At 38.2% G+C, this 144179-nt stretch overlaps 1 protein-coding gene across 1 annotated transcript; it reads right to left on the minus strand.

Moving 5' to 3' along the window:
* Positions 1-32866: 32866 nt before the first annotated feature.
* Positions 32867-105436, minus strand: UBL3 (ubiquitin like 3). Its single transcript, XM_037048220.1, has 5 exons — positions 104445-105436; positions 48502-48610; positions 44381-44467; positions 35286-35363; positions 32867-34984 (listed from the first exon to the last, which is right to left on the minus strand). Exons 1-5 carry the CDS (start codon positions 104469-104471, stop codon positions 34932-34934), a joined length of 354 nt encoding a protein of 117 aa, XP_036904115.1. The 5' UTR covers positions 104472-105436; the 3' UTR covers positions 32867-34931.
* Positions 105437-144179: the final 38743 nt, after the last annotated feature.

Genomic DNA, 144179 nt, shown 5'->3' on the forward strand with positions numbered 1-144179 from the left:
TCACAATAACTTCATTCACAGAGAAGCCTACCTCTGCTTGCCTCGGTGAACTGTGTTCCTGCCATCTGAGCCAGCCCTTATCAAGGTCCTGGAATAGAATTCAACCAATAACACTGAGGCTTTCACTATCTAATCAGACCTGTGCAGCTCTGGCCAATCAAATGGCTCTATTCTGACCAATCAGGACAGTGCCTTTTGGACCAAACTGAGAAATTGGCACCCTCATCTGCATGAGGATAGACTAATCAAGGACTGGGGACAGGAACTTCTATGTATATAAGACAACTCCCTTTGGCTCATAGAGGGCACTACCCTCTGAAGATTGTGTTTCCTGGGTTGTAAAGATGTCTTACCAGAGCAGAGCTGACTAGGGTTGACTAGACCATCTTGGAGCAGACCATTGCATCACAAAGAAGAGCTGCTTAGCTGAAGAAGAACCTGGCCCCAGGTTCACTTGGTTTGAGGGCTGCCTCATAGCTGTGATGCATCACAGTTGAGCTCTTCCAGAGCAGCGCTGTGTTCACAGCCATGCTGTATCACCGTTTGCAGTGAATAAAGTTTCCTTTTTCACCACACCCCAACTTGGGGATTCCTTTTGGCATTGAATTGGTGCCAATGACCATCAGTTGACAGGACTTTCCTTGGCTTTCACAAAGATCTGAATTATTATCTCTGAAACGGAAACTTGACCCTGTCTTTGTCTTTGCTATTGAGGAAGGCAGTATTAACTTTCCCTAGGAACTGACTTAGGGGTTCCCAAGTAGAAAAACATAGCAATACATGAAGATACTTGGAAATATCTTCACACATGGTAACGTCACTGCTCCTCTCATACTTAAAACTATTTAATATCTGTCTATTGATCCTTAGATAAAGAATAAAATTTTAAACCAAGCCCCAAGAATCCAAATGCCCTGGCTTTGGCTTTCCTCTTAGCTAGTTGTCCACATGTAGACTGAACTCCAGCCACTCCAGCCTGCTTTGTGCATGTGGAAGGAGCCACACTCCTCTCCCACTGATTCTTCCCTCTCTGTACCCTCCAGCCTCCAGACCCAGTCAATCTCTGTGCATCCTCTGTGACAAACACCTATGGCCTCACTCCTTTTATCCGAGGTGTTTGTTTCATTTTCTGGATTATTTGATTACTATGTTAATAAAAGAACATCCAAACCTATAAAAATAGTAGAAGACTTTATCATTATAAGCCAAATATTTACAAATATAAGCCAAAATTTTGAGGACATGGCCAGAAGAAAAATTTCAACAGATCAAGAAAATGTTCTGGAAAATGGTGTTAAGAACTTTTAAAAATGCATTTAAAATTGAAGGAGAGAACACAAGGAAGGTATATGAAATCTATCAGTGGTAAATTAAAGAGGCAGGAGAAAGTGAGGCAGGAGAGTCTGCAGGGTTGAATAAAAAGCAAAGCGAAGAGATACATACTTTGACATTGGTAAGTATAGGAAAGTTAACACTTAACATTTACAGTAAGTAGAGACGGTATGCAGCAACAAATTAATAGTGAGAAGTTTGGGTGCTCCAACCTGGTGATACGTGGTTGCATCTCCAAGGTGTTTGGAAAAAAAGATTTCTCTGGCATGTCAAGGTGCATCATCCCAGATGCAGAAGAACAATCGACAGGGCTCACAGGAAAAGATTGACCTTTTGCTAAGGAAGCTATAGGCTTGGGATGTGGCTGCCCAGTTAGGAACTTATGATCAGAGCATCCTATGTGATCAATCACTGTGCTTGTCACACCTGCCAAGTAGACACCTGAAGTCCCAGGTTAGCTACAATGCCCCTTTTTTGTTCACAACTATTTCTTACTCCCTGAGTCTGTAAGTTGCTAGTTGATATATAGTTGTCTTTCTCCTCACTGGTCTTCAGTGAATGAATGAATGAATGAATGAGTGAGTGAATGAGATAGATGGATGAATGGGTGGATGCAGAGGTGGTCATTCCTCATTCTAAAGAAATTTTGTCAGTCTGGGTCCTAATCCAATCTGGCCCATGAGTGTGATCAGTGAGCAGACAAACATACGAATGGCCAGAATATGTAGCTGTCTATTTGGGGCAAATGGAGGGAAGAAAGTCAATCCCCTCATATCTCCTGTTCCCACACTCTGGAAATTTGGCCACTCTACATTATTTTTCTGGGCTAATTTCTCGAGAACCCTCTACTAAAATTCAAGTAATCCTAAGGGAGTTCAGTCTTTATGAACTATACTTTTAGCAGGTGAGTTCACAGCTGAGCCCTGGAGATCAGGCAAGTGGGACTGGGAAGCAGGAGAGGTAGAGAGATGGGGAAGGAGGTAGAGACTAAACAAGAACTGGAAAGGAAGTTAAGGCATCCCAGGTGTCATTAGCTTCACAGATTCACCAGACTCTGGTCTTCTTACTTTCATGCTTCCTGATCCTGCAAAACATCACTTCAGTGTCCCCAAGGAACAAAGATACAAAAGCCAGCAGGAGAAACTTCTGTGGAGATTCTTGGAAGCACATGAACTCAGAAACCATATGTTAACATTCTGTGTATTCTCTTAGAAGCTTCACTCACTCATTTATTCATTGGAAAACAACTGCCATTGTCAATCACTTGGCACACACTGGAAATAAAATAGACACTATTTCTAACCTGCAGCTCTGTGGGAATTTCCCACAAGAAAAAGACCTGTTTTTCTAGGTCTGCTCAGACTCCCATGGCTTGTAACACCAGAGAGTGTTACAAGTAGGGCATGTAACATCCACCAGTAGGGCATGTGGATTTGGGGCAAGATGGGGAAGATAACCATATTCTTGGGAGGCATAGAGAACATGGAAAAGGAAAGGAGACAATATTCTCCTGTCTCAACCTTTTTTTTTGTTTTTTGATCACAGAACATGAGAAGATAAGAGAAAAGATATATGCAGGCTTCAGGAAATGTCTCTGGTGGCCTGATGCTAGCTTGTAGCTTGAAGCTTTGCTGCAAATAGAAAAAGATGTCCAATCTGCAAAATAGTTTAACTGGCTGGTGATTTTAAAATTGGTTACATTTGCTGCATTCTCTTTTATTTTATTAATTTCCTTTTGCTCCTGATATTCAATTTCTACCCTTCAGTTATGTAAGAGCTGGACTCTTCATGTTTTAGCATCCCACCCCTAATAAAATTCCTTCTATGTCTTTTCTTACATTCGTTTCACGTCCTCTCCCCACCCCAGGTCATTGCTGAGGGCAGGGGCAAAACAAAGCTATTGTGTGATTTCAATAAAACCATGTAATCTCTTCCTAATATACAGCTCTCTTCTGGTAAATCAATATTCCTCCATTAGCAGTTTTCCAGAATGTGGTTAGTTTAACAAAATAAGATCTGAAAAGTCAAAATGTTGAGAGGAAATTACATTTTTAACTGTTCATTTTAATTTTATACCCACTTTCATGTCCTGCCTCATTGTTGACTAATGGAGGAAGCCAAACAAAGCTGGCCTTGAATTCTTTCCAAAGAAAGGGTAAATGAGTCAGGGCCTTTTGGTTGTAAGTCGTCAAAACTCAACTTGAGCTAGCCAAAGGGCAGAAGGTGTGGAGGGAGGGGTTGGGGCTTGTTAGTAGGAGGAGGAGAGAGAGATGCTGGGTAGACAAATTGGCAGATGTCTACTACAGAGGCCAAGGGCAAATGGGCCCTTCTCAATCCCACCACCCTCAGCTGTCAATTATGAGGGTGACAGGAAAAGAGCTGGGGCAGGAGGTTTTTGCTGTTTGGGAAAGGTGTCTGAGTGGTTAATTGGGAAAAAAACGATCATCTTGTTGCCCTGTTGTGCAAAGACCTGTCCTGAACTCACCTGCTTCACACAAAGGAAAAGCTCTCAGAGTTGCCTAAAAAGCTGGATCCACCTTCTCAGCAACCCACTCCCAGGGAGCTTCCAGACCCCAACTCTACCCACCTGTACTCTGAAATTGCATGGCTGGATGAGCAACAATCCACATCACCCATGCTAATGAACATTTGGTCCTTACGTGGCTCTGTTGAAAATACTTGGTCACTCTTTCTTCTTGCAACATTGTTCTCTTGGCCTCTATGACTCCCCACCATCATTCTGTCCTACTGCTCTGACCTCTCTGCTCTGCCAGATTCTGCTCCTCCTTTTGCTTGTGAAATGTTAGGCTTCCTCAAGGCTTGGTGCTGGGCCACCTTCCACTCTCCTCTACATGCTGTTTACATACGTTAACTTACTAACATTTCTTTAGATGCCTCCTAGGCATCTCAAAGTTAACTTAGAAAAACAGAACTCAGGAAGCCTCTCCCTGAGTCCAGATCTGATTCTCTCCCACCCATCAGTCTGTAAGAAGCATCATCATCCCCATGTCTACTAACATTCTGACTTACCAAGAACCATCTTTGGCCCCTTGTATTTCTATTCTCCTCTACATAACCCAATAGCAAGTTCATCTGGCTATACTTCAGATATATCTGATATGAGCCTCCCTCTTTATCTCCATCAAGACCATATGGGTCAAAGTTACCATCATGGTTCATGTGGTTGACCAAGAAGTCACCTAACTGGTCTATTTCCTATCTTGCCTTCTCCAAGTTTTCCACAGAGAATTTTTTGAGGCAGATTATGTCACTTTCCTACTTAAAAATCCTTCAGTAAAGTTCCATTGCCCTGAAGAGAAAGGCCAATATCTTCTCCAAGTCCCACAGCATGTCCTAGCCTGTCCTAGTTCCTCTAAGTTTTGGACCTCATCTGTGCCCAGTTCCTGCTCTCTCATTCTGCCCAGGCACACGGCCATCCCTAAATTTCTGCAATGCACACAGCTCTGTCCTGCCCTGAGGCCTTTGGCTCACACTCTTCCCTCTTCCTGGACAGCTCTCCTTTATTGCTTGTTTCTTGTTGTCTTTTTTCTTAGTATTTATGACTCAGCCAAAATGTCTCCTCCTCAGAAAGAACTTTTCTGATCACACTGTCTGCTCTCACACTCAGCTATCTCCCTCCAATTACAAATCACATTGCCAATTACTTCCTTGTACTTTATATACATCTCACATTAGACCATAAGCACCCCAAAGACAGAAAGCATAATCTCTGCCATGTTCTCCATTTAGCCTTAATACCTAGCAGGAGACATATGCAAGGAATGCTGACTGAATGAATGCACATAAACAGCACAATGATAACTATGTCAGTCAGGATCCCCACCCTGACTACTGAAGTATATATATTTTTGTTGGTGAAACTTTTTCTGAAAATATTTAAATCATCTGGAATTAAGATTATGTCTTAAGAGGTACTCAGAGGAGTCCATGCTGGATTAACTTTCAAGTAGAACAAAGCTGCATTCCTTTAGCAAACATTGGAAGAGGAAAACTTCTATGGTGAGACAATTTATTACTCCAATTCAAAAACTTTCCTGGTAAGTAGGATATAAGAGGAATATTTTTGAAGTTAATATGGACACTATTATGTGATAAAGCATATGTGAGAAGCTTTTTTTGAAATAAAACTATAATTAGCTATCAAACTTTTAGTCTCTGATCATCTCTTTCCCCAGAAAAGTGATTTTAAAAGAATTCTTCAGTGTTATCAAGAAGAGGATAAGATTATTTGAAGACAAAGTCTAAGGAGATGTTTGGCATTAGCTTAAAACTACCTCCTGACAATTCCTTTAACTAGTAAGAGGTGAAAAAGAGATTTTTCAGTAGCTGCAAAATTTTGCTCACCATTCAAAAATATGCTCACCATTCAACAGTGACACCATTGAACCATACTGGTTTTTTTAGACTGAGCTCTGATGAAAGAGCAAGTAATCTTATATTTAATTAATTTTTATTGTTTTCTTAATAAAATATATTTTCTTGATATGCTATTACAGCTATCCCAATTTCCCCCTTTGCCCCTCCTCCTACAGGTATACCACTTTCCTCCAGCAACCCCCCCACCCCCCACTTAATTCGTGTCCATGGTTCATGTGTATAAGTTCTTAGGCTTTTCCACTTCCTGTGCTATTCTTAATATCCCCCTATTTTGTTCCTACCAGTTATGCTTCTTAATCCCTGCACCTCTTCCCCCCATTCCCCCCCGTCCCCCTGGCAGCTGATATCTCCAAATGATCTCCATATCTGTGATTCAGTTCCTGTTCTGGTTGTTCGCTTAGTTTGTTTTTTTTAGATTCACTTGTTAATAGATGTGAATTTGTTGCCTATTTAATTATTATAGTTTTGATCTAATTGTTCTTAAATAAGTCCCTTTTACATTTTGTGTGATAACGGCTGGGTGGTGATAAACTCCTTCAGCTTTACCTTATCTGAGAAGCACTTTATCTGCCTTTCCATTCTAAATGATAGCTTTGCTGGATAGAGTAATCTAGGTTATAGGTCCTTGATTTTCATCACTTTGAATACTTCTTGCCAATCCCTTCTTGCCTGCAAAGCTTCTTTTGAGAAATCGGCTGATAGTCTTATGGGAGCTCCTTTGTAGGTAACTCTCTGTTTTTCTCTTTAAGATTCTCTATGTATCTTTAACCTTTGGCATTTTAATTATGATGTGTTTTGGTGTGCTCCTCTTTGGGTCCAGCTTGATTGGGACTCTCTGTGCTTCCTATACTTGTATGTCTATTTCCTTCGACAAATTAAGGAAGTTTTCTTTCAATATGTTTTTCAAAACATATTTCTTGCTCTTTCTCCTCTCCTTCCAGCATCCCTATGATTTGCATGTTGGCATGTTTGGAGATGTCCCAGGTGTTCCTAAGCTTTTCCTCATTTTTCTAAAATTATCGTTTCTTCTTTCTGTTCTGATTGAATGTTTATATCTTCCTTATGTTCCAAATTCTGGTTTCCTTCTCTTCTCTGTGGATTTTTCTTTATTTTACTTAGTGTAACCTTCATTTCTTCCTTTATATTTTTGCCATTCTCAGTAAGTTCCCTGAGCATCCTGATCACCAGTGTTCTGAACTCTGCATCTGATAGACTGCTTACCTGTGTTTCATTTAGTTCTTTTTCTGAGATTTTGTTCTGTCCTTTTGTTTGGGCCATCTTTCTTTGTCTTCTCAATTTGGCAACCTCCCTGTATTTGTTTCTATTAGGTAGAGATGCTTTTACTCTCTGTGTTAGTAGCATGAACTATGTAGAAATGATACCCATAAATTGTGTGTGGTGGAACATTAGGCAATTGCCAAGATCGGGTAACCTGCTTCGCCACATCATGGTTCTGTGTGTGTGCTGGGGGAAAGGACTCTGAGAGAGAACAGTGCTGCTGCCTGGCTTCTGTAGATTTTTCCAGCATTCACCCCATTTTCAGTCACTTCACCCACATCCCATATGTGACTGGTGTCCTTCCAGCTGCTGCCTTGGTGATGAAACCCAGAGTGGGTGGTTTTGTGTACATTTTAAGTCCACATGGGCCCTTTAAACAGCAAAAATTCAGCAATTTCTTCTGTCACGCTAACTCCCACTGGTTTTTACAGCCAGAGGTAAAGGGAATTTATCTTCCTAGTGCTGGAACCCTGGGTGTGCAGTCTGGCCTGGGGCTGGCATCACTTGCTCCCAAGGTATCCCTCCCAATTTTTATCCGCCATATGCAAATGGAGGACTGTCATTCTGCCACCACTGCTGCCACCTCTCTGTGCCACACTGCCTCTCTGCCCACCTCTACAACTCTACCCCTCCTACCCATCTGGATGAATGTGGCTTCTTTAAATCCTTGGTTGTTGGATTTCCATACAGCTCAACTTTCTGACTGTTCTGGGTGTTATTAGTTTTGAGATCTGGTTGTAATTCTTTCTATGGTTATGCAAGGAGGTGAAGCATGTCTACCTCCACCTCCATCTCAACTGAAAGTTGATTAAGCATTTTTCAATTTATGTAGTTTTTATTTTTCAAACACTTCATTTAAATGAAATGTCTAATAATTCATCATTTGAGTGATAATATATAATAATTATAAATGCTTTGTTGTTTTTGGAATATGTTTATAATTTCTCTGGTGTGTAAGGCATTGAATATTTGTTTTTAATGACTTTTTACTTTTCTTTTAAATATCTTATTTATTTATTTTTAGAGAGAAGGGAAGGGAGGATGAAAGAGAGGGAGAGAAACATCAATGTGTAAATCATACATCAATTGGTTGCCTCTCACACATCCCCAACTGGGGACCCAGCCCACAACCCAGGCATGTGCCCTAACTAGAAATCAAACTGGTGACCCTCCAGTTCACAGGCCAGCACTCAATCCACTGAACCACACCAGCCAAGGCTGATTTTTTATTTTTGTAAAATTAACACTAAAAATGTCAGTGTTCTTGTCAATATGTCATTATAAATCTAAAGAGATATTGAAGGGAGATCCAAGATGACAGAGGAGTAAGGTTAGCTACACTAACCTCCTTTCAAGACCAATCTGGAATTACAACTCAAATGTAGAGAAATTATCCCAAATAACCCACTGAACACTAGCTGGAGAGAAGCTTTATAACAAAAGACAAACAGAAGAAACCACTTCCCCACAACAAGACTGTTATGGAGTGTGGAGGAGGAGTGAGATGGCTCCCACAGGTGGCAGCTGAAGTCTGGAGAGACATTTCAGTGGCCAAGGGTTCCCTTTGTGAAGTGTAGAATCTAACCCCCAAGCTGGGCTGCCCAGCCTACATCACCAGGGCCAGAAAAGAATCCAAATAACACCCAGCTGTGAAAAGCAGCAAAGTTTCTGTCTGCTGAGAAGAGACAGTTGGAGACGCAGAGACCCACACAAAGGGCCAACACACAAAATTTCCTTTGCAGCCACTTACCGTGGGCTCCAGCAGAGGGAGGGCAGAGAGGACTAGAGACACCTGAGGAGAGTCTGGTGTTGGTGGCTCTGGGGAGAGAACTGAAGGAAGAGTCACCAGGATCCCTGTGCTGAATCATTACCCATACTGCAGGAGCCATCTTTCTTGGGCAGAACACTCCTCCTATCCAAGTGGCATAAGCCAGAGGGTAAACAATAGCCCCACCTGTAAGAATTACTCTGCCTCACCGTTTGGTGCTTAAGCTGGGGTGCTGATTACAGTTTGATTAGATTAACAGCTGATCTGCTTAAAGGCTGATTAGTTTAATAACTAAGGCAGAAAACACAAAGAAGTAGCCAAAATGGGAAGACAAAGAAACAGACCCCAAATGAAAGAAAAAGAAAATTCTCCAGAAGAACTAGATGAAATAGAGGCAAGAAATTGATCAGATAGAGACTTTAGAGTAATTATTATAAGGATACTCAACAGCATGAAAGAAGACATAGAAACCATGAAAAAGAACCAGTCATGAATAAATATATATTTCTGAAATACATAATACACTAGGAGGAATAAATAGTAGGTTAGAGGAAGCAAAGGATCAAATCTGGTGATTTGGAAGACAAGCAAAAAAATAACACCCAGGCAGTGTACCAAAAATTAAACACATTTTTTTTAAAAATTAGGATACTTTAAGGGACCTTTAGGACAACATGAAGCATAGCAACAACTGTATCATAGGAACACCAGAAGGAGAAGAGAGTGAGCAAGGGATTGAGACCATATTTGAAGAAATGATGACCAAAAATGTCCCTAATCTGGTGAAGAAACAAGACATACAAATCCAGGAAGCTCAGAGGGTGTTAAACAAGTTTGACTCAAAAGACCCTACACTGAGACTACGTCATAATTAAAATGACAAGGCTTAAATACAAGGAGAGAATACTGAAAGCTTCAAGAGAAAAGCAGGTAGTTACATACAAGGGAGCACCATTTTGACTGTCACCTTATTTCTCAACAGAAACACTTCAGGTACTTCCAGCCAAGATGGAGGCATGGGTAGATACACTTTGCCTCCCTGCACATCCAAAAGAAGGACAACAAATTTAAAAACAAACAATAACCAGAACTGCCAGAAAACCAAACTGTATGGAAGTCCAACAACCAAGGAATTGAAGAAGAAACATTCATTCAGACCAGTAAGAGGAGTGGAGATGGGAAGCCAAGGTGGAGGAGACTCTCACCAAGGTGGTGGCTGGAGGACCATGGCAGATGAGGTAGCAGATGGCAGAGCAGGCAGTCCCACATTTGCATGTGAATAAACTGAGAGGAAAAATTGGAGAGTAAGACAGACTACACAACCTAGGGTTCCATTTCAGGTATGAAATAAAGCCCAAAGACCTCTGATTAAAAAAAATCTGTGGGAGTTAAGGCAGAAGAAAATACTCCCAGCCTCACAGGAGAGTTTGTTGGAGAGAACCACAGGGTCCTAGAACATACACAAAACCACCCACCCAGGAATCAGCACCAGACAGGGCCAATTTGCTTGTGGGTAGTAGGAGAAATGACTGAAAACCTTCCAAGAGCTGAGAAAATGGTATTGTTCCCTCTCAGACCCCTCCCCCACATACAGCACCACAATGCAGTGAAGTAACTTAACCCACCCTGGCAAATACCTAAGGTTCCACACATTACTATCTAACAGGCATGCTGAGACAAAAAATATGGCCCAAATGAAAGAATAGTTAAAAACTTCAGAAAAAATACAACTAAGTGATGAAGAGATAGCCAACCTATCAGATGCATACTTCAAAACAATGGTAATCAGGATGCTCACAAAAATGAATGAGTATGATTGCACAATAGAGGAAAAAGTGAAGGCTATATAAAGTGAAATAAAAGAAAATGTCCAGGAAATCAACAGTGAAGGGAAGGAAACCAGGACTCAAATAAACTGTTTGGACCAAAGGAAGAAATAAACATTCAACCGGAAGAGAATGAGGAAACAAGAATTCAAAAAAAAATGAAGAGAGGCTTAGGAACCTCCAAGACTACTTCAAAGATTTCAATATCTGAATCATAGGGGCGCCCGAAGGAGAAAAGGAAGAACAACAAGTGGAAAACTTATTTGAAACCATAATACAGGAGAACTTCCCTAATCTGGCAAAGGAAATAGACTTCCTAGCAGTCCAGGAAGCTGAGAGTCCCAAAAAAGTTGGACCCAAGGAAGCACACAACAAAGCACATCATAATTACATTACCTAAGATTAAAGATAAGGAGAAAATCTGAAAGGCAACAAGAGAACAGAGCAGTTACCTACAAAGGAGTTCCCATAAGACTATCAGCTAATTTCTCAAAAGAAACCTTACAGGCAAGAAAGGGCTGGAAAGAAATATTCAAAGTCATGAAAGGCAAGGACCTACACCCAAGATGACTCTATCCAGCAAAGCTATCATTTAAAATGGAAGGGAAGATAAAGTGCTTCCCAGATAAGGTCAAGTTAAAAGGGTTCATCATTACCAAACCCTTCTTATATGAAATGTTAAAGGGACCCATCTAAGAAAAAGAAGATAAAAAATTCGAACAGTAAGATAAAAAGAAACTTACAACTATCACCAACAGAACCTAAAAAAACAAAAAAAAATAAAATGAACTAAGCAAACAACTAGAAGAGGAACAGATTCACAGAAATACAAATCACATGGAGGATTATCAGTGGGGAGGAGGAGGGAGGAGATTGGGGAAAAGTTACAGGGATAAGAAGCATAAATGATAGGTGCAAAGTGAGTAGGGGAGGTTAAGAATAGTATGGGAAGTGGAAAAGCCAAAAACTTATATGTTTTACCCAGGGACATGAACTAAGGTGGGGGAATGATGGTTTGGGGTGGGGGAGTACAGCATGGAGGGGAATAAATGGGAGAAAATAATGGGACAACTGTAACAGCAAAATCAATAAAATATATTTTTCTAAAAAGAAACATTTCAGGCCAGAAGGAAGTGGCATGACATATTCAAGGTGATGAAAAGCAAAGATCTACAACAAGCCTACTTTACCCAGCAAGGCTATCATTTTAAATTAAAGGGGAAATAAGGAGCTTTCCAGAGAAGAAGAAGCTAAAGAGTTTCTTAACATCAAACAAGTACTGCAGCAAATGTTAAAGGGCTTGCTTTAAGAAGAAGAAAAAGAAGGAAAAAAAGAAGAAAATAGTTTAATAATAAAATAGCACACAAAATGTGTATTTATTAATAATCACCTTAAATATAAATGGCTTAAATTTTCCAACCAAAAGACATAGGGTAGCTGAATGGATAAGAAAACAAGACCCATATATATGATGCCTCCAAGAGACCCATCTCAGATAGAAAGATACCCACAGACTAAAAGTAAAGGGATGGAGAATGATAGTACATGCAAATGGAGAGGGAAAAGAAGCTGGGGTAGCAGTAGTTATATCCAGCAAAACAAACTTTAAAACCAAAGCATTAGTAAGAGACAAGAAAAGGACACTGCATAATAATAAATGGAATAATCTGACAAGAGGATATAACCCTAGTAAACATTTATGCATCCAACATAGGAGCACCTAAATACATGAAACAAATCTTGACAGACATAAAGGGAGAGACCAACAGAAATATAGTCATAATTGGGGGTTTTAGCACCCCATTGTCTTCAATGGACAGATCTTTCAGATAGAAAATCAACAAGGAGACGGTGGCCTTAAATGACTTCTAGATCAAATGGATTTAATTGTTATCTTCAGAGCCTTTCATCCCAAAGCAACATAATATACATACTTTTCAAGTGCACATGGAGTGTTTTCTAGACTAGACCACTTGTTAGGACACAGAAACAGAATTGCTTGTTAAGCAATTCTCAATACATTTAAGAAGACTGAAATCATATCAGGCATCTTCTCTGACCACAATGCTATGATACTAGAGATCAATCACAAGGAGAACACTGAAAAACTTGCAAAGGTATTAGAACTAAATATTATGTTATTAAACAATGAATGGGTCAATAATCCAAAATCTGTGGACACTGGGAAAGCAATCCAAAGAAGAAAATTCATACCATTATAGGTCTATCTCAAAAAAAAAAGAAAGAAAGAAAAGAAAAAGCACAAATAAACAATCTAGCTTCACACTTAAAAGAACTTGAAAAAGAACAACACACTAAGCCCGAAGTTAGTAGAAGAAATGAAATAATACATATCAGAGCAGAAATCAATGAAATAGAGTCTAAAAAAAAACAATAAAAAAGATTAATGAACCCAAGAGCTGGCTCTTTGAAAAGATAAACAAGATTGAAAAACTTTTAATTAGACTCATCAAGAAAAATAGAGAGAGGAGAGGGAAGATGGCAGTGTGGTAGGAGGGATTTCACAGATTTCACTTCCCCCTACACATGGGAGAAAAACCTAGCCGATCTACGGAGGAACAGAGCAAACAGCCAACAATACCACAGCATATATGAAAATAGGGGATCAAAAATTGTAGTGGACATTGAAAAACCAGACAGTAAGGAGAGTGCTTCAGGACAATAAGGGCCAGAGATCAGTGCGGGGGACCAGGGACGCTGCAGCGCCAGGCCCAGTGCTCACAGGGTCTGCCACAGGGCTCTTGGGAGAGAGTTGGGTCAACCACTCCCTCCTCAGCCAAACAGGGTTTGAGCAGCAACAGAAGACACCTGGTTGCTTGAAGTTGCAAAGAGGGGAATAAGGACTAAGTGGCAAACACACAGGGGCTGTGAGAACCCACACATAGCTCTGGGAAGAGTGCGTGCCCAAACCTGTGCAACCTGAAGTGGCCTGGCTGCATGCCCAGGGCTGCAACCCAGGGAGAGTGTGCTTTGTGGAAGACCCAGAGCCCACAACCTTAAACCCTTGGTGAGCACATGCTTAGGGAGGCATGGATCCCACACCCAAGGCCCTTTGGAGAAGTGCCAGGCTAGCTCTGGGGAGAATAGGCTGACTGAGTGCTGAACAGAAAGGGAGAAAAGCTATACCCCTCAGCCTGCTGCAGCCAGCAAGACCAGAAAAACCAGTTTAGCCAGTTTGAAGCCAGCAAGAGGTTTTTTGATTTGTTTGTTTGATTTTAAGTAATTTTTATTTTTAAATTCTTCTTATTTTTATATCTCTCAATTCNAGAAGTGCCAGGCTAGCTCTGGGGAGAATAGGCTGACTGAGTGCTGAACAGAAAGGGAGAAAAGCTATACCCCTCAGCCTGCTGCAGCCAGCAAGACCAGAAAAACCAGTTTAGCCAGTTTGAAGCCAGCAAGAGGTTTTTTGATTTGTTTGTTTGATTTTATTTAAGTAATTTTTATTTTTAAATTCTTCTTATTTTTATATCTCTCAATTCCTTTTGCTTCTCTTTCCTTCTTTCTAGTTTTATTCCTTCTTTCTTTCTTTCCAGTTTTATCTCTTCTTCCTTCTTTCTGTATAGTCTTCTTTGGTTGGCTGTTTATATTGTATGGTTTGACAGGTTTCCCCCGTTATCTCGTTCATATTATATTGCTAATTTACTGTCTTTCACTCCACTTGTGTTCCATTAGCACACTACTCAAGGGCCTATACTCTCTATTCTTGTTACCTAGATCTCATAGGTATGATTGTTGCTCTAATATTATTGTAAATAATAGCTATTTCATACAATCATAAATACTACACAATACCCCTCCCAGATCTTAACCCACTTCATGGTTTCCTAAAATCTATTGCTGTAGTGGTTAAATCTATTATCTCACACACTACACCTATTTACTATCCTTTACTCTCACCTTACCTCAGAATCTGACGTCCCACTGCTTTGTAGATCCAACTCACAATCCTTCCCTCCCCAACAAGAGTCTTATCTTCTTTCTGATAAGTCTTTCAACCTAATTTGATCTTAACCTTCTTTCAACCTAATCTGATCCTTATTGGGCTGGTGAGCCTGATCCAAATGGAGGCCATGGGCTTACTCATCCTGAGGAAGAAAATGAACTTTCATGGGACATACAGGTGTGTGTCTCTTTTAATCACTACAGTAGCCCTGTGGTGTGGATAGCATTAGAACGGTTTTTCAGTTGAAGATGCTAGATCTTACAGGTTTTAAGTAATTACCCTGAGATCCCACAGTTAGTGTAGGAACCAAGAGCTGAGCCCCTGCCAGTTTGACAACACAACCCTTTCTACTGCACCTCCTGACCTCATGGCAGGACCCACCAGACACTGTGTTCTTCAAGATCCCAGTTCCAGCCTTCCTGAAAGGAAAAGGAGATTTTGTGATGGAATTTCAGAACCAAGTCCATGGCTGCAAGGGTAAAAAGTGGTCCCCGACAAGTGGTCTGGGCACCAATCAGAGATGCCCTACCTTCTGCAACAGGAGCATAAATGGAGAAGGGTTTTCTTGCCTCTGAGGACAATCAATCCAGCAGGAGGAGAAGGTGAACTCAACTATTAGAACACCTGTGGAGGCTTTCCTCAAGTTCAGATTCCTATAAACACCAACAATCCTTTAAAATTTCATTGCAGATGTCTTATTTATGAAGTTGGATAACAAGCACTCCTGCTGCTACTGTTGATTCTGCCACCGTCTTACCACTGCGGCTAGAGCTTTCAGAGACCTGCTCCACTGACTTAAACAGCAGCTTTGTGGTGGGTTGCTCATCTATGGCCCACCTGGTGGAGCATCAGAGGTGGGTGTGGGAGCATTGACAACAACTTAAAATAGAAACTTTCATTGCTTTTTGTGTTCAGAGCCTCGGAGTTCACAATTTAATTGGTACTGTGAATATCTAGAAAAAAAATTATCTTTTTTTATCACTGTATATAGTTAAAGTTGTGTGTTGTACTCACAACACAATAAGTACTTAACATCAGCTTGCATTAAGATGTTCTGCACACTGTTTGCCTCAAATTGATTTTTAAATAAAATTCATAGATTTTTTTAAATCAGCAAACATCTTTTCAGATTATTGTGTTTGATTTTGCTTTAAACTTCAAATAAAAGCTACTTGCTGCCAAATTGAATGAGTAACACTTACAAATAATAATTGACAAAGCATTGATGACTAGTTGAAGTAAAAGTTCTTTGGAAATAGGATAAAACAATAGTGTACATGAAAAGCATTGTGAAACACAGTTAAATCTCTCAGAAGTAACAGCGAATTGGAGGAGCTACCACATCTGGTATGTTACTCAATGCGTAAAATAAATGCCATCTACTTTTTGTGGCTTAGAGATTCATTTTAACTGAAAACAATCAGATCCATACCAAGTCACAATAAAATGCAAATGGTCACGAGGCTTGGTGCCCTCCCAGGACTGTAGCTAAGGCCCAAAGAGGCACAGTTCCACCAACCTTATCACCAACACTCAGTTGACTTCTTTGGGAATTAAGCACTAACAGATCAGAAACACACCTAGGTTTGGTGTGAGTTGTGTTGGAAAAAGCAAATTGTTCTATTGGAGTTTTTTCCTTTTTCTTTGAAATCATGATATTATGGAATATGGCTTTGCTGAATCCTTAAGAAACTGAGGACTTTGGTTATTTGGGCAATACTCAAAGGTGTGACAATTTATTCATGTGGATAGAGCCATTTTTCTTCCTTATACAAGTTTAAAGAAACTGGACTATTAAAACTGCAAACTAGACCTACAGAGTTTTTGTTGTCATTGTTATTGTCATTGTTTTTAAGCAAAGACATTATTAGCAAACACTAGAAATATTTTAAGAGTATATCAGGAAGGAAAATATCAAAATACAGAAATATCTCAGGGCCATGTAATTAAGTAAAAAATAAGTTGCTGGATAATATGGACAATGCCATGATATTTATAAAAAAGAATCCTCTAGCCATGTATACTCACACACTCCAAACTGTAATGAAGGCTACATGGGAAAGTAAATGAGATTTGGGTAGGAGAGAGATGTATTCACGTGTTATTTTGAATTAAACATTAAGAAACAAACAAAACCAAATATAAGGAAGCAAACAGAAGTCCTGAAGATTGTATTTGAAAAACAGTATGTATTGATCGGCTCTGGCTGCCACAGAGAGCGCCACAGACTGTACAGATTAAACAATGGAGGTTTATTTTCTCACAGTTCTGGAGGCTGGAAGTCCAAGATCAAGGTGTCAGCAGGTTTGGGTTCTCCTGAGGCCTTGCAACTTGGCTTGCAGATGATGCCTGCTACCTGTGTCTTCACATGGCCTTTTCTCTGTGTGTGCACATGCCAGGGGTCTCTCTCTGTACATTCTAATTTCTTCTTATAAGGACATCAGTCATACTGGGTTAGGGCCCACCCCGAAGACTATTTTAGCCTTCATCACCTCTTTGAAGACACTAGTATCACATTCTGGGATACTAGGAGTTCAGACTTCAACATATGCATTTTGAGAGCTCACAATTTAGCTCATAATTCAGTATTTTCATTTCATTACATTATTTATTTTATAGGAAGTTGATTAAACACAGCACAATATTGATATGCCACATTAGGAGAGCAATTTTTCATGAACATTTGAACACTGATTACAGACTTAATTTAGTAAATTTCCTAAACAATTTAAACTAGAATTATAGTGTTATAACTTATTATTGGAAACTTCAAGTATTTTCATTTAAAATTCTAAGCCAGCCTACTTACGGTCCATAGTGTATTGGTTTTAACAACTGTGGAGTTTTACTTTGACGATAGGCTAAAGATACACTGAAGATGACTCTGAAAATGTCAAACAAATGTCAAACTTTGAAAGTGGTAAACAAAGCCTCAGGTCTTTCTCAGCTTTCCAAGGATGCAATTTAAAGGTCATGCCTCTCAATCCAATACTCAAATGTCATTTCGCTAAGTTTCTTCCCTCCAAGATCCCAAGGAACTTGATTCCTATTTCCATGTCCCGCTCACCAAGTATCTCCCAGTTTGCAGAATGCTCTATTGGGTGAGTCCACTATGGAATATGGTAAAATCAAGCACAGAATTCATATCAGCACATCTTTCCATCTCTCAGCATCTGGCACAGGCGTGCCACATAGTAGGTGCTATGGGTGGAATTGTGTCCCTCACAAATTCATATGTTGAAGTCCTCACTCCCAGGACTCCAGAATGTGTCCTTACTTGGAAGTGGGTCACTACAGATGTAATTAGAAGATGAAGTCACTCTAGAGTAGTGGGCCTCCTAACCCACCATGCCTGGTATCCTTATAAAAAGGAAAGATTTGGACACAGACATGCAGACACGGAGGGAGCCATGTGAACATGAAGACAGAAATTAGGATGATGCTTCTATAAGCTAAGGAATGTCAAGGATTGCTAAAAACCACCAGAAGGCAAGACACAGGTCAAGACCAGATTTTCCCTTACAGCCCTCAGAAGGAACCAATCCCACTGGCAGCTTGATGTTGGACTTCCAGCCTCCATAACCATGAGACAACAAATGTATGTGTTTAAGGAAACTGGATTGTGGTACTTACTGTGGCAGGTCCAGAAAACTTTCAGAATGGACATTAATAAATAGAGTGGAAAGGTGCTCTATTAAAACCATACACAGACAACAGGCATCACTGGGACATGTGTCCCAGTGATGGGAGTTCTTTTAATTTATTGTTCCCTTTTTACTGTCTCCTCCTGACAAGACTGCATGGGTTGGTAAGTGACAGGAATAAGGCCTGTCGCTTGCCCTGCAGAGAGTGCCTCAGTCTACCTCTGCCGATTCTTCTTTTTTTAGTGTTGCTCAAGTTGTCACTTGCCTAAAGGAATGGACACTCAAAATAAAAGTTTGGAAAAGAAAAAATCAGCTAAACAAACTTGACAACTATGCACCTCAAACCTAAAAGCACAAACTTCTTTGCAGGTACATATTTTTGAGTACACAGCGCCTGTCTCTGGTCAGGCACAAGTGGCACAGTGACATTTGTTTCTGGCTGTCATGCTTGTTATGGTCTTGGGCTATTCTGCACTATTCACAACCACAGCTACATTTCTTCCTGAGGTGCTGGTCTTGGGGATCCCCAGGGCAGTTTCGGGAACTGAAACCAGAGAATAAATTTGCATGTGTGGCTCATGCTCTGACCCCACCCTGTTGAGCTCTAGGTTCTGACCGTCCTGTTGTTTAACATCCAGGTGATCTAGTAGCAGTGGGTTCAGTGACACAGAGCCCCAATTTTAAGCTTTATTTCTTTGTTCACTCTGAATCCATGGCCTGCCTCTTATGTGTCCACAAGGAAAAAGCAGCCAGGATGAGTCCATTAAGAAAAGAAAAAGGGAAGGAGATTCACATCTTTGAAGCATTACCCTGTGTAGGGTTCTGTGCAGATGAAGCTCATTGAACCTCAATGATAAAACCTGCTTGGAAACATGGTATTATATCTCTATTTTCACACGGAGAAGTTGACATTTGGGGAAGTTCACTTATGTGTCCACATTCATTTGACTAGTTTATGATAGGCCTGGGACTCAGAACCACATCCATCTTGTGCTTTTCCACATTACCAATAGGGGTCTCATGGGGCCTGGGCAGCTGGATAGACAACACACCGAAAAGTAGGCTAAGGTTGGCTGCTGCCAATGGATATAAAGCACAGCTGAGTTCCCAAGCAACAAAGGAACAGACTGCTGGGTTTTTATCTGATAAGTAGGTCGAAGCAATTTATCAAGAAAAGGAAACTAGCCCTGGCTGGTGTAGCTCAGTGGATTGAGCACAGGCCTGCGAACCAGAGGATCACAGTTCAATTCCCAGTCAGGGCACATGCCTGGGTTGCAGGCTGGTTCTCTGCAGGCGAGCCTCCAGCAGGGGATGCACGAAAGGCAACCATACATTGATGTTTCTCTCCTTCTCTCTTTACCCTCTAAAGATAAATAAATAAATAAAATCTTTAAAAACATATTTAAAAAAAGAAAAGGAAACTTTCTGGGAAATTGGCTACAAACATCTTTTGTAATTATGGGATTGATACAATAATGTCCAAAGTCTCCCACCATTCAGGAGCTGCCTAATTTCCCTGTCTTGGAAAGTGGGGTCCAAAATCATATGGGTTCAGTTGTGCGGTGTGTCTAGGGGTGTGGGAAGTATGGGGGCAATTACTCAAAGCAGAGAGCCAAGGAGATGCCAGGCAAAGTCAAAATGAATAGGCCAGTGTCAGGTCTCCAAGCCATGAGTGTGCGTGTGAGAGTGTGTGAGTGTGTTTGAGTGTGTGAGTATGTGATTATATGCATGTGTGAGTATATGCAAGAGTGTGGGTGTGTGAGTGGCATGTGTGTTTGTGTGTGTGTGTATGTGAAAGAAGTGCTTGAAGACGTCAAAGTCAGATGGCAATAGGGTAAACCTGGAGTCATTCCTGATTCAAAAGCAAACTGTTTATGTGCTTTGTTTTTTAAAGCAGTGCCTGAAGCTTCTGGGGTGCCTGTGTGAGGTCATGTACATAAACTGTCAGCTATCCACTTTTGCTATCAACCCTTGATTAAAGGTGAGACCACAGTCTGGTTGTAGGAAAGCCTTTCCATGGGTAGTTCAAGCAATGGGCTTAGCTGTTGGAGGAAGAGCGGGCTAAGCAGACAAGGGACGATGGGTACAGAGCAGTGGAGCATCCCCCAGCACCCTGTGCCCTGAGACTGCCTCTGAGCCAATTTCCTCCTCTGAGAGCCCAGCCTGATGCCACAGCCTCTGCAGCATGGTAATCAGCATGGCCAATTTCTCTGAAGCAGATGGGCTATCACACTGGCCTTAGGTGTCTGCCAAGTGGCTAGTAAGCCCCAGGCTCCAGTGCCATGGGTGCTTTGTTCCCCAGGCCAGGTGTCAGCTTCCTTTAGCACTTGTGTTGAGAGCTGGCTTTGGTGCCTCCTTTATCAGGACTTCCCTGTGGCCAGGAGGTCTCAGCAGGCAGTCTGGGTCATTGAACATATGCAACCTGCTTACTTTGTCCGTTAAGCAGTGACCGCACTTTGTTACAGAGGACCAGTGCTTCTTATTCCTTGGAGCAGGCTCTGCCAACTGCACTGCCTGCTTTCCAGCAATGAAAATAAACCATCCACATGTGTTTGGTCAACTCTGGGGAGAAGGTGTCAGGAGATAAGGAGGCCCCAGAGTTTGAAATCAAATGTGTTTAAGAGCAGCTGGGCTCTTTTGAATTGGGAAGTAGCTTTTCTTAGAGTCTTAACAATTTGGGAATTGAAAAAGAAAGCAGTGCTCATGTGGTCCAATCTCTACATATTTTAATTTTTTATTGTTGTTCAAGTACAATTGTCTTCTTTTTCCCCACACCACTCCCCCCAACCCCAGCCATCCCCACTTCTCACCCTTGATCCTACCTCCCTTTGGTTTTTGTCCATGTGTCCTTTATGGTTGTTCCTGAAAACCCTTCCCCCTATTCCCCCCATTATCCCCTGCCACCTCCCCTCTGGTTACTGTCAGTTTGTTCTTAATTTCAATGTCTCTGGTTATATTTTGCTTGCTTGTTTCTTTTGTTGGATATGTTCCACTTAAAGGAGAGATCATATGGTATTTGTCTTTCACTGTCTGGCTTATTTCACTCAGCATAATCCTTTCCAGATACATCCATGCTGTCACAAAGGGTACAAGCTCCTTACTTTCTGCTGCATAGAATTCCATTGTTTAAATGTACCATAGTTTTTTGATCCATTCATTCACTGATGGGCACTTAGGTTGCTTCCAGCACTTGGCTATTGTAAATTGTGCTGCTATGAACATTGGGGTGCATAGGTTCTTTTGGATTGGTGTTTCAGGGTTCTTGGGATATAATCCTAGCAGTGGAACTACTGGGTCAAAAGGCAGATCCATTTTTAGTTTTCCGAGGAAATCCCATACTGTTTCCCACAGTGGCTACAGCAGTCTGCATTCCCACCAATAGTGCACTAGGGCTCCCTTTTCTCCAACACTTGTTTTGTTGACTTGTTTATGATGGCCATTCTGACTGGTGTGAAGTGGTATCTCACTGTGGTTTTAATTTGCATCTCTCTGATAGCTAGCGATATTGAGCATCTTTTCATGTATCTCTGGATCTTCTGTATGTCCTCCTTGGGGAAGTGTCTGTTCAAGTCCGTTCCCCATTTTTTAATTGGGTCAGTTGTCTTCTTAGAGTGGAGTCATGTGAGTTCTTTGTATATTTTGGAGATTAAACCCTTGTCTGAGGTATCATGGGCTGATAAGTTTTACCATACAGTTGGTTCACTTTCCATTTTAATACTGTTTTCTTTAGCCATGCAGAAGTTTTTTTTTTTTTTTTATTTTGATGAGATCCCATTTGTTTATTCTTTTCTTTGTTTATTCTTTTCCTTACTTTAAGGGACATATTGGTGAAAATATTGCTAAGTTGCATGTCTGAGATTTTCTTGTCTATGTTATCCTCAAGGACTTTTGTAGTGTCATGACTTATATTTAAGTCTTTTATCCACCTTTAATTTATTTTTGTATATGGTGTAAGTTGGTGATTGAGTTTCATTTTTTTGCATGTAGCTGTCCAGCTCTCCCAACACCATTTGTTGAAGAGGCCATTTTTACTCCATTTTATACTTCTGGCCCCTTTGTCAAATAGTAATTGACCATAGAGACTTGGCAAAATGGACAAATTTCTAGAAAAATATAATCTCTCAAGACTGAATGAAAAAGAAGAAACCCTGAAAAGACCCATAACAGCAGATGAAATTGAAGCAGTAATCAAAAAACTCCCAGCACACAAAAGCCCTGGACTGGACACTTTCACAGGAGAATTTTACAAAACATTTAAGGGAGAGCTAATTCCTATCCTTCACAGACTATTAAAAAAAATTCAAGGAGATAGAAGATTCTCAAACTCTTTTTATGAAGCCAGCATCATCCTAATCCCAAAACCAGGTAAAGATACAAGAAAGAAAGAAAAGTACAGGCCAATATTGCTGATGAACATAGATGCTAAAATCCTCAACAAACTATTGGCAAACCATATCCAGCAATACATTAAAAAGATCATACACCATGATCAAGTAGGATTCATCCCAGGGATGCAAGGATGGTACAATATTTGCACATCAATAAATGTAATGCATCACATAAACAAAAAGAAAGACAAAAATCATATGATCATATAAGTAGATGCAGAAAAAACACTTGATAAAGTACAGCACCCATTTATGATAAAAACACTCAGCAAAGTGGGAATAGAGGGAGCATCTCTCAATATGATAAAGGCCACCATATATGAGAGACCTACAGCCAACATCATACTCAATGGGCAAAAGCTAAAAGCTTTCCCACTAAGATCAAGAACAAGATAAGGATGTCTGCTTTCACCTTTTCCATTCAACACAGTATGTCCTAGCCACAGCAACTAGACGAGAAAAGGAAATAAAAGGCATCCAAATTGGAAAAGAGAAAACAAAAATGTCAGTGTTTGCGTATGACGTGATAGTATACATAGAAAATCCTATAGACTCCACAAAAAAACTTCTTGACCTAATAAATGAATTTGGCAAAACAGTGGGATACAAAGTCAATATTCAGAAATCAAAGGCATTTGTGTATCCCAACAATGAAATATCAGAAATAGAAATCATGAAAAAATCCCATTTGATATAGCAACAAGAAAAATAAAGTACCTAGGAGTAAACCTAACCAAGAAAGTAAAAGACCGGTACTCAGAAAACCACACAAAACTGAAGAAAGAAATCAAGGAAGACACAAACAAACGAAAGCATGTACCACGTTCACAGGTTGGAAGAATTAACATCAGCAAAATGTCCATAGTACCCAAAGCAATTTATAGATTCAACACAATCTCTATTAAAGTACCAATGACATATTTCACAGATATAGAACAAACATTTCAAAAATTTACATGGGACCATAAACAACCCTGAATAGCAGCTGCAATTTTGAGAAAGAAAAACAAAGTAGGCGGGATCATAGTACCTGATATCAAACTGTATTACAAGGCCGCTCTAATTAGAACAGCCCGGTACTGGCATAAGAACAGACACACAGAGGAATGGAACAGATTAGATAGCCCAGAAAAAAGTCTCTATGGTCAATTAATATTCAACCTCTACATTTTATGGCAAAGGAGACAGAGGACTAGCCTTTCAGCAATCACAATTGGAGTGGAAGAGCTGAGACCACAACCCACTCTGACTAAAGGCTGTGCTGCCCTGTCTGCTGAGGAGAACTGTTTTGGACTGCAGGAGTCAGAAAAGACCTAGGGGAGACATTCTGGAAGTTCCTCTGGAATTAGAGGACCCAGGGCATAGTCACATATCAAGGGAGAGTGAGGCAGAGAGTAAGGTACAAGGCAGGAATGAAAGGGTGCACTTCTCAGACCTGAGAGGAGACCAGTTTGATAGGGGAAAATGAGAATTAAAGCTGGGGAGCACCTTGGTCAGAGTTAATGACTGCAGAATCCAGAGGCCATGCTAACTAGTTAAAGCAGAAAGGACTTAACAGTATGACATTTAGAGAACAGAAAAAATAAACAGTCTCTAAGCTGAGCCTCTGAGAATGGCTCCCTTTACCACTCTGGAAACTGGGCTGCCAAGACAGCTAGACCTCTGTCATAATCAGGAAGTTGCCAGATTAAGATGTTGTCTATAAACCAGGCAGTCACTGTTTCCAAACCAGAACCTCCTGCCCCTGCTGAAATCCAGACCCACAGCACAGATACTTCACACCCAGTCTCCCTCTCCACATACATCAGTGTGAGTGCAACCAACAGGAGACAGCTTAAATTACAGCTGGAACTCTAGCTGCATGAGAGTCAGGAAAAGTGTTTTGTTTTGTTTTCACTTGGGCAGCATATGAAGGAATGCTAGAATTAATTTGGAAGAGATGTTGAACAAGCCAGTCCTGAGTATTCACTACAGAGGGAGAGCTGGGGTCATAGGATGGAGACCTGGGCGTGGAAGCTTAGATTTATGGGGTCAGAAGTAACAAGTTACTGATAAGTTACTGGCCAGAGGAGCACCTTGAAGAAGATGATTTTGAAAAAATTTACCTACAAAGACTTCATCTGTCAACAGAAATTCTTAGGCAAAAAGAGTATGTAGGACTGTAGCTATACTACACTAATGGCAGACACAATAAAGGCATGGAGGTAGGAGGAGAGAGGAAGGGAACAATAACTAAGATGAAATTGAGAGTATTTGTTGACCAGGGAGCTGGGCAAGGACATGACCCATAAACCCTGCAAGCAGAGACTATATCACGTGTCCTTGAACTCTTAGTGTCCCCCGATGCCCCCCTATATCACGATGCCTTGTGGTAGGCACCCAGTAAATAACTAACAAGTGAATGAGAAGGATGCATCAAAGATGGTATGTAATCATCAAAGGCAGGTGATTTGATAACTATATAAAACAATAAGTCAATGGATTTTTCTGTTTTTCCGTCTTTGTGACCAGTAGCATGAGAAGGAAATAGAGCACTTTACAGAGTCAAGGGGGTGACTTGTGGATAGAGGAATAAAAGAAAGTGAAAATGAAGCTGATTCTTTAGTAGAAATGAGGATTCTAGAACTATCCCTGAACTGAAAGAACAACGATCCTTGAGGGTAACCCTAATGTAGGAACGGAAGCAACCCCCACTGGTTGCTAAACCAGGTGGTGGGAATCCCGGCTCCATACACTCAGGGATTGGTCAGCAGAGTGCAGGGTGCAGCTTCTCCAACAGAAGTGCACACAGCTGCACCTGAGTTTCCTTCTGTTTCCTCCTATACTCCATATTCCTGTCCCTGCCTATTTCCACAAACTCCAGAATATCACAATTAGAGAATGAAAGTATACATTTTTAAAAAAATCAAAGGACTACACATAGCTAAAAGTCCAAGTCCAGACATTACAGAAATACCTGCGGTAATTTCAGTGAATGCAAATGGAAAAGACACAAATGTTCAGGCAAATGAAGAAGATAATAGACATGGTGCAGAGATGAAGATAATCTGACATAAGAATAACTGGTGTTCCTAAAGGGGAAAATTGATAAGTGGAGCAGATAATGTAGATAGAAGTAGATGTAGATAATGTAGATAAAATGTAATCTACTCAAAGTAGATAGAAAAAATTTCCAAGGCAGAATTGAATATGAAGGTGAAAGCACACTCTGTATTCTTGGAGATTTTGGTCATGAAATTTCTGTTCCACTGTAGAACCTGGAGAAGCTTTTGAACTTTAGGCATAAACAAAGAAATCTTCAGGCACCCAGAAAAACACAAATCAACTACTAAAGAAATACATTAGACTAACCTCCAAATTCTTTGCAATCACCAAAGCCTTAAAACAATGGAGCAATATCGACAAAGTTCTGGAAGAAAGTGACACCTAAAATTATTATACCCTGTCAAGATATCACTCAAATGTAAAAATAACAGACAGACATCTACAGACAGTATCATGAGTCATTTAAAAAGAATATATCTTATGATAAAAGCTTACCAATTGACAGATGAATCATGATTGAAAAACAAACAAAAACCATCCAGAGTCCACTTAGAGAGTCAAAACTAAATAACTATGAGAACACAATTATAGAGCACAGTGTATGATTTAGAAACTAGAAAGCATTTAAGTTCATATGGCCTACAAACTTGAGAGGGGGTCAAAATGAAGGAAGTATTAATAGTTCAGTCTTTCAGAGAAATAAATTGATCAGTATTGTCTAAAGTTGAGATATAAAGTTATAAAAATAAACAACCCCTTTTATTTTTTCTTCAGAATCACTTTCTTAAATTCTATAAAGAGATCTTTAGGAAATAACCCTCTTGTGATGAAGAAACTTGTATGTCACAGTTGAGTTTTCTTCATTTTCACTTCAATTTCTTTTGCCAAGTTCAACTACAAATGGTTTCTATTATATGATTTATAAAACCAATTTTGCTTATTAGCTATCTCTAGTATCTACATGAATAGAACATATTCAGATCATGCCTTACTTATGAGCAAGGAGCTTGTGGTGATACAAAACACTTTCATTTCTTCATTTTCGGGACTATTTGTATTCTTTGTAATACACATTTTTTCACAAGCAATAAAATAACTTATAAATTTTTACTACAGGAAGACTGGAAGGGTATACGCCGAGATGATGTGCAGAGTTCGTCTCTGATGATGTGAATATGGATGATACTTAGTTGTGCAACTGTCTTCGGAAAGATCCAGACTTCAAAGTCATTGTCAGGCTTCCAAGGTTCTTCATGTTACACTTCCTGCTTACTTTTCCAGGCTCAGCTTTCTTACTTCCTCTTCATCAAAGTCACGTGTTGCACACTCCCACCAGTATGAGCTAGTTGTATTTCATGGCCAGTTCATCTGCTCTCATTTCTGGCCTTTTACATTTCTGTTTGCTCTGTCTGTACCACCGTTTGCCCTCTCATTTGGACCCTCCATCATCCATGCCCCTGTTACTGGATAATGCCTACTCATATTATTAAAATTATTATTCTTTATTGAGGTAAAATATATTAAAACATGACATTTACCATATTAACCATTTTTCAGTGTAGAATTCAGGGCATGAAGTACATTGACTGTGTTGTATAACCACTACCAGCGTCTATCTCTAAAACTCTTTTCATCTTCCCAGATTGAAACTCTGTCTCGATTAAAATCTAACTCCTCTGGAGGGACATACTCGTGATGGACAACACCTTCCCATCAAAAAACACTGTTGACATGGTCTTGATCTTGCTGACACGTTCAACATTCCCAGGTGTTCTGCTTGTTGCAGGCCTTCCAGGACATGGATCACTTTCAACAGAGTCTTGGCCACCTTTGAAGCATTTGTGCCACACATTTATTTGCATTGCCCTCATTGTATCATCCCCGAAAGATTTCTGAGTCATCTGAACAGTTTTCAAAGAGGAATGTTGAAGCTTAATGCAAAACTTGATGCAGATTTGTTGCAGTACTGAGTCAGTCATTTTTAATGCCATGGCCACACAGTACACGTGCTCACTCAATGGCGTCTACTTCCCCAACTGACTAATACAGTGAAGTTGTCATTGTTTATGCATGTGTACTCCAGTCCACTCTCCTAGGCTGCAAGGTTACATCCATGTTGTGAAAACCATTCTTGTTATATTAGCAATGGCTGGACTTTTCCCAGACAGACTTCATCACATGGTATAGGATTTAGGGGTAAAGAGACCCCTGAAGCTCTCACCCTCCAAATCTCTATCTCTTTATATTACTTGTAACTATCTCTCTGTATATAGAGAACAAATGTGACATTTTTACAGATGGCGAATATATAGATGAAGGATATGAGAGTTTTCATTATACTATTTTTGCAACTTTTCCATAGATCTGGAATTTTTGAAATACAAAGTTAAGAAAAATTTTAATATTTACAATTTCTATGTAGTCAAGCATTTGACTTATTTTTAGTAACTTCCACTGATTTACATGTAGAAATACTTGAAATAGTCTGAATGTCCAAAATTAGGTGAATGGGTGAAATATAGTGAGCTCAAAGTGGTCTGGCCCACTGCTATTATATCTCTAGTAGGTGACATATTTCCTGATACATTAAATATTTGTTTTCCCTTTATTTTTCTTGAATCTAAATTCTACCCAGAAATTACATACAATAAAATTATACAAATCTGAAGTGTACAGCTTGATTTTTACATGATGTATAATCCCATGTAACCCCTATGCAATTATAGGGATATTTTCGGTGCCCCACAAGGTCCCTATAGTCATTAGCACCCCTAGCCAATGGCACCCTTAGTCAATGGGACCCCTAGTCAGTAGCATCCCTCCCCACTAAAGGTGGCCCTTATTCTGACACTATCATGATAGACTAGTTTTGCCTGTTTGTGAACTTGATTTAAGTGAGCTTATACAGTATGTACTCTTTTATGTCTGGTTCTTCCCTTAATATCATTGTCACACAATTTTAAAGTCCATTTTGCCATTAATGGGCACTGATTGGGTTTGCTCACTGTTCATGAATAAAGTGGCTGTGAAGATGTACATGTCTCTCATGGACAGACACAGTGTTTTTCTGTTGGATATCTATCCAGGAAAAGAATGTCTGGGTCACATGATATACATAGGTTTGGTTGATGCTACAAAATAGTTTTATAAACGAGCATTCTAAGTTACATTCTCACTAGGAATATATGAGGATTTTGGTTGCTTCACATCCTTGCTAACACTTGATGTTGTCAATCCTTTCATTTCAGCCATTCTAGTGAGGGAGTAGTGTTGTTTCAGTGTAGCTTTAATGTTAAACTTTTATTCAATGTGTAAATGAAAATGATATGCCTGTGAAATATATCATATAGCTATAAACAAGTGTTGTTAAAGAAGACAATATTGTGGATATGTTTGATATGTTAAAGATGAAAACAGTACATAAACTCAGTATATACGACACTTTTTATTTTAATGTTTAGATGTTAATAAAGAGGACTAAAAATACATTCAGTGATATATTAATAACTGATTCTGGAGGAGGAATTGATTTCTTTTTCATACTTTTTCATAAGCATAGGATGTTCTACAATGAGTATTTTCAAGAATGGTCTCTGCCTGAGAAAACGAACTCTATGTTTGAAAATGTGCTGTACTTCTTTGGGCCTGTTTTATCACCTGTAAACAGGCCTATGTCATGACCCTAAAACAGTGCTTGTCACCAAGTAAGCATGCAGCAGATGAGACTTAGAACATGACACCCCCATGACTGCAGCGATGGTAGTGCCCTCAGGGGAGAGTTGGGGTCAGAACAAGAGAATGAAAGGGACTCCCGCAGAAGCAGCCTAGGCCAAATGGTAGGAAATGGGACAGAGACGGGACATCCTAGGGCAACAGGGGGGTCATAGTGAGGACATCAAGGAGGAAGCTAGTTGTGTGGGCCTTCTGTGGTCTCAGAGCAGATGGTGGTGGTGAGCTGTGTGGCCATAAGGAACAAGGGTCTGGGCTTCTCCTTCACTCCTGACAATGGCACCAGGAGGCAGGCAGAAGGACAATATTGCTCTGAGAGGGTGTGAGTTCTCTTAGAATCCTGAAGTGTAAACTATCTGGGTCTGGAGACTCGACCCAACAGTAGTTGCCATCTTGTTCCTGTCTCCATCATCTCGCTTGGTTTCCAACACCATTTTAACTACATGTATCCCCACCCTCCAGTTGTGTTCCTGATTCTTGGTATTTGCATGGTTCTGTTTTTGGTCATCTGCAAAAACCAAGGCAACTGCTCCAAGCCACAGGCGCTCAGCTTTAATGAAGCTGGTGGATGAGGCTCAGCTGTCAATACTGAAAAGTAAAACATTGAAGGGCCCTGACGGTTCCGTGCACAATGAGGTGGACAACCAGCAGTGTAGCTCAGCACTGCTGTTGTTTTGAACACCGCAAACAAGTACTTTTTCGAAATTTTCTGTCAATTCCAGCTCTTTCCAGGCCTTTCTAATGTTATTCGGAGGTGTTTTGACATTTGCTATTCATCCCTGATTTATATAGATCCCAATTCTCATTTTCTGCTCATGCCTTTTAAAATTGAGATTGGAGAGCTGACTTGTTGCCACACTGGTCTCACTAGATGTCTTTTTGCCTTCATCATCAGGAAAATTTGTGATTATATAGTCAGATATAATTTGGGGAGATCTGAATATAGAATCACCTTCCTCATCTTTTTGTAATCGAATTTCATAAAGTTTGAAGAATGTGTTGAAGTGTAACCCTCCCTTCTGCGTATCATTAGGGATGCTTTTGAAAAAGTGGAAGTAGGAAAAACTTTAAGAAATACATTAGACTGCCTATGAAGAAGTCTAGAGCAGCGGGGTTTGCGCTGGGCAGAACCAGCAGCCCCATGAGTCCTCATGGGCCAGATATTTTCTATTTTTCTCCTCTGCACCTTCGCTGTGCCCTCTCTGCCCTCACACTAGCTCCAGTGGCAGTTTCAATCATCACTTCCAGACAAGATAATGTCCAGAGAACACAGTCTCTGCTAAGCTTTTTGGGAGTAAGAACTTTCTCCAGAACCTCCACCAGGAAGCTCCCTTCGAGTCTCCGTGGCCAGGATTGGATCCCAGGCCCACACCTAAACCAAACACACCAAAGGCCATGGGCTTGGGCCCTAGGGCTGGGATAAAGCCACAATTCCCTGAGCCAAGTGTGTGTTGGGGAGAGAACAAACTGTCTCCTCCCCTCCAAGAAAATCAGAACTCAACAAGCAAGGAACAAAGAACTTGGGAAAAGCAATCCCCAGGGTAGATTTTCATCAGTTGTGTTATCACAAAAATCTAGAAGGTCACAACTGTTTCCTCTGCAAGGTCCTAACATTTCTACTGGAATCACTCATTCTGAGTGCAAATTAACCCAAGTGCAGGAGTCCCATTACTTCTGTTAACTATGGGATGGCACGGTCAGTGGTTCTCAGCACATGAAACACCCCATCATTACAAACATCTGTCTCAAGGCTTTGCTCAGCTAATTCAGAAATGGATGCCTGAATCTAAGGAAACATACAGTAGAATGCCATATTTTTGTTTCTGTTATCCATCACAATTCAGCTATGTCTCACCCACGTCAGCACTCAGGCCTGCGAAGCTCCACGTGGATTCTTCCTACCCTAGTGCCGTTTCCCACCCTGATTATACCTCTTTTGAACAGTGCATGTGCATATCTTTATATGCCATCTCGAATGTTGACAGTTACATTCTCATGTTAACATACCCAATTCTTTGTGGTCCAAGCTCTATAACCTGGTGCCTATAAGCTGTATCTGAAATTGTTTCAGCGGTGAATTGTTGACTTACTGTGTCTACTCTGTATTTCTCTGAAGTTGTCATTTTGGAAAAAAGGCAGAATATAAAAAATATAAAAGGACACTTTGAGATCAATGTCAAAGACCACAAAATAACTTTACTTAGAATTAGATGCTTCTAACTTAATTTTGTCCATGAACTCTTTTAGAAACCACCTCCCTCCTACCATGTCTGTAAAAGAGCTTCATATATGGCATAACCTTCTGAAGAAAGGGCACCACGTGGTTGGCGGGGGGTAAGTGGAGGAAGGTCACAGCCAGTTTCCTACTGCCCACGTCACCTCGGCTGGAAAAGTGGGCATGGATAATGGGCAGCAGTCTGCACTGGTGTTTCCACCATCATTCTAGGTTTTATATTCTTCTTTCAAGCCCTCCTCTCACCCAATGACTAACAAGAAACAGTACAATAGAAATGTTAGTGGAAAAACTGAAGACATGCCTGTTAGTCACCAATAAGGATGGAATGGAAGCACACTAAGTTTTGGTTGATCCCTTCTCTAGAAGAGTAAAGGCTGGAACACACGCTACTGATTTTACTGAAGAATGTAATAAAACAAAAGAGAAACAGGAGAGAGGTAAAGAATAGGAAAAATACACCAAAATTATCATTAGAAATCACTTGTAAAAAAGGGAAGTCTTCTACAACAGATGAAGAAAGTTTTAATTTATTTTCACATTAAACATTGTTTACCACAATTGGCTAACAGAAATTGCTGTAACAAAGGTCAGGAAAACATAAATCTAAGAATAAATGTTTGTTATGAGAAAACCTCATTTAATGTGAATGACAATGTGAGATACTGTATTTTTCATGACAGGATAAGATACAACTTACCTAGAAGAAAAAACAAATAGCTCAGGTCAAGGACACATGCTGAGAATTTAACAGAGAAGGAAAGCTTTGTTTTGTGCAGAACACTTAAAGTCTAGGGTAATTTAAGTAAAAGAGGTGCATTAGATACCAAGCACTGGGCAGAATCAGAGGTCCAATGTCAGGCTTTATTTATGATACTGGGTCTATGCAGCTTCCACCTTTTGGTAAATAAGCTGTCATTTCAGCAGAGGGGCCTTCTGTGGCAGCCTTGGCTATGACTAGTCATATTTTAGCCATCAGGCAGTCCAAAGAACTATTTTAAAGAAATAACTGAGTATTTTCACAAATAACTATTAAGGCATCTAGATTTTTGGTGTTTTCAGTGTATAATTTTACTATTATTTTTTATTCTGCACAATAATGATATTAAATATTAAGTGACATAATTCTTTCTCTACTCATAAACAAGTTTATCCATTTTGCAAACTCTAAATTGAGGTCTTGTGAAAGGGAAATGCATAACATGGAAAAACACAGAAAAATATTTTGAAAACCAGTAGAGAATATTTTTAACTACCATAGAAATTCAATCACAATTACTTGATAGTCTTTAACTACGGAAAAACGTAAGAGTAAGTAAAATTAAAATAGGTATTAAAAATAATTACCAGTAGTTTGTTTTACAAAAGAAGGACAGAGCTATAAATGACTTAATTGCCCAATTGAGTAACTACCAGATTCATAAGTCAACAATAACAGAACTCATGTTTGAGCTAGTCAACAAAGCATATAAATACTTAACATCTTTTGAATATAACATTTTAGTGGTAACAGAGACTACATAACTCTACCCATTGTTTTGACTGCACAAATTAACCAGGTTAAATATCAAAAACACATTGTAAATAATTTTCAAAACTAACAAGAGAATATTAATTAAATGAATTTTCAGAGGTTAAGAAATAAAAGTAGAAAACAATTGTAAAATGAGACAGTGTTTAAACAATTAATGACCTAATCAAGGCCTTTAAAATGACAAACGGAATGCACTACAATATATTTTTAGTTTACAGAGAAAAAAATCTGTAAGTACAGGTTGCAGAAAGAAAATGTTTAGTGCTATTTACATTCATTTTTAAAACTCTGCTCTATACAAATTTAATTCTGTCAGTATGAACAATATTTTTGTAGATCTACTACATATAAAGCCTTTTCATCAATGCAATAACAATGAATAAAATGACCTGATTACCTTTAAACAGAGCTGACCATCTGAAACCTTTTACACTTAATGTTTGTAAGGACTGTGGACACTTAGTCAGAACATGTCAGCCTGCAACTTCATTTTTATAAAGGCTAAAGTTATTTATATGGAATATTGTTCTATATACTACACGCCAATCTATATTTAAGTTCTATAATTAGGTATTTTATAAGTTCTTTATTAAATATATTCTACACATATTTGTACTTTCATCCAGGAAGAATTTTTTCCTAGTGAAAAAATATAAAATCTTTTATATTTTTACAGGTTTAGATGAAACTAGCTCATGCTTTAGTACTGTGCAAATTGTTTTTAGCATATCAATTTTTTAAGTTATTGATTTAAAACAAAGAGTTGATTTTAATTGCAAGCACTAATACCAAATGCAAACTATATAAAGAAATAAGTCAGTTATTATGGAGAATTTTTTAATTTTAAGAATTCATCTGAACTCTCTAATAAGTAAGGGTGACACTGGACACAATTACAGATGAGCAAAATTATGAAAAATTTAATCTACTGATATTCAAATACATAAAATTGAACAGTAAATGAGGTTTTCTAATATTTCTCTGCCCAACAATGAAACTCTATGAGTGATTGGAACTTACTGCCCACTCCCCCACACACATTAAGGCTAGGAAACGCACTCATCCCTTTTGTGCTGTGTGAACAAGCACTCGGTTACTTATGACTGAAGAGTGCATGCGTTAAAGAAAAACAATTTGCTCATCGGCTTTCCACTGAGTGCTTCAAACAACAGGCACATTTATTTCTTCACCGGTGCAATGAAGACCGTCACACTCAGTTTAGGATTTGTGCCAGTGCAGCCACCATGGAGACTTGGATAGAATTTACCCAACATTTTGGTTTCTTTCCCATCTTTTTCCTCTCCAGTTGGCCCAGTTATTAACTTCATTAATTGCTGAGTGTTTTCCAGTGTGGAATTGTGCATGAGTATTTCTAGGTAGCATAAACTATGCTATAAATTCTGCTGACGAAAAACTATGTCAAACTTTTTTAGTGCAGACTGTATTTGGAACACTTCATTTGTTAGTTCTGGTGATAAGATTTTTGTGGCAGCTAAATAATTTCAGCTATGAAAGGTGACTTGTTAACATTTCCCCTGGAGACTGACTGCATTCAAAACCCAATATTTTAAAATTGCTCAACATAAACAAAAATTCTAGTAATAAAAATCATAGTGAAAATGTTCTTGTTTCTTTTAACTTTCATGAGAGAAGATGACAGTGTTCATGTGAGCATTCAGTTCCATGGCTTTACAGGCAGACTTTCTAAGGGTTTCTGAAGCAATGTTGGGTCTAGCTTCTGTCCCAGCAGCATGAAAGACAAGGACATCACATCACACTTAGCAGACAGTGTTTACAGGATTACACAACAATTACTCTCTCCAGTCTTCTCACGATTCCTCTGACCTAGAGAAAATGAAGAAAAGCCTTGTTCATAAAAATGCTCCAGTTGAAGGTGGAGTGAAGGGGAGCACCCAAGCTTTTTAACAGATAGGTTTTTCTTTTAATATTTACTTTTTTCAATTAAAAACTATAATAAATGCTTTTAATTTCAGTCTGTTTCCAAAATGTCTTATTTGCTTAATAAGTTCTATTCATAAAGGATGAAAACTTCCTTTCCCTAAGAATTCTTGTCCAAGAAAAACAGCCATATTTGAATGCTTATCTCTATGGCTCAAGAGATGCCCTGCCCTAGGGCCTGGCTTACCTTGCGAGTTTGGCTCTGGCAATGTCTCTCTGGCCACCAAATGCATCACTGTTGTTTTACCAAAAGGAAGTTTTAATGCTGTGGGAAAAGTAGAAGAAAATCTGTTACATATATGTCAAGCTTTTGAAATCGCTAACCAGAACTGAGTCCATTTAAAAAATTGATTGCTTTTGGTATGACTTCCTCAATAGCTTGAACTGCTTCCTGGATAGACCATCTCTTAAAAAAGGAAATTAGGTTAATATCATCAGAAACAATTTTTACAATTCAGAAAGTTAGCTATGGCATTAGCTTGACACACACCATACTGTTGAAGAAAGAGGACAAGGGAAATGTGTAATTGATTAATACTGGAAATAACCCTGTAGAAGAGAAAAGAGAAGGAATTTAAAAGATTGTCTCAGGGGGACAGTGACTTGGTGATCTGGAGTTATGCTACATAGACAGTGCACCAACCACAAGAATGATATTTCATGGACAAGCTAAATTGGCATCCAAAAGCAAGGCTCCTCACTTTAGGTACAAGATGGCAGAGTAGGAAGGTCCTGAGTTCACCTCCTCTCATTGACACCAAAACTACAAATACATATAGAATAATTATCTCTAAGAATGTCCGGAAGAACGGGTTTTCTACAACTATGGATGTAAAGAAAAAGCCACTCTGACATATGTAGGAGAGGCAGAGCCTTAGTCTAGTCAGGACCCACCCTACCCACCACTTCCTGTGCAGTGACCCACAAGTAGGAGGGACGTCACAACTGCAGAAGAGTGATGAGCCTGGAGGACCTGCACCAGTAACAGGTGCCCCCATAACATATGGCTTTGAAAACCGGCAGGGCCTATGCCTTAGAGAGCCAAAGGGCTATAGAAAAACCAGTGCAGAGGAAGCAATCCGAAAAGTACCTGGTCATTTGTGAAGGTGGGCAGGGATCTACTGAAAATTTGAATCTCCACAATCAGAAGTACTGGTGGGCACCATCCCTCCACCCTTTTTTCTTTCCTCCCACCTAGCTGGTCTGATGTTGGCAGGTACCATTTCTGACACCCTCCTTTAACCTTGCTAACAGTGTTCATCCCACTCTGGTGTTTCTCTGAAGACCCCACCCAGGTGCCTATACCTAAAAGGGCTCCTGCTGTGCCACAGCAGTGGGCAGACTCAGTCAACACCAGCACACTGCAGTGTGTCTGCAATAGGTGAGGCTGGGCCTTGCACCAAAGAGCTACCCTGCACACCAGCATGCCCCAACAGCTGTGGCCAGGGACCAGCCTCACCTGCCACTGTGTCCTTAGTAGTTGTGACCCAACCACAACCAGAGGCCACACTAGTCCACACAGGGAACATCCCTGGACACAACTGGCTATGGTGACAAGGGGAGATCCCACCCACAGGCCCCACAGGACACTTTCTCAATAAGGACACTTTCTCAATAAGGACACTTTCTCAATAAGGACACTTTTTCAAGAGCAGGATATGCAGCTTATCTACTTCATGTATAGAAAAGGACAAAATGAAGAGACAAAAGAATATATTCCAAACAAAAGAAAAACAGAAAGATAATTAAACAAAATGGGGGTAATCTAGATGAAGAGTTCAAAGTAACAGTTATAAAGATGTTCATCAAACTCTGTAGGCAAGTGGAGAACTTCAACAGAGATAAAAAGTATAAAAAGAACATATCAGAACTGACAAATATAACAAATAAAATGAAAAATACACTAAGAGGGAATGGACAGCAAATTCAATGATACAGAAGAATGGATCAGAGATCAGGAAGACAGGACAGTGGAAATCATCCATATGAAAGATCAAAAAGGAAAAAAGTCAGAAAGAATGAGGACAGCATAAGGGAGCTCTGGGACAACATCAAGCATATTAACATTTGCACCATAGGGGTTTCAGAAGAAGAGAGAAAGGGACAGAAAACCTATTTGCAGAAACAATGACTGAAAACTTCCCTAACAGGGTAAAAGAAACAGACATTCAAGCCTAGAAAGCAGAGTTCCAGGAAGCAGAGAGTCCCAAACAAAATGAACCCAAAGAGACCTACACCAAGACACAACATAATTAAAAGGTTAAATTTTAAAAATAAACAGAGACTGTTAAAAGCTGCAAGAAAAACACAGTTACGTACAAGGGAGCGCTCAAAAGATAGTCAGCTGATTTTTCAACAGAAAACGTACTGGCCAGAACGGAGTTCTGATATATTCAATGTGATGAAAGGAGAAAACCTATAACCAAGAATACTCTACTAGGCAAGATTATCATTCAGAATTGAAGGAGAGTCTCAGAGAAGCAAAAGCTAATGGAGTTTATCACCAGTAAAACGACATTACAAGAAATATTAAAGGAAATTCCCTAAGCTGAAAAGGCCAAACTAGAAGTAAGAAAATAAGAAACTAGAAATGTGAAAGAAAAATCTCATTAGTAAAGGCAACCATATAATAAAGGCAAGTATGAAACAATTCAAATGGCAGTAAGTACATACCTAATCAACAATACTTTAAATGTAAATGGACTAAGTGCTCCATTCAAAGAACATGATGTGGCTGAATGGATAAGAAAAAAAGACACACACATATGCTGCCTATAACACACTTACTTCAGATCTAAGGACACATGTGGATGGACTGAAAGGGTATAGAAAACAGATATTTTATGCCAACAGAAATGAAAAAAAGCTGGAGTGGCTTTACTGACACCAAACAGACTTTGAAACCAACACTGTAACAAAACACAAGAGTATGACACAATAATAAAGAGATCAATCTAACTAGAGGATATAACAATTTTAAGCATCTATGCACCTAACAGAGGAGCACCTAAATATATACAGCAAATATTAACAGACATAAAGGGAGAGGTTGACAGTAATGCAGTAATAGTAGCAGGCTGAAGCACTCACTTTAATGAATGGATAGATTATCCACACAAAATCAACCAGGAAACATTGGCCTTAAGTGACACATTAGACTAGATGGACTTAATAGATATCTATGCAACGTTCCATACCCAAAAAGTAGAATACACATTCTTTTTGAGTGTACCTGAACATTCTCCAGGATCGATCACATGTTAGCCCACAAAACAAATCAATAAATTTAAAAACATTGAGATCATATCGAGCACCTTTTCTGACCAAAATGATACAAAAATAGAATTATAAGAGGAAAACTGAAAACAATACATGTGGAGGCTGAACATATTACCAAACAACCAATGGATCAATGAAGAAATCAAAGAGGAAATCAAAAAATACTTGAGACAAATGAAAATGGAAATATTACAAAATCTATGGGATTCAGCAAAAGACATTCTAAGGGGGAAGTTTGTACCAATATAGGCCTACCTCAAGAAACAAGGAGAGTCTCAATCTAATTTTATAACTAAAGAAAGTAGAAAATGAAGCAACAAAGCCTAAAGTTAGAGGAAGCAAGGAATTCATAAAGACCAGGGCAGAAGTGAATGAAATTAAAGTTGGAGACCTCATTCCCTCTGATTTCAAACTATACTACACAGCTACATTAATCTAAACATCATGGAACTGGTACAAAAACAGTACCACTGGTCAATGGAACAGAATAAGGAGTCTGGAAATAAACCCACACTTACATAATCAATTAAATTTACAATATAGGAGGCAAAAATATACAATAAAAAGTCTTCAATAAATGGTGCTGGGAAAACTGGATAGGTACACACAGAAACAAAAATTAAACTGGACTACTTTGTTACACAATATACAAAAATAAATGCAAAAACAGACTTTAAGACTTGATTTAACACCTGAAACCATAAAAGTCCTAGATGAAAACATAGGCAATAAACTCTTTGACATCAGCCTTAGGAATGTATTTTTGGATGTGTCTCCTCAGGCACAGGTAACAAAATAAAAAATAAATAAATGGGATTACATTAAACCTACTTTGCACAGCGAAAGGAATCATCAATGAAATGAAAATGCAACCTACTGAATGGGAGAAGACACCTTCAAATAATATAACTGATAATGGTTTAATATCCAAAATATATAAAACTCAGCATCAAAAAACCCAAATAATCCAATTACAAAATGGGCAGAAAACCTGAACATTTTTCCAAAAAGACATGCAGATGGTGAACAGACACATAAAAATTGCTCAACATCACTAATAATCAGGGAAATGCAAGTAAAAACCACAATGCAGTATCACCTCACACCTGCCAGAATGGCTATCATCAAAAAGATAAGAAACAACAAGTGTTAGCAAGGATGTAGGTAAAGGGAGCCCTCATGCACTGTTGGTGGGACTCTAAGTTGGTACAGCCACTGTGGAAAATAGTATGGAGGTTTAATAAAATTAAAAATAGAACTACCAGCTAATTCAGCAATTTCATTTCTGGGCATTTTTCTTAAGAAAATGAAAACAGTAATTTGAAAACATACATGCACACCTATGTCCACTGAAGAAGTATTTACAATAAACATGATATGGAAGCAACCGAGGTGTCCATCCACAGATGAATGGACAAAGGTGTGGTACATGTATACAGTGTATATACTCAGCCATAGCAAAGGATGACATCTTGCGATTTACAACAACATGGATGAAGTAGAGGAAACTATTATGCTAAGTGAAATAAGTCAGAGTAAGACAAATACTGTATCATTTCATTTATATGTGGAATCTAAAAAATTAAACAAATGAACAAACAAAACAAAATAGACTCATATATACAAAGAACAAACTGATAGTCGCCAGAGGATTGAGTGATGGCAAAAAATTGAAGGCAATTAAGAGGTACAAATTTATGGTTATAAGAAATAAGTCAGGGGATGTAATATATAGCACAGGGAATATAGTCAATATTATAATAATAACTTTGTATGATACTGCTGGGAACCATCCTGCCTGGTTTCAAAAGCTGTAACTCCACCAACAGGTGAAAAGGCCCCATGGGTAGAGGACCTTGGGACTAAAAGCCACTAAGAAGACAAAACTTATCCTCCTATCAGGGGCACAACCTCTGCCCCCTTTACTTCACCCTGCTTGGCCCTTGGAGGATGGCTGGATAGTCCATGATGGGTAAGATTCCTCAAGGGAGGAACAACCTAAGACAGGTACAGCCATGAAGGGGCCATCAGGAAAGGACTTAGGGGATTATGGATGACGGACAAAAGACCCTCGCTCTCTGCTTTGTCATAGCCTAAGTCCTTATTAGATCTGTAAAAAGTCTCCTAATCTCTTGCCTACCTTACTTCCCCTGCCTGATTTAAGCCTAAAACAATGCCAGAGGCAGGTGCAGCCCTGTCCTAGAACAGGTGGTTCGGGGTGGGGGTGGGGGTATGGTGATCAAGCCTAAGAAAGAATGCATAAAATCCTGTGAAATCTGCTTTGCTAAGAATGCCCTCAATTTAAATGTTAAGGGTCCAAGCATAAAATGAGTTTGTTCCCCAAAGTTTTATGGTCCTTTGGCTCACTCTATCTATCTGACCCTGACTCAGAATAAGCCCTTATAGTTATTTGAATGTTATCTATTCCTTGATCATTACTACCTGACAATGACTGATGAGCTTTATATATATGCCCTGTATTCTTATGCAAACCAAACCCAATAAAAGCCCACTGAGGAGGAGGCTTGAGGCCTTTCTCCTCTGAGAGTCTGATCTGCCTTTCCTCCCCAAGCAGATCATGTCTTGGTAGACTTATTCTCATCTGCAGTGGCCAGGAGGGCTCTGTGGGATGAACCCCCCCCCCCATACACACACACACATGGTATTAGGTGCTTATAGACTTCTCATGGTGATCACTTACAAAAGCATAAAAATGTCAAATCTCTGTGGTGTACACCTGAAACTGTTACATTGAATGTCCACTATACTTTAACTAAAAAAGCTTTATAAACCAAAATGAAAAATAAAATTTTTTAAAGACTATTTTTTGTAAACATGGGAAAAAGTTTAGATTGAGACAACTGTTTCTGAATCTAATTATATGTCAATCACCTAATAAAATTATTGTACCAGACAGGCCACTACAATGTAAAAACAGAAAAAAATGACAAACTTAATTTTGAACACTTCATCTCAACTGTGTGTGTATTCTCCAATTATAAAAAAAATATTTAAAATGTTACTTTAGAAGAATCATTGTCTTGGTATTATTAATAATCACTATTTTCTCATCAAGTCTTTAAGAGGTTTTTCTCATTCATAAATAACAAAATTTAGGAATATGAAATATTTCAGACATAAAGAGATTACTATGAAAATACCCACATATCCATAAGCCATTTAAGCAAACACAACAAATTTTATGGTAAATTCTTGTTATTCTGTGTAGAGAATTAGAAGAGCTGACATATCTAACTTCAAGAGTTATTTCCATCTTTGTGACCTTTGAGTTTTGACATCCCCAAATACTTGCTCTTCACTAACTACAAACTAGAGGCAAGTTTATGAAAATTACTTGGCCAAGTATGATCCTCCTGCTACCTGCCTTTAAAATCTTGCTGTTGGATGATGGTCAACAGGGAGATTAACAAAAAAAAGTGCTGATTTTCTTCAATATTATTAATACTTCATGTAATCAGGGTGAGTTTCCATCTTGTTTAAAATTAGTCAGCCATTATTTGGTCTATTTCTTAACTTCTGAAGTTTAAATGAAACACAATGGCCCATAAACACAATGATAGACGCTTCTGGGTAATCTCTCAGGCCAGGTTTAACATTAAAATGCAAATACGGATTTATAGTATTAGAATTTTCACTGAATGCATCAGGAAATGCTGACTGAATTTAAAATGCACAAAGGCCCCATGGGGCATCACTGTCACACCACATTGTTGACTCCAGGAAGGCAGACCTGAGTTCAAATCACGCTTCTCCTGCTCACCAAAGGACTGGGGAGTTACTGACCCCTCCCTAAGCCGCCGTTTCCCCTCCTAAAGTGGAGATAGTAATTCTATCACCTGCCTTTTAACAGTCTAGTGATTAAATGAAACAATCCAAGCAAAGTGCTTAGTTCAGGGCTTCCCACAAAGACTACATTTGGTATGTTTTCAGATAGCAAGGAAAATGGATCTCAGGAAACAGGCAGAGAGCTGAGACGACAATTTAGACAAACACTGGACAGGCCTGGAAAGCTGCTGAGTGGCTGGCCATTTGAAGCTAAAACTTGGATTGGTGAGGACTATGATTTTTCTTCTCCATTCGAATTTTAACTAGAAATAGTAGACACTGATACAAACTGCATCAAAGAAGCTGAAGAAAAAGCACACAAGGATCTGAATTGCTTCCACTTTCCTTCACTGTGGACACTTCTGCTTTCGCTATGACACTGTACAATATCCACATAGAAGTTTTCCACCTTCACATAAACACCACCCAGGATTTCAGCTCAGGAGACCTCTGGGAGACAGGGGAGGGGAGAGTGGGCATGCAGAGAGAGGCTTGTTACAATGAGTATCCAAGTGACTCTCATGCTCACTGGCTCATCCACATTTTGGGAAACACTGGTTTGGAACGCATGAACATCAAACCTGTGGATGATCTTTACCTTCCTGTTGGTAAGCCTATTACCACACCTCTTCTTCAGTAGATTGGAATTCTGCGTAACTGAGATCAAAAAAGGGGATTCAGGGCTATGTTTTAAGAAATTTTTAAGCAAAAATTTACACCTGAAACTTACTGAACCACAAAATCTCAAGAGTGACAGTGAGCACCTGGGTGTCCTGGCTCAATATCCACACAATGACTGACCTCCATCCCTGGCTGTATCCCCACTCCGGATTCACCCACTGCCTGAACCTCACCGGTAACCAGGATCTCACTCTTTCCCACTGAGGTCCATTCTTTCTTTGGGCAGCTCACCCTGTTCAAACAGCCTTTCTAGTAGTGAATAGGAATCTGTCTGCCTCTGACATCCAGCTGTTGGTTCTACCTCTAACTCACAGGGTTACAGAGTAAGTCACAAGCCTAAGCCTTCTCTGCACACTAGTCCCTAGAAAATTTGAAGATAGTTGCTATGAGCCTGTGTGTTGTCTCTTGCTTTATCCACATTCAAGAACAAAGGAACTTGGTTATGTGTGAAATTATATCCTGAAAAGTTGTAGCCTATGACATTGTTATAATCATCATTTGTACTTATCTACCCCATCCCTGATCACACAATATTTTAACAGTGGATTTTGTTTCCATGTGATGCTAGAGCACCTTGCAGGAGGAGATTCCATCTTGTTAATCCTGTATCTCCAATTGTTTAGCACAGTGTTGGCACAGAAGGAATAGGTATATGCTGATATATGAATGAATCAATGAAAATATTGTACCTTTAAGAAAAAACAAATTAAACATTTCACGCTGGGTTTAGAGATAAAAGCCAGACTATATTTAAATGAAGATATTAAAGTACATCATTCATTTGCTTACAAATTTCTAATTATCAAAATACTTTTGAAACCAAACCAACCGTGCTGATGGTAGAAAATGTACCATAAGGGGGCACCGCTGAGCTACGTTTCTCCAAACACAGGTACAAAGCAGTGAGGGCTAACAAGTATTTGTATTTACTATGGGCCAAGCACTGTTCTAACTGCCTTGAGTGCATAAACTGCTTTAACTCTCCCCCCCTTGGAGGCACGCACAATGGCTATGGCATGTTACTATGAGGAAACTCGTACACAAAGCAGTTAGCCACTTGCCCAAGTTATACAGCCAGTGAGCCGTGGAGCCAGGGTGCAACTTGCACAGACAGTCTGGCTGTAAAATCTCTCAGTCACTATGTAAGATTCTTTCTCTAATGTTACTCTTTATTCTTGCATGAATGGCCATTACCTCCATCATCATTATATTTCAAAACCAATTACCATACACCTTCCCTGGTTTGTGTATCTCACTTTAACTTTAAATATTACATATAAACTACATTCTCCAGAAGTAAAAGTACACGTCCACTTTTTACTCTGGAAGAACTATTCTGAGTTTTCCCCAAAATAGGCAGAACTCATACTGAGTTTCAAGTTATAATTTTTTAGTAAAATCAGACATTAGCATTAAATAAACAAATGGCTAATGTGCCATAAGACAGATATTAAATCCCATTACAAAGGTAATTACCTCCTAATGTGACATTTCCATGTAGAAATCGTCCTTGATAAATAAGCCGTAGAATATTTGGGCTGCTGACCTGCTCTTCTTCCCAGTCTGAAAAGAACCAGTGAATTTGTTAGGTGTGTTTCAACACAAAATTAAGGTATTACCACATTGTTCTGAACTTCTGATCCAAATCAGATAAAGCACACCAAAGAAGACACTTGGAGCTTCCACTTAAGTACACCAGGCACCCCCCATGCTATCACTGCAGCCCCGGTTCTTGCTAGCTCTTCTCCTTCAAAATAAGAGCTGCAGGAAGACTAGTTTTTGCTTTTTAAGAATACTTAATGTGCCAAAATGGAGTCCTGAAGTTCGAAAATTAAATCATATGAGGTGTGAAAAATCAAATCCTACGTAGAGAAATGTCATCTGAAAATTAATTTTAGTTACCAGTAATCAACAGAGAATATTATAATATTCTAATATGTGTACCTGTTAAATATGTTTGAGGCTAAAAACAATATGTTTAACAAAGATTTTAAAAATAATTAATATATTGATATAGAGAATAACAAAAAAATTAGACCTCAAAACTGAAGAAAACAATTTTTTAAAAGAATAACATAAAATGTTTACTTTTAGACAATAGTGACATTACTTTATGGTCTTTTTGAAGTCATTGGTAAATATTACAGAAGATACAACTTTAATTCACTTTACCCAAAATATTCAGAAGCTAGCAAAAAAACACTATGGAATCTAGCAAAATGCACAAAGAAAATCAAAAGACAAACTGGTGGGCAGGATGAGTAACAGTTCACGTAAGTGTGTGGCTGACCAAACACCACTCTGTTAAAATAACGCTGTGAGGACACTGGTGTGTGACAGGGTATGGGGTTAGTAATTTTCACTAGCTTGGGGATATAATAGTTAAAGCTTGATTTTTATAAAGATTTGAGAACTCCATCGTTGTCTCTCTCAGCAATGCGGTATGATGAGTGCAAGAGCTCCTACTATCAGGAGATGATAACAGTCAACACCAAAATGAGTTTAAAACATCCCAAAGAGGAAGTGACGGCAGAAAAAGGGGGTAAATGGAACACTTTCTTTTTGCCTTTATTTTAGTGTTTAAAATGATGAAGATGAATTTGATAAAACCAGTGCCTCTCAGTGACTCAGCACAGCAGAAATGAGTACTGGGGAAAGAAATCTCAGTCATTTCTATTCCCTCCTTTCCCCTCCCCCCACTCAGGCCCCTCCTGCCTTTTTTCCATCCATCTTCCCTCCCCCTGGCATGCCTTCCTTACTTCCAACTCTACAGCTCCCAAATCCCTCTTCTATAAGAAAGGTAAAATAAGCCTCAAACACTTTTGTATGAGTTACTTTGACTCCATCATATGCAAAATTACAGTTTAATAGAATATTTCTGGTCAAGATGGAAGTATTCCATAAAGCCAAATGACAGTGATTATCTAATTCACAGAGAAAAAGTCTAAAAACCTTTAAAGTCTTTTGTGAGCTGCAGAAACTTGAAGCCACATATTTCATTATCTTGTACGGTGCCCTGAGTTCGGCATACACCACCGGTTTAACAAGCTAGCTCCCCTGCCCTCTCGGAGCACCTGAAATTTGGAGACCTGGAGAAGAACGACGCCTCAGGGACAGTTTCAGCTGCCAGTAACATGCACTCAGTGTGGCCTCTGAGCCAGTAACAGCTACATGTGTCACTGGTCCACCCATCAGCAACATCCCACGGAGCTGTGGAAGGTTATACTGAGGAAAACCAGTTCCTTCCACAATTATATTGTACAAAGTACCCTCTTTGACTGACTGAGTATTTACTACACTGCTATTATTAGCACCAATAAATATTTACGTTTGCTGACCTTTGGTGCATTATATCATGCAATGTGGAACTAGATTTTTAATTTAAATATTTTATGTAAAATAAAAATTAAATGATGTATTTTTATTTTCTACATTGTCTAAAATTTCTCAATACAACTGGCAAATTGGGAAAGGCTGGGTTCAAACACTTTTTTTGCGGAAATAAGTACCACAGGATTAACACAATCAATTTCCTGTGCTAGCAGATGGTTCATTCAATTGGGAAACTATAGCAAAGGCCTGCACTTGAGCCTTAGGTTTGTTTACCACTACTCAGGATATTCTAAGGAATTAAAACTGATTTTAATATCCAAGGCACCCAACTGTGAAGGTAAAAATATTTCTTTTACCTCAAGTCATAACGTTGTCCCCAAAAATAAATTTTTGAGGAATACTCAATTTTTGTCTTATATAATTTTTTCTATAATATCCATAGATGTCAAAAGCTATCTTTACCCTCCCTTCTGTTCAAAATCACTAAAGTAATGTTACGTCATATTTAGTTAAAACATCAGTGTTTGATTTTTAAAATGCTTTTCATATTGACAGCCCTCTCTCCTCCCTGGCTATGAAGACATTCCAATACGCCAAGGGCCCCTAGTTTAGCCCACTTCAGCTTTTCTGACACTTCTTCTTACCTGTAATCTTTACCTTCAGTAGCTTTCTGATTTAGGACAAACACTGACTTGTCCCTCAGTTATGAGTATGAAGAAAAGATCTAGTTATCTGAAAGTATCTAGATCTAAAGTATCTAGATACTTAAAGTATCTAAATCAGTGCTTCTTAAATTCAGGTCTATGAATAACAAAAACATGCTCTTAGGGTCTCAAAGTCTTTTTTTAAGAATTTTTAAATTGCCTTTTCATTTTAACGATAATCTAGAAGAGATTAGCTAGATGATTTGAATAACCCCCTTATAACCTAGTACAGACTTGGGGTTTTAATGCCCCTGTATGCATTTAAGTTTATGACTGAACTGGCACCAAGCAGGACTTCTTTAATTGTCAAGAGGCTATCAAGGAACGAACAGAGGCGGATTTAATACATAAATGACTCTTTCCTGCTGAGTGAGGGCTGAATGACAATTTGGCACACGGTGTGGGTGAAGGTTCTGTGGTGACTGGGTCCTCGCACAGCAAGCAGGGGCACACGCCTGCCAGCTTAATAGTGCCATATTTATGGTCCAAGCCATAAGTTGGTCTTAGGAAAAATATACCTTCCAGCACATTAATATTGTTAGTTTTAATATTATTGGTTTTAGAGTTATGTGTGCATTTTCCTTGTATATCTTTTTAGTTTTATGGCTGCATATGAGTAAATAAGAATAAAGAGTTTTAACTGGGTTTGATGTTTTTATCTTTAAAAATAAACATTGTACTAAAATAACTTAAGTCAGTACTAGGGAATCTACAAGAATTGTCTTCCTCTGACAGTTCCATATATTATTTAATGTAAAGAGATACTGATCTAATTTATTCATTTTTTATACACTGTGCTCTTTGTTGAAATACATCTTGCCCTTTAAAAGTCCAAATTGCTCTGGCTAGTAAAATTAAGTGAAATCAGCTCAGTCTTGTCACTATGGCACAGGAGAGAGAGGGTCAAGGTGAAGTGGGGAAAGTCAAAGGAAGAGCATGCACTGAAAGCGCACTTTAGGATGGCAAGACAGAGTCTTCCCACAGAGAACGGACCAGAGGAAGGGAGGAAGGATACCCACTCGCTCACCATTTTGGTGTCATGGACACTGGATTAAAAATGCAAAGCACAAATGGGTTTTATATCTTCTTGACTTGAGTAGTTCAGAGAACACATGAAGTGACATGAAGTAGAAATTAAACTTGTGGCAAACTCAATTTTAAATAGCTTATGCATAGAATAGACCAAAGAGAATATAATTTGTTAAAGGTAGTTTTCTTTCCTTTTTTTATGTCTTGGTATTAATAGGTTTACTAATTGGAAGTGTTTATATGTTAGCTGTAGTGTATTTTACTTTTTAAAAATAATTTTCATTTACATCAAGCAGTTCTGAGTCAAAAACAGGGACTTAGCATAGTGGCTCCTTTTCTGTTTCTCAGTGAGGTTGTTGAAGAGCAAAAAATGGAAGGTCACACAGTGATAATCTAAACTTTGAGCCTTATGCTCTCAATTAATTATTTTTTATATCTTATATATTTAAAACCTTTTCAAAATGTTTATGAAACAAGGTAAAGATAGGGTGAATTAACATTACTCATACTCAAGAGAAAAATACAACTCACCCATTGGCCAATTGTCATACACGTGCTTTGCAATGTCAGAAGCAGAATCATTAGGAGAAAACAGGAACTCTTTTGTCTTCCCGCTTACCAAGATAAGGCGCAAATTGATCTGAAAGAAGACAGTGATGCTTTTAATATAAACCTGCAACTTTTTAAATAAAATATGACTCAATTTTTCATTTTGATCACATTCTAAATTATTACTAATATCATTTCCTCGTTTGTATTTACTTAAATTATATAAAAACATTTTATAAAAGATTTTATTTATTTTTAGAGAGAGGGAAGGGAATGAGAGAGAAACATCAATCAGTTAACTCTCACATGCACCCTGACCAGGGAACTGAACCAGCAACCCAGGCATGTGCCCTGACTGGGAATCCAACCAGCGACCTTTTGCTTTGTGGGGTGATGCCCCACCAACTGAGCCACATTGGTGAGGGCTGTAAAATTTTTTTAGAGGATGGGAATTTGATATATGATATAATTTCTAACATTTACAACATATGAGGGAAGAGCAGATAGATATGCCATAATAAATGAACAATGGAAAACCAAAATCCATTATTATGTCTCTAAAATTTATTCCAACAATGTTCAGAATTGGACTTTTACAGGTTATCACTATTACTTCAGAATGCATATTTTCCATTGCAAAACTAACAAAAATGGTGACTCTGCAGATAACTTCACTCAACAGGAAAAAATGTTAGATATTAATCTACTTCTTGGAAAAAATAAAAAATTGTATAAAACTTTTTATTTATACAATTATTTAAACCTAAACAAATTAACCAGAAGCTATAATTTTAGAGAAGTTTATTATGGTTAATAGAGGAATCAATGACAGCAGTTACTTTAATCCCAAATGCATGATTGTGGATTTTCCTGGGAGAGGGAAGAGGAGATATGTATGACGAAGAGCACAGATTCTCAATAGAAAATCTAAGGTAGACAGTAAAATTAAAATTTTTGAGATCCACTGGATTTACATTTCTCACTAAATAGGTATTTGCTTATATGCTATTCTTTTTTTTTAAATTTTATTTACTTATCTTTAGAGGGGAAGGAGAGAGGGAGAGAAACATCAATGTATGGTTGCCTTTCCTGCATCCCCTGCTGGGAGTGGGCCTGCAGGGAACCAGCCTGCAACCCAGGCATATGCCCTGACTGGGAATCGAACTGCGATCGTCTGGTTCGCAGGCCTGTGCTCAATCCACTGAGCTACACCAGCCAGGGCCGCTTATATGCTATTCTTAACACATTTTCCAAAATGTTCACTTTTTAATTTTTATTTTTATGCATAATTAACTTGATAGTATTTTTTGAAATCACAACATCCATACACCTCCCTTTAAGTTACAGAAACACAAGTATGGCCTTCTATACTTCTGGGCCTTTGTTAAGACAACAAAAAAGACCTTCCTAAACATTGGGTCTGGTCCAGAGCTGAGCCCTGGCACGAAGCCCTGCTTCTTTATATAGAAAGAATAGAGAATGTCACTGTACCAGTTCAAATTGTACCAGGTCCCAGGTTACCTAATCTCTCATCTTCAATTGCCAGTATTTTTTTCTTACAAAAAAATACCAGAAAATCTGTAAGATGGCAAAGGCTACAATGATAAATTGGTGCCTGATGCAGCACCACCAAGACACCAATCTACCTGCTACCACCATGGCCACTGCCTCTCCCAGCACCTCACCACTCTGAAGATGAGTTGAAGGTCATAAAATATCTCATCCAGAAAAACGCTACATGCAGACAATTCTATATTCAATGGGGTACAACTGGATTCCATATCAGATAGAGAACTGAGTTCCATATTAGAATATGTATTCTAGGTATTTCCTATTTTAAAACTGGTATACATTACTCACCAATAAATTGGTAATTCACATCTAAAGAAGTTGTTTATTTAGGTGTTCAGAATGTTGGAAACTTTAGGCTCTAAATGTCTTTGACACAGACTAAAAATACTTTTAAAAATGTTAGCCCTGGCTGGTGTAGCTCAGTGGATTGAGCACAGGCCTGAGAACCAGAGGATTGAGGTTCGATTCCCAGTCAGGGCACATGCCTGGGTTGCAAGCCGGTTCCCTGCAGGCCAACTCCCAGCAGGGGACGCACAAAAGGCAACCATACATTGATGTTTCTCTCCCTCTCTCCGTCTCCTCTAAAGATAAATAAATAAATAAATAAATAAAATCTTTAAAATAAAAAAAAATGTTTACATGTGGGTAGGAACTTTTCAGTTTGATAGAGACCCTTCCAATCCCTACTTACTTACACTGTTCTGCTTCAAATATTTATGGTACCTGCCTGGCCCCCAAAACATTTGAGTTTTGTACGTCGTGAAAGTGCTTTGGGGGCCTCAAAATGAGAACAAAAAAACAGGGTAAGATTTTAAAATCTACTTACAGGAAGCCAAGCCTAATCACCTCTGTGGATGGGAAAGGAGGGAAATGTGACAATGCCCATAAATACATAAATCCAAGCATTTACTAAATCTTACAGTTAAAATTACCTAAAACTAACTATGACAGATAAAGACTGCGTCAAGAAAGAAATTTATGTCCAAAATTTAAAATAATAGCAAGAAACACAAAATTAAGTTAAATGACGTAACACACTGCCTAAAACACTTCAAGTGCCTGTAATGAATGGTGCCTGGAATATTGTATGCGTTTTATCAATATTTACTGACTAATATTTTAGTTTTTTAGTTTCAAGATGCAAGTGGAAATGTAGACTGAAAAGATACGCAGTAAGATTCAAATCTAGGCTTCAGCACTCTGGGCATTTTATCAAAGGGCAAATGCATTATGTGGAATGGACATTGATAATAGTAATTTTTTGGTAGTGATATACAGAGATGAAGATACAGTTCTAAATATGAGCTAGTTCCTTTTAAAAGATTATGCACCAATTATTTAAATATTTATTCATGAAAGGTCTTTTTACTTCTTCAAAGTAAAGCTAAGTCAACCTACAAAATACCTTAAAATAACCAATGCTTGTGAGGTAGTGGGAGCTGCAACACATTGATAATGAGTTAAAAACAAGGCTCCTATTTACAGCTTAAAAGATGATACACTACATATACATACTTGTCTAATAAACAAAACTATTAAGACTCTGGATGACTTGAGATAGAGCTCCTACTATGTAATAAAATTCTCAAGGGATGGTATTTTGATCATCCAAATGAATTACAAATTTTATAATTACTTTTGAGGCAAACAAATCAAATCAAACAAAACAAATAAAAACTAATACCATAAATCATGGTATTAGTGAGGCAGAACCACCATGATCCTGCTGTACAGCACAGGGGGCAAACATAAGGCCTGTGGGCCGAGTTGGCCCTCCACCTTGTTTTATCTGACCCAGCACCTTGTTTCTACCCAGTAGCAGTGCCAAGCTCTAGTTTAACTGTTAAGGAATAGTTACATTTGTACAGTCCTAACATTACATTCAGCCCTTTGAAGGCAACCAGGAGGCTGATGTGGCCCCTGGTGAAAATGAGTTTGATACCCCTGTGGTAAAGCCAATGCAAACAACAAGAATTCTTCAATGCGTGTAATTTCAAGTTTAAAAAAAAGTTTTCAGTCAAATTGATTATATCAATTTGCAGAAATCTCATCTAGAACTTAATTCAACAACTACTGCTTTCAGTTCGTCAGGATTAAAAAAAATCAGAGGAAGGAGAGAGAAGGAATGAAAGATGGAATTAACTGGAATGGTCTTTGGATATAAAACAGACGTTATGGAGGTGGAGCGTACTCTTTAAAAGAAAGGACTGTTTTTCACTAAGAAACAGATCAACACGTAGATAAGAAATTGCAACTTCTCTGAGAGTCTCTGAAGAAGAACATGATTACTGGGGTACTCTTACTTCACTTGAGGGGAAAGCACCTTTGCCTTTCTGGCGCTGATTCCCTCTTTTTTATTAAACGGCAAGCAAGAGGCCCAGTGGAAAAGGTGTAAGACTTTCTTTGAAAATCCCTTTTTAAAAGCTCTCAATTTATCTCGAGGGGATTATACTGTGTTAAAAAAAGTCAACCCCAAAAGGTTACATACTGTATGATTCCATACACATAATATTCTTGAATTGACAAAATTATGAACTGTAGAAAAGAAGCATGGTGGCCAAGTGTGAGAAGGAGGCATTGGTGGCTGTGTTTATGAAAGGGAAGCACAAAGGATCCTTGTGCTGGAACTAAGTGGTCATGTGAATCTGCACATATGATAAAACCGCAGAGAACTAAATACACATACAGACATGACAACTAGAGAAATCTGAATGAAGTCTGTGGATTTTATCAGCATTAATTTCCTGCTGAGATATTGTACCACAGTTCTATTAAGATGTTACCATTAAGGAAAACTGGGTTATAGGTATATGGGATTTCTCTGTACAATTTCCTACAAAGGCAGGTGAATCTATAATTATCTAAAAATACACAGAATTTTTTTTAAAAAGCACTCAAGTTGCTGAATTTTTTATATGGTATTATATGTCTGTCTTTACTTCTCTTATTTGCATAGAGATAGTATATGCAAATAAGAGAAGTAAAATAAATCGTTCTCTTTTTTTAAATAAATAGTTCTTTGTTTAGTTCTGAGAGGCTCTGAAGAAAATAGTTCTTTTTAAAAAAATAATATTGTATTAATAGCTACTTAATCTTGAAAAAAAGACAAAAACCTACCAGTGACTTCTTTTGAGGCAATGTATGAATCTGAAAATAGATAAGCATAATTTCCTTCTTTTAAAATTTATTTTTTTCTTAATTTTTAGAAAGAGGGGAAGGGAGAAAGAAGGAGAAACATCTATGTGAGAAAGAAACATTAACTGTCTGCCTTTGTACATGCCCCACCTGAACACCACACTGGCAATCCAGGCATGTGCCCTGACCAGGAACTGAACTGGTCACCCTTCAGTTTGTGGAATGACACAGAACGGACTGAACCACACTGCCTGGGGCAAGCATATTTTCTATTTTTCTAGAGTTATGGATTTGTAACTGACATATATTGAATTTTTGTTAAAGAAAAATGGAATAAGGGCAATAAGAAATGTGTTCATTTTTCTACATAGGACTAATATAAAACAAACTAAGCAACTGCAGTGCTAAAATATGGTAATCGTGTTTCATAAACTTTCTTTTAGCTGTCCATTTATTCCAACATTTTCTGAAGCAGACACTATACTTGGTGCCTGGATTACAAAAGATTTAATATGAAATCCCTGCGGATTTCATAGCCTTCAAACTATGAGAGAGACATACAAACATAAGTATGGCAGAGAAGCATAGCTAAGGGTAAAACACTTTAAGTGCCCAATAAATACTTGCTGAATGAATTTGAAAGGTAACAGAAGGAAAGCCTGTGAGCCTGAGAATCCAGAGTGGTCATGTGAATAAAGAAGAAAGATGCCAACAGCCTGCCATTTGTTGTGTGGCTTACTATATTTCAGGCACTGCACTTGGTCACCACTCCACCTAGCCAGACTCTGAAGAAGGTATTACTACCACGCCCGCCCCCCCCCCCCCATTTTAGAGTTGCAGGAATGAGTTTAGACATTAGCAAGGAGGGAAGCTAAGTGAGATTTGAACCCAGGTGTGCTAATAATACATACCGCTGTTCACCACTTGGCTAGAGTGAACCAGGTGGCCCCAGCAAATCCCTCATCATCATCTTCCATTATTATTCTCCATTCTCATCTCAATCACTCTTGCCCTCACTATGTTCCAATCACAGGTATCTTCTTTCAGTTCATCAAGGCCTTTACACAGGTTATTCCTTCTACTTGTAATGCTTGGTGCCCTGCGCTCTCCACCCCAATATATACACACTCTGGCTGGTATGTCTGAGAGATGGCATCAATAATATCTTCTAAGCCCAGTCCTGAATAAATAACGAAACTAATTTTTTTAATCATAGGACAAGAATTTCAAAACAAAATTAGAGAAGCCCAGAAAGCATTCCTATTCCCCACTGGGAGCAGCAGTCCTATTTGTGAGGAAGTTGTTATAAGTCATCCATGACAACAGATTTTAACCCCTAAGAAAGCACATGTGACTTCTTGCCTATGAATTTACTTGTAATATGGAGTCATAAACTGAAGTACACTGAGGTCTGCTACATGGATTAAAACTATGGAATCTTTTTCTACATTCCTTTTAGCACCTAGCATGGTATCAATTTTCCATATATATAAAATATTAAATCTATTTTCCATTACCATTAATCCTCTTATATCCCACTGCTCCCACCAATCACCAAACTGTTGTCCATGTCCGTGAGTTCTTTTTCCTTTTTGCTCAATCCCTCCACCCCTAACATACCCCCAGCACTAAGTATCATCCTGCTTTTATCTACGAGTCTGTCTCCATCTTCCTAATTAGTTCACTTTGATCATTAGATTCCATATGTAAGTGAAATCTTATGCTTTTGTCTTTCTCTGACTGGTTTATTTCACTTAGCATAATGTTCTCCAGGTCCATCCATACTGTCGCAAAGGGTAAAATTTTGTTCCTTTTTATGGCTGAGTAGTATCCCATCATGTAAATGTCCCATAGTTGTTTTTTACCCACTCATCTACTGATGAACACTTGGGATGTTTCCATATCTTGGTGATTGTAAATAATGAAATAACACTGCAAAGAACATTGGGATGCGAACATTCTTTCAAATTAGTGATTTGGAGTGGGAAAATGGAGACAACAGTATTAGAACATTAATAAAAATGACTTAAAAAATTACAAATTAGTGTTTTGGGTTCCTTCGAATATATTCCTAGAAATAGGATCCTGGGTCAAAAGGCAGATCGATTTTTAACTTTGAGGTATCTCCAGACTGCTTCCCACAGTGGCTGCACCAGCCTGCATTCCCACCAACAGTGCAAAAAGGGTTCCCCTTTCTCCACATCTTTCCCAGGACTTATTTCTTAATTTACTGATGACAGACATTCTGACAGGTGTGAGACGGTACCTCCTTGTGGTTTTAATTTGCATTTCTCTGATTAGTGACACTGAGATCTTTTCATATGTCTGTTAGCCATCTATATGTCCTCTTTGGAGAAGTGTCTATTCAGATCTTTTGCCTGTTTTAAAATTGGGTTGTTTGTTTTTTTGGTGTTGAGTTTTATAACTTCTTTATAAATTTTGGATATTTAACCCCTTATCCAATGTATTAGCAAATCTATTCACCCATTCTATGGATTGTCTTTTTATTTTGTTGATGATTTCCTTTGCTGTGCAAAAACTTTTTAGTTTGATGTAGTCCCATCAGTTTATTTTTTCTTTTATTTCCCTTGCCTGGGCAGATAGGTCCAACAAAAAATTGCTACCAGCAATGGCCAAGATTTTGCTGCTTATGTTTTCTATGATTTTTATGGTTTCAGGCCTAATATTTAAGTCTTTGATGCATTTTGAATTTATTCTTGTGTGTGGGTGTGTCCAATTTCCCCAACACCATTTATTGAATAAATTATCTTTAGCTCATTGTATGTGCTTGCTTCCTCTGTCAAATATTAATCGACTATAAAGTTATAGGTTTAGTTCTGGGCTTTCTATTTTGTCCCCTTATTTATGTGTCTGTTTTTATGCCAGAACCATGACTCTTTTGATTACTCTGGACTTATAGTATAGTTTGATATTAGGAAGGTGATTCCTCCAACTTTGTTCTTCTTTCTCAGGATCGCTGTTGCCTTCTGGAGTTCCATATACAATTCTGAAATATTTGTTCTAGTTCTGTGAATTACATCATTGGAATCTTAATAGGAGTTGTGCTGAACCTATAGATTGCTTTGTATACTATGGATGTTTTAATGATGTTAATTCTTCCTATCCATGAGCATGCTATGTATGTGCTTCCAGTTATTTTTATCTTCTTCAGCTTCTTTCTTCAGTGTCTTATAATGTTCTGTGTACAAGTCTTTACATCCTTGGTTGAGTTTCTTTCTAGATATTTTATTCTTTTTGAACCAATTGTGAATGGGGCTGTTTTCTTTATTCCCCTTTCTGTTAGTTCACTATTAGCATAAAAAATGCAACTGATTTTTGGATATTAATGTTGTATCCTGCTACTTTACTGAATTCATTTAAAATATTGTCTTTATACATAAAACCTCACTAGGATTCCTTATATTTATTTATTTACTTTAAAACACGAGATATGTTATTTTATTTCCTGTAAGGTACATAAAATATCTAATGGCACTATAAGTAAATGCGGTTTTTTTTACATTTTGAATTGTTTTATTTTTTTTAAATCTTTATTGTTATTATATTACGGGTGTCCCAATGTTTCCCCCTTTGCCCTCCTCCACCCAGCCCATGCCCCGTTCCCACAGCCAATCTCCACACCACTGTCCATGTCCATGAGGCATTCATACATGTTCTTTGACTAGTCCCTTTCCCTTCTTTCTACCCTTATCCCTCTCCCCTCTGGTCACACTGTCAGTCTGTTAAATGTTTCTATGCCTGTGGTTCTATTTTGCTCATTAGTTTATTTTGTTCATTAGATTCCTCCTATAGATGAGATCATATGGTATTTGTTTTTCAATGATTGGCTTATTTAACTTAGCATAATATTGTCAAGTTCCATTTACAGTGCCACAAAAGATAGAAGTTCCTTCTTTCTTTCTGGAGCAAAGTAATCCACTGCATAAATATACTACAGTTTTTTGATCCACTCATTTACCGATGGGCACTTAGGCTGTTTTGAGCACTTGGCTATTGTAAATAGCACAGCTACGGATGTAGGGGTGTTTAAGATCTTTTAAATTGGTATTTTGGGATTAGGGCATACTGCTAGCAGTGGAATTGCTGGGTAAGTTGTGACACCATAACAGTCCTAGAGGAAAACATATGTAACAGGGTGCAGCCAAGGGGGGGGCAAAAAAGGATTTGGAATGGGGTCCAGAACTCAGAGTGTTCAGGAAATATTAGAAAGACAAATAAGATGTCCTCACCCCTTGACCACCCCCACCCCCAACAAATGGAACAGCACCATTTAGTGTTGTTTTGCATAGCGACAGTTTTGCAAATAACCTCTAGAATGGTCATTTAACATATCTATAACCTTTAACTGGTTTCATCAATATGTTAAATAGCTGCAGCCATGCTCTGAGCCAGGGGGATGGAAGTGACTTCCACCCAAAATTCAATTGGGAGGCAACACCCCCTTGTTACAGTGCCTGTGTGAGAGCTTGGAGATGACTGGCTCCACGCCACAGGACCACGCCTGCCCAGACTTACTATGGCAGCCCAGTAAAGCCGAGAAGATATAGGAGTCCTAGCAGGTGTAGCCAATTGTGGGAGAAGTCAGAAATGGGGCTGCAGAAGAAGATTGGCTTGGGGATTTAAAGGCAGATGCAGCAGCCATTGAAGGGAGAACCACACACTTTTGACCAGAATGGTGACTCCTGCGGCCATGTGAGAGAGAATCACCATGTAGCTTTAGCAAGGCGAGTCATGCAGCTTTGCCAGAGTGGGGACCCCCACAGCCATGTGAAGGGGAGTACCACATGGCTTTGCCAGAGTGGGGACCCCCGCAGCCAGTTGAAGAAGAAAGCCATGTGCTTTTGGCAGAGTGCAGACCCCTGCAGCTTTGGTAGAAGAGGCCCACGCAGCTTTGAGATGGTCCCTTCAGCCAAGTGGCCTGGGAAGCAGGAGACACTTTGCCTGGAAAATGGATACAAAGAACTCTTGCCAGTAGACCATGAGAAGGTGCCACATGGCTTTGGAGTAATTGGTGATCCTGCCTGGACGGTGACACAGCTGACGGTGCCAGCAGCCTGAAACGCGAATGTGTGCTTCTTTTCCTGAGTTACAGTACCCCAAATTAGGGCAGGGGGAGAAGGAATCACTGTGGGCATCTGTGGTTATCCTAAAGTACTTTGATATATTAATGGGGACATTGGGTCACTACTTTAAGTCTATGTATAGCTTTATATAAACCTTTCCTTTCCTTTTCACAAATCTCTGGCATGGAGAGATGTCTTTCCTCTGGCAGCAGACAGACGAGCCCAGTAGGTATCAGTATACCATCCCTGGGAGGGGCACCTGTTCTGTAGCACTTTTTGGCATCCCTGGGTGGGCCAAATATTGCCCCCACCTAGGACTTCTGTTCTGTAACACATAGGCAGTAAAATTTCAGATATCCCATGCAGCAACATTTTTGGCAATATATCTCCTAAGGCACTGGAAACAAAGGAGAAAATAAAAAAACAAGATTACACAAAATTAAAAAGCTTCTGCACAGCTACAGAAACCATCATTAAAATGAAAAGGAAACCGATTGTATGGGACAACATATTTACCAGTGATACATCAGACAAGGGTTTACTCTCCAAAATACGTAAGAAATTCATATGACTCCACACCAGGAAGACAAACAATCCAATTTAAAAAATGGGCAAAGACCCCTTTTACAGTATTATGAGTACTATTATTCTTTAAAAATCTTAATTATTTAAAAAATGAAGAATTTTTCTAGTTAAAATTTGTCTTAAATTTTCAACTTGCCAGTGAGGCTTGGGAAAGTAACTTTTACTTTATCATGGTTTACCTCTAGGATACCTGAATACCTAACATCTAACTGATAATGGTGCTAAAACATCTATCATGGTTAAGACAAAACCAAAAATGTCAGAGGTTCTGGAAGGTCCACTATCTCACCTGGTTTAATGAGGGTAACTTAAACATTTCAACAAAACACAAAAGCCCTAAAATCCTGGGACTTGCCACAATAAAAGCTTATGTTTTGCTCAGGGGAAAAAAAATGGGCAAAGGACCTGCATAGACACTTCTCCAAGGAGCAGATACAGAGGACCCAGAGACATATGAAAGGATACTCAGCATCACTAGCCATCACAGAGATACAAATTAGAACCATGTTAGATATTACCTCACATGGGTCAGAACGGCCATCTATAAACAAATCAACAAACAAGTGCTAGAGAGGTTGTAGACAAAAGGGAACCCTGGTGCACTGTTGGTGGGAATGCAGACTGGGGTAGGTACTATGGAAAACACTACATAACTTCCTCAAAAAATAAAAAATGAATTCCTTATTTTTAATTGTAGAAACACTTACCTACCCTGGAAGACAGGAGGTCAGAGAGTTCCCTAGCTTATTTTCCCAAGTAAAACTTTTACAATAAATATCTAATTTTACTGGAAATATGAATTTCCAATACATGTAACTCATTCTAAAAAGTAGGTGAAGCACTATATTCCAAAGCAATATTAATGCTTTTTAAATTACATAAACTGTCAACTATTTACTCATTAAATTATGTTTTAAGCAATGAACATGGAAGTGAAGCTTCTGGACTATAAAAATGAATTAACAGTCAATTACCCTTCTTGCTCTCTAAGTAGACTGATTTTTGTTTTACCTCATCAGTGAAAAAACAAACACTGGGTTCTTATAAAAACAATTTGGAGTAAAATAACATAGCTCAAAACTTACACAGCACTTACTGCCCGGCACACAGTAAGTGCCTAATGAGCTATAATCACAAACTGTCATTATCATGATCATACCCATCATTAGTATAGCAAATCACATAATATTAACTATATAATGCTCTTTAAATAATTTGTAATGCACATTCACTTTACAATAAGTTTGGAAAACTTTGATAAAATTAAAATTCCATGAGAAGATTGCACAATACGTATTTTTTCAAATTCCAAATCTTGTACACTGAGAAAACACACTGATTTGAAATTAAATTATGGTTCTGTACGACATTAAAGCCCAACTATACAATAGCCCCTTTAAAATTTGAACACAGGCTATAAACTAGTTGCTTTAACCAGATTTCAGTTCACAATCGTACCAGTCTAATTTCTTATACATACCATCATTCAAATAGCAAATTCAAATGAAACCAAAGAACTTTCTCTGGGACACCAAATTTGTATCTAAGGAAACATTTGTTTTAAGGAGAATTTTTAAGTTTTGTATGCCTCAATTAAGAACACAAGTTCAAGCACTGGCTGGGTAGTAATGTTGGTTACAGTGTTGCCCTGATAATGCCAAGGTTGTAGGTTCAATCCCTGGCCAGGGCACATAAAATAATCAACCAATGAATGCATAACTAACAGGACACATTGATGTTTCTCTTTCTAAAATCAACTTAAAAAAAGAATGAAAGTTCAGTATAATTATTTCTGTCACGAAGAATTTACAATATTAAATTATAGATAGGAGATAAGAAACTGGCAAAGGCAAAAAACTGGAAGAGAGAAAAGCTTTTTCTATATTCATAATATATTTTCATGTATTTCAGGAAGATGACAATTCTTTTCTCTGTGCATTTCCTATTAGTGGAAATATGATGGTGTGAGTTTTTTGGCTAAGGAAATTAATATTTGTTGAATATCAACTATGTACCAGAAGATTCACTTACCTACATTATTTCATATAGTACTTTGTTTTCTCTCTAAATCACCTAGCTACTCCAATAAATCCAGGTAGGAGGACACAAAATGAAACTTTTAGATGTCAGTACTTTTCTTATTTGTTTTGGCTTTGCCATTATTTGAGGCTTCCACCACATTACTTCTGCTGTGCGTGTCAGTTCTCAGATTCTCTCCTTCCTATTTCTTCTACACTATTATCAAATTCTCAGAACTACTTTAAATTCCATGCCTTTTACAATAGTCCTCATTATTCAACTTTTAACACTGTAAGCAGTCTCAGTTCATAGACGGAGAGGGACAGACAAGAGAAAAAGCCCTGAGAGGCTTGGTAGTTATTAGGGGCAAAGTAGAACAGAAACCCGTTTCCTGTCTCTTAAGTCAGGGTTTGTTCTAGCATACCTCAATGTCTCTCAACCTCCCCCTAGAACTTTCTAAACATTGAATTCTTGTCTTATTCAAATAGACACTTGAGAAGAGCTTGTTTCTCTTAGGATTCATGAAACATACTAACATAAAAAGTTAGTATGTTCATCTGCAACATACCATACTAACTAAAAAGTAATCCTGCCTTTTTCTCTGAGTGATGGAACTTCTAGAGAATACAAGTAAACATTAAGAGAAAAAGTCCTTATTTATTACGAAATAAGTTTGGAGTTGTTGTTGAATAAACACAAATTTTCAGTTTTATAAAACAAAAAGGGTTCTGGAAGTAGATGGTGGTAATAGTTGCACAATATTATGTCTTCAATACCACTGAACTGTACATTTAAAAAGGGTTAAGCCTGACCAAGTGGCTCAGTTAGGTGGAGCATCATTGCATGCACTAAAAGATTGTGGGTCCAATCCTCAGTTGAGGCCCGTATGGGAGACAACTGATTCATGTTTCTTTCTCAGACAGATGTTTCTCTCCATACCTTTCTCTCCCCTCACCCTGCCCTCCCCTCCCAGACCATTCTGTGAGGCTTTGGCCCAGCCTCCAGTGGCAAACATTTATTGCAAAGTAACTTCCTAAAATCCATGCTAAACCATCCAAGGACAACATAACTGGTTCAACCGCTTTAGCCTTTTTATTTGCAAATATCCCTCTTCTGTGACCTGATTAGCGGCATTGGCTCCTTTGTTTTCTGTAAAAGGCAACCACCTAAAGCAATCTGTGTATAGTAAATAAGGACCATCAGGTAATGTGCAAAGAAAGCCAATAAAAGCCCATTGAGGAAAAGGCTTTGGCCCTCTTCCTTTGAGAGATCGGCCACCTTTCCTCCCCAAGCAGATCATGTCTTGGCAGACTTATTCTCATCTGTGGCAGCTGGGGGGCCCTGAGGGTGGAGCCCCCCCCCCACCCCCCCACCGCCCTGGTTTCCTCTTTCTCTAAAAATCAATAAAAACATATCCTCTGGCAAGAATTAAGAAAAATGATTAAATGGTAAATATTATATATATTTTACTACAATTTAGAAAACTGTATCCTCACCCAAGGACATTTTTTCATTGCTTTTAAAGAGAGAAAAAGAGAGAGAAACATTGATCAGTTGCCTCTTGCATGAGTCCCAACTGGGGACTTAACACACAACCCAGGTATGTGCCCTGATCAGGAATTGAACACCCTACCTTTGGGTTACAGGATAGCACTCTAACCAACTGAGCCACATGGCCCACTGTTAGAGGATGTCAAACACCTACTGTTAGAGGATGCCACAATGTCTTTCCTTTTTACAGCATAACTGTAAATTAAATATTTGTATCACTGCTGTATGAAAGGACTGGCTATACCCAGAGACAGTCTTTAATATTAGACCCAAATTCACATAAGATGGACACCTTAAAAATACACAATTGATAACACTTACTTATCATACTTTTTTTTAAGAAGATGAAAAATTACTTTAGACTTGATGCTATGGCAATGGTTAGAAAATAATTTTTTAAATTCCCACCTGAGGATGTATTTTCACTGATTTTCTTAGAGTGGGAAAGGGAGAAAAACATCAACGTGAGAAACATTGATTGGTTGCCTCCTGTTCATGCCCCAACCGGAGATCCAACCTGCAATCTAGGTATGTGTCCTGACCAAAAATTGAACCCTCAACTTATTGGTGTATGGGATGACACTCCAAGTAACTGGAGTTTACTCCCAAGTCACCCAGCCAGGGCTAGGAAATTTTAATATGTGCCTTTGCCCTATGAAAGGGAAACTAACAGTTGTCTAAGGGATTGTCATAGATGACTATTTAAGTTCCTCCTAGCTCTAATATAATCTAATTAGCATTTTAAAAGGCCATATTACTTAGAAACATAACAATTTTTTATGCATGATAAAAAATATATGAGGTCTGTCCAGAGAAAGTCCAGCCACTGTTAACACAATGAGAATGGTTTATGTGACATGATGTAACCTGGCAGCCAAGGACAGTGGACTGGAATGGGCATGTGTGAACAATGACAACTCCACTGTACAAGTGTCAGTGGGGGCAGTAGACACGAATGAGTGAACATGTGTACTGTGTGCCCATTGCATTCAAAATGACTGAGCGAGAACAACAAATCTGCATTCAATTTTACATTAAGCTTGAATGTTGCTCCACAGAAACTATTCAGATGATTCAGAAGGCCACAGCTATGGACAACTGTTGACTGGCAGCTTCATCATGACATTGCGTCCATTCATGCATCACATCTCATGAAGAGTCTTTTGGCAAAACATCAAATGACACAGGTGACTCAGCCCCTCTACACCCCAGATTTGGTACCCTGCAACTTTCGGCTTTTCCCAAAATCAAAATCACCTTTGAAAGGGAAGAGATTTCAGACCACCAATGAGATTCAGGGAAATATGATGGGGTGGCTGACGGTGACTGGGAGAACTGTGTGAGGTTCCAAGGTGCCTACTTTGAAGGAGACTGAGGCATCACCATCCTATGTACAATGTTTCTTGTAACTTCTTCAATAAATCTCTCTATTTTTCATATTACTATACACGGCGAGATACCTTCTGGACAGACCTCATACATAGGATAAATAAATATTCAGTAATGATTAATTTGTTCCTATCAGTGACAATTTATACTTGAATTAACAGAGATGGAATGATGTAAACCTACTGCCTTCATTTCCTCATCACTAAACTCTTATTTTTAATTCCCAACATAGCTCTGTTGGTTAGAGTGCTGTCTTGATATGTCAGATTGCAGGTTTGATACCCAGTCAGGACACATACAAGAAACAACCAATAAAGGCATAAATAAGTGGAACAACAAATCAATGTGGTTTTTTTTCTCTCTCTCTATAAAATCAGTAAATTAAAAAAAAAAAACTAAGATAAAAATTCCCTTTAAGCCAGTGCCTACTTGAAGCTACACTACTGAACTGTATTCTTAAAGGACTACTAAGTGATCATAAGTGTACAATCACTTAATTTAAAAAAAAAAAGATTCTTTTCATTTGTCATCTTCCTTATTTTCTCCACAACATTTAACAAGTTTAAGTCCTTCTTTCTTGAAAACCTTTCCTCGTTAGGTTTCTATAATTTACAAATGTGTTATCTGGAACACTAACCTCCATTAAGTATTCTGGGGGAGAAGAGGGCTCAGCAATTGAATAAATCTGCAAAACATTACTCCATGTATCAGCCTCTTAGAGATTTGCCATGTGTGCTAACATATTAAAAACCCAGATAATTCTTGCAGTAAACAAATTCACTTAAACAGAGTTGTAGAGTTTAACCACAGAACCAATTTTCTTTCCCATATTCCATCTTAACCACACCACCGATCTAGTGTTTGATAAAACATACTGTGGGAAATAGTAAACCTTCTTTGATGCTCTCTTTTAGTTGTTTCCCCCCACCCTCTCTTGTACTCCAATTATGGGCTTCCAAGAGTCTCTCATCAATCTTTTCTTTCCCTAATACTCTAAGCTTGAGAGAGCTTGTCCACACCCAAGACTTCAACTCATGTTATCTAGCTGGAACATTCCCAAACTCATTCTCCATGGAACACCACTTTCATTCTTCCAACTGCCAGCTGACCATTTCTAACTGGATAGCCTGTTCTCCCCTCAAAATTGTTATGGTTAAATTTGAACTTATCTCTTCCTAAGTAACAGGTAATTCCCCTGACTTATTACTTCTGCTAAATTCTTCTGGTTTCCCACTCACTCAGGCTTGGAAGCTCAGAGTCATCATTTACTCTGCCCTTTTTTCTCATCTCCCCTTCATCAGTTACTAAACTTTCAAAAATTCTCTCTGCTGCCCCTCTCATTCCTAATCCAACCACTCAGTGTCAATGCCAAACTTTCAATGGTTTAGAATTCTGCCAGGTGTACCACAGGTGGCTAACACAGTACTTTCTGTGAAGTACACAGTTAACTATCATACAATAGGTATTATGTCCATGTTGTCGATGGCAAACTGGGGCACAGAGGTTAAGTAACTTCTGAAGATCACGTAGTTTATACTCCAAACCTCTCAGTCCAATCCAACCACTAACATTTCCCTACCCAAATTTCTATTCTGGCTAAATTGATACATTCATTATTAATCCTATCCTAGCAAGAATCACAAGAATGACTTCCTCTCACTGAAGTTCTAATTCCTCCTTTGAAGCCTCTGTGACCACTCTGGCCTATACTACTTATTCCTCCCTCACAAGCAAGGATCAGGATGACCCCAATATGTCCATGTTTGCCTGGGACAATTCTTCTTCTTTTCTTTTAATCCTCACCAGAGGACATTTTTCACTGTCTTTAGGAGAGAGGAAAGGAGCAAGAGAGAGGGAGGATGTGGGGGGAAAGAAAGAGAGAGAAAGAGATCAATGTGAAAGAACATCAATTCATCATTTGGTTGCCCTCTTATTCATGCCCTGACCAGGGATCAAACTCACAACTTGGGTATGTGCCCTGGCCAGGAACTGAACTCGCACTCTTTCAGTCTAAGGGATGACACTCCAACTGAGTCATACCAGCCAGGGTTGCCTGGGACAATTTTGATTTACATCTGTTGTCTCGCTAGTATGAACAGGGACCCCTTTTACATTCAAAAGCATCTCTATCTAGACAAACTATAAGGCCATCCTACACTTATCATATCACTTATAAAAACTAAAGACAGTTTATGTATGTGTCTTAATTTTGCAATTAAATCACTCTTCTTATTGGTTGAAAATCAACCTTAAGATTTCTTAATAGTTCTTTTCTAATTTTTATCAAAAGCATAATCCCTTGCATGTGAGGCTAAAAATGATTCTGGAGATGAGGTGACTTTGGCTGTGTTTTGTTGCTGAATTAAATCCTGCTTTTCAATCATATGAGGAAAAATATACATTTTAAATTAATGCATAGAGTTAATCTTATAAGTTACCTTGTATAGTTACCTGAAAAATAGTAGGTATTTAATATATTGGAAGATGAATGAATGATGTACCAGAATATTCTAGACTATAGCCAACATTCCTAAAATATTTTAATAATGTAAACATAAAAGGATACTTTAAGTACAACCAGAAAGCAAATCTATTAACAATAACCAAGGAAAAATGCACTGTAATGTTATACTGTACTGTTACACAGAGCTGGGTGATGACACACTATTCTCTATACACAACTATCATGGAATACAGGCTCTGAAACAGACCACAGTGATAATGAAAATCAGCTGCCCTGAAGAATGAAAAAACATTTAAAAAAATCATCCTATTCTTTACAATATGTTTGTCAGTCCACTCATTATTCAAGTGATAGCAAGCTCTCTTATTTAATAAGAATACCTTCTGTCTGACTCTGAAGAAAATGATTGTTTCGGGCTGCCTAAGCTCTACAGTTCTATTCAGCTGGCACAGACAATTTGCATCAACCTGTGACTAGTGATACTGTCCCTTAGTGGTGTCTCAGATAGCCACGACCTCATGTGCTCTTAACATGGAGGCTCTCATTTACAAAGTAGTGTCTCCGAAATTCTCATGAATTCTTACTTGAATGCAACTGCATTTTGCTCATTATTATTTACTAAATCTAAAAATCCTAATTAAATAATTTATCAACTTACTTAGGAGAGCATGACAAATTATTCAGAGGCAGAGCTCTGCACAACAAGCAAGGAATCAGATGGGCAAATGTGATAAACACACCATTGTGAGTATATAATATTCAATACAATTACCAGTAAAATACAGCATAAACTCCTGCAACTATGCAGCACACACCACCTAAGAATGTTAACTAATATAATTATTGGGTGCTAGTCATTGCAAAAAAGAAACCTTGAATACTCATAAAAAGTGGTTACAGAATATAAATCCACCATCATGAAAACACTTAATATTACAACACAGAAAGCAAAACAAATGGCAGCAGACGCCAAAGAGTGAAAGTAAAGGGAACTACAGAGCGGTAATGTACAAATTAAAACTAGAAGGAAAAATTTGACAAAGAAATAGTTAAGCAGAAAAACAGATGAACTCCTGGGAAAAAGTAAAAGTAATAAACACCAAAAGAAGGTATATTTATAAACAGGAAAGACTGTTAAGAGCATGTCAGACAATTACCTAAAGACACGGACATGAAAAGAGCAGAATGCACTCTCACCAGAGAAACAATTCAGGAACTAAAGGATCAAGGTATTGATTAGAAAATATCCCAATATACTTTTTTGCAAATTTAGACTTAGGTTTCGAGTTAAAGAAAAATTGTCTCAAGTTATAAAGAAACCAGAAGACAGCTAGAAATCCAAGTAAATTGATGTAGGATGTTATTATGTATGACAACCGTCAGACTTGAAGTACATGCTGAACAATATGCTAATTGTTTATTCAATGACATAGCCTACATTTCTATCTATTAACAAAACTGCAAGAATATGTGAGGAATTTCAATTTATAGCAACAATAATTCAGAATAGCCAACACCATAAAACAGATATAACAGGTAAAGATTTTCGGTGAGTTTCTGGATCTCCCATTAGAAGAATTAGATTTTTATTTTCAGAATATTCATGACATTAATGTTTGAACAATTACCAATTCCTAAGGTACTGTCCTTACTCTATCTTGAAAGTTTTAGAAAGTATGATTACGGCATAAAATGCTTTCTTAGGAATATACTAAAATGATTTTTCCCAGTTTCTTCTAAAGCAATTCAACAATGCTAAGACAGAATATGTAATAACACCAGATATGCATATGCACATACCTATATGTATGTTGACCTTTCCTGGCCTAGCTTAGTTATTTTTGTCAGGTGGAAACTAAGTATGCAGGTAAAGGTTAATTTAATTTAAATAATTCAATAATGATTTCAGAAGTCAGAAAGAATATATGAAGACCGTGAATCCTGCAACAAGAGAGGCTACTAGTGCATGTGATTTTAAATGGTATTTTGATCACAACTATTTGTCCATAGCTACACAGTTACCAGGTTTTGTTAATGATTTTCCTTCTGCATCTATTCTTCCCCCCACCCATATTCATCTGCCCACATCCTAGTTTAGACCTTTATCATTAGTTAAGTAATCTACTAACTGGTCATCTTGGGCATTCTGTACCCTCTCTCTCATACATCTTGTTCTAGTTAATCCTGTGTACAATAACTTATCCATGCAACAAATATTTATCAGGCATTTATCATGGGCCTATATGAATGCTTGAATATTTGACGCTTACCACAGCAACAGAAATCAGCAGGTATACTTCTGTATGTGTTTCTGAGATCATGAAATTGGCTATGCATCTGATTGTTTTCTGCCAGCAGTGGGTGAGGAAGATCTAATTGCATCTAGACACACACACACAAAAGGCAGAATTCTACTCAAATCTTCTGTCATGATTATTGCCTACTGCAGCCAAGATACTCTCTTCTTAGCAATCCTAAGTGATAAGACTACAAATATTCATTTCACATTCCAATATTCATACTATTCAGTCATGAATGGAATGTTTATCCTAAAAATCACAAATTAAATCAACTCAATTACATATATTAAAATGGAAGCACATCGATCAATAAGTAGATGAAAAGATTCTCAATCACTGAAAAGTCAGTCATCAGAGAAGTAAAAATTAAAAACATAATGAGATACTATACTGAGATAGGTTGTGAGTCTGTGGTCACAACATTCTTATCAACCAATCAATACAAAACCTTAATCATGTTTGTACAGTTTTATGAATCTTCTAAACATTCACTGAATTGTATACTTTAAAAGGGTGGATTTTATGGTATATTGTGAGTTATATCTCAATTTTTAAGAAGTGGAATTACAGTGATCCTGAACCTAATTGAATCTCTAGTTTACAGGAAACTGGGGAATAGAGGAAGAAATAAAATGACACTACAAAAAAGCAAAACTTAACCAAATTCAACATGTAGTATATTCTACAATATATAAGTCCTGTTTTTCCAACAAAGCAATGGCACTGGAAAGAGAAAGGGGGCTAAAGAGAGAAGGAACCTCAAGTATAAAAGACATTTAAGTGACATAATCAAATGCAATGTGCAAACCCTTTTCAGATCTCCATTTGAACCAACTATTACTCAGGGAAATTTGAATATGGACTGGGGATTAAATGTCACTAAGGAATTACTGTCACAATGAAGTTATGTTTATATATATTCTTATCTGTTAGAGATTCATACCTACAGTTTTAAGGGGAAACAACAGCATCTGAGATTCGATTTCAAGTACTCTACTAAAAACAATTGGTGGGGGAGGATGGTGCTGAGTAGATGTAACAAGAATGGTCTATGTTGTTAATTGTTGAAGCATGGAGATAAGTACATAAGGGTCTTTTAAATGATCTTTTCTACTTTTATGAATGATTGAAACATTCTATAATAAAAAGCTTTTTCAAATGATAATTATAAAGCTGTCATATTACTCTAAGAAGTCAAATTGTCTTAACAATGAAAACTACATGTATTGCTAAATATACAGACTGCTTGTTTGTGCATTCTTTTTAAAGAATTCAAAAATCTTCCAGGAAGCAGAAGAAACTTTTCTAATAAAACAATTATATCATCACTAAGAATTTTAGAAAAACATTCCCATGAAACTTTTAGGGTTACCTCTCAGCTGCTAAAATTTCTTCAAGACTAGAGAAGCCCAGGTAGGACAAGGATGGAATCTTACCTGCAACCACAACTGCCAGACTAACCCTGCTTCTTTTTAAAAATTTTATCTATCTACTTATTTAATTTTAAGCAGAGGGAAAGGGATGGAGAAAGAGAAGGAGAAACATTAATGTGTGGTTGCCTATCTAGCGCACCCCCTTCTGGGTACCTGGCCCATAACCCATGTGCCCTGAATAGGAATTGAACTGGTGAACCTTTTTTGTTGTTGTTGTTGACATTTTATTATAGATATTTAGTGATATTTTTCTTTTCTTTCAAATTATTTTATTGCTGTTTAATTACAGTGGTCTGCATTTCCTCCCACTAATTCCGCCACCCCAGCCAAACCCACCTCCCTCCCTTGCATCCACCCCTCCCCCTTTGTTTTATCCATGTGACCTTTATACTAGTTCCTGAAGAACCTTCTCCCCATTGTCCCCTCCCCCCCATTATTGTTAGACTGTTCTTAATTTCAATGTTTCTGGTTATATTTTGTTCGCTTTTTTCTTTTGTTGATTATGTTCCAGTTAAAGGTGAGATCATATGGTATTTGTCCCTTGCCGCCTGGCTTATTTCACTAAGAATAATGCTCTCCAGTTCCATCCCTGCTGTTGCAAAGGGTATAAGATCCTTCTTTGTTCCTGCTGCTTAGTATCCCATTGTGTAAATGTACCATAGGCTTTTATCCACTCATTTACTGATGGGCACCTAGGTTGCTTCTAGCACTTGACTATTGTAAATTGTGCTGCTATGAACATTGGGGTGCATAGGCTGTTTTGGATTGGTGTTTCAGGGCTCTTAGGATATAATCCTAGCAGTGGAATTGCTGGGTCAAAAGGTAGTTCCATTTTTAGTTTTCTGAGGAAATTCCATACTGTTTTCCACAGTGGCTGCACCAGTCTGCATTCTCACCAACAGTGCACTAGGGTTCCCTTTTCTCCACATCCTCTCCAACACTTGTTTTGTTGACTTGTTTATGATAGCCATTCTGACTGGTGTGAAGCGGTATCTCATTGTGGTTTTAATTTGCAACTCTCTGATGCCTAGTGATGCTGAGCATCTTTTCATATGTCTCTGGGAGCCCTGTATGTCTTCCTTGGAGAAGTGTCTTGAACCAGCAACCCTTTGGCTTGCAGGTCAGTGCTCAGTACATTGAGCCACACCAGCAAGGGCTGAACCTGCTTTTTATAGCTGTTATATCAATGTTTCCTTAACTTACAGAGGAAGTCCCTCAGAATACTCCCTCAAACCTAAACAATGGCTTACAAACCTCCAAACAAGACATCTGATTATTACATGCCAGAAAGCTGTCAAAAAAAATACACAAATCACCCATCTTTTCAGTCAACAATTACAATAAAAGCTTTAAAGAATTTTAAAATATTCAAAGATCCATTTTATATGAATGGTGCCTTTACCTTCAGTAGGGCAACCTGAATGACCATATGTAGAAACTTTGACCCTTAAAATTCAAGTTTATTATTAATGTATATATCACCTGTTTATTTTTTATTTATTTAATTCATTGTTGTTACTTTTTTTTTTTGCCTCTCAAAGAAATCTATAACCCCTACTCGGGTAATTACAACACACTGACTAGATTTCTATTTATTTGAAACTTAAGATATACAAATGCTTCTCATACAACTATACCAGAAGTCAAACCTGGTAGAATATGTATCTTTTCATATATTTCCTATCTTTCTGGGCTGTAATTCTTCTAGGTGATAAAATAGTGAGTGATTTAATCTTGAATCCTTCTCACAACCTGGTCTGAATTCTGATCACAACTGGTAAGGCCATTCCACTGAAAGGTGTCATTTGCAGATTCTTTCAGCTTTTTCATTTGGTACTGTTGTAAATTCAGCTGCTATTCCCCAAGGGTTTCATATGCTAGATTTTGGGAAATTACAGGAAGAGTTTAGGAAAATACTTTAGGATAGGACCTATCTGTCATGTAAAAGAACATGCTTTATTTAGTGTCTCTTTTCTTTAACCATTGACATTTCAATTATAGTGCTATGGAATAAACAGTTAATATATTTATAAATTATTTACAAGTTAATTAGTATAAATATCTAATGAAAACACAACCTTATCAAAGACTCTAAAGAAAAATAATTTGTAATATATTTTCCTTGTTCTCCAGATTTTACTTTATTTTGTATTATTTATTATTTCTTATAGCTTCTCAGAAAACTGACCTAATTAGTAAAACACAATTCTTAGGTTTGAGTAGATGTCTCCTTTTTAAAAAAATATATTTTATTGATTATACCATTATAGTTGTCCCCTTTTCCTCCTCTGTACTCCCCTCCACCCTGTACACCCCCTCCCACCTATATTCCCACCCCCCCGTAGTTCATGTCCATGGGTCTGTTCTCCATATTTTAGTACCTATGCTCTGTTGGTTTTTGTATTTCCATCAAAACAGCATTTCTTAAGGTCAGAACAAGGAGAGAGAAGAGTGTGCTAGATGGCTTTGCTCACTGTGAAAAAAATATAATGCTGATAGTAAAGGAAATAGGCTTAGTTGATGAGTAAAGAATGTTTGAGAAGTACAGACAGAACCTTAGAATTAAAGGCATGTAATGTCTCTGTATAATGTTTCCACCACATAAACAAGCCCTAATGTTCAAGGTCTCCAAACATATTTATGTCCACTGGCCAGAATGGTGCTGGAAATAGACTCTTCTAACTCTATGCTGACATTTCCCAATATATTTTCAAATCTAGAATTTAATGTATATTACATATATTACCTGCATGCATTTGGCAAGCATTTTACCTTTTTGGCTATTGCAAAGATCAAATAAAATAATTATAGATATTTACTGTAAATTATAAGACCTTAAAGTGCTGTAAGTCTTGGATTTATATGTAAGTAGTAACTGGCTTCAATCAAATGAACTGCTTATGTTTAATTTGTCCTTTTCCTAACTTTGCTCAATTATTTCCTACCTTACATATAAAATCTGCCATATATTTAGGTCTATAAATCCTTTGAGAGTTAATTAAATATGTTAGTTATATCTCCTTGATTAGATGGTAAACTCCTCAAGGATAAGAATCACGATATTTTGTACTCCCCTTCTATGTCTTCACTTCCTTCTGCTTTCTCTCACCATTAGCCAAGTTTTCACAGTAAGTATCTGTGGTAGCATCATTAAACATCTTTAATGAAGGCACAGTACATGTACTGAACCAGCTAACCATCCTCCCTCATGTGTCAATAAAACCATCGATGGGAATTAGAGAGAAAGAGAAAATACCATGATTTGCACCATCAACAATGCAGTCTCTAAAAGGCCACAGCAACCAACTACTGAAGAGCTGACCCTGAAAAGCAGTAGCTACAGCCCAGCCCCTAAGTTTATGAACAATTCTTGGCCCAAAGACTCAAGGTCCTAGGAATGTCTGCAATCATTCTACAAATTTTTTAGTCTTGAAACCATTATTATTGTGATCACGTAAATTTGAATAAAGTAGCCAAAAGAATGTATAATTAGAAAATATGTGCAAAATGAAAACTTCTAAGTGGTCTTATTCTGCTGTAGCACAGCTATTACACAAAAATACATGAATCACTACTCATTACGTGAGAAAATTTAGCAAAGAAATTGAAAAACTTTAAGTCTTATAGTACTCTTCAAACTACCATTCTAATAATTTGTGACATGCTTGATATTTTCAGCGGTGGTAACAATAATAAGATTTAATGACTGCTTCCTGTGTGTCAGAGACTGTGCTAACTACAATTATATAAAGCAGACATTACCTTTATTTTCCAGATGTGGAAACTGAAGCTAACTCACCAAACATTTCACCAAAGTTAACTGGAAGAATGAATGCCGATCTCACTATCTCTGAGCCCAAGCTCTTAACTAAGATAGTATTTCTCAACTTCAGCATGGTTGCTATTTCAGACTGGGTAAGTCTTTGTTGTGGGGGCTGTTTTGTGCACTGCTAGGTGTGTAATATCATTCCTAGTCTCTCCCCACTAGGTGTCAGTGCATCCTGCCCTCCAACAAGTCACAGCGATTAAAAAAAAATATCCCCAGACATGGCAACGTGTCCTGGGGGCAAAATCATTTGGTTAAGAATCACCCGGGCTAAGCTCTATAACTTTTTAAACATCAAGACATCAAGACCATGTTCTTGGAGAAATATACTTGTGACTAATTACCCACATCTGTCATGGGCAAAGGGTAGGGCTGGATGGAGCCTGACAGGATGGACAGAGCTAAGGTACAATGATGCCATATATTGGACTGGCAAAAAAGTTTGTTTTTTTTTCTCCCCATAGGATGGCTCCATTAGCACTCAGTTGTCTTTAACTTCATTCGAAACAATTTTGTTAAAATATATTGTGATAGCTGTCATGTCAGCATGCATTTAAAAAAAACCACCAAAATGGGTGAATTTTTGAGTAGCCATTTTAATATTGAAAAGGGAAGAAAATAGGCAACATTTTTGGCATATTGTGCTTTATTATTTCAAGAAAGGTAAAATGCAACTGAAATGCAAAAGATTTGTGTAGCGTATGGAGAAGTTGCTGTGACTGATCAAACATGTTAAAAGTGGTTTGTGAAGTTTTGTGCCGAAGTTTTCTCACTGGACAATGCTCCACGGTTGGGCAGACCAGAAGTGTATAGCAATCAAATCAAGACATTAATTGAAAACAATCAGTGTTATACCATGAAATAGACAGCTAACATACTCAAAATATCCAAATCAGTAAAGTTACTGGTGAAAATGAAAAATATGTTTTATTTCATGAAAAAAACTCAATGGATTTTTTTGGCCAACCCAATATTTAATGACTCAGACTGAAGTCAGTAAATGCCTTTTAAAATTGTACCAAAAGCTTTTCTAAATTGTGAATACTGAGTTGTTCTTTAGCTTAAATACAGACTGTATTAAAAACATTGTCCCTATCCCAAAATGCACTTCTATGTATATCACAAGGCCAGTGCCTGGAAAGATATGTTGGCCTTGGCTTTGTCATTCTCCTTAACCCAGTAATATATCTGCATATTTATAACTTCTTTCTGTGTGATTAGTAATGCTTTATTCAGTAGCTTGTGCATCAGTGGAGCAGTTTTTAGGTCTTACCATAATAACCTCTTCTTTTTTTGGTACTGTGGTGCTGTATTTACCAATTAATTTTTAATATATAGCATATAATATCACTTCAATTATCAGTGGTTACAGTATGTAGTTTACACTAAAATGATAAAATCACAAAGATCAATATCAAAAAGTACTTATAAAGGCTGTTTAATGTGCATTTGTTAACAATAACTGTGATTTTTACCCACTACAAGTAATTTATAGAGTATATTATTAATTGCATAATCCATTAAAAAGCAAAAGATAATTCTTTTAAAATTTGGAAAATATAGAAAAAAATTTAAGTGGCAGAAAAGCCATCCATGTTGTTCCCACCCAAAAGATGACTAGTGTGAATATTTTGGTTTATTTGTTGCTAATCTTGCAAGTAATAATTGTTAAAAGTAAGTCTTAAATAAAGTTTGGGGTTTTTTTTCAGATTTTTCAGGTTTGAATTTAGGAGTCTGAATCTGAAAGTTTATTGAGATTCTCATTTCTCTTCTGTAGAGACTTGACTACTGTTAACGAGAATATGGGTACCACAAACGTTAACATTTAGAGAATTCACTTTCAATCAAGTCAGGGCCACTTTTTGCTATTGTATGTGTAGGAGAATGATGAATAAACTGACAGGAGACATGGATTCTCCTATTTCTGGCTTTTATACTAACTTGCTATATAGTTTGACTATATATGGCCTGATTCCCAGCCCACAATAAAATGGGGAGCTGGACAAGAATCTAGCTTGCTGGTCTAGCTCCCCATACTGTTTCTGAGTTCTGTGATTCTAGTACCCCATACTTTAGTTCTCATTGCCTTTAGCAATTCACTTTGTTTTTAATCATAATTCTATATCCAGTTTGCCGTATTAGTTCTATGAATCTTTAAAGCTTGTTTGTTTACTTATTTATTTTCAAAAGGGGATGTGAGAGAGAAGAGGGAGAAAAATATCAACTGGCGCTCTTCCCTACATGCCCTGACTGGGAACTAAACCTGTAGCCCAGACATGTGCCCTAAATGGGAATCAAACTGGTGACTTTTCAGTTTGTGGGACAATGCCCAACTGAGCCACACTGGCCTGGGCAAAATGTATGAATTTTTGAAGTTCTTTTTTTACTCCAGTAACTATTTTTATTGTTGTATGAATGAGTTTAATAAGTATGAACAAAGTGTCAAGCAGAAAGTCTTAATAGCATCACTGCTTCCTTGAAGGCTGTGTTTGACCTACAAAAAGCAGTTTGGCTTGTAGTTCTGGAAAAAAACAAAAACCTGAAAAATCTGAAAAAAAAAACCACCTTTATTTAACACTTACTTTTAACAATTACTACTTGCAAGATTAGCAACAAATAAACCAAAATATTCACATTAGTCATCTTTTGGGTGGGAACAACATGGATGGCTTTTCTGCCACTTAAAATTTTTTCTATATTTTCCAAATTTTTAAAAGAATTATCTTTTGCTTTTTAATGGATTATGCAATTAATAATATACTCTATAAATTACTTGTAGTGGGTAAAAATCACAGTTATTGTTAACAAATGCACATTAAACAGCCTTTATAAGTACTTTTAGGAGGTATCAAGTATACATGATAGAATTCTGAAAGACTTTGCTAAATAAAAACTGAAGGAAACTAAGTCACTGTACAGACATCTTTAATTAATGATCTATTACAGAGCCGTTGTGACTTTTAATATTAAATATTTAATGTATAACTACTGAATTAACTTTGCATCAATCTTATTAAAAGGTGCCATGCTGTTTATTTCTCTATGTATGCTCAATGCATACATTGCATATATGCCCATTTAATAAATTTAAAGCACGATCTTACTATTTGAAATAATTGTAGAATTTTAATTGCTGTAGATCTGTCTTTAAAATATACTGCTAGAAATATTTTTGCTTACTTTTGCTGAGTCCTTAATCGGAGATGCACCAATGACATCATTATAACAGGAAAATAACTTCCAATTTATTGTATGGTTTCTAGAAAAGTACATGGTATTGCCTTGTCCAAAAAACACACATATGCATCCACACACACACAAAGTTCATGAAGACATTCTAGTATGTTACTACTGAAAACCCTAGATTTTTCCAGTTTAATATATAGCCTGTGTTTGGTTATCAGCCCTACCACTTAATAGCTGTGACATCCTGGACATACCACCTACCTGACTATTCTGGAAGCTAAGTTTCTCAGTTCTAACACTACTACTACCAAAACATGTTTCATACAGTTGAGTTTGCAAAATATTTTCATATATTTTAATCCATTGGATACTCGCATACCACCCTCATTTTCTCCTTTTCTCATTTTGCAGATGGCTTACCCAATGTCACATGCCTGGTGGTAAGACTAGGGTTCACAAACAGGATATAGTCTACCTACTTAGAATCTATTTTGAAGCTAAAATGAGATAATATGTATGTGAATATATTTTATAAACTTTTTGTAAATGCAAAAAGTAGCATATAATTATTCATGTTCCCTTGCTGGGGAGGTAACTGTATTCAGTGATCTCTGTATTCAATAATATAAAGTTATATCTATAAGTTCTAGTCAGAAGAGTTTTTTTAAGTTTTCTGTTGCTATTAGGAAAGTTAACTTTTAAAAATTTTTCTCTATCTAAAGACTATTAACATTTTTAACAGTGTAATCATGTTCAATAGTACATAAATGTTCTTTCTATACAAATCTCTCTATGGTATAAATCATGCACTCAGGGAAAAATAAGTAGCACCTACTATAGACATAGTGGGTATGGAAATAAACAAGCAAACAAAAGCAACTTGTGGGAAAGTGCTCTAAAGAATACTAACAGGCCCTGGCTGGTGTGGCTCAGTGGATTGAGCACCAGCCTGAGAACCAAAGAGTTACCAGTTCCTTGTGGGCCAGGTCCCCAGTAGGGGGTTCAAGAGGCAACCACACACTGATGTTTCTCTCCCCCTCTTCCCCTCTCTAAAAAATTGATAAAATCTTTTTAAAAAGATAACATGTATTTTTAAAAAAGAATACTAATAGAACAGATGCATACCATATTAGTTTGTTTCATTTCTTCCTAGATAACAGTATTTTTAAATGAAGTAATGTTTAAGACAAGAAGGCATTAGAACTATAGCAAATTCCACTGCAACTAGGAGTGGCTATGCCATCTAGTTCTGAACAATGAGGTACAAGAAAGTCTGATGGGCCTTCTAGAAAATTTCATCCTTTGCTGATAAAAGAGCTGAAGGAAAATGGTAGCTGGGGCATCCCAGCTATGCCCTCCACTCCATCCCATGCCCTCTACCCTTCCTGCCTGCGAATTGGTTGTGACAGCCAGAGCCACATAGCCATTCTTTTTTTTTATATATATAATTTTTATTTGATTCTTGTTCACGTACAGGTTTCTATCTTATATTCCCAACCCTGCCCACCCCCCACCCCATGCTCCCTGCCTCCCTCCCCTTTCCACCCCCCACCCCTAGTTATTGTCCATGTGTCCTTTATACTTGTTCATGTGAGTCCATTCCCTTTTCCCCTATGATTCTCTCCCCTCTCCTCCCTGGACCCTGTCAGCCTGTTCCATATTTGAGTGTCATTGGTCGTATTTTGCTTGCTTGTTTGGCTTGTTTAGAATCCTGTTAACGGTGAGATCATATGATATTTGTCTTTCACCGCCTGGCTTATTTCGCTCAGCATAATGCTTTCCAGTTCCAACCATGATGTTGCGAAGGGTAGTAGTTCCTTCTTCCTTTCTGCGGCATAGAATTCCATTGTGTAAATGTACCATAGTTTTGTGATCCAGTCATCGACCGATGGGCATCTAGGTTGCTTCCAACTCTTGGCTATTGTGAATTGTGCTGCACATAGCCATTCTTAAAACCACGGGGCAACCAGCACAAGGATGAAAAGCCAGTCTCCAATAATGGAAAAAAAAATCCTTGCTGCTTGATGACATCATTAAGCTGCTGTACCAGATCCAGAGTGCCTTTCTCCAGATTTATTGTTACATGAAATGTCTTTATTGATAGTCACTACTATTATGTTTTACAGTGTTTTTTTCCTCAGCTAAAAGCATTCCTGCTTCTCTCAAATATCCCAAGTGTCTCCATGCTACCCTTTGAAAACACAGTTTCCTCCTTTACTTTTACTTTGCATCTCATTTGAAAATGTGTCCTTTAATATCGGTTGAAATTGTATTAGTCCCATCCATGGAATGCTCTCCCATCTAATCTAATTCTTACAGGGCCACACTTAATTCCTGTGGCCCTCAAGGACCTTTCCCAAGGAACCACAGGAATTATGTCCTGAAGCTCATAATTCTCTGTATTCATTTGTTTATAGTCACTATTCTCCATCTCCTTTATTTCATTCTCCATGTAAATCCTCACTTTCAAATTGGCACAGTATTTAGCCAATTCAAAATTCAATTCTAAGAGTTTTCATTGTGAGAATGCGGAATATGTACATTCAAGCTCTTGCTGCTGAAACCCGTGCCAAAAGCTTAGTTGCTGCTGGTCCTATCACTGCAAGTATATGGAATACATTCTCTCTTCTGGATCAGTAACCCTTAACTAAGACTAGAAATCAATTTATCTGGGAAACTTTTCCAAATTACATATGCCCACCCCAAACCAACTGAATTGTTTCCAAGGGCACATATATTCAAGGCCCCAGGTGATTCTGATGCATCACCTCTGGGTGAGACTTTTCTACTCTACTATCCTACAGCTGTACTGGTCAATATGGAAGCTACTGGTCATATGTGGCTACTGAGCACCTGAAATTAATTTAAATTTATATATGATATGTGAGATTCAGTTACTGGAAAACTTTATGTATGTTTGGAATTTGGTTCTGTTCATTCTCAATTGTAAATTTTATAAAATCTTCTGAGTATTTCTGATGAAAACTTAAAATATGAATTGACAAGTGCTATAAGTCTATTTCAAAGATTTGGTATGAAAACATTTAAAATACCATTAGTAACATATTAATTACATATTGAGATCAGTTATTGATATGTTGGTTAAAATATATTATTAAAATTAATTTCACCTGATTTTTAAATATTTTTAATGTGGCTAATAGAAAATTTTAAATTATATGTGTGTGTGTATAGATATAGATATAGATATAGATATTTGCACTGTATGTCTATTGGACTGTGCTGTTCTTCAAAGAATCATTTTTTACCTGTTTGTGACTAGAAGTTATATACCCTTCAAAACCCCCTACTGTATTTATTTACTTGGAGAAAGCTACTACACTACCTGATTATCTCCTCATAAAGGCCTATGCAAGAAATTTCTCTCAGACTTCAGTGTTACGGAGAAAAAAAATCCTGTTTCTAAGCAACTGGTATAGATTTATTTTAGAAATGTTTTAAAACCAACTAATTAGTAAGAAATGTTTATCAGAAAAGCTGCCAGTTGTGGCTACTTAGGGAACGAATCTTTTGCTATGGGCTGAGTTAATCAGTTTAAAATTCTATCTAAATTAAGAGGAACTATTCTGTTAATATTGAATTCTAGAAACCTTCTAGGAATAAAGTGTTATCAATATGGTTATGAGAACTGGTGTGATATTTTTACTGTCTGGAGACTATTATTTTCTTGGTCTTGGCTGAGCTCTAGGGAGCAAGGATTGCTATACAGATAACCAAAAGCTAAATTAGGGATTATTTATCCTAAATTGTATTATGTCTTGATTCAAAATATGGAACACATGTTATCTTGGCTGTATGTAACAATCTTTAAGACAGAGACCAAAACTGTGGCAACACTGATGCACTGTTTCCTCTTTATTCCCAACATGTTGGGCTGAGGACTATTCAATTCCAAGCTATACTGCTAAATGCTAAACCACACTACTCCTTAAACTCATGGGTAGAAGGGGAATACCTGAATTTAATTTCTTATTGGCTATATTTTATTCATTCTGGAATAAAGGAACAAAAGCATTTTCAAGTTTAGATTTTGAATTTCAATGTAGGGAAAGGCTACTAGCTCAGTATGCTATAGTGTTTAAAATGAAAATATAAATTGTAACAACTAAATTTGTTTCACTATTTACTTTGCCTCTTGTTTGATAGATCTGTAGAGGTAGCAGAAACTTTTAATTTTTAAAAGTATGATTTAGGCCACCCAAGCTTGCTCTTCTGTTTTAATCACTGCTTTAGACCCTCCCCACCCCTGGGGGCTGAGGAGTGCAGAATTATGATAATAAGGCTAATTGCAGTGATAGAGATAAGAATGGGTTGGGAAGGAACAGGAAAAGGGTCATAAATAATATAACTTAAACGTATTAGAAAGGACATGGTTTCTAAAGGCTCTGATTTTTTGAATGTCAATCTTGTGATCCAATTGTAAAAGCAGAAAGTAATCACAGCCCTGACTGGTGTGGCTCAGTGGATTGAGCGCCAGCCTGCAGGCTGCTAGTTTCGCTTCCCAGCCAGGGCACATGCCTGAATTGTAGGCCAGGTCCCCAGTTGGAGGCATAGAGAGGCAACTCATGTTTCTCTCCCTCTCTTCCTCCCTCCTTTCCCCTCTCTCTAAAAATAAATGAATAAAATATTTTTTAAAGAGAAAGTAATCATAAAATTTTAAAAAACACACAAAACGAAATTCTAGTCAACATAAGATTATTAAGTTTAAATGGAAACTCAAGTGCAAATTCCCACTTACATGTATAAACTTGTGTGTGCAGTCAATCCTTAATCTAATCCAAAATTGGGCCAGAGTTTTGAGAGATGTGCAAGTGGGTAGCTGAGTAAATGACAGCCTGAAATAAAGAAATGCTTTTTCTATAAGCCAAAGATTCCAAATGAAATTTGACTCAGAGATTTTTTTTTAACTTTTGCTTTTATTCAGCTGAAGGGCAATTTAAAAAATCCTCTAGCTTGAACTGTTTGCAAACATTTATTTTTAGCTCTCTATTCACCCTTAACTGCATTAAGGAGTGAAAAAAATGAAGAAGCAAAAAAGCTAAAAAATAAGAAAACAGCTATATTTTACCTCTAGTTCAGCACACTCAGTGAGCTTTCTAATTCATGATCAAGAAGTCTAAATTTAGACTTATTAAGGAAAAAAAAAAGATACTAACGTATCCTCTTCAGTCCGGAAGAGAAAGTTAATAGTATCTGCAGAGCTCTCAAACCACAGGCATTCAGAGGCACTTAGCATCAATTATTTAAAGAACTACTCATCTATTACAGAGCAAAGGAAAAAGAGAACAAACTAGGTCACTTAATGAGAGGTACAGATGCTATTTATTTTCTTCCTTTCCTTGACAATAAAAGAGGAAGACGGCAATCTAGTAATTTCCCAAATTAAAGCCAATCAATCTTCTGAATGATATTTCTCTATTCAAAAACTATCTCCAAATCTTGATGCAGTTTTTTAACCTTTCAAAAAGTTTATTTATTTTAAAATAGATAACATAATATGTGACAAGTGGACTTGTATTCAATATTAGTGGCCAGTATATAACAGTTTATAAATTCTGATGGCAATATCAGAATATTTTTTACTTCTTTTTAGAGGTAAGATAGAAAAGTAGAGAACTAAAGAATACTGTCTAAGGCAGGATCTAAAAGGAACTTTCCTATGCCATCTCCCCTTCTCAATGTTCATAAGACAAAACCACTTTAATGCTAAATACATTTTGAAATGTTAATTTTTAGTGCCTTCAGTTCATATGTCTAAAAGCATAAAAATTTGTCTTACATACTTGATATCTATGTTTCATAATATTAGGTAATTATTGTTAATTTTGAAACTGTGATGAGTATTGTAGTTGTTTTTAAAGAGTCATTACATATTTCATACATATATATCAAATATCATATATAATATTTGAGATTTGATTCAAAATAATCCAGAAGTACAGGAGATTACAGACACATCGTATTAACCATTTGTTGGTAACTGCTGATGCTGGAACAGGGATACACGAGGTTTCATTCTACTATTCTATCCACTTCTATATATGCCTGAAAATTTTCATACAACTTAAAATAAGGGCTTACAAAATCACATCCAAGTGACTCTCAATGTTATATTCTCAGAGTTGACTTCATGGGTAGAAAAGGTGCAAGGACTGAGAAGTACAGATTGGTAGTTACAAGATAATCATGGGGATGGAAAGTAAAGCATAGAAAATACAATCAATAGAACTATAATAATTATGTATGCTACTAGTTAGGTACTGGAAATATCAGGTGGAATACTTTGTCTAACCACTATGCTGTACACCTGAAACTAATACAAACTAACATTGAATATAAAATGTCACTGAAAAAAATAATGAATAAGCTGAGTCCAACTGTAAAACTGGTCATTTAGCTTTAGGACAGAAAATAAGAAATACACAGTGTGAGACAGAAAAGGTCAAGATGGTTTTGTCACAGTATTTGTCCACAGCAGAAGTCCTGAAATAAATAATAATAGTACTGCTGCGTATCTGAAAAAAATTAACCTACCTATTCATTGTATTAGAAAGTTTGATCTAATGAAGCACTCGTGTTTTCACTAACCAATCCTGGATAATTACTGTTTTGTTATAATAATTAATTAAAATACTAGGGTACCACAAATTATGCAGCTTTCTTTTTTATTAGGAGTTTTCTAAAATAAAATGGGCTTGCTCTCCTTTTTATCAAAAAGAATATCACTTAACGAAACTGGGGGTGGAGAGAGAAGAGAATCCTATCAACAGTTTGGAGAGAGACAATTATGAAAGAATCCAAGGACTCCACCCCCGCGAAAAAAAAAAAGAAGCAATGAGCAAGATTCATTCATGTCAAAGACAGAGTAAAAACTTAAGGCCTCTACTACAAGGCACAACTGAAGGGAAAGTAATCCCCTTTCCTACCCCCTACCTCCCAAATTTTTCTACAGACAACTACAAGTACAAAATGTCAGCCACTTCAGAAATGTAACAGATTCTATATATTAGCTTAATAGAATGATTTCTGGTGTTCAGATAAGCCTAAAAATGTCTCTTAACTTCCAACACATGGTATTTTGCTTCATTTCTGGAAGAAGCTTCTCTAATGAAGATGAACAATAACAGTATGTTAGTGCCCTGGCAAAAAAGTACCAGAGATACAGAATCTGACTGAGAGGTCCTTAGACTTAATATAGTAACACAGAATGAAGTCTAGATTTAGATTAGTCCCAGATTCCTTGCAGGCCTAGAGTTTATTGTACATTCACAGTTCCTAAATTTGAAGTGCTACTACACATTTAACTTATTTTATTAGACATTAGAAGCCTATTATATTATTTGGACAGTTAAAAATATAACTGAATTTTGCTATGTATAATGGGCTTTTCCATGTATAATGTGCACCCATGGTCTTGTGTGCATGATAACATGGGCTTATTATGCCATTATACCCATGGTATGTGAGCGTTATACCCATGTATAATGCACACCTTTATTTGCCCCCCCCCAATTTGGGCAGAACAGTGCATATTATACAAGGCAAAACATGGTATACTCAAGAGTTTCTTCCCATGTCCCTCCCTGCCTTGAGTTGTCTTCCACTCTACTTTCCTGTTCTTTCAGTCTAAAGAATCAACTTATGAACATTGCTCAAATCAGCATGCTAGTTTATGGCCATGATACAAATTGCATACTAAAGATAGTAAAAGTCACCCCTTTATTTTACTTACTAGTATTTGTTCAAGGAATGCTGCCTTTCTGCTCTATGATCTTGTTACATGTGTATGTAAAATGAACTGCCTTGTACCTAATATATATATAACACTTACTAATATACACAGTATACCTTCCTAGAATTCCAGAAATGTTACACTGTCACATAATAGGCTTTGGAAATAAAAGGCCTGGGTTTGAATACTTTTTGAAACCTTAAAAATAAAGTAAGATCGTACTACCTATTGTTTTGCAAATAGTTAATTTCACCTGGCATTTGAAGACTCTGTCCTTTCCAAAAGAGCATGCTAACTTCTTTGGGTGACTTCTTAAACAAAATGTATAAATTTTATAAATCATATATTTTAGAGATTTTTAACTTTTGACAAGAGGACAGGGGAGAAAATAAACTATAAATGAAATTTAAAGTAGAAGCCTCTTTTTAAACCCAAACTCCTCCTCCTTTTGACTACTGAAATAAAGTATTCTTTTTTAGGCGAGTGTTTGTTTTGCTTTAACTTTAGGGGAATTACTGAATTAAAACTGGCAAAATGTTTCTCATCCCTGACACATTCCTATTAGACTATATGGAATCCCCAGAAAGAAGACTGCATTTTAAAAAGAAAAAATGGGCCCTGGCCAGGTGGCTCAGTTGGTTGGAGCATCCTCCTGTTGTCCATACACCAAAAGGTTGCATGCAGGTCAGGACATGCACCTAGATTGAGGGTTTGATCCCTGGTTGTACAGGAGGCAATTGAACAATGTTTCTCTCTATTCCTCTCTCTCTAAAATCAATACACATATCCTTTGGTGAGGACTTTAAAAAAAAAGGAAAAATGGTACAGATAAGATGTGCTAAAAAGAAGCTTATTTTATTATTTGGAAACTCAGAAGACTTAAAGGTTTCTTATGAATGAATGTTACATGGTTACATTTAATCTTTAAGACCTCCCCAAATCAAAACATTTTAAAATGAATCATCAACTGTTCAAACACACACACAGAGGGTAAGAGAACAAAACATTAGTAGCATTTATACTAAGTAACAAAATTTTACAAATGGTGGTGTTGTTTTAAAAATGTTTTCTATTTTACAAGGTTTACAATAATCCAATTGCTTTTCTAATCAGTTACACAATTAGAATAAAACAATAAAAAATAAGGTTTAGATTTTTAAATATAAATACATAAAAAACAGACTATGGCCAAGACAGGGCAAAATAAGACAAGCCAAACAAACACTTTCCTTTATAAAACACTGGCCAAGTATATCAAGAGATCATAGAAAGAATAAATGTCATTCAGTGTCCTGTGGATGATTTACATTTCATTTTTTGTTGAATGGCAATCACATTAACCTATTTGACAATGCATAATTATAAATACCTCTAAATAGTTTATTTTTTAAAAAAATATCAGATGGTAAGATTAACACAATAAAGATAGTCAAATTAGGGAAGTTACTCTTTAGTGGAAACTAATAATAAATGAACATATAGGTGACTATGTTTCCAAATAGAGTAAAAGAAATAGTACTGTTCTTTGCCTTTGTACTACCTGATGTACCTTGCTTGGGATATCCTGGGACATCTCCCTTTTGCCCTTGTGATTATCTTTGGTATATTTCTCAGGTAACTACAACTTACATAATTATTCAAGTCACTTAGAAAACAAGAAAATAATTTTATAGTTTCAGGATACTGCTGTCCCTTTTGTCCAAGTGGAATGGCCACTTATTTCAGAAAGACTTCAGCTGTATACCTAGTGGTTCTAATTAAGAAATGAGATTCCAGCCCTGGCTGGTGTAGCTCACTGGATTGAGGACTAGCCTGCGAACCAAAGGGTCACTGGTTCGATTCCCATCCAGGGCACGTGTCTAGGTTGCAGACCAGGTCCCCAGTAGGGGGCATTCGAGAGGCAACCACACATTTTTGTTTCTCCCTCCCTCCCTTCCCCTCTCTCTAAAAATAAATAAATAAAATCGTTTAAAAAGAGAGATTTCAGAAATGACTCACATGTTGGCATAATTTCAAAATAAAAAATATAATAGAAGCTTACATCTGCACTATACACAACCTAAAAGTGAACCCATCTCTATAATAAAAATATTTAAGAAAAATGTTTTCCCAGTTTTTTTTTTAATTTTTCTTAGCTGCCTGTCCTAAATCCCAAAGAAGTAAGGTAGATGGTACTCTGGGAAATGAAAGAGCCTTTTGCTGCTTCCTGTGCCAGTTGGAAGTCTGACAAGGCCTCTGAGAGGCAAGATGTCCCAATTTTTTAGTACAACTGTCTTTCTCTGGGTATGGAGAATTTAACAAGAAATAACAGCTTCTCTTAAGAAACCTTGCGTCAAAGCACAAACTGAATGATTGCTACTGAACCAACAACCCTGCTGTTAGTGATAGAGAGATTCACCTGCACAGGATTTAAAGTCTCACTCTCAGAGCAAAAAGCAAGTACTATTACTAATTGACCAGATTACATACAGGCGCAAAACAAAACATTTTGACAGAAAGGGTTGAGAAAAGTTAGCTATGCACACAGAAACTGAAAACAGTAATAACTTCAAAAAAAGGAACATAATTAATTCTTATATGCCTAGCTAACAGCACAGAAGAAAACTGAGAATTATAACAAAAACAGTGTTTTGAGCACAGTTAATGAGTTATGATCCATACGGCTTTCATCAGATTATGCAAGATGTACTTTAGTCCTTATTTCTTCACCTTTCTTCACTATCTGCTATACCCAACCAGTCTTCCTCCTTGGGTTTCTCTTTGAATGGCTTTCAAGATAATCAAACTTTTTTAAAAAACTTTTTCTCTGTTTCTTTTGTCACTTTTAAAATTCTCCTATCTCTAAATAGAAATGTTACACTTTTAGGCTGCCCCTCTCTCTTGGTCAATTCATGTAATCTCACATTGGTATTATTTTTTTCTTCTATTGAATGCTCACACTAATTTATATTTTTGGCCCTCTCCTCTTTCCTGAGGGTCAATTTCACATTTTTACTGGGGTCAGAGATGACTCGCAGGGTCTTAGACCTTTTTTTAAAGAGAGTTCTATAAACTTGATTATATCTTTCTATGTCATGTAGACTAAGATCTAAAAAATTAAAAGAAAGGATGATGACAATATATATAATAATAATATAAAAAAATAAATGCTGACATTGAAAGAACAAAAATACAATCATGAAGTAAAACCTAAAGCTTAGCAATCTAGGACCATTTGGGATCCAAGTACCTCTCCCCACAAAAATTCAGAGATCTCTTTAGTCCACTGAGAGAATGAAGTAAACTGCATAAGTATACTGTACAATATAGTACCCATTATCCCCTTATAGTTATTTATATTTAATTAAACTAAAAAAATGTCAGTTCCTCAGTCACAGCAGCCACTCTGTAAGTGCTTGAGAGCCACAAGTGCCTTATTAGACAGCAGAGACGAAGAACATTTCAATCATCACAGTAAATTCTACCAGACAAAGCCACAGTGCTGATTCAACCTTCGGAGTATTCTCTACCTATAGGTATTATGCTAGGCACAGAGATATAGAAAGATGAGTAAGAAAGGTCTCTCTCTGACCTCAGAGAACACATATCTGTCTAGTGTGGGAGTAGAGATAACATTTCAGAGAGTAATTGATTAAGGGGCCCTGTTCTGAACTGCAAACCAATTAGCTCAGACTCCAATCCTTTTCCTTAGCTTTTTCTGCAGACTTGGTCATGTTCACCAGGTGTTAAAATGGGATAGCAAGCAATGCTAAGGCTCACCACTTCCTAGAAATCCCTGGGCTTAGAAGCAGAGATCATGAAATCTACACAAGATTTAAGTTAGCTCTGTTCCTCTGGACTTAGTGCCTTACACTGCTGGCAACTCTTAAAAAAAAAGCCATTGTGCTACTCTGGTTATCTTCCCTTGCTCCATCCTAGGAGAAAGCTTCACCTCAACTGTCACTTTGGTCTAGAGCTCCCAGCATATGCTATACATATAGTGGCTAAGGACCTAACATCCTGTGAAGGCATGACCAAGGAATTAATACTGCAATTGAAAACAAGTCTCAAATGCCAAATCAGCAAGAAAAGAGAGGAGAGGTATGTTCTAAGCAGAAAGGGAAAGCTAAGAAACCAGAATGAAAGAAGTAAGCATCAAAGTTAATGGAGAGAGTTGTAGGCAAGCAAAGGATTCATTACAACTCAAACACAGGGGACATACCAGGGAACAACAGCAGAAGATGAAGCTTGATCTCAGACCAACTCTTAAGAGCCTTAACACCACATGTAAGAACTTAGCCTGGATGGCTGTGACAGCCAACCTTTATAAAGTGAACAATCAAATGATGAGTTTGACTTTTGATGCGTTTTCAGAAGACAAACCTGGGAACTAGGGAAAATCAGCTAGTTGTGGTTAAATAAAGGGGAACATATCTGAATGAATTACCTGCTTAAAGGTAAAAAGGAAATTGACTTGAGAGACACTGGAGAAAACCGATTTAACTGCTGACAGAATCTACTTGGCTCACGGGCATCCAATAATTGTTTGTTGCACAAATTACTGAGGAAGGTAATGATCACTTGAATCACAGAGACAAACAGAAAACAAAAACCATGAGAAACAAAAATTTTAGGGGAGGACTGGCAGAAGAAACAATGAGAGAAACTGAAAAGGAACCAAGAAACCAATTGAGACAATATTCCCTGTCTAGAGGTAATTCTCCAAGGCAGCTTGCTCTCATCTCCTCAGAACTCTGAACAAATGTCCACTCTAGTGAGCTCATATCTAGTGAGCTCTTACCTGATCATACTGTTGAACAACATAGGAATACTCTCTTTGCACTCTCCAACTTTTTCCCACTTAATTTTTATCTGTAGTACTTATCAACATCTAACACTATGTATTTTACTTATGTATTTTGTTTAGTTGCATTTACCACTGTACACCAGAGCCTAAAAAAGTGCCTGGCATATAGTATGTGTTCAACAAACCTGTTGATCTGACTGAATGAATTATGCAAAGAAATTAAAAAAAAAGATTACTACATGTAGATTTTGGATATAAAATGATACCTAACATAGAAAGTCTACAGATTAGAGTGCCGAAATCAAAAATCTGTATAACTAAACAGTCCATTAAGTATAAAAGGTTCAAAAAGTTCTCTTCAAATGTGTAATTTATATATACAATACATTCAAATATATTAATTGTAACAGTCTATTCAGTTACAAAGTAATAAATTTTATAGCTTGAAAAAATAATTCACAATACTTGATAGTCACACCACAAATCTACCACTTCAAGTATTAACACTTTCTCAATTTCCATTACAAATTTCTAATCCCTTTTCTGATATTTTAGCTATTATTAAATGTTAAGCAAAGGCAGGAAGCTAAAGTTGAAATACTGGATCATTAGTATAATCACAGCATCAGTTTTAAGACACAGTGAAAAGGATACGCCATAAGGATGGTAAAGAATGGCAAAAAGTTATAAAAGTAAAAAAAAAAATCCAAGAACACAAAAAAGTTGCCTTGAGGAAGTTTCTCAAACATGATTATGCCTCACTTTCCTCAGTAATAAAATTCAGCTAACACTAGTGCCAACCTACCTGATAGTCTTGTTCTCAGGAATTTTTTTTTAGAGAATCTAATCTATTTTAAATAATAAGCTTGACACAGTGCCTATCAGTCATTTACTCCTTTAATCCACAAATATTTATGAAGAACTACTCCACAAAAGGTGCCATTCCAGGTATTGACTATAGAGGCAAATGAAAGATACATAACTACTCTTAGAATCTATGGCCTACTGCAAAGACAAATGAATGACCAAGTGCTATGGAGGAAGCCAACAGGGCTTATGAGACAGAAAGGAAAGGAGTGAGAAATTTCAACCTTAGATGTGGTCAGGAAAAGTGTTTCTGAAGACAGAAAGGCTAAGAAGGCATTACCCATGTGACAGTATAGAAGTATAACAAAAATTAATTCAAAATAAGTCCTAGACCTAAATGTAAAACACAAAACCACACATACACACATACACACACACACACACACACACACACACACACACAGAAGTAAACTCATGTTTTAGGCAAAAGAACTGATGATATGTGCAAAGACTCAGCCCAGCTCGGTGAAAAGCTTGTGACTCATGTAAGGAACTAAGAGGAACTCAGTATAATGTAAGCATAGAAAGCCAATGAGGTAGGATCATAAGAGACAGAAAGGAGCAAGATGTGCAGGACTCAAGAGGACCATGGTAAGGATCTCTGACCTTATGCCATGAGAACTTATTCTTCAATGGAAACCTGCTGAAGTTGCCTGTTTCACAGACAGAAGGATAATTCAATTTATGTCTCATAAAGATCACTCAAGCTATTTCTAGAAAATGTATTACAGGGGAATGTGAATGGAAGTGAAAGAGTTAGTTCCAAGACTAATGCAGTCCAGGAAAGAGAGATGGTGATTGCAATAGGAAATAAAAAAAGTTGATGGATTCCAGGTATATTTTGAAATAGATTGGATTCGGGAGATGAGGTAAAGGGAGGAATCAACGATGACTCCTAGATGTTTGATTTAGGAAAACTGCTTGGCAGATGGTATTATGGTAAGTAACACAGTTAAGTATTTAGTTAATTTTAGCTATTCAAAAACAAAGGACAATTAAGTCAAAGTGGGAAGAAACAGCAGTATCAGACCAAATGTCCCACTGAAAACAACCATAGAAGTATGATAAAATACAAAACTAACAAATAAAAAACCTTGTTACTTGAAGGCATGGAGAGAGCAACCAAGAGAGCCAGGACAGTAGGGGTTAACAGCCCCTAGAGAAGGGAACACATTGAGAATATCCCCACTTTTTCCCCTCAAGGTATCTGCCAATTACCAGTACAGGGCACAGAGCCATGCAGAAAGCAGCATACTGGCCCTAGTATCAGTCTCACTGGGCTGAGAAGACAAAAATTGAAAGTAGGCAGGAATTGAGATTCCCAGATAAAAGAATGAGCTCCACATTCTGCTCAATTTTTTACATTTATTTTAATTGTTGTTCAAGTACAGTTTTCTGTCCTTTACTCCCATCCCAGCCCACCTCCACAGTGCTCCCCACCTCTCTCCCATTTCCAGTACTCCCCTTAGTTTTTGTCCATGTGTCCTTTATACTTGTCCCTGTAAAAACCCTCCCCCTTTCCCCCTGAAATTCCCTCCCTTCTCCCCTCTGGTCATTCACTGTTGGCCTGTTCTCTATTTTGGTGTCTTTGGTTGTATTTTGCTTGCTTGTCTGGTTTGTTGTTTAGCTTCCTGTTAAAGGTGAGATCATATGGTATTTGTCTTTCACTACCTGGCTTATTTCACTCAGCATAATGCTTTCCAGTTCCATCCATGATGTTGCAAAGGGTAGGAGCTCCTTTCTTTCTGTTGCATAGAATTCCATTGTGTATATGTACGATAGTTTTTTGATCCATTCATTCACTGATGGGCACCTAGGTTGCTTCCAACACTTGGCTATTGTAAATTATGCTCCTATGAATATTGGGGTGCATAGGTTCTTTTGGATTGGTGTTTCAAGGTTCTTAGGATATAATCCTAGCAGTGAAATTGTTGGGTCAAAAGGCAGATCCATTTTTAGCACATTCTGCTCAATTTTTGCCCTCCCAGAAGAAATATGCTGAACCAAAAACAACAGGACAGGAAAACGTAGCGAGATAATGCTGCAAAGAGGCAAAAAAAACTAAGCAGAGCTTTCACCAGCTTCAAAATACTTGGAATCAGCGTTTTCCAAGTGTGGGGGCAACTTTGCCAGCAAGTCCCCCCATCCACCACAGATGAAGGTAACACTACCAAGACATGATCTGCTTGGGGAGGAGAGGTGGCCAATCTCTCAGAGGAGAAAGGCCAAGAGCCCCTTTCTCAACGGCTTTTATTGGATTGTAATACACAGGAATACAGGTGGTAAGGATCAAACAGTAGATAACATTTCAAAATCTGAGAGCTTAGTCTGAGTCAGTATCTGTCAGGTACTGATAGGTTGCAGAAACTTTGGGAGACATACTCATTTCCTGCTCGGACCCTTATCATATGAATGAAAGCACTCTTAGCAAAGCAGGCTTCACTCTTTGGAACTCTTTCTTATGCCCGATCACCCCGGATCCCACTCTAGCCGGGCAAGGGGCTGTACCGCCTCCCCCCTCACAGGTTTTCAGGCCTAAGTGGATTAGAGCCAGGAAGTGCTTCTCCCAGAGGACATGGGGACTCAGGCTATGTCAGAATAGCTGGGGGGAGAGGCTCCATCACTCCCTCTTTGTTGCAGCCCTATGAGTCCTTCCATGATGGCCTCCCAAGTGATCGTGTCTGGCTTAGGTTGCCCTTCCTCTAAGGGGTCTTAGCCGTCATGGACTATCCGACCATGCAGGGGGGATGGGGGCAGGGGAATGAAGCAGAAGCAGTGTTGCTACCAGAGACAAGATTTGTCTCCATAGTGGCTCGCATTCCAGAGGTCGCTCACTCAGTCTTAGCCATGAGGGGCAGTTACAACTCCTGAAACCAGGCAGAGCAATTTGCAATAGCCAAGGAAGGCACATCTTAGTAAATACTCCAAACTTTCAAGTGAAACCACAGAAGCACCAAACACTAAGAGTGAGGCTATTTAAATTTCTTGATTGTCCTGAATTCTGTCTCATGTCACATTAGTCACTGATAAATCAAGGAGATCCATGTTTTACTAACTGCCTGCCAGAGAATATTAAATCCTATCTGGAAAAAGATAACATCATTCTGATTCTCTATGATTTTTCATCACAATATTAATAAAACATTACCAGGTGTTATACAAAAAAAGGATCAAATGATCAAAAATCAGACCACAGAAACCGGGTAGTAGAGTCATCAGATAGGAACATTACAATATTGATTAATATAACCAAGAAAACTGGTGAAAACATTGTGAGAACTTGAATCTGTGTAAATTTTAGGACTAAAAACACCAAAACCAAAATTAATAACTCAATAATTGGATGTACCTGGATAATGGACAGGAAAGACACCGTAAGTGAACTTGAAGACAGGTCAGTGAAAAATATCCAATCTGATAGATGGGGGTGGGGGGATGGAAACTGTGAAGTGACCTAACATACATGTAACTGTAGTCCCAGAAGGAAAGGCAGTAATTGGATAGAAACAATATTTAAAGAATACCAGCTAAGAAAATTGTCAAAGTAACAAAAGACAGCAAACCACAGATTCAAGATTTTGTACAAACTCCATGCAGAATTATAATAGAAATCATGCATAAGCACACAGTACAATTGGGTGCCACTTAACTACAGAATAAGTTCTAAGAAATACGTCATTTGTGACTTTTTGCTTGTGTGAACATCACAGAGTGCACTCACACAAACCCGAATGGTATAGCCTACTACACACCTAGACCACACAGTACAGTCTATTGCTCCTAGGCCACAAGCCTGTACAGCCCATTATTGTACAAAATAACACAAGATTAAATCAAGCATGAGAGAAAAAAGAATGTGATCAAAGGATGCTGTACAACAATCATAAATTTAATTGCAGCCACTAACTTAGCCTCAAAATACATAAGGCAACACTTAAAAGAACTAAAAGAACATAGAAACAAATCTTCACATAATTGTAGATCTTAACACACTTCTCTCAATTGAGTAATTAAAAAAACAAAAAGGTCAGTAGTTATAGGCTCTGAACATGATTAATAAACTTGATTTAAACAATATTAAACCCACCACACTGAATTTTCTAAAATCAACTATAAAACAAGTGTCAACAAATTACTTACAATTGAAATTATGGAAAAAAATTATCCTAAGACCACAGTAGTATTAAACTTGATATCAACAACGAAAATATAGCTTAAAAAAAACTCCCAAATGCTTAGCTATTATACTACATATTATATCTAAATAACCTATGGATCACAGAAGATACCACAATAGATTTTTTAAAAAGATTTTGAATTGAGTGATAAATAAATATATGATCAGACTTGTGAGATTCAGCTGAAGTTGCAGTTCTAGGGAAATTTCATAGACTAAATTCATACATAAAAAAGACTGATTATTAATGATCTGAGTATCCATCTCAAAAAATTGCAAAATAACAGCAAATTAATTTTTTAAACAGAAGAAAAGAGAGGTAAAACCAGAACCTGGCAGAAAATTTTAAAAAATTTTAAATCTGAAAGTTGTCTTTTAAAAAACTGACTGAGGTAAACAGAAGGTACAAACTACCAAAAAGCAGATTTTACAAAGCAGATAACATTACAAACATCTAAAAGATAATAAAAGAATATGGTGAAAAATTTTAAACCAAACAGGAAAATTCAGATGAAAATGGACAAATTCCTTGAAAACCAAAACTTGTCAAGACTCATTAAAAAAAGTCATAGAAAATGTTAATAGTCCTATATACTACACTATATTATTTCAACATTTACAGTTGAAATACAATTGATCTTCACAAACTCTTCAGAGAATAAAAAACATTTCCCAGCTTATTTTATGAAATCAGCATAATCCTGGTGTCTAAATCAAAAACTTGACAAGAAATTAATTATTACTGGTAAATCTTGCTCATGAATAAAACTACAAACATTGTAAATGAAATATAATTGATCATATTGAGAGGATAATACATAATGAAGTGAGGTTAATCCAGAAATTCAATGATACTTTAAAAATTAGTAAATATGCATCTTCCCACCCACCAAATTTTTAACAAATATCTAATACAGCAACTAGATTCCTCAGAATTGCATTCTACAGAAATTATCAGACAAGGAACAGAGAAATATTTTAAATATATATTATTTTATTGTTTATAATAGCTTTTATATGCCCACGAATATGGAATCAGCTAAACAATGTATGTACTTCTCAGAATCAGTTCAAAATTACATGGGTTTATACTTGTCTGTACGATACCTGCCTATGATATATGACTAAAAGTAAGATGCAAGCTACAAAAGCAGGAATATTTTTAAGGTAAAGACACTAATTTTATTTGATAGTAAAGAAAATTAAACATATGTCATGAGAGAACATGTTCTGAGAATATGATATGAGATACAATGAACTTAATTTAAGTTCACAACACAAAATATAATGCTTAACTTAAACACTTTTCTTCAGAGGAAAGAATATTTTCTTCTCAAAATCCAGTCACAGAAAATTGCCCATGTATGTATTTTATTTAGGCCATAAAATAAATTTAAATCAATCAATAGAGAATCTGACATAAGCAGTTATAGTATGAAGGCAAAAACAAAATACCTTGAGTTAAAAGGTAACAAATCAGTGTTTTACATATATAAAGCAACATACTTTCTACATTCAAAGTCGTAAGTTTACAGGAAAAAATTCTTCTCTCTATATAAGAGATATTCTGGGTTGGCCAAAAAGTTCGTTTGGTAAGATGGCTCTAGTAACACTTAGTTGTCTTTAATTTTATTCAAAGCAATTCAGTTATCTTGTATTATGACAGCTGTCATATCAGTGCACATTTCAAAAAATCAAAATGGGTGAATTTTTGTGTAGCCATTTTAATACTGAAAATGGAAAAAATATGTGACATTTTTGGCATATTTTGCTTTATTATTTCAAGAAAGGTAAAAATGCAACTAAACAGAAAAAATATTTGTGCAGTGTATGGAGAAGGTGCTGTGGCTGACTGAATGTGTCAAAAGTGGTTTGTGAAGTTTCATGCTAGATACTTCTCCCTGGACGATACTCCATGGTCAGGCGAACCAGTTGAAGTTAGTGATCAAATGCAGACATTGGGGAAAATCAACATTATATCACATGGTAGACAGCCAACATACTCAAAATATCCAAATCAATAAAGTTATTGGTAAAAATGAAAAATGTGTCTTTTATTTTATGGAAAAAAACCATACAGACTTTTTGGCCAACCAATGCTAAAGAAATCAAAGCTCCAAAGACTATTAAAAAAAACTGTTTAATTTATAAGAGAATCCACTGTCATTAAAATCATTCCAACATCATTCCAGACATCATATATAGTATTTTCCATACATATTTAAATAAGTGTCATACCTCCTGGAATATGCCAGCTCAGAGCAGCCAGCAGTGACTGTGTAAAACAAGTTCTGGGAAAGAATCTGAGGTTTTCTTCTTAGGGATAGCATGCCTGAGGGATTTGGCAAAATAGGCTCACGTATGGCAGGGGTTAAGGCTTAGTATGTTTATCGCTATTGTCATTAGACCCAAATTCTTATCCTAGCTCCTTTACCTTCTCTGAACTGAGGCTGTGAAAAGGTAAAATTCATCTCTGCTGACAATCACACTGTATTGTTTCTAAAAAACACAGACAAGGCCAACGGAAGGCCACAGATAATTTCTCTAAGGGCCATCCTACAGCTCCAAAAATGACTAAGGAGCTCCCTCAACCCCTTCATTTCTCCAGTCTCCTCAACAAAGATGGCTAAGACATCCCACCACTAACCTCCCTCCATTTCCACTCCACGTGTGATAGCATTCCATCCAAAGCTAGTATCCACTTGCCCTGGTCTCGCATCAGAATTATCTTGCACTGTCCAAATATTACCAAAAACTTCATTTCCTCTTCCTGAGAGGACACAAGGTTCGCCAGGCATGTAATCTACCTTGCTGCTTCAAATCAACAACCTAATTTGTACCACTACGAACGCATCCTGGGGGATCTTCACCTGGTGGGCAGTGGCAGTTTTATCTATATACAGACTGTATTTACCCAAGATCATTCTGAGGATTAGATTAAATGTATCCATGTAAAATGCCAAGCATCTGCTTGGTAAATAGCAAGTACAAAACAAATATTAGCTTCTCTCCTTTAGGAGCTACAAAATAAAGCTGTATGTGATTTTTTTTAATTACCTACATGGTTCTTCACTATCAATAATCTACATCCCTGCAAAACATGCTAAGTACTAGAAAGTAAGCCCCTCAAGTAAATAAAACTCTAAGCAACCAAAATATATGTGACTAAGTCTGTGAAATAAAGGTCATATACTTTACCATAGGGCATTTCCTAAAAATCCTATACAGACACCACAGACACCACTTGCTCATTTTTAACATACTTTATTCTAATACATTTGAAAACCAGGTTTCTACACCCAGAACAAACACGAAGCAGCAACTGTAAATAGTTAGAAAGGGATAGATAGGCATACGAACCACAGAAAAATATAACTGCTCCACAAGGCAGGAGACCGAAAATCTATAATTATCAAACACAAGAAATTAAAATGCTCAGAAATCTTTTCATTTTATGCAATGGCTTCTTCTAAATTTTTTTACTGTAAATCCCAACTATAAAATACTTAAGCATATACCTCTGATATATACATATTCACGTATAAATCATATAGTAATTATATTAACTATTTAAAATATTAATTTGCTTTAATCTTGCAATCACTAGAGATTGCAATCCCTAGAGTAACTCAATATTACTATTAATATATTAAGTGAGGGCACTTTACTGAATATGCTTCTCTATTTTTAAAATTTCTTGCTTTGCCAATTTGCAAAGTTCAATATATTTTGACACTTGGTTTAAAGAACTGTCATAGAGATAATTGAAAACCTACTTCACAAAGATGCATATCTCCATGTAAAAGAACATATCACTTACTGGTTTACTAGATCATATCACTTTTATATTCTATTACCGAATACGCACAAGCTTTTATTAAAAGTCAGTTACCTGATTGTCAATGTTATTAAAATTTTATGTATCCTGTTGTCAGATATTTTTGCAAACTAAGTAATATGTGTAACTTTTTATTTTTCAAAAAATGGGTCCAAAGTCTACTGAAACTCTATGTAAGAAGGATTTTTCAACAGACTGGAAATATCTAAACATGTTTTCAAAATCTTCTGAAAAGCAGGTACTTTCTCATTTATAGGTTAAAATGTCAATTTTGCCTTGAAGAAATAACTTAGTATTTGATTTCGCAAAATATGTGCTAGGTAGCATACTAGTTATAGCTTCTTGTCATCATGGAAAAAGTCAGCATCTATAATATTCATCTTTTGTAAAATAAAACTGTAATTCAGCTTTGACTCCCACAGCTCTTCTAAACACTTCAAGTGTTGAACCTCTCCTCCCCATCTAAATACAAAGTATCATACATTCTTTTAGAAATTATTTTTAAAAGAAACTATGTAATATACTATAAAAAAAACTGCAAGAACTTTGAGAAACTCATGGTGCTGCTACTGACTACTACATGACAGAATTCCTACATCTTCCCTCAGCAGACCACAATCAGCCATCATAACCACCTGGATGTAAAAAGCTCAGTTCTCCCTTTTTGGAGAGCAAAGTAAACAAACAGGAGTTCTAATATTTTTATTTTCACATATCAATTGACTCTCCTCATTGAACTTGGTAACTTACTTAACTAGTGAAGGAGCACGAAGCTTCACAAACTACAGGGTCTGGCAGAAGGCAGGGTCACTTGAGTATGGTACTCTTGGTAGAGTACGTGTATATCTCCCACGAAATGGACAGCAATATGCATATTTCACCTAAAATGTCATACGGTGTGCTTGAGTTGATATTGTTATATAACAGAATGACATGCTTATAATTTTGTAATAAAAGGTTTTATAATAAAAAGGGGAGTTATTTGTGCTGGATCCTGTATATGAGGTGCTGAGGGTATGATAGAGGATGATACTTCATTATACAGAGATGCACTCAATGAACATTCACCGTACTGAATCAAGGATATTCAATTAATGGCCCTAAGTCACCAAATATAATTCAAATTATGTGTAGCATATTACAATTAACAGGGCAGTAATTCAAAATTGTTAGATTGGGATATTTCTAAAAACAACTTTCATGTACTCAGAAAATGCACTGATTAAGAACATCTCATCCAGCACCTGGCTGGTGTAGCTCAGTAGACTGAGCGTGGGCCTGGGAACCATACTATCGCGGTTCGATTCCCAGTCAGGGCACATGCCTGGGTTGCAGGCCAGTTCCCAGGAGGGGACTCATGAAAGGCAACCATACATTGATATTTCTCTCCTTCTCTCTTTCCCTTCCCTTATAAATATAAATAAATAAAATCTTAAAAAAAAAAAAAAGAATATCTCACCCAGAGATTCCAGTTACCAGGAATTCAATAGCTGCTTTCAATTGTACTCAAGCATGAGCGGAGATTTTAAAAAGCATATTTAAGAGGCATATACTTCAGTCCCCTAAAATACATTTACTGTTCCAATTATGTAAACTAGTGGAGTCATCAGTACCTTACCCACTAATGAAAATAACTTTATATTTAAATAAGCCTCAGCTACTACTTTCCATATTCAAAGTAGTAGTAAAGGCAAACATTATAGACTTTATCCTTGACACCATTATTATTAGTGGTAGTATGAAACAGTATCTTCTTTTTCCATAAGTAACAAAGACAGTAATGCTTAGCCCTAACTGGTGCAGTTCGTTTGGGAATCAGCCCGCAAAGTGAAAGGTTGCTGGTCAAGTCAGGGCACATGCCTGGGTTGCAGGTTCAGTCCCCAGTCAAGGCTTGTACAAGACCAACCAATGTTTCTCTTCTCACATTAATGTTCCTCCCCTTTCTTTCTCCCTCCCTTCCCCTTTCTAAGAGCTGGAATGAACCAAAAACTGTTTTAACAGGAAAGGGACACGATCTGAACAAGGATTCAGAGCTAGGAAGGAAAGAATGCGTTATTTGCTTTAACAAAAACATCTAATTCAGAGCACCAAAATAAGACAGTCAAGTATAACAATTTAGAGAAAGTTTCCATTAGAGATAGATAATTTATTAAACTGTTTATCAAGTCACGTACGTACGTATATTTGTACATAGAACTGGTACCCTTTAGCTTCATTCATAAAACCTCCCAACTTAACCTTAAAATAAGAGCTCTGGCAAAAGAAAGAAAAATTAAAAGGAGCTATAAGGAAAGAACTATTTGGGGCACCAGATCTTAATATTCTCTTCTGTCAAAGTTAAAGGGTTTCTGTTCTCCAGACCTTTTCTACCATAGCACTTCCCCTAGTATACTCAACACCTGTCATTTTACTTTAACTTGGAAAAGTGGTAAAAGTTCACTTTGAAAGGATATTCATTTTAGGAATTTCCTGTCCACCAGAGGGCTCCAATATTTCTTCCACAAATGAAAGAGATATAACATTATGATAAAAATAACAAGGGTGGAAAACATTGAAATTATCATTATCTCATCTGGACTAAAAATGTTTACATCTGCTACAATTTCTATATTAGTAGTTCAAAAAGATACAGGGCTTTTAACTGTTTTATCATCTAAAATGTTTAAAATATCAAAATTTCTTTAGCATTATTCTCATACTAATTGTAAACTTCTCTTGTAGTTAGGGTTTTCAATTTTACAGATATCACCAATAACATTTTAAGTCCAAAGCTCTGAATAGAATCTCAAATGTTTTATATAATACTTTTATAAATACAATTATTTCTTCATAACTTTCCTGATGCAGAAAATAAAATTACCACGTAATCTACCTAGTCTTAGGCCTTATTACTAACAGATAAACATTATCTTTCAGAAAATCTCCAGTCATTAATATAATTTATGCTACAATTATAAACAATGAATACTGGCCCATCATGACCTGTGATTTGGGCTGAGGAAAACAAAGGAAGTGAATCACTTAAATACAATATATTATAATAATACTCTGTTTAGATAGTCCCAGATTTTTTTCAAAAGGTACTACACTGGAATGGTAGTAAATCTCTTAGTTCATTCACTCATTCACTCATTCACTCTTGGCAAAGGAAGAGCCAGTATTTTATGTAAATTCATTTATATTATTTATAGGACATATTTATAGAATGTTAATTGGAAAAGTATCAACTACAAATCATTTTTTAAAAAGAGTATAGCAAATCCATTCACTAGGGGCTCCACCCCCCTTCCCCAAAATCAACTTGCTAAATTTGGATTATTAAAAAAAAGACAACTTAGGATAAACAAAAATTTACCGAATGTTTAAAAATAAAATTTAAAGTTGTTATATTTTCAAAAGCAAAAAAGATGCTAAAAATCAAGTTTAAAGTGAATCACAATCATTGCCATAAGACTTTCCAAAAACAACAATTGATTTAGCAATAACTGTAGCTCAAGAATAAATTATCTCTAATGAAAATATGACAGAGGTTGTAACTTCATTGCCCCACCTCATCTGCCAAATGGGATTTTCCTATAGGACTGACAAGCTCCATTAACATGGAAAAGAGTGCAACGTTTGTTTCTAAATAGCATGTACTAGCTATCACCACTTATAAAGTTGAAAATTGTACTGCATCTAGCAAAAAAAAAATGTATGTATTTGTACTTGCAAAAGCACTTATCCTAATCAATTTAAAGTTACTCTGCAAGGGAAACAGATTGTAGAAAGAGGTGGGGGTAGAAAGGCTAACGCTTTTCAGAGTGGTGGTAAAACTATTCTCAGTTTATGTCATGAACAAGAATCGTAAATTAATTGTCATTATTGTTATGAAGAATTTTAAAATATGAAGCACTTGATGGACAACTTCTAACCAGCATTTACCATATTACATTGCAAAAAGTTGAGAATTCCAGGAGCATATCAAATGATGGCACTTCTTAAAAATGCAAATAGCAAATAAAGGTTTAAAAAGGTTTATCATGGGAAAGAAAAATCTCCTCAAGACCTCCAACAAGTTGAACAGCTAAAAAAAAAAAAAGCAAAACAATCTCACCTGAGCTGAGCCCTGGACACATTCTGAAATAGCATCATCAGGATATTGTATATTTATTACATAATACTGCTGTGCCCTTGCACATCACCTTTAATCAAGGGATCTCAAAGCACCAGAGAAGCATTAAGGCCTTAAAATACAGTTTAAAACAGAAATAGTTACATTTTATATCTGCAGCTATTAATAAAACCTTGACACTACTTCCCAGTCCTTTGATCCAAACATTGGCTCCTAAACCTTCTCTCTGACTTGGAAACAGTACTCCCAAATCATTTCAGTTTGTGACTGAAACTATGCACATTCCGCCTTTTCAACACTGGGCCCAAAGAAAGTAGAGGGACTGTTTTAATGACGACACAAATCTACTTCGTTCTAACTCTGTGACAGAATAGTGCACATATCTTGCAGTGTGCAGGATGATATAAAATGGAGGTTTTACAGAGAGCAAATTTTTGCTGGTGAGCCCAAACACTTAACAAACGGGAAACAGTATTTTCCAGCTCAGTCCAAAGACCTCTCCAGGCAACTTCTAGAGAGGTACAGAAAACCTTGTCCAGCTAACTCCTTAAGTGGGCAGAAGGACAGGGAAAACTAAAAGGACAATGCATGAGTTTTAATACTCAGGAAGGAGAACATAAGTTTGCTAAGTGGCCACCCAAGAGACAGAATGTTCCCCCACATTTAAATAGCACATTAAAAGGGAAATCCAACATAAGCAAAATGTCTTTAAACCAAGGTCAAGTATGACATTTAGAGTCATTTAATTTTTAAAATTATTTTTAAATTATTTTAAAATCTAGTAATGAGGTTTACTCCTTTAGAAACACCTCACATTTTAAGATGTAATCATTAAAGTTCAATTTTGTTTCTCCGCTGAAACATATGAATATTCAAATGTTAACTAAATGTAAGAAAATGTAACAATGTTAACATCAATTCTTCCATAAACAAGATCATTCATCTTCTTGTTAACTGCATCATGCTTGTCCCTAGGACATCAAAGCGTAATCTCACACTCATACAAACCTACTCCCAGAACCCTGTAAGGTGACACTGCTGCTACTGTTACTCAACAAATTCACAACCTTAACGTTTACAAACAAAAACGAAAGCACGATAAACAAGAATACTTTTTGTTACAAGTTCTCAACATTCAAAGATCAAGGCTCAATAATGTGTTTCATTAGCTTTTAAAAGTCCAATGATATAATATGTACTACCAAACATTTGGTACTAAAAGTCTTGGAATATTCATTACAAATCCCAATATACAGTCAGCTCAGATTTGTGAAAATTCCCAAACCTCTTAATACATCTATTGCCATCCTTGTTCACCGAGATACTTCAAAAAGCTCCCTGAAAATTCTCGTGGACTTTTTCTTGAAGAGACATGTGACCCTCCTCTCGCAAAGATCAGGTTTGTACCCAGCGCATTAATGAGCTCGTCAGTGCCAGGGAGCAAGACTCCCGTGTTCATGTCTCCGCCTGCAGCGAGCAGGGACGCTCATCTGCGGCTCTGCCCGCCGCCGACAGTCGTTTTCCGAAGCTTTGAGATACGAGTTCCGAGACTTCTGACAGAGAAAGATCTCCACTTCAAGCAACCTCGCTACATTTTTCCGACTTCTCCATTGCCTTTAATGATTTAAACAAACAAACAAACAAAAACCCTCAACCAAATGAAAAACTAAAAGCGGTACTTTCTAAAAGGAGAAAACCAGAACCTCCAACTTCTCCAAATCTCCCAGTGCGGCGGCTTTTCAACAGTCCCCTGCAAATCCTCGCCCCCTGTCTGCATTCTTCCTGATTAAATAAAATTGGAAACCACAATTAAATCAAAGGGTATCATAACTTAACCTTCACTCACCATATCCGCCGGGACATTACTGGACATCTTGCCGCTTGATATAAACACCCAGATGTTCACGGGGGAAAAACACACACACAACAAAAAGGAGCAGTCTTCAAGCCACAGAAATCAATGCTAACGATCTCCACAAGCTCGCGATGTGCTTTCCAAAATCTGAGTGATTTGGAAGTCTAAGCGGGGGCCTGGCCTCGGTTCTGTGCAGAAGGGCGTGATCCCCAGGATGCGAGATGCCGGGGCGCAGGGCACTACGGCAGCGGAGCAGCCTGTGGTCGTCGTCGTCAGCAGCAGCCCCAGGACCAGCCGCGCCAGGTGGACCGAGCCGAGTGACACAAGGGCATGGAGCAGTGGGAGGGGGTTAAATGCGGGCCCGCGGTGATTCACACTCGCGCTGGAGTCCTCATTAACCAGCAGAATGCCCCGACTGGAGGTACACAGATAACTATGCAGCTACACATGGACGCGTAAGCTGAGTGGCCGGCAGGGAGAAACGGGCTCACCTCGCGCCGCTGGGGCCGGGCCGCCCGAAACCACTCTCAAGGGCATTTAACTCGTTGCTAGCCAAGCTCGAAGTCCGGGGCAGCGTGTGGGGGTGGGGGGAGCTCGAGCCAGGGAGAGAGACCTACGGCCCCTCAGGACTCAGGCCACAGGCGCCTCTGGGCCGCAGCGGCTCTCGGGGCGCATCGTCTCCGTTCCTCTGCGCTCCCCTCCTGCCTTCCCCTCCAGTCCCTGGCCTCGTGAGCTCCCTCGACGCAGACTCCGGCTGGTCTCCTCCGGAAGAGGCTGGTCTTTCCTCTTCTCAGCCAGGGAACGGCTTCCTCTCACAGCTTGGTCTCTCCTCCACTTTTCAGTCCCAAAAGCCGCAACCACTTCCAGTCATCGTCCCTCAAGCCAACATGGCGGTAGTGGCAGCGCGTCGGTGGCGTCGGCCCGAACGCCAGCCGGGGGACAGAGGGAGCTCACCCCCACTTACTTGCTGGTGCCACCCCCGCGCTCCCCCTTGCGGACACCAAGTGCGTCAATACGGAATCCACCTTAGAGCATCACGGGAAGTGTAGTCCATGCATTCCCCGCACCCCCCCCCCCACCACCACCTTTGAAGCCACACCCCTCCTAGTAACAGTTGCTGGGAAAGGAAAGCTCGATTTTGCCCATCCCCAGCCCAGGAGTCAAGTGTGATCGGCATATTATTGGGGAGGGAATAATTCTGCACAGAGAAGTTCCCTCATGTACAACCTACACACAGATTTAGAATGCAGTTTACTTCTAAGCAGAATGATTCGTTTTATTGACAGCGCGCTCTCCACATCCTGCAGTCTGAAAGCGTTTTATATAGTGACTTCCTTTGTCTCCTCAACATTACAATTGGAAGATCAGAGGCAATCATTGATTTCCAATGAGGTCATACAAGTTCAACAGGAACGTGGATCTTGTTAAGCAGAGAAAATGTTTGAATATGTGTTTCCTGAAGACCCAGAGCCGTAAAACTACAGTATAGTTAATTGAAATTACTGAAAACTGCATTAGATACAATAATGAATAATGCTAAAGCTACATCATGAAATAGCTACTACAAACTACACAGGGATTCATTACTTTACCAGGCCAGCCCCTAAATTCTAATTAACTCAAAATGTAATTGAAAACCTATAAACCTGGAGAGATTAGCAAATAACACACAAAATAATACCATTAGAGATATGTGAAGAATGTGTCTACCCCAGTTTTAGGAACAAAATGCAGAAACCACAAATGTCTAACGGAATCTATATTTATGTCTCTCTTGGTGCTTAGGCAGAGTATTTTAGAAAGGGCAGTCTCAATACCACACCTGTGTAAAAATGCCAACAGTCTTATAGTCTGAGAGCCACCTCTGCAGCGAATGGCTGTGACCTTATCTGTAGGACAGTCTTGCCTTGACTACCTTCCACCATTAAAGTAGAAAGAATTTATGCAGGCAAACTAGATTGTTTTGTAAGTAATAATGCATCATTTGGTGTGAAATGTTAGTACTTGTTCATTCAGCAAACTATGCCAAGCACTGCTAGGCATCAGGAGTTTAAAAATGGGCAATCTGGGCACTGTCCATAGCAAATTGTGTCTGGCAGCTTGTCATTCCCTACAGTGACCTCTTCAGTCTGGTTTGTCTCAGGGTGGTAACTCACAGGACACACAGAGTGCATACCTCTTGAACAGTCTAGCAAATTCCCAGCACTGTTCAGGGCTACCCCATCCTGTGGTGAGTTAGGTTGGTAACCAAAGTATACACTGGGAGGAAAGTACCGAGAGAAAATAAAGGCCCAAATCACACTACAATTAGGCCTCAGGACTTTGTCTAGACACTTCTGAGTCTATACCTCCATAATTTTCCATGGCCTTGGTACTTGATTATTCACTTTCCTCATTTAGAAACCCCAGAGACCTTCTCAGACCTCCAGAAATGAGGGCAGTTGAAAGGGATTCAGTTGACCAATGAGTTCAGAAGGAATATTGGAATATATTTGGAAGGCTCTTGCTCACAGAATTAGTCCCTCAGCCTACCCCTCATGCCAAATTTTATCCAACAGTTGCTTTGACCAAGGTTCTGCTGGGCCTCCAAGCTACTACTATAAGAAGGAAAGCAAGGAGCGTAAGATGGCAGGGCTCATGCAAGTGTCAGCTCACACCTCTTTTGCTGCTTTTCAGGGGCCATATGGCCAGGCTGTAACAACCACCACAGCCAGCCCACAACCTTGGCAGTTCTGACAGGACATTGCTCTTTGCTGCCAGTTACCCCTGCACCACTGCAAAAGACCACATACTTCAAGTAAAGTCACCGCACCCAGCTCTATTTCCAATCACTCTCATAGGAGACACTGAGACATTGTTCTCAGTAAAACTCATTTTAACTCTTCCCTGAGAGAAGGCTTGAGAGCATTACTGAACACTGCGTAGATTCTCTTATATCCATCTACTCTCTGCTTCAAGACTCAGACAGGTGAGACAGGAGGCTGCAGAAAAAGCCCAGCTGTCCACAATAGGGAAGGGCAGCATTTTCTTCATCTGGTTACCCAATTGTCAGCATCAATCTGAAGAAAACGAGTGACATGACTTTTTTTTATTATGAAAAGTAACTTCATAGGAAATCAAAAGACCTGGTTCTGTTACAAATCAGCTGTGTGACCTTTGCCAAGATGTTACCTCCCTGAACCTCCATTCTTTTATCTGAGTAGGTAGAACTATATCTCTAAGGTCCCTTCTAAGAGTTTCTAGTGTCAGGCCCCAGAAGACTGGCACATGACACCCATGATCTGTTAAAAATATCTCCCCCCGCCCAAGCCCTGGCTGGCGTAGTTCAGTGGATTGAGCACACGCCTGCGAACCAGAGGATCACGGTTTGATTCCCAGTCAGGGCACATGCCTGGGTTGCAGGCCAGTTCCCTACAGGCCAACTCCCAGCAGGGAACACATGAAAGGCAACCATACATTGATGTTTCTCTCCCTCTCTCCTTCCCCTCTAAAGATAAATAAATAAATAAAATCTTAAAAAAAAAATCTCCCCCCAAATGACTGCTCATGAGTATGATGGGGTTTTTTTTTGGGGGGGGGGAGGAGGGGGGATGTGATGAAAACATTCTAAAATTAACTTATGATGATGGTTAAACAACTCTATAAATATACTAAAAGCCATTGAATCAAACACATTAGCTGGTGAGTTTATTTTTTATTTTTAAAATTATGGTAAAATACACATAATATAAGATTTACTATGTTCTTAGGTGCACAATTCAATGTCATGGTCAGGAAGAGAAAACACATGGGCCAAGACCTAAACTAGAGGCTAAAGAAAAAGGTGCAGGGAAGGAAAATGGCTGAAGCTCAGAGTACTGCATGGGAGTGGATCAGGGGTAGAATAAGACAAGGGCAGGAGAAAGAAACTGGCCAATCACCAAGGTCTTTGCAATTTTGGTTTTACAAATTGCTTTGGATCTACTCCGTCCGACAGCAAATGGGATCCACTGAAAGGTTTTGAACTAGGGAATATTGTGATAAAATTTGTTTTTATAAAAGGATGGAAAAAGGCTTTTGAACTCTAATAGTACCTTTTGTCTGTATTTTGGGGGTTAGTTGTCATGTGCACGACCTCTTGTACTCACATAACTTAAAAGTTCTTAAGGGGTCCGGGAGATGATCAAACCTCAACTATTCATTTTACAGATCAGGAAGCTACCAGTTTCATAGGAGAGCAGGCTGACTCCTAACACAGAGCTTGTCTCCGACCAACAATCTTCTACAAAAAACAAGGAGGACTTTTAATCACTCTGCTGCATAATGTATTCAACTCAGTACGCATTTTCTTTTATTTTTAAAGTAAAAAGTAATATTGATAATATGGAAATTCTAGAAACTAGAAAAACTATTCTGGTTTTTTTTGTATATTTTCTTCCACGTTTTTTGGTGTACATGAGATCACATATTTATGGTATACTGAGTTTTTCTTTGAAATACTAAATCAAAACTCATTTTTAAACATTAAAGAATGTGCATGTTTACAAATGGCTACTTATAAATCTTGTACTCTTCATTTTTAAAGGCTGCATGCCATTCCACTGCTTCAACGTCCTACAATTCATGCAACCATTTTCCCTGTGGAGGCCATGAAGATTGTTTGTAATTGTACACTCCTTGTACATATAAATCTGTCTGCACTTTAAATTAGTTGTTTAGGCCAGAGTTCAGACACTGTTGTCACTGAGTCAAAGTCAAAGCATTTCTGTGGCTCTTGAATGGCATAGCCAAGTTATTTTCCTGAAGGATTTCCCTACTTAGAATGCTACCTACCAGTAAGAAACCAACTTACCATCCTCACCCCTACCCCAGCCCTTCCATGTATCTATAGCTCTATCTACACGTACATACACCCTTGAAACAGTAGCGGTATACAGTGATGACTGGGGAAGGTCTGAGCCCCTCCCCAATAATCTCACCAACTCTCCTCAAGTAAAGATACAATCCAAGTAAAAAACAGCGTTTGCTATGAAAGCACAGCTTCCACAACACACTCATGTGCCAAAACACACTGGCATGCATGTCACACTTCAACCAGACAGGAAACTCCTCATATTTAGAAATTCCGGAGCTATCCCTGCCTGTGTATACTCATTTATTAGGTTAAAAAAACCTAAACTTCGCAGTTGCTTGTTGTGCATTTTGATAATTTTTATAAGATTGAGGCTTCTTCTGTGCATAAGAAACAAACAATTTCCAACAGTTGACCCTGAGCCAGCAGAAACGGTGCATTCAGCACAGTAAGGTCCAGGCCAGTTTTGGGCTAAACCAGGGAAGCCTGCCTGGCCCTAAGCTGGGGTGGCCTCCACCTGGGGTGGGTGCATCCCAGCTCCTTTGTGGCATGAGCCTGAGATTCTGGCAAAGACAAAAGCAGTCTCTCCTCATTTTCTGCTGGTTCCTTTGGAATACTCATTTGGGAGCTTATTCTCTGTCATAACCCTGGAGTTTTAAGGGTCTTTGTATCCTCAGAACTTGGCATAGTGAATCAATAACACCCAAGAAACATTGTCAACAAGTGCATTGAACCCTTTTAAATTCTTTTCCCCGTTCTGTGATTCTATAAAGCCAGAGATTACCCTTTAATATTATGTTCAGACCCAGAGCTATGTCTCATGAACACAGAAATGATACTCAAGGCTTAGCTCAGTTGTTCTCCCATGACAAAGTATATGCCAACAGAAAGGAAGACAATTTTTGTGTGAATGCTGGAGTTCACTTTTGAAAACACAAGAGTTATCTTTTTAATGGCAAAAGTTTTAAGCAATTTTTTGTAAGCATTCAACCATGGATGTTGTGCAGTCTAAATTCATAGGCCACCATAAAAGTAATGCTTGTTTTTTTGTGTGTTTGTTTGTTTGTTTGTTTTGTCTCTTAGGGACATCCCACAATGCCTTCCTTTGTGACCTGACCCTACTTTTTCCCATACTGTTGAATCAACTAATGTTCAAACTGGCAGAATTTTTACACATGACATCATCTCCATCTTTTTGAACAAATGAGGAAATAGAAACTTCTTGAGAAACAGTCATGTTCCCTCTAAGTTTCAAATGAACATGAGAATGAGTTTCCTTTAAGGTATTAAAGAAACAAAAAGACAGAATGGATCTTGGTGGCTTTGTGTATTATTGAATCATTACGTAATTTTGTTTTAAGAAATGACATATCCCGCATAAGTATAAAATGTATTATCAAACTGATATCCTAAAACACAATCAGTATTGCTGATTTCCATTATCATAGAAATCAGCCCTGGATCATAGGGTTAGTCAACGAAAAAAATTTTCAGTGCTAAAAGTTCAAATTCAACCCAATTAAATAAAAAATCCTATATAAGCATTACATCCCCATCAGTGGAGACAAGAGAACTCTCTTTAACCCTAATTTTGGCATGAACTGTAAATTCTGCTTCTTCAATCACATAACATTTACCATAGTCATTTTGACACTAGTTTTTTGATTGACTGGTTCATAATTATTTCACACTCTTCAAATTGAGTTTTTCTATTCATCAATGGAGATAGCGTCACTGTTTTTTCAATAAACATATTGTGCAATGTATTAACATTTAAGAGAGCGGAATGAAGAATCAAGGAGAGGTTTCTCCAAAGCCTTGTGTTTGCTCTTGATGCCTTTCAGTGTGATACATTTACAGGGAAGTCACAACAATTGGAGAATGGCCTCTGTTGGTGCTGATTCAGTTCTTGAGTCAGGCCTTATTGAACAACTGCCCATGTGGCTGAATTTCATAGCCGTGTTTCCTAAACTGACTAATCCAGTTAGTAGGTGCCTCCTCCAGCATGTCCATTGGAGACTTGACAGGGAGCCTACCTAACCGTCTTCCAGGGGTAGCGGCATTAAGAGAACAGATTGCTCTGTTTGTCTGGGTGTCTAGTCTATTGCATCAGGGGCCTTTATATCAGATTGCCATATCATCATTTTTGGGAAGACTGAGGCATGATTAATTTATCGCAATGACAAACTTAAAGGGAAGGCCTGAAGTGAACTTAAAACGACAGATGAGAGAGAGAGAGAGAAATAACATATTCATTACGAATGTGAATCCTGGATTTAAATCTTGCTCTGCCATTTACTAGATGAGTAAATCTGGGCGACTTATTTGATTTTCTCATCTACAAAAATTAAAAAATAAAAAATGAATCAAAAAGTAGAAAAATACATACCTTTAGAATATTACATTAAAATATGGTATAGATTTGTCTCATTCTATTTTCCTGCTTGCTAACATTTTCATGTGTGATAGTGACAGGACTAAGCCAGCTTCTCTCTGGGTATGTATTTTCAGCAACTTGTTTGTGCTAAGCTCACATCTATCCATACTGTCTGCCTTTTGTTACAGAGACCAATGGAACCACATTTATGAAAAGGTTGTAAAATTTATGAAAAGGCTGCTAGCCTCAGGGCTAACAGAATAAAACAAATTGAACATGAAATTTGAACCCTAACTGCGACCTTATGGCCTCTTCCTTTACAGAGAAAAGAAGTCAAGTAAGAAATTTCACAAATTTGTCCCAATCCCTAACTCATTAGCTTCCACATTTACTCTTACCTCATTTACCTCCTGCCTCAGGGAAAGCCCTATGCCCCTCCTTCCAATGTAGCTTTCTACCTGCCCCAAAACCACTCTTCCTGTCTCCAGAACCATGTCCCAATAAACAACCTTCCTCTAACTTACATTTTCTGCCTCTCCTTGTCCCAGAGTTCTTCTACTTAGGGTGACCATATAATATGTTGTTCTAGCCAGGAGAAAGTCAAAGAAAAGGGGGCACTATACATAATTCTTCAGAGAAGCTGGGACTGACTACACCATGCAAACTTCTCCTTACCATGGAAATATACTCAAATCGTTTATTCCCATATTATAAAACAAACAAACAAACAAACCAAGGCAGGCTGTCTCATTTCTCAGAGCTCTTCTTTAACTCCTACCCAGTCTTGTTACCCCCTTAACATCAGCTTCTTTTAAGTAGGTGGGAGTATGTCCCATAGACACCATTTAACCCTTACTCAGAGCTGTCACATAAGGCTGTGCTGGTCGTACACCTCACAACTCCAGAAGGAGTGACTCCTGTCATAATTAAGGCAAATGGTGCCTCCTGGAGCTGTGCGATGCACAATTACCCAGACCACACAGGAATAAATGGAGAAGGAAGCCTTATCCACCCCTTCTCTCACACTTCACTCAGATTCTCAAGCTAAGATCTTCAACTAACAAATACCATGTACACATTTTAGGTCTGGTCATCCTTGACTAATTCTCTGAGTCCTTGGCACTACTGGCCACTCTTGTTCTTGGATGGATCTGGAGTCAGACCTCATGGGATTGGATTTCAACTCTACCACTCATAACACTGTGAGCAAGTTTACTTAATCTGTGTAAAATGGGAGCATCTTATCTATAAAATATGGTTAATATTAACTCCTTCATTGAGTTGTTGTCAGGGCCCAATTTCATTGTTTTACAATGAAATAGTTGTAAAACACCTAGCATAATGCTTAATAGATATGCCACTCTAAAAGTGCTCACAATCATTATAGTTTATTAAATAACACAGTTTCTACAATATCACCCATTCTAGATTTTCCATCTACTCATTTGCTCCCTTTTCATCTTTTCCGCTAATTTTTATGCTAGCTCTGATTCTTAATTGTTGATTTTATCCCATTTCCTTACCTGGGTGTACTTCTTACTTCAGGGAATAATTGCAGACATTCAATAAAAAAAATATATGCAAAAGAACTTTGTAAATCCTCAATTCCTCTACAAACATGAAATGTTCCTATTGTAGTTCCCCTCAAAAGTGATTTTCTGCCCTGACTGCTCATTAAAATTCCCTGGGGTAAATGAGGAGGAAAACAAATACCAAAACTTGGGGACTTCTGGCCAAGATGGAGGTGTAGGTAATCACATTGTGCCTCCTCACACAACCAAAAGAAGGGCAACAACAATTGAAAAACAAAAAAAAACAACCAGAACTGACAGAAAATCAAACTATATGGAAGTCCAACAACCAAGGAGTTAAAGAAGACATGTTTATACAGACCCACTGGAGGGATGGAGATGGGCAGCCAGGCAGAGAGGACTCCCAGTAAGGTGGCTGATGGACCAGGGCGGGTAAGGCAGCAGCGGCAGACCAGGCAAGGCAGCAGATTGTGGACTGGGCAGTTCCACATCCATGAGCAGATAAACTGGGAGAAACAACTGGGAAGTGAAATAGACTGCACAACCAAGGGCCCCAGCACAGGGAAATAAAGCTTCAAACCACTGATTGAAAACACCCGTGGGGGCTGAGGCAGTGGGAGAAACTCCCAGTAACACAGGAGAAATCGTTGGAGAGACCAACAGGGTCGTAGAATATGCACAAACCCACCCACCAATCAGCACCAGAAGGGCCCACTTTGCATGTGGGAAGCTTGGGAAGTGACTGAAATTCAGCAGAGAGAGGAGCAAGTGCCATTGTTTCCTCTCAGAACCCTCCCCCACATACAGCATCACAATGTGGCAGTGTGGGCTGCCCTGCCCTGGTGAACACCTAAAGCTCCACCTCTTACTACATAACATGCTTGCCAAGACAAAAAAAAAAGGCTTAAAGAAGAACAGATCAGAGCCCCAAAGCCAATACATTTAAGTGACCAAGAGATAGCCAATCTATCAGATGCACAGTTCAAAATACTGGTAATCAGGATGCTCACATAATTGGTTGAATTTGGTCCCAAATTAGATAAATAAATGAAGGCTATGCTAAGTGAAATAAAGGAAAATGTACAGGGAAATGACAGTGATGGAAAGGAAACTGGGGCTCAAATCAACAGTTTGGAGCAGAAGGAAGAAAGAAGTGTCCAACCAGAAAAGAATGAAGAAACAAGAATTCAAAAAAATTAGGAGAGGCTTAAGAACCTCCAGGACATCTTTAAATGTTCCAACATCCAAATTATAGGGCTGCCAGAGGAGAAGAGAAAGAGTAACAAGTGGAAAAGTTATTTGAACAAATAATGGAGAACATCCCCAGACTGGCAAAAGAAATAGACTTCCAGGAAGTCCAGGAAGCTCAGAGAGTCCCAAAGAAGTTGGATCCAAGGAGGAACACACCAAGGCACATCATAATTACATTACTCAAGATTAAAATTAAGGAGAGAATCCTAGAAGCAGCAAGAGAAAAGGAGACAGTTACCTACAAAGAAGTTCCCATAAGACTGTCAGCTGCTTTCTCAAGAGACCTTACAGGCAAGAAGGGGCTGGAAAGAAGTATTCCAAGTCATGAAAAGCAAAGACCTACATCCAAGATTGCTCTGTCCAGCAGAGCTTTCATTTGGAATTGAAGGGCAGATAAAGTGTTGCTCAGATAAGGTCAAGTTAAAGGAGTTCATCATAGCCAAGCCCTTATTATATGCAATATTAAAGGGACTTATGTAAGAAAAAGAAGATAAAAAATATGAACAGTAAAATGACAACAAACTCACAATAATCAATAACTACACCTAAAACAAAAACAACAATGAACTAAACAAACAACCAGAACTGGGACAGAACCACAGAAATAAAGATCACATGGAGGGTTATCAACAGGGGAGGGGAAGGAATGGGGAAAAGGTACAGAGAATAAGTAGTATAGATGGTAGGTAGAAAGTAGACAGGGGGAGGGTAAGAATAGTATAGGAAATGTAGAAGCCAGAGAACTTATATGTAAGACCCATGGAGATGAACTAAAGGGGTGGGGGATGTGGGTGGGAGAGTGTGTGCAGGGCACACAGTGTGTGAAGGGGGGGAATGGGACAATTATAATAGCATAATCAATAAAATATATCAAAAAATACCAAAACTCTTCTTCCTTTTCTCCTTTCTCCTCCCCTCCCCTCTTCTCTCCACCCTGCACACCTCTACTACAGTGGCTTCAAACTCCCTGCTGAACTGATGATGTTCAATTTTGTTTCTCAAATATAAGCTGCTTCTCTGAGCTCCAGATCCATCCCATCCCAACTGTCCCATTAGACCTCTCTACTGGGATGTCCCACAACAACTCCCAAGTTAGCATATTACAAATCAAAGCATCACCTGCTTCTTACCAAACCTCCTCCCCCTCCTTCCCATGACCTACGCTTGACTTTTTCCCATCTCTCACTCCCAACATCCAACTACTACTGATTCTACCCTCTTAGTATTTCTTATATCATCACCCACATTTCTGGCTCCATTCCCACAACCTTACTTCATCTCTTCACAAGTTCTTCCTGGAACCAACTGCCACCTAGATGGCCTCCCCACAACTGGGCTCATACCAACTAATAAAATCCAAATATCCAAGGTTCCAACACACTAGTGCATGATGGGATTCTCAGATATCTGTGAAAAATATGTTGAAAATAACCTGTTGAGTTTTTCATAAAATATTTTTTTCCGATTTAAATGATACCCTTCTTTGGAGAGAATGTTCTTTCTACTTTTATGGTGTTAAAATGATTGCTTTGGAAATGATTGATAGTAGGTCATCATCATCATTAGTGCTTTTTTATAAATTAGCATTCTCTGTTGGTCCTCAAATACTCTTAAAAGTGTTTTTTTAATCAAACTGTGTACTTAAAATATACAGTTTATTATACATCAGCAGTACTTCAATAAATTTTTTAAATGTTTTTAGGTCATGAAATCTGAAAACTCATCACATCTGTTTTGCACTGATTCCAGAAGGCTCTATCTAAAATGTGTAAATCAATCACACTGTCCCCGATATCATCAAACTTAAAAGTGATTGCATACTTTTGCTAGACACAGTGATGTGTCTAGCACAGGGCACAATAACTTTCACCACAACAAATGTGTGAGGTGGGTTTTATTATTATGCCTGGTTTAGAGATGGCATTGGCAGAGGGGCACATAGCTTTTAAGTAGAGGAACTGGGACTTGGACCTGGGTTTCACTCACTCAGAAACCACTGATTGGCCTTCACCAGTGGATTTTTTTGTCTTCTTGCTTTAAAAAATTTCTCAACTACACTCCAAATGCTTTAGTTTGCCTGTAATTTTCCTCACTCATTTTTTTACCTGTTTCCCCCCTTAAGTGCCTGCTTCAGGTACAACAAAAAACTTGCAAATCTGAGAATTCGGTGAGTTTTTTCTGGCATCCATGACTTTGCATGAGTTCTTCCTTCCAACTGGTGTACCTTTTTCCTGAGTAATCACCTGGCTAGTGCTACTCATCCTCAGAAACTCATCCTTGGTGCCCTTCGGGAAGTAGTTCAGGACCCTGCCCAGACCTCCAGCATAGTGTCAGCCTCAGAAGGACCAGGAAAAGACACTGGGGATGGTCATGGCCATGCAGCATCCCTTGAGTGATGTTGTGTGCTCCGCTGTTGCCTCCACTTGCCCACTGTGTGTCAGGCACACAGATAAGACAGGAGAGGCCCAGTGCTCATGCAGCTTGGGTGTTTTAGTTGGGAAGATGGCCAATAAACTCAACGAGTAAAAAAATAAATATACGAGATTATTTTTACATCATAATAAATTTTTAAAGGTTTTTTAAAGGTTTTTATTTATTTATTTTTAGAGGGGAAGGGAAAGAGAGAGGGAGAGAAATATGAATGTATGATTGCCTCTGGTGAGTGCCCCGCTGGGAACTGGCCTGCAACCCAGGCATATGCCCTGACTGGGAATCAAACCACGATCGTGTGGTTCGCAGGCCCACGCTCAATCTACTGAGCTACACCATCCAGGGCACATCATAATAAATTTTTAAAGAAAATAAATCTAGACAACCCAGCGACTGATTTGCCCTGCTCTGGTGAACACCTAGGGATCCACTCCTGATACGTAACAGGCACAAAGAGTCCAAAAGATGGCTCAAGAAGAACTCAAAGCCCCAGAGCCCATAACTCTAAGCGACCAAGAAATAGCCAGCCTCTCAGATGAACAGTTCAAAACACTGGTGATAAGGATGCTCACAGAACTGGTTGATTATAGTCACAAATTAGAGGAACATATGAAGGCTACACTAATTGAAATGAAGGGAAATGCACAGGAAACCAATAGTGATGGAAAGGAAACTGGGACTCAGATCAATGGAATGGACCAGAAGGAAGAATGAAATATCCAACCAGAAAAGGATGAAGAAACGAGAACTCAAAAAAATGAGGAGAGGCTTAGGAACCTCCAGGACATTTTTAAATGTTCCAACATCCAAATTATAGGGGTACCAGAAGGGGAAAAGAAACAGCCACGAGTGGAACACTTATTTGAACAAATAATAAAGGAGAACATCCCCAGACTGGCAAAAGAAATAGACTTCCAGGAAATCCAAGAAGCTCAGAGAGTCCCAAAGAAGTTGGACCCAAGAAGGAACACACCAAGGCACATCATAATTACATTGCCCAAGATTAAAATGAAGGAGAGAATCCTAGAAGCAGCAAGAGATAAGGGGACAGTCACCTACAAAGGGGTTCCCATCAGACTGTCAGCGGATTTCTCAAAAGAGACCTTACAGGCAAGAAGGGGCTGGAAAGAAGTATTCCAAGTCATGAGATCCAAAGACCTACAGCCAAGATTGCTTTATCCAGCAAAACTTTCATTTAGAATGGAAGGACAGATAAAGTGCTTCTCAGATAAGGTCAAATTCAAGGAGTTCATCATCACCAAGCCCTTATTACATGAAATGCTAAAGGGACTTATCTAAGAAAAAGAAGATGAAAAATGCGAACAGTGAAAGGACAGCAAACTCACAGTTATTAACAACCACACCTAAAACAAAAGCAAACCAAGAGGACAGCTAGATCAGGAGTGGAACCATAGAAATGAAGAACACATGGAGGGTTAGCAACATGGGAGTGAGAGGAGGAGAAAGGGGGAGAGGGTACAGAAAATAGCATAGAGGGTAGGTAGAAAATAGATAGGGGGGAGGGCAAGAATAGTAGGGGAAATATAGAATCTAAAGAACTTGAGACACATGGTCATAAACTAAGGGGGGGGATGGTGGGGGGGGAGTGTACCAGGTGGAGGAGAATGAAGGGGGGAATAGAACAACTGTAATGGTATAATCAATAAAATATATATATATATATAAAGAATATTAAAAAATACACAGAGGCGGGCAAAAGTAGGTTTACAGCTGTAATACAAATAAATAATACAATAATAAATAATAATACAAAAAAAAAGAAAATAAATCTAAAATGAAGTAATATAATAAAGAGTGAAGGGGATGGAGGCAGCTCTAGGGTGAATGGTCAGAGAAGTCTTGGAAAAGAAGGTATTTGAGCTAAGATCTAAATGAAAAGATGGAGCCAGCCAAGTGAAGAGCTAGGGGGAATAAGCCTCCAGGTTTTTCTCACTTAAAGAAAGTATGATACATAAGCATCTAAAATCCTAACCTTAAATGGCATGTCATCAGATTCTAGCACATAGTAGTTGCTCAATAAATGCTGAGTTGGCTTGTTAAACTGTAAAAGCCCCAGAGCTGAGCTCTGCGTCTTTTAAGGCTCTCCTAGCATCTCTCTGCCAGAAAAATATCACTTCACAAGATTCTTCTGTTTGTCATAGGTAAGCCAGTGGAAAATAGTCAGTTGAGAGTTTTGCGTTTCTGACTTGTAAACAAAGATGCCCCTGACTCCTGGGTGTGGGCAGTTCTGGCGGTTTCTAAATTCTATAAGGGTGTAGAGAAGAATTTTCTCTTTTGTCTTTGTGGCTAGAATTTTATGAAAGGTTCACCTGTATGTTTCCTACTGTTCTTTTTCCTTCTGTCACTTTCCCGTCACTGATCTCATGCCCAAGTGATGTGAATGTGGGAATATACGTACTTCAGTGAGATTAAGATCCTGTGGAAGAGAAAGCACAGTAATCTCCTTACGTCTGGTAAAGCCCCAGAGCACATTTCACAATTCTATTTAGGGGAATTTTCGTCCTGCCATCCATCTATAAACAGAACTGAAATCACAAACACCCAGACTGAGAGTGAAAATGAAAGCACACGTGGGTTCTAAATCAGCTTCAAAGTTTAGAAAAAAGGTTACTTCCTACTCAAAGAAAATCTAAGACAAGAGATTTCCCCTAAGTGCTTTATTCTTCAAGTACTTCAAAACACTGCAGCAACTTGAACAAAAATGTACTTGATGTTCTCATCATACAGGATGGTAGTGTAAAGATTTGAATGGTGAATCCCAACAATTTTCATTATTAGTGATCTTTCCAGCAGTCATTTTTTCCCTAAACATTAGGGCACTCAGTGCACACTTTATCCCAAATACTTTGATGTGCTGCATAGCATACAAGTCAAATATAAACAAAAGAGAAATGGAAGAGAAAGAGGCAGCACCCCCACATGTAGAGTCTGACAGAGTGAGTGAAGAGAAAAACAGGCCTGAGAACACCAATCCCATGCCCTGGGCAAGAGGCAGAGAATGGCAAAGAGTATCTCTGAGCAGTTTCTGTTTCTTTCTGAGGAGGAGCCCAGGGCAAGTGTCCTTGACCCGCTCCATGTCCTCCTAGCTTTCAACTCTGGAATTTGTAAATTATTCCTGAGCTGTTTAGTCAACTTGCCCAGGGAGAATTATAGCAATTACAAATCCATGGGCATGAATGAATTTGTGAATCTCTTTCACTTGTAAGTTTTCACACTGCACATGGTTTAATCAGGCAGTAGAAAGGGCAAAGAATATGGACTACCCCTCCTAAAATTCTTTCTGGATTCTACCACATATCTGCTGTTTTAAGGATGTAGAAGGTGAAGAAAAGAGAAGGAAAAGACAAAAGGGAAATAGAAAAAAAGGTGGTGTAGCAGAAGGGCCCCTGGATGGCATTACCCTCCCCCAGGTGACCTCCATGTTTCAGGAGTCATCTTGGGCTTTATATTCTTTATTTTATGAAATCTCTAAGACAATTCCATGAAGTCATATCACTATATTCCCCCCCCCTTTTTTTACAGAGGAAGAAAAGAGCTCATAAGTTAGGTAACTCTTTCAAAGTCACTGCGATTCATACCCAGGTTGGATTAATTCTGAGAAAGGAATAAGTAGAAAAGGTACCAGGTGACAGTTTTCACCAAATCACTAATACAGAGTTTGTGTAAGACTTTAGAAGAACATAAGCTTCACTCTTCTTAACTCATGTATATACACTTTTCTTGCAAAAACAGACAAGTAACTTTAGAGACCCAGAAATAAGTTATTGGCTTAATAAAATGCTGAACTTTGAGTTTACTTTCTTTTAGAGGTATACTTTATCCATCAAATTCACTTTTGGATTTGTCTTATTCCTGCATGGGTATTCCTACTTTCTGTGCAAATATGATTACAGGTAGCTCTTCATAATGAAATAGTAAAAGAAATCAAAGCCAAATTTTACCATTTATTTAAAAGCAACTCCTACCACTAACATTGTTAGTATAAAACCATAACAAGTTTAAGCAAGGTCCTGAGGTTATAGAATGCTTGGTGGCCTCAACAGGTCTTGTGACTTTTAACCTTTTTCATATAAGTTCTATCCTCTTAGGATAGAATCATGTGACTCAAAGCTCATTTTTTTACAGGGCCTCATAATGTGCTTGTAAAATTTCAAATTCAAATTTCCTTTCAGGAGGTACAATGAATAAAGTGCAGGGTGATTGTGCTGGAAGACTTAATGTGCTCCCCACTTCCCCCCACCACTCCCACCACACCTGGTGGCTCTTTGGAGATTATACTGTGCAGTCACTAAATTAACAGACCGATTTATCCCAAATTAGATGATTCCTCTAAAATAGACCAAATAATAGATATAAAACTATTTGGGGAAGGTTTTATTGTTATTGGAGGTGTCTTTTCTCCTTCCAAATAACTGTATTTAAACTCCAATTATACTTGAGATTGTGTATGTTCTTTTCACATGGCCATGTCTATTTTCTCCTAGTTCTTGTGGTAAATCAAATGTGTGAAGTCTCCAGTTTACAAATAAATTGAATTAGTAGTGATTCTTAAGAAGCCAAGTGTGAAATTAAAATTCCTAACTATGAGCCATGTGTACCTTTATTGTCAAGGGCGTACTGTGGTTCTCAGAACAGCTGTGTGGTGGACCACATGCTTTAGTGGGTCAGTTGGTCTTTGACCTGGCTCCCTGTTCACCCTTTATTGAAAGTACTATGGGGATGTTTCTTTTCATTCTTATAAAACCTTTTTTGCTGATTGCAAGATATGACAATGATTTTATATTAAGGATCGAGGCCTACCATTTGGAATGGATCACTCTTTATGGATGATTCACCATGAATTCTCTGGCTAAAGTTGATAGTCTATTTCAACCTTTGCTTTTAGACCAACTCACCTGACTGACAGTGGGTTTGGAATTCACTTGACCCACAGAGACAAGTAAAGAAAAACATGGTCCTGGGTGAAGGGCGATGTTTTGAGGTTTTGATCAGCCAATATTTTCTAGTGCTTCATAGAATCAGAAAAGCTTGTAGTGGCAAAATTCTTGAAGGTTAATCCAGTAGGTTTCCAGCTTGGGTTTCTTCATGCCAGGGATGAAAAGATGGTGATGGAGCAGAGAGGAGGAAAGAATTCTCTAGATATTTTCAATGCTTTAAAAAGAGTTATAGAAATTGTATATTTATGACTGATAAAGCTGCTCAGGGGACTCAGATATCAGATTTTTTTAATTTGGTCTCAAAAGTGGCAACATTGATTATCTTATGGGAGAAACTATTAATAAAAATTTACTAATAAATATAGCTTAGTAGATAAAAATTTTTCATAAAAATGTAGTACACTGGGAAAAGGTAACAAAAATTATGCAAAATCACTGACTGTTTATTGCTTGAGTGCAAACACTTAGCACTTCCCACATGAAACATGTTGGTAGCGTCAGGGCTGTGAGCAAAAGACAAATTCCTGCTCTTGTGATAATGAAACTCTAGTATTGGCAGACAGAAACTGAACAGGCAAGCAATCTGACTGGTGACCTTTTAAGAAGTTAGGACACACAGAGAGACAGCAGGGATGTATGCATAGTAGGAGGGCCATGTGAGGAGGTGGCCAACTGCAAGGCAAGGAGAGAGGCCTCTTTTTGGAAGAAACCAAACCTATCCATGCCTCAAACTTGGACATGCAGCCTCCAGAACTATGAAAAATATATTGCTTTTGATGATATAAATAAGTCAACTTATTATGCTGTACACCTTAAACTTATATAGTGCTGTATGTCTATTATATCTCAAAAAAACTGCCAAAAATAATTTCTGTTTAAGCCACCTAGTCTGTAGTACTCAATTATGGCAACCCATTAAAAACTAATACAATAACTAAAATAAATATGGCCACTTCACATTGCATTAACTACGACAAATACACTGACACAGGGAGACAGGACGAAGTGATAGTAAGGGACATTAACTCATTTAAGAAGTCCTCTCTCTGAGGAAGAGCATTTGTGCTGTGTCCTAATGGCAAGAAGAAAAACCACATAAAGAGCAGAAGGATGAGTGAAGGCCAGAATCTGAACTTTGGTAAAATTACTAAGGAGATGTCACCATAGAGGCCTATAGTTGGGAGGAGACAGACAGCTGTGTTCTTTCCTAGGCAAGGTCCCTGATGCCTCCAACCTCACCATGCAGTCTTGCAGATGTTAACGTGTTTCCAAAGCACTAGGGTCAATTTGCCTAGCAAAATGTTAGCATTCTATACAGTGTACTTGAAAACTAGTAGTTTTAAAAGAATATTTATGATGAAATCAAATGCAATAAAGCCCCAAACAGACAAGTAGGGCTAAGAGTTGTCCAAGCAGAGGGCCTAGCAAGTGCCAAGACCCTGAGACAGAGCCAGACTTGCTGAGTGGAAGAGACAAGGAGAAGATTGATGGAGCTTGAGGTTGGAGAGCTGACAGAGAATGAAATCAGAGAAGCCAAATAAAAAGTAGTTTGTGCAGGTTTTTGGAAGCCCAGCAAAGAGTGTGGCTTGATGTTAATGCAGGGGAACAGAGAATTGAAGCAGAATGGTATCAACATTTTGCTTAAGTTTTATATAAATCCCTCTTGCTGCTATATGGAGAATGGGGCCTTATGGTAGCGACCTGAAAAGAATCAGGGAGATCTATCTGGAGATTTTTACCATAAATTAGATTTTAAAAAGGTGGCTTGGGCCATCTGGGTGGGAGAGGGTAGAGATGGATATGGGGTTGAGTTTGGAAATGCTTTAATGTAAAGTCAACAGGACCAGACAAATTGCCCCCTATAATGATCATAGCAGTTGGTCATATAAGGGAAAGGATACCAGAAAGACAGTAACAATATTCCAGGGACAAACTTACATGTCTAAATGTTCTGAGGAACTACAACAGTGGTGATAAAGAGTGCCAATTTAATTAGTGTGGCTGCCTGTGGCAGCTATGAGCAGAAGCATGCTGTAACAAACAGACCTCTGTGTACTTGCTTCTATCTCCTGAAGAGTTTGAGATTCTTCTTTCTGCCCTTAACCAAAAATCTATCATCGTCACTGTACTTTTCTCCCTGGTAGGTTATCATCATCGTACCAGCCATACACATGCAGGCCAGTCTTTGCAAGTGTGGTGAGAGAAACAATTTTCCTCTAGATAATAATCGACAAGGGTGCAAGCTGTCCATGGGCAGGTGGTTAGATGTAATAAAATACAATAAATAGTCTGGTTTGGTTCAGGTGAATCAACTCCCATGAACATGGAGTTCTGTCCAGCCTCATGAGTCCAGGACTGTTTTCATCTACCATTATCCTGATTTCTGCCCAACCTTCATCCCTCAGTCATCTCTGTCCTCTGGGCCAAATCACTCTTCCTGAATGCCAGAGCAGGGCTTCTGCCAGGCCCTCGATTCTGGTCCCAGTTTTGGCAGAGCTCTTGGAGTCTAAGATGGAGGGATAAAAAAAGCATCTTTTATTTACCCATTCAAAGGTAACCCTTAATAATCATGAGAGCCATTTCAGAGATGTACACGCTGTGGCATGTACTACTGCATGCGGACTGACCATGCCTAAGTTAGCTTCCGATCCTTACTCTCTGTGAAGCTGGGTCAGGACTACAATGGTCATTTGGACTCTCTATTTATACCAAATACCTAAGGGGCTTCTTTAACTCTAACCTTTGTAAAAATAATAAGAGGATTAATTAAGAATTATTACAGACAGAAAAGGCATAGAAATGAATTTGTCTTTTAAAACTTTGTTTTTAAAATTGCAAATGCAAAAGTAACACATCCTTGTTAGAAAAAGTGAAAAAGACATAAAACCAGAAAAATTTCACCCCTAACCCCTCCCATTACTCTTGTGTTTTGCATCTCTTTTAAATATTTGGACTCATACTATATATACAATTTGGAACCTTGCCTTTTTTTTGTCATGATTATAAATACTTTGACAGTATCACAGATGTTTGTAAATGTCATGGTGAGTGGCTGCATATTGTTCCATCACAAGGCCATGCCACAACATATATATGTTTTTATTTAATATTTCTAGCTGAGCTAGACTAGTTACCTGAATATGACTTTTATTTCTTCTGTTTTGTACAATGCAGCATCTTGAGAAGATCATAAGGAACAATTGCCCAAGGTCCAGGTATAGTCAGGAAGAAAAATAAAAGGTCCACAAATTGTATAATTAACACTTAAGGCCTCAGATACAAGGCCTTAAACTCTTGGCAATTGGCAAAGAACAAATATACTTATATAATTCATTATTGATGCTTCCATCTCCAAAAATCCTTCATGCCATCTGTCTATTTTTTCATTAAGGTGTAGAATTGCATATTAAACTTTATTTAGAGCTTTTTTTGCAGTGGGGATTTCCAATATTCTTTTTTTTAAATAATTTTTTTATTTAATTCTTGTTCAAGTACGGATTTCTGTCTTATATTCCCAACCCTGCCCACCCCCGCCCCATGCTCCCCACCTCCCTCCCATTTCCACCCCCCACCCTTAGTTATTGTCCATGTGGCCTTTATACTTGTTCATGTGAGTCCTTCCCCTTTTCCCCTATGATTCTCTCCCCTCTCCCCTCTGGACCTTGTCAGCCTGTTCCCTATTTCAGTGTCTTTGCTCATATTTTGCTTGCTTGTTTGTTTTGTTTAGATCCCTGTTAACGGTGATATCATATGGTATTTGTCTTTCACTGCCTGGCTTATTTCACTCAGCATAATGCTTTCCAGTTCCATCCATGATGTTGCAAAGGGTAGTAGTTCCTTCTTCCTTTCTGCAGCATAGAATTCCATTGTGTAAATGTACCATAGTTTTTTGATCCAGTCATTTACCGATGGGCATCTAGGCTGCTTCCAACTCTTGGCTATCGTAAATTGTGCTGCTATGAACATCGGGGTGCATAGGTTCTTTTGGATTGGTGTTTCAGGGTTCTTAGGATATACTCCCAAGAGTGGAATTGCTGGGTCAAAAGGCACGTTCATTTTTAGTTTTCTTAGAAAATTCCATACTGTTTTCCATAGTGGTTGTACCAGTCTGCAATCCCACCAACAGTGAACTAGGGTCCCCTTTTCCCCACAACCTCTCCAGCACTTGTTGTTTGTTTCTTTGTTTATGATAGCCATTCTGACTGGTGTTAAGTGGTATCTCATTGTGGTTTTAATTTGCATCTCTCTGATAGCTAGTGATATCGAGCATCTTTTCATGTGTCTCTGGATCCTCTGTATGTCCTCCTTGGAGAAATGTCTGTTCAAGTCCTTTGCCCATTTTTTGATTGGGTTGCTTGTCTTCTTTGAGTGGAGTTGAGTGAGTTCTTTGTATATTTTGGAGATTAAACCTTTGTCTGAGGTATCATTGGCAAATATGTTTTCCCAAACAGTTGCTTCTCTTTGTATCTTGATACTGTGTTCCTTAGCCATGCAGAAGCTTTTAATTTTGATGAGATCCCATTTGTTTATTCTTTCCTTTATATCCCTTGCTCTAGGGGACATATCAGTAAAAATATTGCTGCATGGAATATCTGAGATTTTCTTGCCAATGCTCTCCTCTAGGGCTTTAATGGTTTCATGGCTTATATTTAAGTCTTTTATTCACCTTGAATTTATTTTGGTGTATGGTGTAAGTTGGTGCTCAAGTTTCATTTTTTTGCATGTGGCTGTCCAATTCTACCAACACCATTTGTTGAAAAGGCGGTCTTTACTCCTTTTTATGTTATTGCCCCTTTTGTCGAATATTAATTGACTATAGAGATTTGAGTTTATTTCTGGGCTCTCTGTTCTATTCCATTGGTCTATGTGCCTGTTTTTGTGCCAGTACCAGGCTTTTTCTATTACAGTGGCCTTGTAATACAGTTTGATATTAGGTATTGTGATCCCTCCTACTTTGTTCTTCTTTCTCAAAATTGCAGCTGCTATTCGGGGTCTTTTATGGTTCTATATAAATTTTTGAAGTGTTTGTTCTATGTCTGTGAAATATGGGGATTTCCAATATTCTTGAAGTAGCTGGAATTGCCCTGGAATATTATATAACCAGAGTCTTCAAACTATGATGAAAGTTATGTTAATATTACGCCTTACATGACAGGAGGCACATTGCTCTGTGTATTGATGGAACAGCAGTTGTGAGAAGCCAAAGGGGGGAAAATGCCATTGTTCACCTGGCTGACTTTACAGTTTCATTTTCATGGAATGAAATTCATTTAAATTTCATTATGAGGCCATTTTTAGTTATTACATTCTAGAGATGGAGGCGTTTTTAATATATTCAAAAATAATTAAATGCTTATAATAGCACTCTCATTCACAACTTCTGAAAACAGCATTCTTTTAAACTATAAAAGCTCAAGGCCCTTCTATTATCTTTGATTGAGCCCCTGAAATGCCCTCGTGCTCAGTGTCAAACAAAAAGGCATTCTGAGGATTTAAAGAACCTGAAAAAAAAGTTCAAATAGGTTGACTAAGCAGAAAGGTCAGAATTGGTGATTTCCCTTAAAAAATGCATCACCTTGAAGAACATACAGCTAAAAATCTGGAGAAAAATTTAGATAGCTAGAGGGGGAGAACATATAGGTAGGATAGATTTCTTCCCTCTAACTCTGATACTGTTTGGCACAGAGTCCCTAAAAGGAGCCCTAAAGCATGTAAGTTCTAGACTACCAACATGTCAGTCTCTATCACAAGGGAGGTGACTTGAAATGTATCCTGTCTTGGTTGCAGGAAGGGATTTTTTTTTTCCTGCAAACCTGCCCCCATTCCCACCATCAGATTTCCTCCAATTTGTAAAAAATGTCTCAGCATTTTGTGAAGGTGAAAAGAGCTCTGAAACAAAGGGCTGCACTTGCTTGGAAGGTCTGGCAGGGTCAGAGCAAGATTCTTTTTCTCCCTGGAGGATTGGGAGGCAGTCACACCAGACAGAAGCATGTGAATGAGAGGCACAAAGAAAAAACGTAAAGTGTTTTTTCAGCCAGCCTTTCTTCATAGGAAGGAGGTTTTATTTTTAGTTTTGTATTCTCCACATTGCAAAAACATACTTCTCCACCTCGTTTTGTTTTACACCACCAGCTTAGGCATTTCCTTGCTCAGCCTGCATGTTTCTCTGTGCTGGCATCATCCTCCTCTGTTGCTACTTCATGTATAGAATTGGTTGTGGGCTATCGGGTTTCTGTTTGTTTTTGTAGGATGTAATCTTGCAATAGATGAAGAGCCTGGTAAATTTAAAAAGAAAATATATGGTTCAGACTTCAGCACTGCTAGGATCTTGAACTTGCTGATGTGGAACACAATCCCCAAATTTCTCTTTACGTATTAATTGTCAACCTTGTCCAAACCAAAATGTGATTGGGGCAATCTGGGATGGTTCTTTTATTCTTTCAGTTAAAATTAAGCCAAAAGACCAACCCTCAGAGAAGTAAATAATGAAGGATTACCTGTTTTAAGCAAATCTGATGGATTAGATTCCAGATTTGCAAAACCCATGCATTAGGAAGTGATTATTGGCTTCATGAAAGAACCCTTCACTTTGCAAAGGAGCAACTTGAATGTTTGTTTGAAAGCTCTATTTCATGTAATATAATTTGGTCTGCCAACATCTAATTTATAGTGAGGGCCAGAGATTTTCTGCAGCCAAAGATGCTAACCACTCACTAAAGAAAGTCGGAAAGATGGAAGCTGTTAAAACCATTACAGAGATCAACCAGGTTAGCAGCAATTTCTTTAAAAATGAATGACACATAGACACCCAACACATAAGTACTACCACATCCTAAGTCAAGAGAAGCAGAATGGCTTTGTCAGTCAGTGAAGAACCGTCTCACTGGTGAGATAATGATAAGTTGCCAATCAATATCTTGACTGAGATAATATGGCTACTAAAGTACACTGAGGAGAATTAGTTCTAATACAGAACCTTGAGATAAGAGTTTTAGGGAGGGTCCAGTAAAGTTAAAAAACTGAGCATTTCTCACTGTGCATTTTAAATTCATCTATACGGAAAAATATGGGCTGAGTTCATGAAAAATTTGGAATGTTCAATAAATTTGTATTACTACAGATTATAACTTAATGATACAGTTTTGTTAAAAATAATAAATTGATATTTATCAAGCACTAGGTGCTAGTAATGTGCTAGACAATAGCCAATGTGCTAGACATTTTCTCTCATTTAATGCAAAGTCATAAGCTGATTAACACAACAATTTAAACCATGTTTAAAAGGAAGCTTCATTTAAACCTAGGATTAGAAACAAAGTCTTATTCACTTTAGACTGATTTTTTCTTCTAATAGCAAGACTTTTATATTTGCAAAGGGACAAATTATGTTGAACTCATAGGTAATTATATATTGACTGCAGTGCACCTAAATTATTGCTCATTTTACAAAAAAATTAGACATTATATGTGTATAATATGGCTTAGAAGTAAGATTAAAACCTCATTTCATTTCCACTTATTTCCCTTTAATTGCTTTTTAGTGTGTTTCTCCCTTCTTCTTCTCCTTGCATCCAAAGGGTTTTGCTGAAGAAAAAAACCCATGCACTCTTCCAACTGTACAGAGAGATTAAAGGGCCATCCCAACACAGTGACCGCTTTCTGGCTTCTAGAGAAATAAGAAGGACCATGTTTGTTTCTAAGAGTCCATTAAGAGAGTCAGTTTTCTTTTTCAACCAGTACTGAAGGCTCAAAACTGAAACTCTGCAAAGACCTCAATGGGATCAAGTTCTGGCCCAAACAATTGCTCTCAGCAATTCTGAGAGCTCTCTCAGCAGTTGGTGAGCCTCACCTGGCTCTAACCGGACCTTTCCAGTTCTTACACCTTTCCACCCACCTAGTTCCTTACTCACCTGAGCTCTATTTTTAGGCATGTGCATTTTTATTTCAAGGACTGACTTCTAGCATGACATCATTGTTAATGATCTTCAATTGACATTGCTTTCTAATGGTTTCATCCATTCTGGCTTGCCTCCCACAAGAAGACTACCAGTTAATTGTGTCAGTCATGTCACCAGGTGACTGATACTCCCTTGCATGCCTAGGAGAGTGCTAATCAGTCCAGAAATGTGCTTCTGCCTACAAAGCTAGTGTCCTGGTCTTTGATCTCTAACTTGGTGAGTTTAGGGGGTACGGGCTTAAAAAAAATAACAACAGTTATATAGTAAAGGGACATATCTTAAAGAAAATAAAAGAGGGGGAAGTAATGAGATTTTTTACATTATGGGTAATAGGATATTTTGATAATTCTTTTAAAAATTCATTTTCTGCCAGGGGACTGTGGTTGTAAATAGCAATAGGTGACAGAGAAACAGAGAAAGACAAGAATGGTAAGATAAGAGGCACTGAAAGGGCAGATAAGAGGTTACCATGAGGTTACTTGCCTCCCTAGTCTTCAAGGCCAGCCTTGCATTTCAAGGCATTGCTATCTTCAGGGAAGATAGGTTACAATTACATGTCCGTCATAAGCTGTTCCTTTGGGGGCCAGAACACAGGCTCAAATTACTGTATTTCTAGTGGAAGTGATACCGATGGTAGCTAAGGAAAAGTAGATGTTTATTCAGGCAGTATTCAGTGATTCAAGTGGTTTCCTGTATTTCCTCACTATATATTTCCCTGAATGTTAGCTAGCTCTGACTTATACAAAGTTAGAGAAAAGCCCATTAATATAAAAGCTATTGAAATAACAACAAACCATTACTATTTCATAAATAATTAGTAGACTTGGATTTGATGGTTTCAAGAAGTGAAAAAGAACACAATATTGCCTCGATTGGTAGCAGCCCCATAATTTTCAAATGAAAGGATATTGGGGTGGCAATTTTGTTGGGAGGACAAGAGTCAAAGAATTTTTCCACAAATGGTGTTTCCATGCTGTACACATAGTTATTACTTAGATTGTATGCTTATTGGCATGGTTGAGGGCTGGCTGATGGAGATTATGGGGGGAGCCAAAGACTTTTCAATACATATTGTTGTGTTGGACATGGGGGGTCTTTTCAAACACTGTTTCCAATTTTGATGGTAAGAGAATCAAAAGAATACCATTTCTGAAATCTTGAAATGTTTTCAAACTGGTAGCTTCCATACATTTTCTCACCTAGCCATGTCTTATTCTGAACACCACTCATATGGTTTTACACAAGTAAGCAATATAAGGAAAAAGTTGAAACAAGTATCTGGAAATCCTAATTGAATCTGACATGCTATGTACATAAACTTGGAGCTGGCTGACAGTTTGCAGACTTTTTTTTTTGCATCAAGTGTCAAAAAATCTGCTTGCCTGAAAATACCTGTCATAATTATCTGCCAGAAGACCCATGTTAGTCATTCCTAGGATCTAGTCACCCCAAGCCCTGTCAGAATAAAAACATGTATTGGTTTCCATGAATAACTTAGTATGCATTTCATTATCACAGTACCTAGTCAGCACCCTGCCTTATCCCAAAGAGGGTTGGATGTAGGATTTGTATGTCTGGATAGAAGAGTGATTCAGAAAATTGCAGAGCATGGATATCTCTATGGAGGGTATTAGTGCCAAGGCAGACACAGGCTATCAGAGAAAAATGAGCTCTGAGAAAAGAATCATAAAAGAGAACCCATAAAATGAAAAAACAACTCAACTACTCACTTTTTGACAATGACTAGCTCTATAATTGTAGCATGTAGTTAGGGTAAAATTTGGCTCTGAATAACACATAATAGTGACTTAAGCAAGAAGAAAGATTATTTTTCTCTAATGTCTGTGAGTCTGGAGATATTACTCCTGAGCTAGGTTTTACTAAATAGTGTCAGAAGAACCCAAACTCTTTTTGTCTGTTTGATTGTTTTTGCATATATAGTTTCCATTCTCTAGGTCATCTCATGGCTTAAGACTGCTGCTGGAGTGCCAGCCATTGCATCTACATTCTCATGGACAGAAAGGAGAAAGGAGAAAAGAAGGCTATGATCCTCCTCTTCCATTTTCACTTCTATCTCTTTGGCCAGAACTTAGGCATGTGCTCTTATATTTAACTGCAGGAGAAGCTAGAAAGTATGGCCTTTATTTTGTACTACAAAAATTATGTAGTTTATTACTATGGAAAACAGGAAGAAATAATGCTAGGAGACAAAACTCTGCCACTGGATTCTAGCTCCCATATATGATGGTTTCATTATTGGGGTTCAGTCATGTGTCAGCATTTCTATCAATTTTATAGGCAGTGCTGTTGGGAGGTCTGTGATTTGTGCCAGTGAGGTGGAAGACTGGAGAGCCTGTGAGTGACCAGCAGAGCTGGCAGGGTGCCTGGGGAGCCACAGCACACATGGACATGCTCTCTAATTGTTGGCCTGCAGATGTGGCATTTTGTGGAAGAGGAGAGGACAGGACACCAGAGAACCTGAAAAAAAGAACCACCATGGCTGCCTCTTAAAATTCAGCTAGGTTTTCCAGGAGCACAGAAGAACTGTCAGAAACGCCTGGAGACAGAGGGGTATTTGCTTTGGACCAGGATCCTACATTGACCAAAGGGGTGAAAGCCAATGAAATGTTGGCTACAAATAATTAAAACCTTCAGTAAATCCCAGTGTAAAGAGAAGTTTCCTCTCTGCGTCTAGGGTATAAATTGGGCAGAACTTAGAGGAGCACTTAGCTTCACTTGAGAAAATGTGTCTCCTCTACTTGGGAAAACTGATGGTGGTTTAATTATCCCCAATCCAATATCAGCAGCAAGTGAGGCTGAGCTGGTCCTTTTTTCAGCTGTCAGATGTTAACATCAAAGCCTCCATGGACTTTGTCACCATGGGTATTACACATGCCAACGTTTTCCACTCTGCTGTTTCTTCCTTTTATGCATGGAACCATTTAAAAATTATAGTCTAAAAAATTTGGGTTCTCATGGTAACATTAATTTATTTCCCTATTTTCTTTCTATGTCTTAATCTAGGATTTTTCAAATTAGAAATTTGAAACACTATGGTCAATATGACCAATTCGATGTATTATTTTTAATAAAAATCTAGATGTTCTAGTTTTATTGCCTCAGCAAGTGTTTTGTCTTAATATATAAGAAAGATTTTAATATTGGTGCCTGCTGGCATCCATTTCTATTACTATTTTATATTAACAAGTAAGCATGCAAAAGATGAGATTAGAACTTTGCATTATATATAATTGAAAGAAAGCTGGTCATGTAAATGATATCATTCAAACATAATGGCTCTTGTTCCTATCACCAGACAGCATGGATTGTTACCTTTGCATCTATTGGCTCCTCACTTAGAGTAGGACAGGGCCTTAGGCACCATGTGTGGCAGGTGGCAGAAATTGTTACTATCACTCTGCCATCCATGACAAACTTTCTCTTTTGGATCAGAAAGAGGCTTGATAGAGAAAAGCTCATTCTCTTTTGTAGTGTGGTACAGCCACGAGACTAAATTCTACTCAGGAAGGTTAAGAGGAAGCCTCCTGAAAGTGTGAAAATCTTCTTTCCTTCCCTTTCTTTCTGCTACTTAGGAATCAGGCCTTAGGAAGTAATTAAGTAAGGTTGGCAAAAACAGAGGAAGGGAGGAGCCTGGATTGCATAGGAGCCATGTATTAGTCCAGAAGGCTAACTCTGGGTTTTACCTGAAAGAGAAATTAAGTTCTATCTTGTGTAAGCCATTTGCATAAACCCTGCTGTTTAGAGTTTCCTCAGTTAGGCACCCAAGATGGATTCTAACCAAAAGAGTGGGATTCAGGAATTTGAAATGGAGACTACAAATCAAAGACAGCAAGGCAAGGATCTTCTGTTCTAGATGTTGTGGGTCCCAATTGGGATTTTATAGTCACCTTTCAAGTTTTATACAAGGTTATTATTCAACCTTGTAAGCCCTTCAAAGATGACAATGCAGAGTAGGCACACAAAAATAACTGTATAATGAATAAATAAACAGATGAATGAATAAAATGAAGATAAGAATGTAGAAAGGATAGTTTTAGCTCATTAAGCCAAAAATACATATGAAAATTTGCTTTGGGTACTTAAATTTTTTAAAATTATTTTTATTTTCAGTCGAAGTTGACATACATTATTATATCACTTTCAGTTGTACACCCCAGTGATTAGACATTACATAACTACATCAGTGATCATCCTGATAAATCTCATACCCATTTAATTATATTCTCTATCCTGCACTTTACATCTCCATGACTATTCTGTAGCAATGAATTTGTACTTCTTATCTTAGCCACTTCAACTTTTGTGCACATCCACCCAATTTCTGTCTCATCTGGCAACCATTAAAACATTCTCTGTATCTATGATTCTATTTCTGTTCTGCTTGTTCATTTGGTTTTTTAGACCCAATTGTTGATAGATATGTATTTATTGTTCATTTATTATTCAAAATTTTGATCTACTTCCTCTTAAAGAAGACCCTTTAAGGACTGGCTTAAGATGGCGACAGAGTAGCATGGAGGGAACCCAGCTCCTGTGCATCTGGTGGAAAATTCAGGTGGATCTACCAAAGAACAGCATAATCAACCAATAGTTCCCCAACATTTATGAAAATAGGAGACCACAGAGTGTGACAGAGGAACCAGACACCTGCGGGTCGGCGAGGACTCCAGAAGGCGAGTGAGGACAAAAGCTGCTGCGCGCCTGTGCCCTCCTAGGCTGCGGGCTGCGCCTGGGCATGCCCAAGGTGGGCGACCTCCGGTGGAGCCTGAGTACTGTCCAGAAGCGGCGGCCAATCTGGGCAGGCACCATCAGTGGGAAACAGAAGCCCCATCTGAATCCAGGGCCGGGGCGTCTGTGGCAGAGAGAACTCCAGAGGCCCGGCACCCGGTGGGCAGGCAACAGACTCCGGCAACAGACTCTGTGAGAGAGAACTGACTCCCCCTCTCCCGGTCTAGGCAGGCAGGTTAATACCGGGCAGAGACCTGTGGGCTTAAGTTGACGTAAAGGGTGGCAACTGGGGACTCTGTGGTCACCAGCCCACCAGCCCACCAGCTCGGGGGATTTAAGAAGGACACTGTTGTTGCCAGTCTTTTGGGATTGGGCTGGGCTGAGAGGCAGGCTTTGTGGAGAAGTCTCTATTGGAAAGTGAACAGAGGGGCTCTAAGACCTCAGCTTGCCTCATGGCCCAACCACCCAGCAGCCATCCAGGGGAGAGGTGGGAACACCTGGGTCCCATCAGGGACTGAGGAGGATGGTGCCGGATACCTCGGGACACAGGCAGCCTCCCCTGGGGGTGTGCGCAACCACAGCCCAATTGGCAGCCTGCTCTCGAGCGCCTGCATACCTGCCCTCAGAGACGCCACAACCAGAAAAACTGGTTTAGAGAGTTTGAAACTAACAAAGGAAGGGTGCTTCTTCTTTTTCTTTTCTTCTCTAGTATGTGTGTGTGTGTGTGTGTTTTTCCCTTCCCCCTTTTTTTCTCTCTTTCTTTGTAATTTATTAATTACAAACTTCTTTTGTAATTAATCTTATATCTTGTAAACTGTATTGATGCTCTATCTTTCAATACTCTGTCCATCATTTCTTTTCCTTTTTGTCTGGTTTTAGTCCTTCCATTCTTCCCAAATTTTCCACTTATTCCCCTTTTCTCCTGACTTTTGCGTGTGTGTGTGTGTGTTGGATTGTTTGTTTGTGTGGTGCTTAGTTTTCTTTTAGGTGTATTATTATTATTTTGCATTATTCTTACTCCTTTTTTTATTTTAAGAATATCTCTGTATCCCTCCTCTTTCTGTACAGGTTTCTTAGTCCTGGCTGGGTATATTGTACTACCTGACAGGTTCCCACTGCTCTTTACTCCACAGTGTATTGCTAATTGTCTATACTTCACTTGCTTTCCTTTGTTATACTACCCAAGCTCTATAACCCCCATTTAGACAGATCCCATAGAATCTATCACGTGAGTGTTGCTCTAATATTATTGTAAATAAGAGCTGTTCTGTACAACAGTAATACTTCATAACACATCTCTTGGACCTTAGACAACCTTACAGGTGCCTGAATTCTATTACTCTATTTACTGACGTGCTACACCCAGTTACTAACCTGTACTGTCACCTTACCTCAAATCTGACCACCCGCAACCACACTGCTTTCTAGATACAACTCACAAGCCCCCCCCCTTCTTCACAAGACACTTAACTTATGCCCACCCTTTCCTAAAAGTGGTAAGCTGGGTCGAAGAGCACGGTTAACTCTATACATAGCCTAGAGATTGTCTATTTCTTCTCTGCCCACTGTGTCTGTAAATAACATAAAATAACCTTCTGCTATCATAAACCATTTTGCCTCCCCCACAACTGATCACACACGCACAATAAAGAAAGGAGTAGGTGGAAGAGGAGAACACCGAGATACCTGCAGGAGACTGCACCAGTGAATTTCACAGGTATCCTACCACAGAAGTTCACACCATAAACCCAGGGAACCAGAACAGTCAATTTAAGAAGCGGAGGACAACAAGAAGAGTATCACAAACAATGGGAAGACAAAGAAACAATCCCCAAATAAAAGAAAAGGAGGAAGCCTCAGAAAGAATATTAGATGAAATAGAGGCAAGTCAACTATCAGATGTGGAATTCAAAGCACTGGTTATCAGGAAATTCAAAGAGCTTACAATGAGCTACCAGAAACTACAGGGGAGCTACAATGAACTCTCTGCAAACTATACCAACATGAAAAAGGAAATAGAAACCATCAGTAAAGGCCAAGAGGAAATGAAGAATACAATTTCTGAACTGAAGGACACAGTGGAAGGTATAAAGAATAGAATTGATATGGCAGAAGATCGCATAAGTGAGATTGAAGACAGGATAGAAAGAATCTCTCAGATGGACCAAGTAAGGGAAAAGAGAATCAGAAAAAATGAGGAGAATATAAGAGAAATGCAAGACAACATGAAACGTAATAATATCCGAATAATAGGAATACCAGAAGGAGAGGAAGAGGAACAAGGGATAGAAAACCTCCTTGAAAGAGTAATAACGGAAAATTTTCCTAAGTTGAGGAGAGATAAAGTCATGTGGATCGAGGAATCGCAGAGAGTCCCAAGCAGGTAGAACCCAAAGAGGCCTACTGCAAGACACCTCATCATTAAAATGGCAAACCTCCAAGGCAAAGAGAAAATTCTAAAGGCAGCAAGAAAGAAAAAGGAAGTAACATACAAGGGGGTCCCCATAAGGCTGGCTATTGACTTCTCAATGGAAATATTCCAAGCAAGAAGAGAATGGCAAGAAATATTTCAAGTAATAAGAAACAGAGGCCTACAACCAAGGTTACTGTACCCAGCAAGGCTCTCAATCAAGATAGAAGGCCAAATAAAGAGCTTCCAAGACAAAAGAAGTCTAAAAGAATATGCCTCCAACAAACCAGCTCTACAAGAAATACTAAAGGGACTGCTTTAAGGAAAGGAAGGAAAAGAGACGGAGAGGAACACAGGTACATAAGTGGCAATGAACAAGTACCTTTCAATAATAACCTTAAACGTAAATGGATTAAATGCACCAATTAAAAGACACAGAATAGCTAAATGGATAAGAAAGTATGACCCACACATATGCTGGCTACAAGAGAACCACCTCAGGTCAAAAGACCATCACAGACTAAAAGTGAAAGGCTGGAAACAAATTTTCCAAGCAAATGGACATGAAAAAAAAAAAGCCGAGGTAGCAATTCTCATATCAGACAAAATAGACTTCAAAAACAGAGCCATAAAGAGAGACCCAGAAGGTCACTTCATAATACTCAAAGGAAGAATCCACCAAGAAGACATTAACATCATAAATATACATGCACCCAACTCAGGAGCACCCAAATATATAAAGAAAATCCTAGAGGACCTCAAGAAAGATATTGACAGCAACACAATTACAGGAGGGGATTTTAACACCCCACTGTCAAAAATGGACACATCTTCCAAACAAAATATCAACAAAGATATTGCAGCATTAAATCACACTCTAGATGAAATGGACCTAATTGATATATATAGAGCCTGTCATCCTAAAGAAGCTAAATACACATTCTTTTCAAATGCACATGGAACATTTTCCAAGATAGATCACATTATAGGACACAAAACGAGACTCAACAAATTTAGGAAAATAGAAGTCATACCAAGCATTTTCTCTGATCACAAGGGACTGAAATTGAAAACTAACCCCACAGGAAAAAAACAAAAACACCCAAAATCATGGAGACTGAATGGTATGCTATTAAACAATGAATGGGTCAAGATAGAAATCAGGGAAGAAATAAAAAAGTTTCTGGAAACAAATGAAAATGAACTCACAACAATTCAAAACTTATGGGACACAGTGAAGGCAGTCCTGAGAGGGAAGTTCATAGTAATACAGGCTTACCCAAAGAAAATAGAAACATTTCAAACAAACAACCTAACCCAACGCCTCCAAGAACTCAAGGAACAACAACAAAGACAGTCCAGGCAAGTAGAAGGAAGGAAATAACCAAGATCATAGCAGAATTAAATGACATAGAGACTAAAAGCACAATTCTAAGGATCAATGAATCCAGGAGTTGGTTTTCTTAAAAGATAAACAAAATAGATAAACCTTTAAGTAGGCTCATCAAGAAAAAAAGAAAGAGGACCCAAATAAACACAATCAGAAATGAAAGAGGAGAGATTACAACTGATACCACAGAAAGAGAAGGGATTGTAAGGAATTACTATGCAGAGCTGCATGCCAAGAAATTTGAAAACCTAGGTGAAATGGACAAATTTCTAGAAAAATATAATCTTCCAAAACTCAATGAAAAAGAAGCAGAAAACCCAAACAGGCCAATACCAGCAGATGAAATTGAAGAAGTAATAAAAAAAAACTCCCATTGCACAAAAGCCCTGGACCAGATGGTTTCACAGGAGAATTCTACAAAGCATTTAAGGAAGAGCTAACCCCTATTCTTCACCCCTATTCCAAAAAATCCAAAATGAGGGAAAACTCCCCAACTCTTTTTATGAAGCCAGCATCATCCTAATTCCAAAACCAGATAGAGACACAACAAAGAAAGAAAACTTCAGGCCAATATTTCTGATGAACATAGATGCTAAACTCCTCAATAAAATATTGGAAAATCGCATCAAAGATCATACACCACGACCAAGTGGGGTTCATCCCAGGGATGCAAGGATGGTTCAATATTCATAAATCAGTAAATGTAATACACCACATAAACAAAAGCAAAGACAAAAACCACATGATCATATCAATAGATGCAGAAAAACGTTTTGATAAGGTACAACACCCATTTATGATAAAGGTACTCAGCAAAGTGGGAATAGAGGGAGCATTCCTCAATATAATAAAGGCCATATATGAAAGACCTAAAGCCAACATCATACTCAATGGACAAAAACTAAAAGCTTTTCTACTAAGATCAGGAACAAGACAAGGTTGTCCACTTTCACCACTTCTATTCAATATAGTATTGGAAGTTCTAGCCACAGCAATCAGACAAGAAAAGGAAATAAAAGGCATCCAAATTGGAAAGGAGGAACAAAACTGTCATTGTTTGCAGATGACATGATAGTGTACATGAAAAATCCTATATACTCTACCAAAAAACTGCTCAAGCCAATAAATGAGTTTGGGAAAACAGCGGGATACAAAGTCAATATCCAGAAATGAAAGGCATTTTTTTGGATACTAACAATGAAGCAGCAGAAGCAGAAATCAAGAAAAAAATCCCATTCGATATAGCAAAAACAAAAATAAAATATCTGGGAATAAACCTAACCAAGGAGGTAAAAGACCTGTATGCAGAAAACTACACAACACTGAAGAAAGAAATCAAGGAAGACACAAACAAATGGAAACATATACCATGTTCATGGCTTGGAAAAATTAACATCATCAAAATGTCCATACTACCCAAAGGAATTTACAGATTTAATGCAATGCCTATTAAAGTGCCAATGGCATATTTCACAGACATAGAACAAACACTTCAAAAATTTATATGGAACCAGAAAAGACCCCGAATAGCTGCTGCAATTTTGAGAAAGAAGAACAAAGTATGAGGGATTACAATACCTAATATCAAACTGTATTACAAGGCCACTGTAATCAAAACAGCCTGGTACTGACATAAAAACAAGCACATAGACCAATGGAATAGAACAGAGAGCCCAGAAATAAACCCAAATCTCTACAGTCAATTAATATTCAACAAAGGGGGCAGTAACATAAAATGGAGTAAAGATAGCCTCTTCAACAAATGATGTTGGGAGAACTGGACAGCCACATGCAAAAAAATGAAACTCGAGCACCAACTTACACCATATACCAAAATTAATTCAAGGTGGATGAAAGACTTAAATATAAGCAGTGAAACCATTAAAGCTCTAGAGGAGAGCATTGGCAAGAAAATCTCAGATATTCCATGCAGCAATATTTTTACTGATACGTCCCCTAGAGCAAGGGATATAAAGGAAAGAATAAACAAATGGGATCTCATCAAAATTAAAAGCTTCTGCATGGCTAAGGAACACAGTAACACAGTATCAAGATACAAAGAGAAGCAACAGTTTGGGAAAACATATTTGCCAATGACACCTCAGACAAAGGTTTAATCTCCAAAATATACAAAGAACTCACTTGACTCCACTCAAAGAAAATGAGCAACCCAATTGAAAAGTGGGCAAAGGACTTGAACAGACACTTCTCCAAGGAGGACATTCAGAGGATCCAGAGACACATGAAAAGATGCTCCATATCACTAGCTATCAAAAAGATGCAAATCAAAACCACAATGAGATACCACTTAACGCCAGTCAGAATGGCTACCATAAACAAAGAAACAACAAGTGTTGGAGAGGTTGTGGGGAAAAGGGGACTCTAGTTCACTGTTGGTGGGATTGCAGACTGGTACAACCACTATGGAAAGCAGTGTGGAATTTTCTAAGAAAACTATAAATGGATGTGCCTTTTGACCCAGCAATTCCACTGCTAGGAGTATATCCTAAGAACCCTGAAACACCAATCCAAAAGAACCTATGCACTCCAATGTTCATAGCAGCACAATTTATGATAGCCAAGAGTTGGAAGCAACCTAGATGCCCATCGGTCAATGACCGGATCAAAAAACTATGGTACATTTACACAATGGAATTCTATGCTGCAGAAAGGAAGAAGGAGCTCCTACCCTTTGCAACATCATGGATGGAACTGGAAAGCATTATGCTGAGCTAAATAAGCCAGGTGGTGAAAGACAAATACCATATGATATCACCTTTAACAGGAATCTAAACAGCAAAACAAAGCAAGCAAAATGTAACCAAAGACACTGAAATACAGAACACGCTGACAGGGTCCAGAGGGGAGACGGGAGAGAATCACAGGGGAAAAGGGGAAGGACTCACATGAATAAGTATAAAGGCCACATGGACAGTAACTAAGGTGGGGGGTGGAGATGGGAGGGAGGTGGGGAGCACTGGGGGGGAGGGCTGGGAATACAAGAAAGAAAACTGTACTTGAACAAGAGTTAAATAAAAAAATACAAATAAAAAAAGAAGAAGACCCTTTAACATTTTATGTAATATAGGTTTGGCTTTGTGGTGATGAACTCCTTTAGCTTTCTCTTGTCTTGGAAACTCTTTATGTGTTCTTTGATTCTAAACAACACCTTTGCTGGGTAGAGTAATCTTGGTTGCAGGTCTTTGCTTTTCATCACTTTGAATATTTCTTACCATTCCCTTCTGACCTGCAAAGTTTCTTTTGAGAAATTAGTTGACAGTCTTATAGGAGCTCCCTTCTGGAAGCTGTTTTTCTCTTGCTCTTTTTAATATTTTCTTTTTGTCTTTAAGCTTTGGCATTTTAATTATGGTGTGTCTTGGAGCGTGCCTCTTTGCATCCATCTTGCTTGGGACTCTGTGCTTCCTGGACTTGGGTATCTATTTCCTTCATCAGGTTAGGGAAGTTTTCTGTAATTATTTAAAAAATAGATTTTAAATTACTTGCTCTCTCTTTTCTCCTTCTGGCACCCCCATGTGAACGTTGGTAACCTTGAAATAGTCTCAGAAGCCTCTTTACACTATCCTTCCTCATTTTTTTGGATCCTTTTTTCTTCTTGCTGTTCTGATTGGTTGTTTTTTACTTTGTTATGCTCCATATCATTTATTTGATTCTCAGCTTCATCCCCTTTATTGTTGTTTCCCTGTAAATTATTCTTTATTTCAATTAGCATACGCTTTATTTCTGACTGGTTATTTTTTATGCTGTTAAAGTTCTCATTAAGTTCATTAACATCCTTATAACCAGTGTTTTGAAATTTGTACCTGGTAGATTGCTTATCCCCAGTTTGTTTAGTTATTTTTCTGGAGTTTTGTTCTATTCTTTCATTTGGGCCATGTTTCTTTGTCTCCTCCTTTTGTCAGCCTCCCTGTGTTTGTTTCTATTTATTAGGTAGAGCTGCTACAAATCCCAGGCTTGGAAGAGTGACCTAATGTAGTAAGTGTTCTGTAGGGTCCAGTGGCACAGCCTCCTTCATCACCCAAACTGGGTATTTAAGCTGTACCTAACATGTGGGCTGTGTACACCCTGTTGTAGTTGAGTCTTGATTGCTGCTGGTGTGTCAATGGGAGAGATTCACCCAGGCCAATCAGCTGCAAGGACTGCCTGTGACTTGATGTCCAACCACTGTGGAGGATAAGCTGTGCAGGCAACCACTCCACATAGCAGGACTTACTTCATTGGGACTTTAATTGCCTGCTGAGTCCACCCCTTGAGTGTGTCACTTGTGGAGGTGGTTGAGTGATGGTGCTTTGAAGTGGTCTAAAGCTGTTCACTGGGCGCACTGTCTCTTGTACCTTCTAGGAAGTGTAGGCCAAGGTCAGCCACTACCTGTGTTCTTTCCCTGGTGACCTGACATTAGCTAGAAAGTGACCTACTGATGGCTGCTAATTTTACTGGGCTTGGAGGTACCCAGGTGAGGCCAAACTGTGAACCAGGGCCAGCTACTGCTAGTTTAAGGCCTGGGGCCACTTAACAAGAGGTATGGAGCTTACTGAGGCCAGCTGCTTCCTGTATGAGAGAATTCAGAAAAATCTGAAGTATGAGCTAAGATAAGCCATCTGTATGGAAAAGACACTGAAAACAGGTTGGATGGGCCCAAAAGTTGGGTGTGGCAGGGCCTCAGGGAATCACCAGGGTGGGGCAAACAGTGTGAGCCAGGTTAATGCAATCTCAGATATGGTACCCACCTGCTGGCTCAGTTAGGGAGGGGGTCAGCAAAGAAACAATGGCCTTTGCCAGCACTGTGCCTGGGAGAAAGGTGCCCTTCCACCTCTTATTGTAATGCCAAACAATTCATTTCCTCCCCATATGTCTGTGGTGTCTTTGAAGCTGCTGCCTCCTATGCTGGAGCTCAGAGGGAATGAGTCCAAGTAAGTCTGTGCATGAGCCCTTTAAGAGGAAATATCTGGGAGTCCAGCAGTTTCTGTCTTTCACGGCCTCAATCCCCACTGTTTTTTACAAACAGCAGTTAGGGGGACTTCTCTTCCTGGCACTGGAACCCTGGGCTGAGGGACCTGGTGTGGATCTGGAACCCCACACTCCTCAGTGGGGAACTCCTTATCTGAGACACTCATCCTGATTTTTATCTAGAACGTGTCGGTGTGGTACCAGCCTGTACCACATCTTTGCCCCTCCTGCGAGTCTCGATGTGGTTTCTTCTTTAATTCCATGATTGTAGAACTTCTATTCAGCTTGATTTCTGGAAGTTCTGAATGATGTTTGCTATGTAGTTTGGTTGTAATTTTGATGTGGTATTGGAGGAGATAGGTACTATGTTTACCTGTGCCACCATCTTGATTGGAAGCCTTACATTTTTAAAAAAATTTCTGATGAATGAACATTCTTTGAAGTGATTCTATTGCTAAAGTATTTTTAAAGCCATTTTTTAAATTAAATATCTATAATGAACACCTCAGGTATGCATTGAAAACCTAATGGGCCCAGAACTATGTTGAGTACGTAATAGGTAACATTAAAAAATGTTTCTCATTTGTGATATGTGGTAGGATGAGGCACCCTGGAACCTCATTCTTGCTCTCTCCCCTATAGGGTTGCTTTGAGGTAATGGTAGGTCAAATGAGATCATTAACAATTACCCTTAGTCCCCTACAGCTCTATCTCTTTCTCTTCTGCCACCAGTGTAGTCCATGTGCCCTGTCCCAGTTTCATGAGTAAAGAAGATATCTATAAAACCCAAAGGAATAAACCTCTGGTGGTGGAATGGCAGATACCACACCAAATAAGAAGACAATCAGGCAACAGACTAATATAGTTTTACCAGA

The sequence above is a fragment of the Sturnira hondurensis genome, unplaced genomic scaffold (assembly GCF_014824575.4).
Source record: "Sturnira hondurensis isolate 20B ecotype Veracruz unplaced genomic scaffold, ASM1482457v3 Scaffold0006413, whole genome shotgun sequence".
Taxonomy (NCBI): domain Eukaryota; kingdom Metazoa; phylum Chordata; class Mammalia; order Chiroptera; family Phyllostomidae; genus Sturnira; species Sturnira hondurensis.

Excerpts from the sequence above, each read along its gene's own strand:
- UBL3 (XM_037048220.1), bottom strand. The coding sequence starts at position 104,471 with ATGTCCAGTAATGTCCCGGCGGATATG. Across the intron at positions 44,468-48,501 it reads GTATGACAATTGGCCAATGG|ACTGGGAAGAAGAGCAGGTC; the intron begins GTGAGTTGTATT and ends GGTTCTTTTCAG. Across the intron at positions 34,985-35,285 it reads GCCAGAGCCAAACTCGCAAG|GTCAGAGGAATCGTGAGAAG; the intron begins GTAAGCCAGGCC and ends CATTTTCTCTAG.